Consider the following 144,179-nt stretch of genomic DNA (forward strand, 5'->3'; position numbering starts at 1 on the left):
TTGAAAAGCATAAAAGAACATGTATAGTGAAGAGAAAAGGATACTATAGGAAAAAATTATCTCTCTGAGAAAGAATATTAAAAAAAATGTTTCTCAAGTCCAACTTTAAAAATCCAGGCAATTGGAAATTAATCTATTGGAATTGGCTGTCTTATCCCATTTTTTTTTCTATATTTCTTCTCGTGGATCAAAGTAAGAAGAGGAAGTGAAAATATTTTGGACTAATGAGTAGAGAGTAATTTGGCAATGCTTCTAAATATTGGCATTCAAATAGAATAGAAAAAATACACTAGAATATGCCATTACTGACCGAGAAAAGAGTGAGATAGAGACCTTGAGAAACATGAACTTTCAGGGTATGTGGAGAAGTTTGAAGCACATGACCTCAAAGTCAGGGGTGTAGTTGAGTAATAATGCTTTGGATATATTTAAAAAACTGAGATTTGAGAGGAGGCAATTTTGTGAATAGCAGGTTAAAATATAAGAATTTCAGAGTCTGGATGGTGATAGAGAAGTAAAAAAGAGAGAGAGAATGTGTGGAAGACACTGCACATATTAACAACAGTTTGAATGTGGCAGCCTGCGTACATCATGAAAATAGATACAGAGTGAAGAAATGGGAAAGAATTCATCCTAGGAAACACAGGTGGCAACACAATAGAGTTTTAGAGGACAAGAGTCACCAAAATGATCTTGTGGAAATACCATAGGTCTGATGGGAATTTAGAGGACCTGGTTTTGAGAGTCTCAGTCCAAAATCAAAATAATTGAGCGACTATAAGCAAGTCTAGAATCATTAAATGATATACATTTCAGATTTCATTTACTCATTTCTGAGCCAGGCACAAGCAGAAATGGGAGGGATGAGAAAGGGAACACAGGGATGAGTGAGGCATGAATGTGTCCTCAGGGAGATTATATTCTAAAGAAATAAAAAAATGTGACAAGAGCTTTCTTGCTCAGAATAGAAAGATATGAGTGTTAACTAGCACACTGTGAGTCTTAAATAAAGAAACAGTTCATTCTCCCTTTGGGGAGCAGAAAAGAAATGTTTTAAACAGGCTTAAAATATGGCATAAGCAAATGCTGAGAAATAATAAAATGCACAGTTGTTTCAGGGGCTAGTGAGCAGATTGATGTTAACCTAAGTGTAGGGAGTTGTGCATATGACTGAAAAGTGGGCAGAGGTCAGGACTCACAAGAAATGTCATCCTTTATTCTTTTGGTAAATGACTGCAACTACAAAATTTTTTGTAATTTATTAATCTGATCTGTTAATCTCAAAAACATCACACTTCCTGATTTTAAACTATATTACAAAGGCTATGGTAATTAAAACATTATGGTACTGGAATAAAAATAACCACATAGACCAATGGAACAGAATAAGGAACCCAGATATAAACCCCTTCATATATTGTCAACTAATACTTGACAAAGGAGCCAAGGACACTCAACGGGGAATAGATGGTGTCTTCAACAAATAGTGCCAGGAAAACTAGATAACCACATTCAGAAAAATGAAATTGGACCCCTAGTTTATATGATTCACTAAAATAAACTTGAAATGAATTAAAGACTTAAACATAAAATCTGATACCATAAAACTCCTAGAAGAAAACATAGGAAAGAAACTCCTTGACATTGGTCTCTGCAATGATTTTTTTTTTTTCTATATGACACCAAATACACAAATATCAAGTTCAAGAAAAATTTTAATGCAATTAAATTTATAAAGAAAATAAATAAAAATGAATATTAAATGACCACGAAAAAGAAACTATAAGTCAGCAAAAGCAACCAACTTTAAAAATCTCTCTTGCCTCTTAAAACGTAAAGCACAAGTAGAATTCACTGGCTAGAAGATACTGAAGCAAATAGTTTTTTGAGAGTGAAAAAAATGATAACACATTTATATAGCTAAGAATAGAACTGGCAGTACCTGAGATAAAATTACAAGGACTACAAATCTTTATCCTTTAGGGTATACTGCTGGGATTAGGAAGAAAATTACTTGTGATTTATACTTATTGTTCTGAGATTTCTAAGGGTGTTTTTTTCTTTTTACTCCTTGTACCTGCTTTGCCCAACCTTACTATGGAATTTGTAGGATACGTTCTATAAAATAAATTTACCACATGAGTGTGATCTATGTTCAGTGTCTCAGTAACAAATATTCCCTATTAATACATAATATCAAAGTACAGCTTGTTGTGAAAACATTTTTGAGTCCCAAATCACCACTGTTTCAGAGCAACAGCCACAGGAAGTGGAAGAAAATGAAGTCAGCTGTGAATGTGGAATGAGATGTTTCATCAGCCCGGTGAAACAGTGGACTCTGCTGAGAAGGCACCATGTTTATAAAACACAATAGCCAAGAAACATCTGTGTATCTGTGTAGGCAGGTTATATATAGACAAAGCATAGCATAGCAGTATTCCAAGAATACAATGAGAAAAAGAGATGCTTTCTCTGAGGTCACCTATAAAGAGAGCTTAAGCTCCATCTATAAAGAAAAGAGACAACGATCTAGATAGATGTGTAATAAAAGTTTAATTTAAAAAAGTATTTCAGCCTTTATTGTCTACTTTGGTTGTTTGTATTGATCAAATTCACTGGATAATCACCCGATTCTATAGGCAGCTTTGAGAAATGGACATAAACTGTTTACCTGGAGCAAAAATGAATGAGTTGTCCACTGTGGGACTGACCTAGGAATTCAAAATGAGAGTTGATCAGAACAAAATGTTCTAAAAAACCTGATGTAAAAGTATTGTCAAAGTTGCAGTGACACATAATGGAGATGATGCCAAAAACAACTAATATAAAGAGAAAAATGAAACTCTTGGTGAAATTTTGAGATTTGTGGAATCTGAATGGAATATATATATACATATATACATGTGTGTATATATATATATATATATTAAATATATATAAATATATAATTATTTACATGTATATATGTATATATTTATATATATTTAATGTTTTGTTATAAACCTCTTGAGTTTCGTTATAAACCATGAAAAATGAAAACATTAAAAATTATACTTCTGAAAAAGTTACACATTGACAATAGCTTTGTATTTCAATATGAGCATCATTCCCACTTATGTGATAATACTGTAATCAAATATTGAGAAAAGCTAATGAAATACTACAAAATGTCAACTGTAAAATTAATTTTAGTGGGACAAATTTGAGAAACAGAAAGGGAGGTTGGTCAGGAGTAAAGCCATCCTGATAATTAGCGATCAAAATGGTCTCACTGAGTATAAATGATGCTAGATAGAGGTCATCGACTAGCATTCTAAATTATCTTGAATCAAAAAGTGAATAATGTTCAAAAATCAGTGGAGAAACTAAAGACTTTCAGCTAGGCAACATAAGCAATGATGGATTACACTTTGATGACAAACACTTTAAGTCTCCAAATACTTGACAGTTGTGACAAGCAGAGGCAGAAATGAGTAAAAGGTTAAGGAGGAAACAGCTTTACATCTGGCAATAGGGCAGATATGGTTTTCTTATAAACCAGGCAGGAAACGAAAGTCTTACCCTGAGGCCAGTGGCATTTTTTCCTCAGGGTAAGTGATCGTCCCAGGATTGGGTCCAAACAAAGACATCCATGACTGGATGTAGCAATACCTGGGCAGGTCTTTGTTCCACAGTCCTTTTGTCAAGGGCTCTGACTCAGTCATCCTTTGATCTCCTGCAGTGTCCTGGCCTATTTTGCATCAATAAATAAATTGTTATGAATGAATTTTTGTACATGTCTGGCCCAGTAATTTATTAAGACTATAAATGGAAAAAAATCATATCTTCTATTTCTTTATTTTCATTATAATATATATAAATAATAAACATAATTGTAGACAATTGTTAAAATTTAATTGAAAGGGTTTTATTTATATTCTTGAGAAGTTACTATGATCATAACACATTATTGACCTCTCATTGACTAGCAAAATTGTGAAACAAGATAGTTTATAACAATTATAAGAAATAAAACAAACAGCAAAGATATATAAGTTGACCATTTTCCTGTGCTTAAGTTTTATCTAAAAACAGAAATTATTTATCAAAGGTCTTATATTCCTATTTAGCATTGCCACTGACTCACTAATTGCTCTAGGCTAGTATCATCTTCTATACATAGTGCAACAGAATTGGCAATTATATTAAATGTGATAATACATGGGATCGTACATTGTATAGTCTTAACCTGGATGTATGGCATGCTCACCGTAGACAGATGCTAGGAAAGGGACAATGATCATGTTTCCTGGATGCCTTAATTACAGTTGTAGAAAAACCCATTGCTTAGAGAATTAGAATTGTGGCCAAATCCTTAATCTTCCTCTTACTCACCTTGGGGAGTTATTCACCTGAGTGCCAGATTCCTTGTATGTAAAACGGAGATAATTCATTTACATCTCCTTTGATTAGTTCAAAAAATAAAAAAGTAAACTTATGTCAAGTGCTTAAATCAGTGCCTGGCACATGGAATATGCTTATCTGTGAGCTTTTTCTAGTCCTCTTTCTCCCTGTTCTTCCTTCTGCTCTTCTATCAACAGATCCTGAGTGGAAGATGAAGACAATGAAGTTATTCGGGAAAGGGAGCCGAAACTACTCTGATGATGGAAGGAACAGCAACAACTAGGTCTCACTCATGGCTTTTCTAATGCCTTCCCAAAAGTGAATTTAGTCTTCCTACTTATACTTTCTTTCTCACCTTGTTAGGTAAGGTGGCTCGTTTTGATAGAGTAAAGACCAGAGTGTTAATTCTAGTCAAGTTTGACTAGCTGTGAAACACTGAATATTTCCCTTAAATACTACTCTAGGATTTAATTCCTTTAGCATTAATAAGTCTAACAATTTTGCGGATGTTGAATAAGGAGTAAGAAGTCGGGCAAGAAATAACTAAGGCAATAAACAGGAAAAGTATGCCTCCTACTTCCTAAAAAAGTCTATGGAAGAAGAAAGAGAGAGATCAAATCTGATACTCATCCTTGATTAATTCATAAAATATATCCTTAATTAAGCCCTTAATTCCAACTAAACCTCTTGATGCACTGACAACTATAGAGCACCATCTAGTTTTGGCCATTAGAACTGCAACTGAGTCTTCTGATTTTCTAAGATCTGAGAAGTAAATTCTGAGGAGCGAGGACAGATAAACACACTTTTTAGTGTTTTAAAATTTTTTAATTATTAAAATTCTAATTATAGCCATTGATTTCCTATTCCCTCAGAAAAATAACCATGCTTTTCTAAAGCCGATGTTCATTTGACATATTAGAGTTTCTTATGAATAAATAAATGATCCATGGTTAAATATGAATATAAAACAGATCATTATATCAAAGTTTTATGTATATTTAAGACAATGTCGGTGCTTCTGTTATGAACCTATTTTTTTTCCAGCGCTTATGAATCAGTTGCATAAATTTACAATAAGTGTAATCTTGGTGTATAATGAACTCAAGTATATCTTAGAAACAAATTGTTAATAAAATCAGTGTTTTATAAAAAGAACTAGATTTCATTTAACCTTAAATTTTAATTTCAAAAACATATCTTAATCTTGAGTGAAATATCGTTAGGGTTCTCTGAAAATATTTTAAAATAAAGAATGCTCTTGCTATATTCACTTTTCCTTGCCTTAGAGATTATTTTATATATTTCAGCTAAAAATATATAGGTCAACTTAAATTCGTCACCAGTTGGGTTTACTGTGCATATGTAACTAGTTAGGAAAAATTTGAATGAGTGGAATAAAATTTTTGCAAGAAGGAGTTTTTAAAGAATGAGAATACAGATTGATTTAGTTAATATGTAGTCCCTTTGTAAAAAAGATATCCTTTGAGTTTGGCACCTCACCAAGATATTTATGTTATATCTAGATAAGCTTTTAAAATACTCATTAGCTACCATGAGAATTATCACCTGTAGTGTGACAAAAATCTTTCAAAAAGTTCACATAGAAAAAAATATGACGAGTAATCAATGCTTCAAAATCATAATACTTTGAATTTATATAGATTTGTGGTAACTCAAAACTCTATTTAATAAGTCACCTGTTTAAAAAGAAAGGATAATTTCTCTGACAGAACAATATTCTTTATGTGTGAGACCACTTTAACCTCTATCGTTTCTATTCTTCAGTTATTCTACCTGTAATTTAAACTATTGAGATATCATTGTTCAATGGATATTGGGAGAAGTGAAGCCTTAGTGTTCAAGCTATGTAGCTTTGAAGATTTACAGAAGCTGAAACATCACCAGGTAAAACTGAACCTGACCAGAGGCAAAATAAACCACCCCTTCGGTGTAGTCACTTCTACCACACCCTAATCAATTTGTCCTATGCCTCCTGACCTAACCACACCCTACTCTAAAGAGGATTCAACAAGTTGGTCAGTTATTCTTAAATGATCACATTTAGTCAGGAGCCAGCCCTTTGAGGTCATATCATACTGTTAGTTTCCATAGAAACCATATTTCCAATCTCTGAAATATTGGTTAGGGTCCTAATTCAAAGCATCCATTATTGAGTCAGTTTGGGGTAAAAAAGCACACGTATCAATCAGAAAGTAAATACAAAAATTAAAGAAAGTCTTCTATAAGGGATTTAGAAAAAAATTCTCATTTTTTTGTATTTCTAATAATTCTAAGAAATATATTCTTGGAGCACTCATTACACCAATGTGTTATAGTTCATGTGTTATAGGAATAAAATTTAAAATAATCTTTAGGCAGTTATATAAGACAGTTTCTGAATTGTACAAAAACATAAGATGAGAGCAATTCTATTTTCAAGAAAAGAATATTTACAAATTAAATTATACTTTCAAAAATAATATATTGGATAATTCTTTGCAAATTAAAATACATGTTCATATTTGTAAATTAGTTAACATATAGTCCTTGACATTTCATTTTTTTAAGATAATAAGGGGATGCATCAATAGAGAACCAAATGCACAAACACATCATAGAACTTTGATCAATTATCTAGTCATTTTTCTTGGGATCATGAATAAGCTTACAACATCTGACCAAAAAGACTCTTAAAACAAGTATGTTTTGAGAACTTCTTTTGCTCTATATTTTTAAGTTGGATCATGTCTCTGGTTATTGCTGGAAGGAGTTTTTCTCTAATCCTAAATTTCTCCAGGGATAGCAAATTTCTATTAGTTAAAAATGTTAATTGCTAGTGATATCTTGAAACTAAAGGTGTTTCACGACAAATGTTTGAGTTTTATAATAATATAACTATTCAAGTTTTGAGTTATATGGAATCTTGTCATTTAGTGTCGATTTGCTATCAGAAGGTGACCAGACAGTGGGAAGAGGAAGAGAGGAAAACAAGAAGGAAGAATTGGCTAAAGTACAGAGCTATAAGTGATGCCATGGCCAACCTGAGCAGTAAATCGTGGCTGACGGTATGGGTAGAATGCTGGCATGGCAGAATGAAATACATCATCTTACATCTGAGAAATACGACAGCTCTGTTGTTGTGTCAGTTTCCTGTTGGTTTCTATTTCTTCCCATCACATAGAATCAGTAACAGCACAGAGCTATAGTATTTGATCAAACATTTTCTGTAATAGATTTATATTTTCCATGAAAATAAAGTCCAGGGAACATAAAAATTAAACCCAAAATACTATGGTTAATGGAAAAAGTTAAATCTATCAAGTGAAATTTAATTTTTGCATGCTTTATATCCCCTTTGTATCTATTGTAACATTCAGGAGTTCCAGAATTTAGGCTTACCTAACAATTACGAAAAGATTGGTCACATGTTCATATCATCTTTATGAATTTTCAATCCATTCCTCTATCATTTTAAGGCTAGAGTCCACATTTTCTCATTTTATTCTGTTATAAATTTATGCAGGAGATGGAGTTTTCTGTTAATTATTGGATAAGATACAAATCATTCAAATTAATATATGTACTAACATATACTATTAAAGAATGTAGACAATTACAGTTTCTTTGGTCTGCCACAGTATAAGCTGAAGATAGTGTAGTGGACATTTATATTCTTTTCGGCAGTCTAACACATAAATTCCTTTACCATGTTTGGGAATTCTCACCACATGAAACTGAACCCTTCCCCCACTGTAAAAGCTGAAAGTATGAGATATTCCCTTTCTCAGTTAAGTGTACAATGTGGGCTGCAGTAGTGTGTTTACCAGGCTATTTTTATTGTGTGATTTAGTCACTGTGTCTTGTATAGTTTCAAAGAAGTGGGGCGAGATACTCAGTATTTGTTTAATAAAACCATTTTCTGCTTACATCAAATGGAATTAGTTTCATGTGCTGAATAATAGAGCAAATGAAGAGGCATGGTTGCAGACCATAATTCATTATGGGAAAGAACAGCCTGGTTGGAACTGAGAACAGTGAAAAGCCAGCTTATATTAATTGATAGAACTTCAGGATCTCACAGCATCAAATTATTTACTAGGTTGTGTGAGATGAGATAGATACCCATTGAAGATAAGACTTTGGGGAATTAAGTGGCCAATCCCCTGGAGCAGTACGAAGGGCATGAAGAATTAAAGGACTACGGGGGGGGGATGGTTATTTCTAATAGCAGCATGAAGTTTATACAAAAAACAATGACAAGGTCAAAGCAGATGACCAAGAATAGTTCTGCTCCACATTCACAGAGCAATTTTATGCATTTGTCTGATTTTGTTCTCTGGACATATATTTCCCTCAAGGAAATTCACAGTGGGAAGGGTGCCTGATAGAGCATTAATATTGACTTTTCACAAAATGTCCAACTTGAATTTTGCATTATTTTCCCTTATATTGGAAAGAATCAAACAGATACCATTAAATGATAATTAAATCCCGCATAAGTGAGGAAGTAAGAACACATCTAAACCTTAAGTGTGTTCAAATATCCAGGTCCGAGTAAGTGTATTATGTTACTGTTGTGACCGGAATAACCAGACTCAACCTGAGTGCTTTGATTATAGAGGCAGTTTATTAGCCGGCGGCTGTCCTTCCAAAGGAGCAGCCCCGAAATGCCAAGATACAAGGTTTTTAAGCCCCAAATCCCATTCCTCATTCTGTCTTAAACACAAAGGTCCATCTTTCTCCTATTCACTACCTGTCAACCCACTGGTCAGGTGTGCAAGCGGGGAGTACAGAAGCAGAAAGCTTGTTGTTAGAATGTTATGTTTCTATGGGTGATTGCCTATGTTCCCATGGGCAATAGCCAGTGTTCCCATAGGCGATGGCCAAACAGTAATTTTCAGCTTATATACAATTGATTATTTTTCACGCCATGCAAGCAAGCAGAGTTACACAGGCTAAAATTGGCAGTTAGCGTATGAGCTCATTGTTACAAGTTTCATGATTAACAGAATGTGGTTAGGGGTTCCAGAAACTAGGCCTAAGGTATAGATTTCCTTTGTCTAGTTTCAAGTTTTAATTATTCTTTAACCCTTTCACATTTCAGCAGGCTATTACAGTTACTAGTTAGGCAGGTTAAGGTCTTAAGGCAGGTATTAGTCCTTGAAAATGCAGGGTAGGGTAAACGTTAGGACCAATCGCAGTGAGTAGAAAGCTGAATACAAGCACACAGAATTTGAAGACTGGAGGAAGTCAACCAAACTGCAAAGATTAGCCCCAATGAGAGGAGCAAGTGTTTAAAGTAGACTCAAGCAAGACTCAAGCAAGCACTGACACCAGACAATTTAATTTCAAATGCAAGGTAAGTAGCAAGGGAATCTAGTTATCTAATTCAGAAGTTAGCAGAATCCCTACCCTTTGACATTTCCTAGGAAAGGAGGACTTAACAATAATTAGCTGAGTCTCTGAAGCCTCAACCACTGGCTTGGGTTCAAGTTGGTATCTCAAGAGCCTGTGTTAGTTAAGATAACAAGGGAACTAAGATAACTAAGGATTAATATATAGATATGAAAGTGGGCACCCAGCTTGATAATCCAGGCCTATATAGAAGATAAGTGGGAAATACAGGATTTAATATTACCTGGTATTAGGTATTAAATTGTGCTATCATAGGTAACTGATAACACAGAAGTCTCAGAGCAGCACAAGAGTTGTGACAGTGCAATCAAATTCTTGATATAGGAAACAAGGCTGTTTCCAAGCATCAGATAACAAAATTCCCCTCTTAAACTGTAAAATCTGACTCTCATTGATATTGATATTGATTTTAAAAATCATGTGACATCAGTGACTAAAGAAAACGAAACAAGAAAAAGATTTTAAAACTACCTCAGAGTAATTCTTGAAGATTTTGTCATCATATTTCAGAGACCCGAGAAAATGGGCGTGCTGCAGAAGAACAAAGATAAGTAAACGTAGCCTCAATTTTTGAAAAAGAACAATAGATAAATTGTTAAAAAATTAAAATGTAGATTAAAAATAGAAGTATTGATCTTATATCCCACATATGAGTGAGATCTTATGGTTCTCGACTTTTTCTATCTGATTTATTTCACTTAGCACGGTAATCTCAAGATCCATCCATGTTGTCACAAATGGCAGTATTTCATCTTTTCTTATGACTGAGTAATATTCCATTGTATAAAACTGAAAGCAACAAATGAACAAGACAGAGACTCATAGATATAGACAGGGATGTTGATAATGGGATAAGCTATGTATGGGTGGGGGCAAGGAGTATATGGAAAATCCCTGTACCTTCTCCTCAATTTTGCTTTGAAACTAAAACTGCTCCCCACAAAAAGTCTTAACTAATTTAACTAAACTTGAAAAAAAAAAATAGAGGTAGACCTTGCTTCCTAGAAAAAAAGTCCATTTGAATCATTAAGTTAACTTTGGGGAAACAAAGTAGTAAATATTACATGAATTAATGTAATTCATGGGGAATTGTTAACTTTGGGGAATTGTTAACTTTGGGGAAACAAAGTAGTAAATATTATATGAATTAATGAGTCCCTTAGGTAAGATATGCCAAGATAATATCATCTGCTTTTTTAAAAAATAAGATTTCTAGACTGATGGTAGATAAAGTAAAAACTAAATGTGTAGTGTACCTTGAATTGAGTCAAAGCATTTGATTCAAACCTTTCTTGATAGTCTCATAGAAAAGATGATGAAAGTTGATTGAGAAGTAATGTAGATATCAACAGTGTAAATTGTTTAAAAGATGTTACACATTGAATATAAAGTTGAAATATACTTTTTTCTAACTATATGTGTCCTCAAATATCAAGGATATTATTTAACTTTTTCTAAAAAATTTAACTTAGGCCAGGAGGTAGGTCTATGAGGGAGCTAATGCAATGAATTTAAAAGTATACATATATATGTATAAAATCATCAAATAACATCATATTTTTCTATTTCAAAAATAATTTTTACATCTTCATCACAGTTATTTCCGTTAAGTAGGCTTTGATGGGGGAGAATCAGATGGAACTGAAATTTTTATCTTGCCTTGGCCTGCATTTCATGGCACCCTGTGTTCTTTTTGTTAGATGTGATACAATAGATAATACTTTTTCCAACATTCTGAATTTCTCTTCTGAAAACAGGACCACCTGGAGGATATCTGCTTTCTCTTTTTACAGGTTCTGATAAGAATGAACTTTAATGACACTTTCTCTATTTCTGTGGATGATTTTTGTGACCCAGTTGTTCCTTTTGCTTTGATGTGTGGACATTCATCTTGAGTAGCACACTCACAATGAAGAATCTTTGATGCATGGGTCATTCTGAAACTTTTACCCATTAATCATAGTTCATGCAGACAAGTAAAAGTCACAGATATTGAATGAAACTCCATAAGTTTCCCACTTATCTTTCTGACAAGAGTCTAGCTGTTTACCAGTGAATGTTGGGTGGGAGCCTAAATTGAAATGAAGCTGTAAAAGATATTGTATGACAGTCAGGGATTTAGACAATTTTAGGTTTAGGTCCTAGGTATGTGCCTGTTGCGGGGGAATTATACAGCCATAAAGTTTCACAAGTCTCTTTGAGTCATGTTGATCTATATTTTCTGGGCTCCCAGGATGGACACAACTTAAAATATGCGGCTCTTCCATTTTTCTATTTGCCCCATATGTCTGTTTTTCTACTTCCTCATGTGGTACTCTTGCTTTCCAATCCCCTTAAAGGTAGTCCTTCCCTCAAGGAACTGTCTTTTGGTCTCCTGTTTCCCATTGACTAACCCTCTGCTTTGGTGACCTTATCTAACCTCTTGTCTCTTACCATCTCTTCTATGAGAATGAATCTCAAATCCCATTTTTAGCCCTGACCTCTTTCTCATTCTCCAAATGTACAATTTAAATTGTCTGGGGTGGTTGACAGAACATCCAACTTAATATTGCCAGAAATTATGCTTTACTCTCATACTCTCAATTCTCAGAAACAGAAAGAAAGAAAGAAAGAAAGAAAGAAAGAAAGAAAGAAAGAAAGAAAGAAAGAAAGAAAGAAAGAGAAAGAAAGAAAGAAAGAAATCTTGCTTTTCTAAAAACGTAGGGCTAATCATGTTACTTTCCTGCTTATAATTTGAATGGCTTCCAAAAGTTTGTCTACTTCCATATAAAATTCTTGTCTGATGTCTTGACAGCACCCCCTCCCCCAACTTTTGACTTCATCTTCCACCATTCACACCCGACATGAATGAGGGTGGTTTCAGGATCACTACTTCCAAGTCCCCGGGCACTTGTTACAATTTGTATTTCTGGGGACCAGTCTACATCCTGAAGCAAAATCTCTAGGATTGAAGGCTTGGAATTTTCAAGTTTAAAAACCTTCTTATATACTCTAAAGTTTTAAGACTATTGTCCAAAATTCTGACTATCAAATATGTCCTATGCATTCTTGCCTCCTTTCATTTGTGTATATCCCACCCCCTTTCTGGAATGCCCTCTTCCCTCCAATCTCTACCTATTTAAATCCAACTCATTCTCTGAGAAGTATACATATCACATGCCAGGAGCATTGTAGATGTCCCTAATAAATAAATGATTCTCTTTCTTGGCAAGTTCTGCAACTTCTCTAAGCCACGATCTTTCAATGTCAAATAATTGTTTTGAGCTAAGTAAACCTCAAGGTAATATTTATCTTCTAAATGGTTATTCTTATTTTTATGTCTCTTTTTGGTGCTTATCACAATATACCTAATGTTATTATTTGTATACTTTGTCTTTTTACTTCATACTATAAGAAACTTAAGAGTGCAAACTACATCTGTTCCTATCTACACCCTGCACTGCTTTGCAACATGCTTGCCACATAGGTGATATTCAATAAATGATTGATTCATTGAATTGACTTAAAGAAGGTAAATGGATATTTAATCTTTTACTATACTTTTATATCCTGGGTTTTCCTGCCTTAACTGTAATAATTCAGGCATATGTACATAATTTATATTAAGCATGAATATGAGATTATTTCTAAAAAATTAAATTACTTAGAATTTGTTAATTAAGTACTACAGTGTTGATGGCATTCATTGTTGTATTAACAAAAAAGAATGTGAAGTGTGAGACATGGAAATCAATATTCCATTAGAAGAAGTTACCTTCGGAAGCGTTTTGATAGTTCAATGTGTTTATAATACTAATGGTTCCTTAACATGCATAATAAATCAACTGCAATACAATTTTATCAAAGAAAAAGCTTTACATTTACCACCTGAACAACAATGGGGGTTGGGGGTTAGGGGTGCCAACCCATGTGGTTGAAAACTGACCACCCAGAAACTTAAGTTGTCCCTTGGTATGTATGGGAGATTGGTTCCAGGACTCTGTGCAAATACAAAAATCCATGGACGCCCAAGTTCCCATATAAAATGGCATAGCAATGTGCAGTGTCAGTCCTCTGCATCTGTGAACTCCTCTCAACCACAGATCACAAACAGTACAGGTATTTTTTTTTTTAAATCTGCATATAAGTGGACCAATGTAGTTCAAACCCATGTTCAAGGGTTAACAGTATTTGAAGTAAGTCAACACATGTAAGTTAATTACATTGAGTTCTGAAATGCAAAAATTCCAAAAGAGATTATGTTTTATACTTAAGTATTTTAAGAAAAGCATCTGAAATTCAGTCTGCGGATTTAGAGGCTGTCAAGAGATTTGGCCATTTCTGGGTATACACAGATATAAGCAGATATATTTTCTGATAATGAGTAAATATTTTCACTGAATTCAAGAAAGAATTAATTAAATAAATTGTACCAGGGAGAATGATGATCAAGTATAAGGAAGAACTTGATAGCACTATGAAGTCTAATTTATAAAGTCTTAGAAATAACATTCAACAAAGAAAGTATATAAGATCATCATAAAAGATGAAAAGATTGTTCTTTTCAGTTTATTTTTTGCAAAGGGATCACAAACATACACCACCTATGCCATGTGTACAGATATAAAATAGGGCTTATCAGGGGAAAACTTACAGATAAAGAAATAGTACAGAACACACAAATCACTGAGAAATCATTATTCTGTGGCTTAGGCCAGGCATAGTGTGCATGCACCATGCCTAACAGTCCAGAAGAGATGCTCCTCCTCTAAGTTCTCCAGATTTATAGGGTAGAGGCTCAGGGAACATTTATCTGACAATGTAACAGTGAAAGCTGTTTAAGTAATGGCCTTCTTAAAGAAGGATAACCACTGAAAGCCAGTGGTCGGTATCAGCATGTCCTTCAGTTGTACTAACTCTGACCTGCAGAAACTATGGTCTGATAAGCCACAGAACAGGAAGAAAATAAGCCTCTAGGACCATTCAATTTTATCTCTCAACAGTCAGGCTCTTGGGGATTCCTTATATCTACATACCTCCATCAGTTTCAAATGGCTCCAGGTTGTAGTATTTTCTGCAGTGTCCTTGGGAGTATGGCAGTTCCGCAGCACAGTGCTAGCCAAGATGGAGTAGCTCACTACACTTATCTCTCTCACTGATTAAAACCAGAAACTTTGGACAAAATACAAAAAGAAGCTACCCGAGGACTCTGAAAAGTAATTAATAGCAGATTGGAGAAGAAAGTCAAGAGTCAAAGAATTGTTAGTTTAATGAAGTTGAGATTCCCGGTTTTTCTTCTTTTCTTTCTTTCTTTCTTTCTTTCTTTCTTTCTTTCTTTCTTTCTTTCTTTCTTTCTTTCTTTCTTCTTTCTTTCTTTCTTCTTTCTTTTTCTTTCTTTCTTTCTTTCTTTCTTTCTTTCTTTCTTTCTCTCTCTCTCTCTCTCTCTACTCTCTCTCTCCTCTCTCTCTTTCTTTCTTTCTTTCTTTCTTTCTTTCTTTCTTTCTTTCTTCTCTTCCTTCATTCCTTCCTTCTTCTTCCTTCCTTCCTTCCTTCCATGTATTCCTTCAGCAGCTTCTTCCTTCTTCATATTCAACTTCCTTCCTTTCTTTCTTTCTTCCTTTCTTTTCTTCTTTTTTTTTCTTTTTACCAGGAGACTACATTGCCATTACTATGGAATATACATACCACTAATGAGTGATATGCCTGTGGTGATGGCAGTCACTTAAAACCCTGATAATATGGGTAGACGAACTGAAGGGCAAAACAGGCACTTATTGTGCAAAGAATAGAGGGTGAAACTCTCTATTCTCTTGAAACTTCACATTAAGAGTACTCTAGTCACACACCATTGTACAACAGCTAAAACTCTGAGTGAATCCAAGCTTTTTGACCAGAGGAAGCAGAGATCTTGGAACCGGAGAATATGGAACAAGTTTCAGAGTAGAAAGAGGAACTGACACAATTTGCCCACTCACTCCCAAAACTGAGCATGCGTAAGACACAGCAAAGAAGAGTAGCAAAAGCTTTGAGTACTAAATTATAAGATAAATCACGATCCATGTCCCACACTAACATTTGAGTGGCTCAGACATGTGGCAGACACAAAGAGCACAGCAAAAACTTTACAACTGAACTGACAGTGTATACAGAAAATGAGTCAGAACTTTGATCACCTATGAAAAACAAGAATTTAATAGGATTCAGTTTCAAAATGTCCAGGATATAATGAAAAATTATTTGACATATAAAAAATATGATAAATTTTCAAAGGAAAAGATAACCAACTGATAAAAACTTCAAGATGTTGTCATTATCAAGCAAAATTTTACAGTAGGAATTATAAGCATCTTCACTGAGGTAAAGCTGAACATGCTTGAGATGAATAGAAAGTTTTTGGAATAATTAATTTTGTCAATTTTCCCTATGTGTTTAGAAATATACGTATTTTGCATTTGTTGGTTATCATGTTCTGCATATGTCCAGTATGTCAAGTGTGCTAACTATATTCTTTAACCTTTCTATATTATTATTGACTTTTTTGACGGCATTTTATAGTTATTTCTTAGAGAGACTTGGCGATTATAGATACTGTTTATGTCACCTTGTGACTCTGCCAATTCTTTATAAATTTTAAATTCTATTATTAAGTGTATACTAACAATATATGATATCTTGTTTAGAAATTGAACATTTATCATTAGGAAGTTTCTTTATCTTTAGTAAATATTTTGGAATTAAAGTTTATATATTAACATATATTAAAGATATTATAGTAAATATTTAGAAGTAAACACAGCAAAAAATATGCAAAACCCTCATATGAGTAAAACTTTAAACATTTTAAAATATATAAAAGTAGATTAGAAACTTGAACATATAGAAAATAGAAAAATTTCTATATATTATCAATAAATTTTATTTTCTGGAGTTAATTTTAAGTCATCAATTTTAAAATTTATCTAGAAACCAAAACATTCAAGAATATCTAGAATAATCCTGCAGAAGGAAATCAATAAGGAATATATTAATTTTCACATATATTAATTTGCTAAAACAGCCATAACAAAGTACCACAAATTGAGTAACTTAAACAGTAGAAATCTATTGTCTCACAGTTCTGGAGGCTACAAGTACAAAATCAAGGTGTCAGCAGGGTTGGTTCTTTCTGAGGGCTATAAGAGAAGAATCTATTCCAGGCCTCTCTCCTTGACTTATAGACAACTGTCTTCTCCCTATGTCTCTTCACATCATCTTTTCTCTATGTCTGCTTCTGTAGCCAAATTTCCTGTTTCTATAAGGATATCAGTTCTATTGGATTAGTACCTAAACTAATGGTTTCATTTTAGCTTAATACTTCTGTAAAGACCCTATCTCTAAATAAGGTCATATTCTGAGGTCCCGGGAATTAGGCTTCAACATATGAATTTTGGGGAGGCACAATTCAACCCATAACAAGTGGGAACTACCATTGCTCCTACCATTGTATGTTATTAAAATATACCACAAAGTTAGTGTGATACTAATGAACAGACACTTTTGCAATAGAATAGCAAGTACAGAAATAGACCCAAATACATAAGAAAATTTAATGTATAAAAAAGATGGCATCTCAAATCACAAAGGAAACAATAGCCTTTTTAATAAATGATACTGGAACAGCTGATAAAATTGGACTTACATCTTATATCATATACCAGAATAAACTACAAAAGGATCTGAGATCGAAATGTAAAAATAAAAACCATGTAACTACTAGAGGAAAACATGGATGAATTCTTTTATTACCAGGGCATGGGGAAAGCATAATTAGACTTAAAAAAGATCGATTAATTCAGCACATAGGATTTTGTAAAATGTACTTGGCAAAAAAAACACAACAAACAAGATAAAAAGACAAATAACAGACTGGGAGAAAATTATTGCACATATATTACAGTTTGGAGAATTTTCTAAATATATAAAAAAACTTTTAAAAATTGATGAATATTAACTAAACTTATTGTGATAATCATTTCACAATATATACACATATTAAATCATTCTGTTGTAGACCTAAAACTAATACAATGTTAGATATCAATTATATCTCAATTTTAAAAAATCAATGGGGAAAAAGACCAAGCAAAAAGAAAATGGATACCAAACCAAATCAAACAAAACCCAAATAAATCTCGGAAAAAAATTACAATGGCTTTAAACACCTGAAAATGCTCAATCTTAGTCATATTAAGAGAAATGCTAATAAAAATCATACTGATCTATTTCTCACATATCAGATTGGCAAACATTCAAAAGCTTGACTAATTTTGTTAATGAAGCACTCATTTATTGCTGGTGGGACTGCAAAATGGCACATATTCTCTGGAAAGGATTGTTATTATTTAACGAAAAATGTATATGGATTTATTTTTCGACCCCAAAAGCTTTATTTTGGGAATTTGTTGTGAAGATTAATTTTCTACAAACATATAACAACATATATACAAGGTTATTCATCATAGCATTATTTGTGAATGAATGAATAGTAATGTCATTAACTTGTTGAGAATTAAGGAGATTTCTGAGAGAAAATGATGAGTTCACGTATGTAATCTTGAGATGCTCCAAATAGGATATACATAGTACATGTCTAGGAGGCCATGGAGACTCTTGAGGAGATTGGCTGCACAATGCTTGGTGCCCTGCACTAAACTTCAGAGTGTTAAAAATATGACTGTAATTTCACTTTTGCCTTCCAAATCTTATGTTAAATTTCTTCTGTGTCAACAGTAACCTAGAACTACAAGGATTAGAGGATTCTAGGAGATGTGACTCCAGTCTAACAAAGTCGACACCGTCCAAGACCACAGATGGTAAACTAAGCCTCTGAAGGTTTTAGTTAGTTATGCAAAGGCCCACTGCAAGTCGGCTGTATTTTATTCTATAGCTGGCATTCTTTCTGGTATATCACACTCAAGTTTTTATCCAGGACTGGCTATAGATAGTTTGGGGACAAAAAGAAAAACCTGTAAATGGAGTCACTTTTTCTGTGTACAATCATGAATACACACAGAATGCACACATTGCTTGTGATTCCATTCCACTTGTGTAGGTAGACACTTAGCAAAATATATATGTGGTTGGAAATGCTGCCTATTAGAATGCTGGAAAGCTAGTTGTTGCTCGGACAGAGAGAAACTTGTTGCTATTTTTGCTCTTTGTTCCTGGAGCCACCATTGAGATATGAGGATGAGGCATTGTCTTTGTCTGTTTGGGCTGCAATAACAAAGTACCACAGACTGAGTGGCTTATAAATAATACACATTAATTTCTCAAAGTTCTGGAGGCTGGATGTCCAAGATCAGGGTGCTGGCATTGTCAGGTGAGGTCCCCTTCTGGCTTGAAGACTTTTCATTGTACCTTAGCACGGTGTAAGGGACTAGAGGTTTCTGTGTGATCTATTGTAAAAGTACTTATCTATTCTTGAGAGCTCCACCATTATGACATAATCACCCCCAAAGGCCCCACCTCCTAACACTATAGCACATTAGGCATTAGGATTCCAACATGTGCATTTTAGGGGGATGGTGCAAACCTTCAGATCATAGCAGATATAGTGGAATGATTGCCAAATATTGTTAGCATAGGGAAGCCATTAATGGAGGTACGTACTTATTCTTGTGTTTAGATGGACAGGATTTCTAGATGATACCACATTATATCTGTTAATCTGCTTTGATATAGAGAAACTTATAATTGTGTTGGAAATGAACACTTCTGCAAGACAGATGAATGGACACACAAAATGCTACTAAAGGATATAGTCAGGATCAGCTTTATAGGAATGTGATCACATGGGCCCCATATTCAGAAAGACCCCATGCTTGGTTTAATGCTCTACTGTCATTGTCTTGGAATTTTTAATAATCATATATTTAAATTGAGTTTGAATTCAAAAATGCAATTTTTGAATTCAAACTCAAACAATTTAAATATATAATTATTAAGTGAAATCCAATGGGATAAAGGAACATATGCATGAGCAAAGGAGATAAATGAAAAAAATTAAAAGCTTTATATTTTAGTAACTTTAGTAGCATTTTTTCCCTCCTTTTAGAACAAGGAGCTCCTCATTTTCAATTTTCCTTCGGTCCTCCAAATTATGCAGCCAGTTCAGAGTACAATGGTAACATGGAACTAGCCCTCTCCAAAATGAATAAAATAGGTATTTGAAATACGTGTTAACACTAATATCAGCAGTTAGGAGTCAATAGTTAAAAGACCATGGTGTCATAAAGTAAGTCAGATTGAACCATAGAATATTAATACACCTGTGATGTACTATTAAGGAAAATCTGGATATATGATGTGGAGCACTAACCTTCTGACATGTTTAGAGGCAAACATCATTTGTGCCATGGTCAGAGGTGGAATAAGGGGATAGATGGATATAGTTCTGAATAAAAGGCAGTGATTGAAATGCCTTGGAGTTTGGGATTTGGAGACTTCCAACCTGGCCTTTATGGCCGCTGAATAAAGCAGGAAGGTCAGGCAAGTGTGCCTGGATGATAGCGTATGGCTCAGAGAATAAAAAAAGTGGCAGCTGGGGTACCCCCAGAAAAGGCAAAATGGAGCAGATGGGCATGTGACAGAAGTAGGAGGGTATAGTAAAAAATGGGCAGCAAGGCTGCTGGCTGGCCCAGGCCCAGGATGTGTGGGAGTAACAAGCTGTATAGCATATCACAGCAAGAGAGATAATATTCCCTTTTATAAACAGGTTCAGAAAGAACAGAGTAAAAGCCGAAGAGACTATGAGGTAAAGAAAAGACCAAATATATTCATAAACAAGCAAATACTATACAATGAAATTTATTTAAATAAACGGCTCCACAAAATTGAGGTACGATATAATTTTTTTATTATTAAAATAATTAAATCTCTAATGTATCAGCAATAAGTTTAATCTCATCCTCTTGAGGCATTCCCCATTTACCCCATATACCAATTATCCAATAATCCCAGGGGCATACTCATTCTGAGAAGGTTCAATACTACTTTTAACCATGGACAGCCAGGCTGAAAGAGCTAGTGACATACACAACTCCATTGTTTTTTTTGTTTTTTTAAATCATGCAGTGTTGTCTCTGGAAACTGGTGTGGTTTAGATTCAGAGTCTTGTCCATTGCCTCAAAACGCTCTTGTTGGTTCGGGGCTACGAAGTCACAGTGCTGTTACTGCAGACTCAAAGGGTCCACTTGCCTGCATGCATCCAAGCCAAGTAAGACATGAACAGAAAACTGCAGCATAGAAAGCAAAGGTTTATTTAAAGAACTGGCGCCAAGCCTGGAGACACAGATGAGCTAGTGCCTTCAAAAACCTGGCTCTCCCGACGGCGTCTGGCAGCTAGGTTATATAAGGGAAAAATCATTAATCATGGTTATTATGGGAATTGGGGTCATGGGCTCTACTGACTGGTTGGGGATAAGACAGGGGCTGGTGATCATGGTATGAGGTCTTGATGTCAGTCATGGCATTATTTTGTCCAGTTTTCAGGGGATGCTCTCTGTGGGACTGTTCTGCTTACATGATTCTGGAGCTGAAACCTAACTGAGGCCAAGGTTTTATCTTTGTTTGACTAAAACAATTTAAAGTTTGGTTATTGTGTCTTGGTCATGATAGACCAGAAGCGTTATTAAATGAGTTTGATGATGACCAGAACCTAATGTCCTAAGGGCTTAATGTTTAAAAGGAGTGGACATACAGTATATGTGTAGGTAGGAGGATGTGGTAGAAAGAATGCATGTGAGTCATAGTTCTATCAGGCTAAACAAAGCTAGCTTGGGTTAAGGAAAAATGTATGCTAAAGAAATAAAGTTCTCGTGTGGCTACAGTGATGCCCCACACTGGGAGTCAAGGTGGCCTGTCTTTTTAATTAATTTTTCCTTGCTCAGCCCTTTTTCTCCAAAGCCTAACCATGTGGCAGGGGCAGAAGACACTTTTCTGACCTAGTCATTGTAAATTCTTACGTAAAGCTTGGGAACCAACTCTGATGATATTATTTCGGGGACTAAATTTTCCTGAGATGATTGTACTTGAAAGGTTTCTTGCTTTTTCTCGAACCCTGAGACCTAATGGAAACCACTATGGTAGTCCACACAATTGAGTTTCCCAATGTCATGTCTCAGGGAACAGAGTTTGGGGACTGATTTGCTTTCCTTCCAGAAGTCCTTGAATTCTCCTTCTCAATAATCAACTTTTGCATACCAGGACCTTTAGGACCAATCAAATGATAAAAGGTTCTATTATACCTTTTCCATGCTCATTGCTAGTGAGTCTACTGTTCTTGATGCTATATAAGAGACATTCTCAGTGATTCTTCATAGACCAAATATCTGCTCGAGAGTGACCTCTGTCTTGACTCTCTGAAGTTGCCAGAGGAAGCAGCAACCTCTCTTATTAAAATATGTGTAGTTACATGTGTATGTCTAATTTTTCTACCATACCAGTCACCATATTTTTCACAAATGGAACATACCATACATAGAGGTGATTAAAGACTAGTTTGTGTGTTTGTAGTTTTCTAGAGTGGCTGTTTCATTTATTCATTTGATAAGAATTTCTGGATAACCTTTTATGTGCCAATACTGAGGATAGAGATAACTAACAAAATGTCATGCCTAGAGACTCAAGTGGAAGAAATCGATAGGTTAAATAGACTATTTTAATACAACACAGTAAGAGCATATGCTAGCTAATGAGTACAGTACTGTGCAATTATAAAAAGGTTGAATTAATCAGGCCTTCTTTGTTGTTGCAAAGACAGAAGTTCCCTCAGAATGTCTTATATCATGTGGAGTTTATCGAAAGACTACAAGTGGAAAAAAGAAAAAGAGAAATCTTGATCATGTGTCTTGGCCTTCTGGGAATCCAGGAAATGCCCCCAAATCAGACCTTAGAGAAAGAATTGAAATCTTCTTTGGTAGGGCTCGGTTTCATGGACTTCAGGAATGTAGCAAGTCATTTAGGATCTAGTCAATACCATCATCAATTCCTCCACAGTAGAAGTTTTTGAGCCCTTACCTTACCTGCTGCTGCTGATTAAATTGTCACTTTATTTCTCAGTTATAGCTTGTATTTCTTTCTACCTTCTCTTGATTTTTGGTAAGTCACTGTTTCTGCCTTGTAACTTTTATTGCCAGGTGATGGCTACTGCCTTCTTTCTGTATATCTTTCTCCTTCTGCTCTGTTTGCTAATTGGCCAACTCTCTCTCTTTTTCTGAATTCAAAACTTCCTGAGTTTACATTGTTTACCTTCATTGTCACTGTTGGGCAATGTTATTCCACCTGCCAACCTTATTTCCTTCTGTCCAATCCATAGACCGGCTACTCTCCTCTTTTTCAGTGTAATCAACTAGCCAAGAAACCAGAATCACACAGGGTATAACATGGCCAATAATGTGTTCTCATATTCCCTGAAACAAAGAATTATGAGCAGATTCATTTTCAAAGGGCCTGTGGGCATGAGAGGCACTTGGAGGCTAGGTTTGCCCAAGACAAATTTTTTTATTTATAGAACATTCAAGTTACCAATCACAAAATTCTGTTTGAAATATAGTAGTTGTATTGGGGTGTCAAGATACCCTTAGAAGGTGATGCCTAAAAGGTTTGAGGCTTCTATCTTATAGATTCTAAGCTCTCAATCTAAAACCACAGATTTTTATGTGAGTCCCAGTGTTATAATTTTTGGCTAATCAGGTACTGTCCTCTGCTCTCTGGTTTTATGTGCCTACCACACACTCATAAATATGTAAATAATTGGGGAAGCTTATAAGATATTCTAGCATAAATATTACAACAGGCTAAACGAGGACATAATTTTAGGAGTCAATTTGTAAATGTTTTTATAATTATCTTATTAGTAAAGCAAAATAACGATTATTGATGTAGTTTTCTAAGCCAATTTTTAAAATTGTTTTACTTTTACAAAAATCTTACAAAATAAATTTGAACATATATTAGATCATCTGAATCATTTGAAGCACCTGATAAATGAATATTATCTTGCAGTTTATATTTCCTGTCCCATTTGCGCCCAGTGAAGATCAGATGACATCAAACTGAATGTATGAAAGTGATTTATTGGTTGAGATAGAAAAATGTAATATGCAATTGAATGATCTCATGACATATGATAATTCAGACTTATCAAACAGAATAACTCTTTTATTACATGATGTTATATTCACATTGTGAACAAATGATTTTAAGAATCTTACCTGTGTACATGTCACATTGTAATACTTCACTGGCAGAAAATATGCAATGATAAATTGTTCTATTCTCAATTCCAGCAAGAATTGGATTACAAAACCATTTAATGCATACTTTAATAATGTCGATGCATTATTTGCAAGTGAAGAAGAAAATGCATACAATTATCAGATGACTCCACTTTAAACTGCCATGGAAGGATCATTCACTAGCAGAGATTTAGTTGAGCTTAAAGTCTGATCACGCTTAATCAGCAAACAAAGATTGAACTTATTAATACCATTTTATACCACACACTTATGGGAACAGATATTTTTCTAGATTTATGTTACTGAAATCAAAATCCAAAAATAGATGAATTATATAACCAGGCATGGGAATGCATTTTCTTGCTATTAAGCTTAAGACTAGGTGATTTCGTTTCAGCAAAATACCATTATGAATCACATTAAAATAATGTTATTAAGGATGAAGTACAAATTAGTAGTCATGGGGACTTAGAGTACAGCATAGATTATATAGTCAATATTATTGTAATGGTTGTGTGTAGTGCCAGATGGGTGCTAGGGCAATTGAGGGGATGACTTCATGTATTGTATAAATATCTAACTTTTTAAAAATTTAAATAAAAAGAAAAATATAAGTATGACAATAGGAGAAAAATGACAGATTAGGTTTGAGGATCTAATGTATAATAACACGGTGACTATAGTTGATAATACTATATTGGATAATTTAAATTTTCTAGGAAAGTAGAAGTTAAGTGTCTTATCAAAAAAAAAGATAGAAATGTGAAGTGATGAATGTGTTAATGTACATGATATCAAATCATCGCATTGTACATTTTAAATACATTACAATTTTATTTGTCAATTATACCTCAATAAAGCTGCAAAAAACATTTGTTTTGCTTGAATTTTATTTTTTATTTGTTTTAAAGTTATATAAGGTCTATAAGTTCAAGGCATTTATATACAATTTTATATTTTTACTTATTCAAATAGCATTATGAAAATAACTTAGGTCAACATTGGATTTCCCCAAGATGTTTCCCACTTTAAAAGAGATCTATCCATATATTCAGGTTTGAGGAAACAATGGCTAATCATGTAAAAGATGGAGAAGTTTCCTTAAATTTCAAAGCAGAGATCTACTTTGAAGAAAAGAGCAATCAGAAGGAGAGGGAAGAATCAAACCCAGATGCTTAGCAGGAGTTTTATAAAGTGGGAGCAGAGTACTAAAAGTCAATAGGAAGATGGGAAAGGTGAGGGAGGGGCTGTTAAAGAGGGGGTGATGCTTAGCAGGAAAAGCCAGCCTGTCTGCTTGTCAGTAAAGTTTCTGGAAAGGAGATAGTGAGGGAGAAAGAGAAAGAGGAGAGAATTGTTTTCTCACCTGCAAGGAGGATCCAAGAAAGTTTTAATTTGGGGGAAGAGGGTCCTTCTTAAGAAAAAGAATACAAAATTATGAATACGAAGTTAGACTTGAAAGTAAATTTTCATTTAGAATAAGAAAAAAATTTAGAAAATTTAAAAAGCTGACAAATACCACACACATCAAAATATCCACCCCCCCAACCCCCGCCAAAAATCTTCCAGACTGGATTCTAGATCCATACTTTGAAAACCTGCATCTCCTCCACTACCAACAATTTCTGGTATTGGATGCTATGAGATTTTTTTTTCCTCTCTGTGGGTACCAGGTCTGGCTGAATCCAAGGTCTGGTTGGTCCAAGGTTTGGCTGTGTTCCAGGCCCACGGCTAGGAATAGGATCCCGGATTTAGAATGTTACTTTAGTGTAGTAGGACACCTGCACATAAAATATGTAAACATACTTCAGCTTATTGTATCATACATGTGTGGCTGAATGCCACCATTGTACTCTGATATGTGTGGAGCCATGCAGTCTTCTGGAGAGCAGAAGGGGAGAGCAGAAAGAGGAGAGGAAGAAGTGCGTGCAATACCTTGCTCCTGCAATAGAACGACACTTCCCTCAAAAGAACTGCACTCTGCACAATAAAGTTGGTACCTGCCTTTTCATTCTCATGACGGCCTTTTGTGCATTCTTCCAACTGGGTGTCTCACCATCGAACCTTCCCTTCTCAATCAGCTTGGTGCTGACACTATCACAATACAGACCTCTGGTTTTGGTTTTTGTGTCATGGTGTTATGAATGAAAAGGGGGCTATGTTATAAATCTGACAAGTTCAGCGACCAGAAGTAACCTCACAGGGTGATCTGATCATAAATTCCTAACTGGGCAGGTCACGGTGGGCAGTCATGCCCCAAACATATAACTTTTTTTAGTAAAACGCTTATCTTTGTCTTAAGCCAATCATGTCCATTGTTGTTTTTGTGCATCTAGGTTAACACCTTTGAAATAACCAGGTAAAGAAAGCACATAATCTTGTTAAATATCCTGTAATCCAATTCTAGCCTTGCTTTCTCCTACCTTCATGTAATCTTACTTGGGTCTCTCCTTAATTCCAAATGCATAAAAGAAACTGCAAAACCGTCACACTGAAGAATTTGAGATCTTGCTTCCTGATTATTGTTGTCAGTCTTGGTGCAAATAAACTCTTATAAAAATTCTCTATAGATTTGGACATTTATGTTGACAGATTATTACACCAGTCAAAAGAAACTTGAGGGTACAGAAAAGTTTTTTCCTCCCCTACAACACACCAACCTCAAGTATGGAGTCACCATACTTCTGATAGACTGGCTATAAATCTAGGTTTCCTACAACTTCCTTGATAATTTACTAGAATGGGTCACAGAACTTATGTTCACATTTATAATGAAGGACACAACTCAGGAACAGTCAAATGGAAGAGGACCATAGGGCAAGGTATAGAGGAATGAAGTTCACAGAGCTTCCATGCTCTCTCTGCACACACCACCTTCCTAGCACTTTTGTTCAGAAATGTTGTGAAATCAGACCAGCAAGAAACCAAGCACTACTCGGAGAGCTAGAGAAGTCAAGCATATATTACGCCAGCAGTCTCAGAAGAGCTGGTGCTCTGAAGATGGGGGCTCAGGGGCAATTTTGCTTTTATAGGGCTTATCTGGGCTGTTACAGTTGGCATGGGCTGATTGGTTGATGTGTTCTCAAGAGGTTACAGACCATGGGAGTTGCTATGGGCTACAGGCAGTTACAGAGCATGAGATTTTCAGACAGGAACTTAAGCAATACATGTTATCTATACAGAACAATCAAAGGGGAGGGTGAGTCTTCAGTTGATCTAGAGATAACTCTGCCCTTAGGCCTATGCAGCAAGCATGTCTACAGAAGCAGAACAAAGAGCTGATTACAAGGTTAGCCATTTGAGTGGAAAATTCCTCTTCACTTCGATATGTTCAACCTAGTTCACCAAACCTTGCTCAAGAGTTTTTATAGATTTAATCTCCAGACTGCCCCCTCCACATTCCACCTTCCCTAGGTCATTGAGTGAGGCTGAAAGGTCCAACCTTTTAATCACTGGATCTTTCTAGTAACCAGTGCTATCCTGAGGCTATCTAGGGGCCCCACCCTATACATCATTAATATCAACTCAGGAGTGATCAAAAGAGCTCATTATGAATAACAAGATACACCTAATACTCAGAAAATTTCAAGCATTTTATAAGCTTTATGCCAAGAATCAGGGACAAAAACAAAATATATTTCTTCTTATATTATAATAGGAATAATGGACAATAAAAGTATTCCTGGAAGCCATTCCTATAACTAGATACCTAGCAATAACTTAAATATACATGAGATAAGTATAAGTCACATAAATATATTCCATTAATCCCAAACTAATTGGGATTAATGGAACCCTAACCCTATTTATCCAGAGCTGGATCCTCAAAATACCTGTGGCTACTCAAAAGACACTTGAAAGGGAACAGAAAAGAAAAAGGGAACAGAGCATGCCACCCTAAAATGTGCCTCTTTGGTATATTGATTATTTTAAGCTGGTTAACTTTAAGAAACAGCAGGCATTGAGAGAAGCTCAGAAAACCAACCAAGTAAGTCAACCTTTGTAAAGAATACTTATATCTGTCAGGGTAATCTCCATCTGTAAGGGTGTTTTCCTTCACTGTACCAGGCCTGACTTCACTATTGATGGAGAAGGCCCCATCTTAAATCTGCATAACAATCTTACCATTTTTTACCGTGCTTTTCCTGTTAACCTCCCATAACTGACTCTCCACCCCCAACATCTTTTTTTGTCAGTATTTAAGCTAGTATTTAAGACAATGGCTTCTGCCATTTTGGTGAGTTACTCAGCGATCCTGGATCTTTCTCATGTATACAAGAGAGATTTAACCTTTTAACTAAATAAACTCTAACTTGTTTTTGTATTGCTAATATGTCTCACGTTAATTTGTCTATTAGTCCAGCCAGAAAAACTTGAAGGGTAGATGATAACTTTTCTTCCCTGACAGTTTTGGTAAGCCAGCCAAGAGAACACTGAGGGGTAGAGAATTTTTATCTCCGACACACTCATGTGATGGCGAGATAGTCTAAATGAAAAAGACAGTGCTGTCAAAAGATCAAAGTGAAAATACATTATTTTAAAAAACTTTACAAAAAACCTAGGATTGTGTGAATACATTGCTAGGGCCTCTTTCAGGGACCATGGAAAATACCTGTGCAAGTGGGTCATTGAAGTTTAAGCTTCATTAGCATCACCGTAAAACTGCCTTTGCAGATATGTGAAAGAATATGAGAATAAGGTCTAAAAAGGACTTTAAAGAAGTTTAATTGCCCTAATTATCCTTTGGCGATTTTTTTTTTTTATTTTTTTCCTAGAGACTAGGTAAAGATTTCACTTGCTTCTAATTATATTTTTACACCCAACTGGTAATTCTTTGAATGTTGAGTCCATGAGATTGGATTATGAGTAGCCCAAGAATCATATAGATTATAAAATAATTAAACAGACAAGTTCACTTAAGTAGATAAGTGAAGGTGAAGACTGAATGGTTTTTAAAAAGTTGCGAAAACTTGAATTTGCATTTGTTTATCAGAAAACAAATCTGACCTGAGAAAAAATGAGTTGTAAATATCAGAAATGGGACAATTCCCTATCTTCTGCAAACCTCCATATTCCCTTAAAAATTAAGCATATTTCAGAATTGGTCAGATATTAATTAGTATAATGATTTAGCAAAAAAAGAAGTTGTATAGTTTTTGAATTTCTTAAAAGTTAAAAAAGAAAAAAATTTTGAGGATTTTAATTATCAAAGCTGTCTTCTACTTTAATGCTAGAGAGCTTCCTTGAATGACAATAAACTATCAATCCAGAAAGGGCACATGTGGACACATGTTTGTGGATTGATGAGAATAATTTTTAAAATCGAAATTTGATATCTTTTGGATATAGGTGCTTTTTCTCTAAGGTCTCATATTTGTAGAAATACCATTGATTTTTTATTTGATAGAATCCTTAAGTTGTCTACTACCTAAATATTACCTATAATTAATGCTAAAAAATGAAATGATATGTAATCAACCATACAGAAGTCACTTGGTCTATAAGACGTATAGAAAGGTTTAACATTATTCATTTTTTTTCAGAGCTAAATCTGAGTTATTTTTTAAAGCATCAATTTATTCAAATTTTTGACATGAGAAGCATCCTCTTAATGGAAAGCTGTATTTTAATACAAAGATGAAAGATTATGTGAGTAGTTTATTCTGCATAGAATTAGAATCTTCTTTAAAACAATAGATATTAGTGGTTGTTTTCATCACATATAATACAAAATGAATGATGGAATTTAATTAAGAAAAGGCCATTGAGCCTTTTCTTATTTAGAAATACATTTCTCAGTAACTAGGCAAAAATTGGGATATTGTTTTTTGTCACTACTGCTAGAATACATCATAGAATCTTTGGAAAATGTCCTCTTTGTCTTCAGGAGGGCTACCATTGTCCTGGATCTTATTATCATTTGGACAAACCTTTCCTCTTCTGCTGAGTGTCTTTCATTTGCTCCTCCAGATCATTCTCTACCCTTCTCTAACCTGCTTTGTACCCCAGGAGGCTGATTATTATGCTTTGGTCTTTGGCTTCCTGATAAATTCATGCAAAAGGAGGCACTTCAGGAGATAAACTAGTGGAAAGAGAGGTCAGAGTATTTGTTCTCATGGCTCTCTCCATGGGGACTGTGGTTTGACAATGGCTGCTAGGCAGCTCTTTTCTAAGCTTTCAGGTCTTTCCAGGTTTCAGTAACTTCTTGTCCTTGTCCTTTTAAGAGTGGTATGGCTTCTTGCTATTGCCAACCCCAGGATTGGCTTCCTTTGATCTTGCTCACACTTTTGTAAATAGTCCAGTCCTTAAACTGTTTTGAATTATCCCTTTTGGGTGCATTTTGTTTTCTACCAGAATCTTGGCTGACTGACTCATTTCCTCCCTCTCACCCAATGACCTTATTTCTTCAGAGTTCAAGTCATCAATAGGATGATCCAATAACCGAACTTAGATTGATGTGCTAACTGTGGTCCATGACTTTACGATTTATCTTAGAAATAAGTTAAAATCACTTCTAACAAAACCATCTTTGACCTTATTCTCTTCACTTTGTTTTTTCTTTTTTTCTTTTTCCATCCTTCCTAAGTCAAGCTTCCTTAAAGAACTGTTCATATTCATGACCTCTGCCGTCCTAATTCTCCCTCATTCCTTAATCTAATTCAGCTGTCTTTTTCCTCACTACTCCCTGAAATCATTCTAGAAGTCCTTAGTGACATCTACATTGCCATACTCAAGTGGGTACTTACTGGTCTTCTCACTACATTTGACGTGAATAATCACTCACTTCTTTTAAAAATTATCTGTTCCTTCTGCTTCTATAATATTTTATTTTATTTTATTTTATTTTCCTGATCACTTCTTTCCTTTTGGTCCCCCTTTAAAGTCTGGTGTTCTTTAGAGTTGTCTGTTCAGCCGACTATTATTCTCATGTTACCTGCTTTCGTAGGAATTTCACTCATTTCCATTGCTTCAATTTTCACTTGAGTACAGATGACTCTAAAAGCCCTATCATCATGGCGAGCCTCTTAGCGGAGTTTCATTAAGTTTCCTACCTATATGTTCTGTGAACTGGAGTAATCCAAGTCCCTCGGGCACTCAAATTCAAGATACTAAATCAAACCCACTACCTATTCCCTTCAATCTAAAGTATCATCGATTGCAAGGTATACCACCTTTTCCTAAACTACTAGGGAAAAAAATACCAATTATAGTGGTAAGATCTCATCAATTATCTTGAGATGTTAAAATATAAGGAAAATAAGTACATCTTAGAATCTATGAAATGCAATTTCTCTGTCATTCCTCACTTCCAAGACTGCTCTTCTGATGGCCTCCTCTGTGAATTTCAGACTCGCCTATCTCTCCCCGCCATACATAGGCACCAAGTCTTGAAAATGAATCTTGATTACTATCTCATAAACTTATCTTCTTCTTTCATGTTGACAGCCTCAGTTTAGCTTTTATAATTCCTTGCCTTAACTGTAGCAACAGCATCTTACCTGAGATAAAACCCTGCTTTAAGGTTTCCTCATTTCTAACGTTCGTAAAATGCAACTCTTAGTATATCTCTCCCCTACTTAGAACACGTCATTGGTTCTCATTGTCGACAAGATGAAATCTAAGTTTTTTAGTGGAGAATGTATATCCATTAGTGACCTAGTATCTTAACTGGCTAGTTTCTCCCACTCTTGCGCTGATTATTTAATCAATACTGAACATGGTATTTAATGCTCTAGGCCTTTACACATGCTATTCCCTTGATGGAATATTTGCTCACTTTTCTCCTAGTCTGCTTGATAAATCTTTTTCCATCCTTTAAATGCTAGCCCAATGTTCTGTCCTCCTGGAATAATTTCTAAACTTCCATGAATAGATTTCATATTTTTAAATTAAAATATTAAAAAAAAAGAATTTGAATATTTTGTTTGACATTCCCTACTTTATATCATTAAAAAAATACAAAAATTCACAGTATATATTTGGCAACAGATGAAAGCATAAGGATAAATGTCTTTAGACTATCGATTGCTTAAAAACTTAAAGATTGATTTTAGATTCTTTCACATTGTGCTACAACTATTGCTATGTAGACCTGAGCTACTTTATCCCTGTAAATTCTAATAAGACTAATTGATTTTACAAAATTTTATGACCGATAAGTCATTAACATGTGAGAACTGAACATTAAAAGCTATACTTTGATTTCAAATATAGCTGAGAAACTGCCCAGAAATGAGGTTAAACTACTATAAAAAAGAATAAATATTAGATTTAGGAGAGGAACCCTGTTAGAAAAAAGAGCAACATATGCTACAAAGAAATAAAAAAATGCATGCTTTGTTAAAATTATTGAGTGTGCTATGGATCATTTTTAAACATTATAAATTTAAAATCAGTTTTAATTGTAATTTCAACTCCTATCATAAACTAACTTTGGTATTACTTTATGTTTGAATTGTATAATCAAATTTATTTTTTATACTTTAAAATACATAAACACCAGGTTTAGGAACTGACACAATGAAAAACACTTGGAGGTCTTAAATGATATTTTAACATGTCTAGACTATGAATAAATCATTTCTTTCATAGCCAGAAGAAAAATCCTCAGAAAAAATTAACATGTATCACCAGTTCATGTGGAAATGCTTGTTCTATTAGTAGAAGTATACAAACAGTATCCATTAGGAGTTTATAATTTGCAGAAATATGGAAATCTGAATTTCACAATTCACATTATGATACTATGTACAATCTAATTTTAGGATGAGAAATTGGAAAGTAGCCTCTGTGTCCACAAATCCAAAACACAGTTTTCTATACAATGAAATAGATGAACTATATTTTTGAATATACCTTATACTTTGGGGCCCCCAAACAGCAATTCTGATTTTAATTGAAAATAGACCACAAACATTTAATTTTGCATGGATTGGCTCTTATACAAAAACCTCTGACTCCCTACTGGGTTATATACAAATGAGCAAATGTCCTAGAAGAACCAATTAGGCCTCTCAACCATATGTGCCGATTACTTTATACATTCTAAGTCCTTTTACAAAGAAAAAAAGAAGATTCTTAGGCTTGTGCAGAACGATTCAGTTGTATGACAGTGGAAAGATTAGAAGAGGAAAAGGAGATAATGTAGCATTGGGAGGAAAAGGCCTGCTCAGACTTCCTCAGGCCCATACTAGTTTTCACCCTAATCACTGTTAATCCTTTTGACAGAAGATTAAGTGTAGGTGGTACATGGAGCACAACAGAGAGCTAAATTCTAAATCAACACATTATGGATCAGGACAGACATGTGCAAAGTCACTAGGATGTGAGGCCAGCAAGGCTTAACTGTAACTCGAATGAAGGTATTAAAATAGCTAAAGAAAGAATTTGTCAATCAAAAAGAGGATTATGGGTTAGAAGCACAGACAAAATGACAGAAAGAGAAATTTTCAGGCTTTTCAAGTGTCTTATTTTGATGGACAGTCCAATATTTTAAAATTGCAGCAAGGTAAAAAATAAGAAAAAATTATGGATAAAAATCAGCTATATTTTTAAAACTTGTTAACATCCAGTGCTATAATAAACATAGTTAATTTGGATGCGTAAGTATACTTTGCTACGGTCCAAATGTAATTTCAGGGTGTAAGCCATATCAATCAGCTTGATATGTGCTTAGTTTAACTGTTTTCTGAGACTAAGTTCTGAAGTTATTTCTATAGGTCTCTTTTAGACTGCTGACCCTTCCACTATGTCCTGACCCTTATATGTTGCTGACTCATTCACTCTTCTACTCTCCAGTTTTAGGTCTAATTAGGCTGGAAATGAGAAATCGTTCTCATACCTCCCATTTCCCAAACCTGGCCCCAATCTCCGAGTTCATGGAGGGTAACCTCTTGAGTGCCACTGGAGTTAGGGGTGAGAGGAGTGATTGTCCTTGATTCATGAACTCTTTGTTGAGAATTTTGGCATCTATGTTAATTGCAGTTTTGTTTTGTGTCTGGTTCTGTTGTCAAGGTGACTTTTCTGTAAGCCATCACTGCCTGGTCTGTTTACCACTTAGGGCTGCTCCCCCAACTTCCTGCTGTCTAAATGTTCCTGGTCTAGGCCAAGAGAATTCTCAGGAAGGCTTCTTCCAGTAGAGGTTGTTGCATCTCTCTGCAGCCCTCCACAGGAACAAGCACATGGATAGGGTGGTGCTCAGGGGCAGTCCACCAAAGTCTTCCGGATGAGTTTAATGGGCTAGTTTAGGGGAGTGGAAAGAGGATGGGGGAGGAGCTAATCTGTATCCTTTTGCACCAAGATATTCCTCAGCACAGATCTTTATGCCAGCTCAGCACCAGGCACCTCTGTGAGTCAGCTACCTTCAGCACCTAAAACCGGATGCGAAGCCTCTCCCAAAGTTCAGGTCACACCCTACAACTATATGGGTGATTCTCTTGTGTATGCTCCTCCTACTGGCTCTAGGGAAGCCTATTAGGGAGGACAGTTGCTCCCCTACGAACATTACTTTCCTTCAAAGGCTCCTAGCCCTCTTAATATAGTCAAAGGGGTCTATGTTTCGATAGGTTTTCTGCAATGCCTCTTCTTATTAAACTCCTTGGGAATGATGGTCTACACGCGACCATTTCTTTGAACTTAAAATGGAACAGAGTCCACAGAAATCCTGGTACTTCTCCATGAACTGTTGGGTGGTGGGTAGGGCAAGAGCATTCTACAGTAGCTCCAGGTGTCTTAATCTGTTTGAGCCACTATAACAAAAATAACATAAACTGGTGGCTTATAATCAACAAAAGTTTATTTCTAAAAGTTCTGGAGGCTAGGAAGCCAAGATCAAGGCACTGACAGATTTGGTGTCTGGTTTGGTCCTGCTTCTTGGTTCATAGCTCGCTGTCTTCTTACTGTAACTTCACATAGGGGAAGGGCTAGGGAGATCTTTGAGGTCATTTCTATAAAAGCACTAATCATTCATGAGGGCCCCACCCTCATGACCCAATCACTTCCCAAAGGCCCTACCTCCAAATACCATCACTTTGGCTTTAGGATTTAATATATTAATTTGGTGATGGTTGAGGGAACATACATATTCAGTCTATAGCACCAGGGAAGCAGGAAAGGGCTATTGGTTTTCCACATCTTCATGGAATACATTAGAATGTGAACACAAAAATCCTTGAGGCTCTTAAAGTATCTTGGGGTGAGGAGGATTGTCAACTTATTAGGACCTTCTCAGTTTCTAAATTACTCATGTTTAGAAATTTTATAAATCATGTATTCCTTTTGTAATCATAAGCAATCAATAAAGATTATTATTTTTAAAGAACTTTGTAATCAGAGGCTTCTTAGATTTAAGGACATCATTAAAGAGAATGTATTGAATCTTTGCTGGTCTGTTATATGTTGAATGAATAACAGTACATCCTGATCAGGTAGAAGAATGGAGGAATGATTGATATGCACATCTCCATTTGCCCAGGTGTCTAACATTCTCTTTTCCCTCTCTCCCAATTTTCCTGATTCAAACTCCCACTATTTAAGAAGGTTAAGTTCAGTCTTGGTAAAAGATCCAATTTCATAATAAAATTTAAAGTGGTAGGGAATATTATGGTCTTTAATGCTTTGTTTCCCCCATAACCACGAATGCCCCTTTATATGCAGAATTTAAAATAGATGTAAGAGGAATTTGTTCTATAACTCTTGGACCCTTCAGCCAAATAAAATATCGATAAATGGATTGGAGTAGGCGAAAAGAAATTAATTTCTTTCAGGAGAATTATTGCTGGTCTGTGGATCCCCACCTCTACCCACCAAGGAGTGGTGTGTATATTGGGGGTAAGGTTGGGGTGGGATGCTACCATCTAACACCTAGCCTAGTAAAGGAGGCCTCAAGGGAGCTACTTGAAAAATTTGAAATAAGGTCTTTGCAATTGAGAGATACAGAGGGCTGTTGCCCAACTCAGGCCTAAAACTAGAGTAGACTGTGAAGGGCAGGCTGACTTCCTCTGGGATATCAAAGAAGGGCTGATTGCTTTGATAGTAGAACTAAAAGAATGCAGCTACATTGAGATTGGCCAGTACTTCCGAGGTTGTTGGTGCAAAGTATGTACGATCACTTCCTACAGAGAGGATTTGCGTTGTGTGGGGCAACAGGAGAAAACTGGCCTGGGTTGTGTTAGACCTCTTTCCCAAGCCAAGTTGGCTTGTAGAAGAGGATTAGGAGACCTCAGCAGGAAGAGAACCACAGTATGGTGAAGGAATTCTGAATGACTACCTGGAATAGAGATGTCTCTATTCAGTATAAGGCAACTGTAGGAGAGGGATCTCCAGAGGAGTGACTATTCCACAGAAGAATCAGGTTGAAACACTTGCAGGTCCAAAGAGAATAAAGCCAGCTTATAATGGTACCAATCCATGTTAATACTGTCTTTATTTTTTTCTTCCCTCATCTTGTCCTGGCAGGGAGACTTCACTCCTTTCCCCGCTTCAGGATCCAGCGTGAAATAGGTCCTGGTTAGGGGATAACGTATCACCACATAATAAATTGTAAAGAGATGGTGGGGTTCATTCATAAAGTTGTGTTTTGATTACAAATGTTTGTTCAGTTCAGTGGTTAGATCTGTACCCAGAGTCTCATAGAGCCACCCAGGCAACTATTCCAGGAACTTATTTCCCTCCACTTCACCATGGACCTATGGCAGTCCTATTTTTGTTCACTTATGAACATTACAAGAATCTGCAATTTCATTATATGCTTACAAACTCAAATACCTTTGGGGTGTAAGGTCATCATGGAAATTAACAGATGTGTATAGACCTAAACAGATAACATCACGTGATAATGCAGTGTTTAGCCAAACAGTTTTTCAGGCTGGGTGCCAAGGTCGGCAAATTAGAAAGTCATTTGGGAAGCTGGTAAACTTTTTCTTTGCAGCCAGCCATTCCTGCAACCTGGTGAGTTCTACTACTCACACTACCCACTCTGCCTTGGACACTAGAGGCAAATTTCCTTTCCCGGAGGAAGTGGAAATCCCTAAAGTTGGCTTGTGTGCTGGCTGGACAATTACTGCTTGGCTATCAACCATGGGAACATAGGCTATTGCCCATGGGAACATAGGTTATCACTCATGGGAACATAACATTCTAACAATAAGCTTTCTGCTTCTGTACTCTTGCTGCCACAACCTACCTGTGGATTGACGGTTAGTAAGTAGAAGAAAAATAGACTTTTGTGTTAAGACAGAATGAGGAATGGGACTTAGGGCTTAAAAATTCTGTACCTCTACATTTCGGGGCTGCTTAATTTGGGGTCTGCGTACCCCTAGCAGACCCAGCTGGCTGAATAGAGTGTGCTTCCTATAACTCACTAGTTCCTGGTGGTCCATGTGTCTTTCCGGGGCTGGCGGCTACAACACTCGGATCTCCAGATAAACCCAGTTCAACCTTCCTGGAGTTCCCTGGCTTTTCAAGTCCATCAACTTAGGTGAATCAAACAGCATTTCAAAGCTGCTGCGAGGCTGAGACAGCATCCTCGCTTGGACCATAGCGTCACCTGGGAAGTCGGCAGCGGGGTGACGTCACCGCGCCCCGGCGCGCGCCGGCCCCCAGCAGTCTTTGCCGCTCCGCCCCCGCCCAGCCCAACGCTAGAGGACGCTCGTGGGCTACGTCTCCTTGGCAACCACTAGCTCCACCACGTCGTCCCTTTAACCTTTAGGGTGCGCTGGCGCCGCGTCCCTCGCACTCTCTCCCCTTTCCCCTCCCCTTTCCCCACCCCCTTAGCTCGAGGCCTTCCAGGCCGGAAGCGAAGATGGCGGCGGTGGCTCCTGGCGCGGCTTCGGCGGAGCTGGTGATCGGCTGGTGCATATTTGGCCTCTTACTACTGGTAGGGGAGGCGCTTGGAGTTTATCCAGTGTTGAGACTGGTGGGAGAGAGGAAGGGGCCGGCCCTGCAGCTCGTCTCTTCGGCCCGGGAGACCCTCCTCGCCCCGCCCCGCTTTTAGCTTGGACTATGAGGAGCTCCTCCTCGCCGGGAACGGGGGCGGTGTTGCGGCTGGTGGGGAGGAGGCACGGATTTCCGGCTGCTTTTGTTGTCTTTTTCCTGATGACATTTATTTAATATTGCAGGTTTCCTTTCTCGAAACTCATGTTCTCATCCCTAACTTGGGCCCTGGGGCGCAGTTTGGGGACAGAGGAGTCCCTCAGGGTTGAGAATGGTGTAATGGCCTCTGGTTCCGTGTAAGAGGGGAGCAAATGGTGATGGGACAGCATCGGCTGATCTTTGCAAGCTCAGGCTCAGGCGTTGTTGACTTGAAAGGGGACTTCTCCTCTGCTTATTTTATTTTATTTTTTTTCCTGTATTCCCTATCTTTGAGGTTATTGAGTGTCCAGCCTTCTCTACCCATTGTGCGATTCTTTGATGACGTGAGTTGTTCATTTTGACTTCCAGGTTCCACATTCTTTCTGATCTATTGATAGCTGTAGAAACCTATAGGTCTATTGATAGGCGTAGAAACCAATAGGTCTGGTCTGTTGATAGGCGTAGGGCAAGCTGTAGCCCTCTTTACTGCCAGTATCAGGATATGTATGCTACCACTTATCTGATCTCAGGTGCCTTTTTCTCAGCCATCCTATTCCTGCTTATCCAGTGAGCAAAACATGGACCTTAATGGCCCAGATAACCTAGTTTTTACTTCTCTACCCTATATTAAAAACCTTGGTTTGGTTTTGGGATGGCGGGGGGAGGGTAGTTCAGTTTGTTTCTTTGTAACCTTCCCCGTTCACATTCATTGTCTTCATTTGGTCCTATTGTTGCTTCCTGTCCCAAAGTATTTTTGCACTTTTCCTCGACAAAAACAACAAAAAGTAAACTAAAAAACCTTTAACTTTAGTCTGAAAATCAAGATTTGTTTAATTTTACTCATTGCATGCCATTATGGTGTCTGCAACCTATGTAGTATGTTTTGCTAGTAAATGTTACAGCAAAACTACCAAAAAGAGAAGTGAAAGCTTAAAGACTTCTCTTGCTACCTTCACTTTCCCGCAAAATCATACTGCTTTTAAACCAAAACATGCTTTACTCCTGTTAGTGGAAAAAATAGAAACCCTAAAGGTTGGCCGTGCTCTCCAAAGCCAATCCAGTCTTGTACTTGGAAGAGTTCACTGCATTTTCCAGATCATTATGTTCAGTTGGTTTAGGAGAAAACAAAGAAGCATGTAATCAGTATTATAGTCGAGTGGGGATATCTTGGCATTTACCAATAGTAAACATTTCAGGTATAACAGTTGTGCTATAAATCATAGGAGAGTACAAACAAAACAGAATGTGGCCTTTGAGAGCACCTAAAGATAGGTGGGAAAACAAAAATTGATGAAACATATTTTAAGTACTGAAAACCAAAGTATGATTTTATAAATGAAATAGAACTTCAGAGAATAGAGAACGATATTGAAAGTAAAATTGAAGTAGACTTTGAATAGATGCGAAAGGGAAGACATTTAAGTTGGTGATATTACAGCAGGAACAAAGAAAATGAGAAGGGAATTAAATTTGAAACTGGATGTTGGAGTAGAAAAATTAGTAATAAGGGCCATTGTTTAATTTTCCACAAATCACTTTAATTCCTGGTTTATTAGAGGAGAGCTGGATTCTTATGTCTGCTGCATTCAGTCTTTTGAGATGTTATTTTGGTTGAAGTATATGAATAAAATCCAGTTTTAGTGATATGTAATTGGAAGCAGAGGAGAGTTTAGGTAATTATGGATGATGTTCTTTAATACTCTACCAAAACTCATTGAGTAGAAACTTCTTAAAAGTTGTAATATAGAATCTGAAACCCTATTAACGAACTTTTCATTCTGTTTCATTAAGATCTATTGGTCATGTTGTACTTTGAATGAATCTTTTAACGATGCATGGTTTTATAACATGATGCATTTAGTCATTTAGAAAATACTGATTTACTGAGTTATGCAGATTTTCCCAATATGGGTATATTTCGTTACGTAATATCAAAATTTCACATTCAGTAATATCACCACTGATGTCAGAAGAAATCTCAGAAATAAGTATTGAGAAACTGTCGGGCTCAGAGTTTTGGACACAAGTTTTCCAGAATTTTAATTATCATTTGAAGGCTTGAATTTTATCATTGACAGCAAATACCGCCAGTCATTTTTCTTGAAATGTTGGAGTTCCCTTTGACAAAATCTGCCAAATATCCAAGTCTGAATAAACATAGTCAGTTGTGCTTTCAAATAAAAATGACGTTCCTTGCAAACAGTGACTAGTTTGGCTTCCAATTCATAAGTATTGAGGTACCTTTCCTAGAGACAGCTATCATACCTTGGTTTGCAGTAGGAGAACTTAAATGCACACTTCACATTTTTCCTCCACAGTATTTAAAGAGACTCAAGAGTTGAAGTTTAATAAATTTAATTTTTATTGCTTTGTCAAGCAGTCTTATGTTAAATTGTCTTTTTTTTTTTTCTTATATGTGCGATGATGAAGAATACGATTAGCTACTGGCACAATTTGGTGTCATTGTCTTGACTCATGCTTAATTTGCCAGCAGTTTTACCCAACATGGCTTATGTACCATGAGTGCAAATGTTAGCACAGTGAAAAAGGCAAGTGACATTTTAGTATTATGAGAATAGTTTTCAAATTGCACATCTTCAGAAGGGGTTTTGGGACTGCCAGTGGTTTGGGAATTTAACACAGAACTGCTGCCAGTCATCTAAAGAAGCAGAACACTAGGTGATGACTTTTGTGATCTTAAGCAAACAGAATGGATTTCAGTTTCTTCTGCCACATAAGGAATGGTTAGATCTTGTTCTTCAAGGCCAATAATCTATTTGTGTTTACAATGTCAAATCTAAACTTTTCTACCTAGTTCCCCCAAGATACTCAAGCATTTGGCTTATTCCACCTTTCAAATTGTGTTTCCCATTACTATACAAGACAGAGTCTCCATTTCTGTGAAGCAAGTTTACTCATTACTCAAAAGTGAGGGCACCACCTGGGAACTTGATAGAAATATAAAACATAAGACCTTAGCCCTACTGAATCAAATCTGCAGTTTAACAAGTCCTTAGGCAATATGTGTGTTCATTAGTTTAACAAACATTTATCTGTCTTGTTCCTACCCCTACCCCAGTGGTTCTCTACCTTGACTGCTCATTAAAACCACCTTGGGAGTTTTTAAAAATCCTAAAGCCCAGACCAGTTACATCAGAATTTCTTGGGAGAGATTGGTGACTGCTCTAAACCTTCCCTTACAATTGTTAAATTATATATTTCTTTTATGAACTACTCTAAGATGTTATTTTATATGAAATTTAATAATAATTATTGCTATTTGTTAACCAGTAACTGTGACCAGGCACTATGTTAAACTCTTTCATCTCATTTATTCCTTTAAAAGTGCTATTAAAGTAGTATTCTTATTCCTATTTTACAGATGAGGACTTTGGTTTATTTTATAATATGTTAACTACTAATAAGTTTAACCCATATAAACAAAAAGTTCTTTGGAGTTCTGAGTTTTAAAACTGTGAAGGAATCCCAAGACCAAAAAGTTCAGGAATCTCTGGCTTAATTATTTGGCCTGGATTGCTCTTTCCTTGCAGGTCTGTCTGGTATTGGGAAACTCCTTCCTGTGCAGTAGTACCTATTACTTTGAACTTCGTAAAAGTGCAGATCTTCTTGAAATCTAACAAAAAATTTATTGAACACTTTGCTAAGTGTAGAAAGATATGGCTCAGCTTCCAATGACTTCATAATAACTTGAGGAATGTTTTAAACGTGTGAATATATTTAAAGACAAACCATTAAAGTATTAATAACATTTTATGAAAAATAATTTCCCCAGAACAAAAAAAAATTAGTAAATAATTAGACGGAATTTGAACCTATGTTTTGTTTTGGTTTTTTTTTTTTTGCTCCAACATCCAGGTTCCAAAGTCTGCATTTTCTTCTCATTTTATGCTTTCCTGCTTTTCTGACACCAATGAAATGTTAGTAATATGAAGGAATATACATGCAACAACTTGGATGGATTTCACATCCATTATGCTAAGTTAAAGAAGCGAGACTCAAAAGATGACATGCTATATAGTACTACATTATGACATTCTAGAAAAAGCAGAATCTATAGGGACAGATAACAGCGGTTGTCAAGAAATGGAGAGTGAAGAGAGGGGTTAACTCTAAAGAAGATGAACTATCCTTATATTTTGGTTGTCGTAGGGATAATTTGGAAGCCGCGAAACTAGTTAGGTGGTGTTATTAGTTCAGTTTAGGCTCCTAAACTAGGATACCCAGAAAGGAAGTAACAGTTGACTGTTGAAAAGAGTGAAAAGACAAAACAAGCTTGTCTCAGAACTCTTACAGAGTTTATTTAAAATGGTGGTTCTCAAGTTTGGCTCAGATTGGAATCTTCAGGCATTTAGGGTGCTGATACCTGGAGGAGCCTTACTCCCCGATTGAATTTACTTGGGGGAGGGCATAAGGGTATTTAAAAACTGCCCAGATGACTGTGTCATACAGCTAAGGTTGAGAATCACTGATATGGTATATGTCTGCAGTTCTCTACAATTGAGTAGTGCAGATGTTCTTAAAATGTAATCCCTGGACCAGCAGCAGCCTCACCTGGGAAGTTGTTACAAATGCGAATTTCCTGGCCCCACGCCACACCTCTTGAATCTGAAACTCTGGGAGTGAGGACCAGCAATCTGTGCTTTAATAAGTATTCCAGAGGATTCTGATGTTAGCTAGAGTTGGGGAATCTCGGATAAAGTCCTATACTCTGTGTTAATCCCTAGAAAGACATTGGTAACTATTAATAGTACCTACTTGATTAGAGATGTCAGCTTCAGTACCTCTGACTGTACTTTTTTCACTGGAAAGCTTCTTGCAATGAATATGTATTTATTTTCAGTGTTCACATTTCTTGTGTCATGTAAAATTTGAATTATAGTATAATGTGTCAATTGCATAGTGATAATTGGCAGTTAATCTCTAGCTGAATGGTACTCTTAAACTGTCATAATAGAGCACAAGTAATTTCAAGTTATGTTCTGTGGTGCTTCAGTAGTAAGCTTAGGCTAGAACATCTAAGTTACATCTCCTTTAGGTAGGAGAGCTCTATAGGGAAAATGTATTCAAAGCTAGTTATAATTACGATGTTGTATGAAACTATTAATGGTTGCATTGTGTTTGGTGAGGGTATATGTAACTGAGCACTGTTATCAACAATTTTTAATTGTTCCTTTTGTGTGTGTATGTCTTTGCATCTAGGTGAACTTGTACTGCATTCATGAAGTTGGCTTTAAAAATTATCAATCTTGAACAAGTTTCTAGTAGGTAGTGGGCCTTCTTTACACATCTAAAAGAACCTTTACTTGACATAAAGTTTCCCATTGAGAACTTTTAAACACCTGCTGAAATCAGTTTTAGAGAATACATAGAGCAATAACAAAACATTTCGTTCTATTTCAGGCTATTTTGGCATTCTGCTGGATATATGTTCGTAAATACCAAAGTCAGCGGGAAAGTGAAGTTGTCTCCACCATAACAGCAATTTTTTCTCTGGCAATTGCACTTATCACATCAGCACTTCTACCAGTGGATATATTTTTGGTTTCTTACATGAAAAATCAAAATGGCACATTTAAGGTAATTATTATACTATGCAATTTTATTCTTTCAGATTTTTGGCACTTAAGTATTTAAATTTAACAGTCCAGTAGATAATGTGCTTTATTATTGTCTCTGGGAATAAATGAGAATGGAAACGTAGCACAGGGGCTGAGAATATGACAACTAACATGAAAGACTAGAAACAGACTATTAACTGACATAAGAACTATTAATTTCACAACCCTTCACATGTGAAGAATGCTTTTGTTAATCTGAAAATTTATTAAGTAATTGTAGTAGGTTTTATTTTTGTGCCTTTCTTTGAAGTTTATTTGACTTGGGTTGCATTAATGCACTAAATACATAATTTAGAAGGACATTTGTTTGTGGCAGATTAGAATCTTACTCCATTTTATATTGAATACTTAGAGTCAGTATGGTATAGTGAAAAGACCGTTAGGCTGGGAATTATAAGACCTAAGTACTGGTCTTGGCTCTTAACTGTCTAGCGTTTGTGTTTGGCCAAATTAATTAACATTTTTGGACTTCAGGTTTCTCATTTTTAAATGAAGAGAAGATTTCTGAGTTCTCTCAATTATGTAAATTTCTTGTTTCTTATTAACATAAGCTATGAAGCAGAAGTTATGAAGCAGAAGTTATGTCTTATTTATTGTTTATGCCTAGTATGTAACACACACGTAGGTACTTAAATATTTGCATGAAATTTCAGATTTTTGCGTGTTTTCATCTTGAAATTTCTAAAGTAAGTGTTTTCATGAAATTATGAACTTCCTCTAGTTGTTCTGGGTCCATGCTTAATTTAGTAGTCACTTTCTGGGTACCAGTTTTTTTTTTTTAAATCTATGAGATGACATTATATCCATTTGAGAAACACTTTAAGAATTCACCCACCTAAAGAAGCAAATATATTACCTGTAAAAATGTAGGGCACTTGTTTTATTAAATGTCCCTTAAAAGATGAAAATTCATAACTATTGTCATGTGCTTATTTTACATTTGTTAAATCTAAATGTGGCACCAATAATTAGAAGGGAAGGAGTCCATGTTAGTATTTACCCCCACTTTTAAGAAAATTTTTCTTTCATTAAGGCATTATTTATTCAGCAATTATATGTGCTTTTTTTTTCTACTTTTCATTTACCTAGTTGTTTATTTAGTTCTGTTTGTTTTTAGCTAAGTCAGAGCTTAGATAATTTATCATTCTTTCCCCCTAATACTTTGATACTTTTCTTTTTGATATTTTAAAACATCCTTTGTTTCCCTTTTTCTTTTTTTGTGTGTCTGTGAGAGGCTAGTGAAATTCACAGGAGTTTTCATTGAAGCTGGCCTATATTAACACTCAAAAGTAGAACTGAAAAAACTTTTCAGGAACTTTTTCCCAATAAACTGTAGAATGTATTTTCTCTAAAAAGTTACTGATGAATTTACTTGAGGTACTTAGTGAAAGACAAGTACAAGTATTTAAGAACTATTTCTTCAGATTTTATTCCACAATTGTAAATTTAACCATGTTAGAGAAAAATATGTATGCTACAATGGCTTTAATGTACCCACATTTATTAGGATAAATGTATAAGTTGACATCGTTTTCCATGATGAATTATTTTGTATCCTAATTTTTACAATGTACATTGCTTATTCCTAAGTGAACATATATATTCTCTAACTTTCTCCATTTCCACCTCAAATATTGGAACCTCTAAACTGATTATGGACTTGCTTATAAGGAATAATTATTTGGGAATTCTAGATGTCAATGATGGCTAAGAATTGGCTGAAGGACAGAAGATGCCCAGGCTTTTCTGTCAGAAGGCGGTCAACAATACTTTATTTTCTCTTAGTTACCTTCCTAGCTATCTCTGCCTTGTTTTGGCAGTGGTATGTTGTAATAATGTTTGAATCGTTTCCTTTGACTTTTTTTCAACACACGTCACTATGAATAATCTTAGCTAGATAATTTCTTTGTTTCTAGTATTTTTTTGTGAAATAATTAACTTAATAGAAGAAAAAAAAACTGTAAAGACTAGCTAGAGATATTCTATTACAGTGTCTTGTATAGCTGTCCAGTAACTTTGGATAGTTGTATACACAAAATGTATTAATGAGAGAAAATCAGAAATTGACACGTGAACAAATATTTTTTTATTTTTTTATTTTGTGCTTCAATCCTACTCTCATGTGGTGGTAATTGTATCTTAGAACATTGTACTTTTCATTGCACCTTAAGTATATTCATTCATTTAATATTTCTTAAGCATGTAATATGTACCTGACAATTGCGGGTGCTAGAGATTAACTATTAAAACAAATAAGGCAGGTACTCTCCTGGAGTTTACCTTCTGTGAAACCAGACAAACAGTAAACAACAAAACAAGCTAACTGAAGAGCGGTAAATTCTATGAAGAAATATAAAAGATTGATGTAAGAGTGTAATTAGTTATAGGTAATTTAGATAGGAGGATTGGAATGACACGTAGCTGAGGTAAGCCAGATCGTTGAGGTTACTTGAGATCAGAATGAGGAGGAGCCAGTCAGGTAAAGAGCCAGAGAGAGGACCTTTAGGAAGAAAGCAGCAGGAGCTGTAGATATACAGGCCCTTTGGCAGGGATGAGTTTGGCCTATTTGGCTGAAGTGTAGTGGTGGTAGGAGTTGTGCTTTGCTACTAGCTGAGATCTAGAGGAAGGTGGGGACCAGATCGTTTATGACTTTAAAGTCATACTAATGAGTTAAGATTTTCTTCTAACTGCAGTGTGAAGTTAATGAAGATAAAAGAGAAAGGTGAATTGGATTAGACTGGTGCGAGTAGAGAAAAGTTAAAATTGGTATAATTTTGGAGATAAAACTGCTTGAATTTGCTGATGGATTAGATATGGGGGATGGGGGTGAAGGGAAAACAAAATTGAAGCACTGATGCCTAGGTTTTCATATATCTTAGAGAAATAAGGAAGCTTGGAGAAATAACAGGGCATATGTAAGCACATGGGCAGGTGAGGGAATGTAGAAAAAACAGCTGTATTTTGGATAAGTTCTCTTCAAAGTGCCTGCTACATATATTAAAGCAAAGGTGTCAAGTAGTGAGTTGAAGCTTCAGGGAGACCTTAAGGTTGGAGCGAAGTGAATTATATGGAAGTCGTCATCATTTGGGTAGTATTCAGAGCTTTGGACTGACTACTAGCTGGGAAGGCTGAGTCGTCAGAGGATTGGCATTGGAACATGGATTAGAGTGCTTCAATATGAAGAGGCCAACTGAAGGGCAGAGGCTGCAACCTGAGAGGTAGGAAGAAAAACAGAAGAGTCTTATGAAAATCAAGAGAAGAATGTGTTTAAGGAAGAGAGTGATAACTTCTTTGAATGATGTTGAGAGGTGTGAGAGAGGGAGAAAAGTGACTGTTAATTTTGTTCAGTGGTGACCAAAGAGCATGAAGAGTAATTTCTTTCCTTCCTTCCTTCCTTCCCTTCCTTCCCCCTTCCTTCCTTCCTTCCTTCCTTCCCTTCCTTCCTTCTTCTTCCTTCCTTCCTTCCTTCCTTCCTTCTTTCCTTCCCTCCCCTCCCTCCCTCCCTTCTGCCTTTTCTTTCTTTCTTCCTTTTTTTTCCATAAAGAGTAATTTTAATGGGTCAGTGGGATAGTTTGGAATGGGTTAAATGTGGACAAGAGAGCTGAGGAAGTAGTGATAGGGAATGCTGACAATTTTTCAGTGAGTTTTGTCCTGTAGTGGTGTAGAAAGTCGGGTCAGGGTAGGTTTTTTTGACGTGAGTTGTTGTCTGTTGATCTCTTTGTTGTTTTATGGAAATTACTAGAGTTTATATACCTAAGCATTAGGTAGAGTTTTAGGAAATTTTGAGGGGAGTGAGAGGTCATTACAGGTGCAGTGTCCTTGAGAAGGCAAAGCTGATTGCGGGGGAGGTTCACAGTGAAAGAGTTGGCTGTAAATAGTACAGGCACTTAGCAGAAGGAAGAACTAAGATTTGAATATAGATGGAACCCAGTTTTTAGATTTGGTAGTAAGATAAGTGAACTCTTGTCTTTTGGCTTCAGATTATTTTAGAGTCCTCTAAGTGTTTTCAACCACTGACATTTTGTGCTGGCTAATTCTTTGTTGTTGGGAGCTATCCTGTGCATTGTAGATGTTTAGCAAATCCTTGCCTCTATCTACTAGATCAGTAGTATACTGATCTCCTTCCTTCCCCACTCTATGTCTCCAGACATTGCAAGATGGTCCATAGGAGACAAAATCACTCCTGAGTGAGAACACTAGTCTAAGATGAGGTTTTCAGGTAAAAATGAGGAGAGTCAACTGTAGTTGAGCAGAATATTTCAAAAAGTCATTGTGAAGAATGGGAAAAGGACTTTTATATATGTGATCTATTACATCTTTGTTTTATGGAATTTTTATTTTTCTTTCTTGAATGTTCTCTAATTTCTTTATTTAGTATTAGTTCTTGATTATCTCATTCACAATCCTTTGGGTTTAATTGACTAGAAAATTCCTTTTGGTTTCTACTCTGAGAAGCAGTTGTTTATAAAATGTATCAAGGTCATAGTGCTTCTCCATAGAAGGAAAGTTTCATAAACTAAGCTCTTTTGACAGTACATCAGATACATTGGAGGCAAGACAGTGTGTACAAGCCAAATACACTAATAGTACTTGAGTGATGTTATATATTTTACACATATTTTTAGCTTTAAAATAGTAACAGTAATACACTTATTGCCTCAAGATTTGGTTAAACAAAAGAATCCTGCAGGGCAAAAGGTATGAAATTTCAATGAATTTTTGGTTATAAATTACCTTCAGATTTTCTACATATAGTTTTTTTGTTTGTTTTTTGTTTTTTTCCTGAAGTTGGGGCCTTGTTCAATTTCAAAGTTTTAACTTTTAACATGTCCTCAATGGATACATTAATACCTCATGTGGTTGTCTTGGAAATTGGTAAGAAGCTTGCATAGGGATAGATGTAATTATCCTGTTTCAGAAATCTTCATGTTTCAAAAATCTATTTAAACTTTTGTTTTGATGTATACACAGTCATTAAAGAAATAGTTTTTAGGAGCTAAAGCTTTGATTATATACATATACATTTGGTTACTTGAATCATCAGCAAAAAAATTTCCAATCGTTTTATAGAATTCTACCCAGTGCTTTTCCATTCCCATATGGTGAGACTACTTAACACTGTCTTTTCATTTTTCTGTATATGTATGAGTGTTTCTTTCACTACAGTTTTTAGGCAAAGACTACGGGTGTTAAAACTTGTTTTGCCCTCCCCCCCAAATGTACTTCATGGATATCCATCTATGCCATTTTATATAGATTTCATTGTTTTTACTGTCTATATGGTATTCCATATTATGAATGTACTGTAATACATTTTACAGTTTCTCCCCAGGCATCTAGATTGTGTTTATTTTTTTTTCCTGTTATTGTCTTTAATATTTTAAATAATGCTACCCTGAATATTATTGGGTAAAGGGCTCAGGTGAAAGGTCAATAAGCATTACTTGGTGCAGGCTGGAATTTACAGGATAAGAATCAACAAGCACACAAGTTCTTGTATATTTGACATTCTGCAAAGAGGTAAGCTTTCTCAAAGTGCAGGTGCTTCAGCAGAGGTACCTCTTTCTCTTTTTGTTCTCTCTTCATATTGGACAAGCGGAAGAGTGGCTTTGCAGGTAAACACTACAGACTTGGGTACTAAGTAGTGTGAGCTTAGATACAAAATGTTCATGGGGTGCTAGGACATTTCAGTTGCTGAACACCTAGAAACTTTGGGCCCCTTGGTCCCATAAGCATGTAATTGATATTGGGTACATCTCCTACTGTGTGGGAAGGAGTGGCCCCATTTGGGCTTGCTCGTTGCTAGGAGGGATTCCAACAAAGAATGTCTAGATCGTAGACTGTCTTCTTATTACTGTGTAGGAGATGACTTTTCTTCCACATTTGCCACTACTGGATATTACTAATGATTTAAATTTTGCCATGTAGGCAAGTGAAAGGAGTTACTATAATAATACATGATAAAGTATAGTAATTGAATAATTTCTCATTGTTGGTCTTATTCAAAAAATTTCCTAGTTCTTGCCTGTGTTTTTCAGATGACTTTTAGAATCAGCATGTCAAAATACACCTTAGTATATTGGATCTTTGATTGGTAATATATAGTTTTTATAGATTAGGAGGGGTTTGGTATTACAATCTTTTTATGTGGGAACATGTGAATTTCCATTTTTTTTAATCTTTTTTATAGTCATTGTTAGTTTTCTTTACATAGTTAACATAAATTATTTAACCTATTAATTACTACTGGACAAATGCTATTTTTTTGTGCATTGCGTATTAAGGTTTTGCATTTGTAGTGCTAAATTTGGATTTTTTATATTTTTCTTCTTTTAAGTGTTTATCAGTAAGGAATTCGTAGATTCATTGTTAGAGGTGTTTATAGGCAAAAAAGCAAAAAAAAAAAAAACCTAAATTATTTTAGGAAAATTAAATGTTGAAATCCTTCTTTAAAAGTTCTTATAGTGGGATGTTGATTCTGACTTGAGCTCTTAAAATATATAGAAAAAAAATTGACCTAGATACTGAGTTGAGCCTTGCTGCTTTATAGCAATGACTAGTCATTTAGACTCTCCAGATTTAATTTTTTATATGCATAAAATTTAGGATATTCAACAAAAAGACTTGCCATTATTCCTCAATTCTGATTCATTAATGTACAGATTTTATTTGTAAACATTAACTTAAATGAATTTTCTAAGTTAAATTACTAAATTTAAACTACGAATTTAAGAAAGCTTGTGTGGAGCTTAGATTGACTATTTTAAGTATTTTTTTTTAAATGTGTATTATGCCCAAATATCTTCTTTCTAAAATACAAATCATTGGTTGTCACTCTGCATAAAAATTATCACTATTTCCCAGTGTCCTTAGGACAAAGCTCAAAATACTTAGCGTGAATCACAAGTCTCAAATCTGTCCTTCTCCTCACTTCACCTGCTTTCTCTTACCTTTCCAAAAAAGCTCTAATGAATCTAGTTTTTCCAGACTTTTCATATATGTTCCATTCTCTCTTCTCTCCTTTCTACTATATTTTTCTCTTTTTCCCTGAGAATGACCTCTCTTCCTTCAGGTCTCAGTTTAGAGTTATTTTGAGAAATCCATCCCTGATCTTCAGTCTGAGTTAGGTGCCTCCTGTTTATATGCATTTCCCCAGAACTGTGTTATCTCAGCATTTACCTGATGAAATTTGTCTGCTTATTTGTCATGTCTTGAAAGCACTGCCCATACCTGTTTGAGTTGATGATACATTTATGAGTGCTATTTAGTCATTAAAATTCATAAAATTCATAAAATTCATAAAATTAAACAATGTATGCTTCATTAATATTGATATTGTTTCCTTTTTGTCCTAGGATTGGGCTAATGCTAATGTCAGCAAACAGATTGAGGACACTGTATTGTATGGTTACTATAGTAAGTATCTTTCAGTTTCATTTCCTATTTGGAGTGCTAGCCAAAATGTAGAATAAAGCTACATGTAAACTTTTAATTTTGATACCACATTTGAGATTATTGTTCATCACCAAGAATAGGTAATGTTCATTCTCATAATCCTGAAACTTCTGTTACTTATTTTGCTTCATGTAGGTTCATTTGTAGCATTTCTTTGTGGAGATTCAATCAAGTTACTTTAAATCTCAAGTTTCTTTTGTTACTATTACCAATTTCCCACTTGTACTCTTGATTCAAGAATTTTCAGTTTCCTAGAAGTTTTTCTAAGTATTGACACTAGTCGAGTGTTCTTTCTGGGGGAGTTTGTAGCATTAACTTTACTGTACAGAGCCAGTTTAATCCAGGGGATTATGGTTGATTGGTCCTTCTCTCTCTCTTCCTTTCTTTTTCTTTCTTCCTTAATGTTGGATTATAAAAGCTTTATGATTACCACTTAAATGTTTCCAAAAGTTTCGCGTTTAATAAACATAAGACTTGAGCTTTTATAAAAATGTATTAAGTGCTGACTTAGGAAAGGGTTGTATTTTTCTTTTTTTTTTTTTAAGCATTGAATCAAGATGTTGAGTAAGATTTTAGGACAGTAAATTGGAAACAAAAAGCATTTGTAGACATTTCTATTGATGGAATAATTTTTAAGGTGTTTTATTGGATTTTAATTTAGCTGCTTTCGTTCTAATCTTTGCCTTTTTTCTTTATCTAAAATCTATAGGACCTATGAAATTCTATCCCTTTGGTGTAGAGTTCAGAAATGTATTCATGGTATTTTATTATAGAATTTCTATTTCTGATGAATACATTAAATATATATATTATAAAATTTAAATTTGACCAAGTAAGTTAAAACTTTTTAAATGGTGCTATATCAAGCAGAATGTTGCTTTTGCAATACAAATTTATTGGGAGGATGTAAATCACATCTTTAAAAATAATTTTTGGGGAAGGAGCCTGTCTCCTATTTGACCTTAAGTGTATTTATGCTGTAGAACACATGACAGATAAGCCAGATTTTATCTTAGTGCAGTACAGGTCCATAAAACATACCTTACTGAACCTAGAGGCTACTGGATTAATCTGTTATAGCCAAGGTTACAAAGACTTCTAAACTGGAATGTTAATTCTTGCAGCCTTTTCATTTGGTTTCATGGAGAGAATTAAGCCTACAGGAAATGATTTTAGTGAGAGTTTTTCTCAATCCTCCCAAGGATAATATGTCCCTAGTAAATGCATGGGAGCTACGTTAATCATTATAAACAGCAGATGACTTAGGGATTTGAGTTTGATTCTCTGTAGAATTTGGGTTGTAGTGGGAAATAACTACCTTGGGATAGGATGTTGAGACACTGATCTAGGGAATAAATTTGCATGAGAAGCCAAATTATGAATAGAGATTTCTTGATGATCATAGAATCAAAGCAAGAAGACTTAATTTGATAATATTAATGGTCGTTGTCATAAAATCAGTCGTATTTATTTTAGCTATGGCTAATAGTCCTTCAACTTTGATATAGATGATGACCTACATCTAGGAGCCTGAAAGGATTGTATAGTCAGTATCCTCAAGTTCAGCTGTTTCTCCAGAAATGCTAGTTATTATCTAACTTCTTATTAGATATTTCCTCCTGGATCCTGAGGACTACACAACCAGATAATCCAAAACCCTATTTTAATCTATCCCTTCTGTAAGATTCTATGGTTCATCTAATCTCTCCTAATATATCAACACATTTTTGTCATTTGATCTTGCCAGGCACTGTGGAAGACTTTCACATTGAACGTTTTATCTGATTTTCATGAATGTCATTTTTTGGAGGTATTCTCTACATTTTGCTGATGAGGAAATTGATACTTAGAAATGTTAAAGATCCCCTTACTAATGAGTGACACAATCCAAATGGATATTATTTCCTTAGAGCTGCTTGCTATTAAATAAGCCTTTTAATAAATAGTTCTGAAGATGTTATCTATGGGAATATTTAGTAGTGAACCTCCAGGGCAGCTTCAGAAATTATCTGGGGACCTTTCAAATAATGCTAAAGCTAAATTACATCCAGAGAGAATCTGATTAACTTTGGCATTCCGTTAACATCACTACTGTTCATGCCAGAAACATATTTATATATTGGAAAGATATGAAGCTCAAGGTGGTAGATTAAAGTTTTCCAAAAATGTTAACATTTTCTTGAAAGCTCAAGTTTTATCACTGGCAAAAAAATACTTATTTTCTTAGAAGTGACAGGCTCACTTTAATCATTTTTTGAAAAAATCTGTCTAATACTCAAGTCTGGATAACTATTGCTTATCTGTCAGTTGTTTTTTAAGTAAAATGGTGTTCTTTGAAAAAAAAGTGATTAGTGTTGCACACAACTGAAAGAGCAAAAGTGCTTCTCACAAGTATGCTTTATCTGTACTTCCCTTCACACAAAATATTTAAAAGATGTGTACTCAAGTGTGGACATCTAATAGAATTATTAATGTATCAAAGAGACTTTCCTGAATAAAAGTGCACCCTCTCCCCACTGCTGGTGAGTGCTCGATGGTGAAGAATACAGTAACTGCTAGTGGAAAGGCAAACAACATTTAAATATTATTATGAAAATAATTTTCATGTTGCAGATACTCTGAAAGGATCTCTGCTAATTCTAAGGTCTGGAAACTGCATTTTTGAGAACCTTCAGTTATATTAATGGAACTTTGGTTTTTTTTTCCCCCTGGAAAGTTTGCAGAAGTCAGGCCCATGGCTGCTTTTACCCATGAGATACTCCCCAGCTGTTGATTTGTTAACGGTCCTCAGTTAACTAAAGCTGCCTACAGAGGAGATAGTGTCTGGAGCTTGTTGAAGGAAGAGAGGGTAAAGTTTATTTCTGTCCCTTTGCCCTATTCTCATGGGGACCTTATTCTCAGAGACTCCTTCAATGAGGAAGTTGTGCTCACCTGAGAAACTTTAAGAACTCATTCTTTTTTTTCTTTTGAATATTTTATTTCTTCATCTTTGTCTTCAAACTTCTTTTATATTTTCTTGTAAAACTGTTTTTGTCTGAATTTTTTGTTTCAATTCTGTTTTAATCTCATGTTTGATCCTCTTACACAGTCTTTTATCTTTTGTGTATACGTTTAACCTTTTTCTGAGTTGTTTTTGTTTCAAAGTTATTTTTACCTTTAAATTCTTTTATTGATTGTAATTTATTTTAAATTTTATTCTAATGTGTTCTCTAATCATTGTTGAAATTTTTAGTTTTAATTTTTTGACCATCTACTTTGGTTTCTTTTAAGTGAATTTTCTTTTTACTTAATGTTTTTTCCTAACTTCTCATTTTGATTTTGCTTGAATGCAGGGGTTGTAGAAATTGTGGGAGCCCAACCAATAGTAGGAATTGTTCAAGGCTGTTGTGTTCAGCTCTTCTGTAGTTGTCTTATCACTCCTTCTAGACACTTTTGACACCAGTTCTCAGGCTATTATTTTTTTGTATAGATATGCACAGAATCATATAGTATGTATTGTTTTCTGTTTAGTTTCTTTAGTGCTCAGCGTTATTTTTGAGATTCATCTGTAGATTGCAGGTAATAGTATTATATCAATTCTCATTGTTGTGAGTATTCCATTTTAATAACATATAGTTTGTTATCCATTCTAACATTGATGATCAGTTGGATTGTACTGTTTTTGGCCATTTCAAATACTGCTACTGTGATGATCTTTTACATGTATAATAATGAAAAAGAAAAAAAGAAAAAGAAAAACTTTACTACATTGTTTTCCATTGTATGGATATTCTTATTTAAATAATCCCAGATTATTATGGTTTAATAAGTTCTTACTTTTTTCTATTAAGCAATTTTGTAGTGAAAATAGGAGAGAATTTCAAAGTGTGTGCGTATTTATTTCTGCGCCAGGCCTTTTAGAGCACCTAAGAGAGTCCTTAAGAAGTTTCTCCTTGTTTCTTATTGGCTAATTGCTGAAAAATTGAACCTGAAGTCTTTACTATGTATTTTGAACCTAAAGTTTACAACTTCCTAGTTTCTAATTTGAGAAGAGTACCATGGGCTCTTGAAATTATTTATCTTTATGATTTTTCCACCTGTGAAATGGCAATAGCGTAATACCTACTTCATAGTATTAAGAGTGTGAGATCTGTGGTTAGTGCTAAATAGGTGTTATTGGCTATTTTAATTTAAATCAGATAAGAGAGTGAGAGAAATAAACCTCTGTGCAATGATGTGGGAAAATTAATAATGAAATAATTGACCTAGCATCTCATTAAATTTACATCTTTTTGACACTTTATTGTCTTGAAGACACCTCTAATATATTTCATTGCATTTCCAGACAAGAGAGAAAGGTTGGGATTAATTTGGGGGATTGTTTTTTCATTCAGGTCTATAAAGTTCTTTTTGATAAGATAATAGTTGTATCCTTTCTCCTGCTTTCCATATCCCTTTTTAGAAGAATGTTCTTTATCACAGGGGGAGTTTTCTAAATGGTTTCTGGTGAGGTTTGCTCAATGGATTCTCTAGATAATGACTTCTCGAGATTTAGTGGCCTAAGAATTTGTTTCCAAGGGGAAATATTAAGAATACAAGTGTTTTTCTTGGACTTATTGCTTGTGTGACTTGTACATTGTGTCTCTAAACAAAATACTAATTTGTTACATTAATGTCATAAACTTTTCTTAACACTCCAGGAGAGAAAGAGAGACACATGCTCTTGAGTTTTCTTTTTACACTTCTGCTTGTACTTTTTGAGTGTTTGCTGGTTCTTTCCCTTCTTCCTGACGTCTTTAATGTTAATGTGTCCCAGGGTTCAACTTTTGGACCTGTTCTCTATCTTAGTTAATCCCTTGATGACCTTATACTGTTGCTTGATTCTGAATACCATCCATATGCCAAACTCCCAGATTCAAATCTTTGTGCAGACCTCTCTCGAACAACATATTTCTGTGTCCAGTTGTTAATGACAAATTCTACCAACAAGTTAAAAACATCTGAAATTTAACATTTTTATAACAACTGCCCCTTATTCTGTTATGCTATATAAATTTCCTTGTTTCAGTGAATAACAACTAGAAGGATAAAGTTGCTCAGGCCAAAAACCTTGAAGTCATCCTTGAGTCGAATTTTTCACATTTTTTAAAAATCAAATATGGCAGGACATTTTCCTGTGTTTGATTTTCAAAATTTATTCAGAATCTGACCACTTTTCACTACTGTCTAAGATCAAGATGCTGATAGATCTGGTGTCTGGTGTGGACCTATTTCCTGGTCGCAGACGGCTGCCTTCTTGGTCTGTCCTTACATGGTAGAGAGCAGAGAGAGAGAAAGCAAGTGCTCTTATGTCTCTTCTTAAAAGCACTACTTCCATGTTGTTGAGATTGAACAATCTGAGAGTGTGATTTTATACATGACTAGATGATAAGATTGGTAGATCTTCTCTCCAAAAACATGAGAAAATGGACAAAAAAACAATTTAGAGTTTTGGAAATGAACTGAAGGTAGACAACAGTGAAAAGTGTTTATACGTGAAAACTGGTAAGGATAGTGGTAGTCTGTAGTATTTTAGGCTAGATCTGTTACCTTTCTCCTTACCACCCCAGCTTGGTTATGTTTTGAACTGAGTAAAAATTAAAGTGCAACATCTTAAAATTTATGAGGTGCAGCTAAAACAGTGCTTAGGGGATAATTTGCAGCTTTAATTCCTCTATTAGAATTTCTCTATTAGAAAAGAAGTCTCAAGTGCCTGAACTTTTACTTTAGGAAACTAGAAAAAGGAAAGCAAAGTGAACTGTAAGCAAGCAGAAGAAAGAAAATAATGGTTAGAGCAGAAATCAAATGAAATCACAAACAAAAAAAAAAAGGAAAAAAAAACAAATGAATGATAGGTTCTTTGAAAAATAATAAAATTGGTAAATTCTTTAGCTCGATTGAAAGGGAGAGGAATGAGGGAGAGCAGGAGCAGGGGCAAAGAGGAGGAGGGAGAAGATGGGAGAGGAAGGAGAGGAAGAAGGAGGAGGGAGGAAAGAGGAGGAGGAGGGGAAGGAGAGAGAAAGGAGGAGGAGGGAAAATGGGGAAAGAAGCAGGGGGAGGGGAGAGAAGGGAGAAATGGGAATGGAGAAAGAGAGGCGGAAGATACAAATTATCAAAATAAGGAATGAAAGAGGATATTACTGCCAACTTTACAGAAATTAAAAGGATTGTAAAGGAATACTACGAAGAACTTTATACCAAAAAATCAGACAGATGGATGAAGTGGAAAAATTCCTAGAAAGACATAAATTACCAAAACTGACTCATGAAGAAATAGCCCTGTAGCAAGTAAAGAAATTGAATTAATTGAATTAGTTATTTAAAATGTTCCTACAAAGAAATTCCCACACCCAGATTTCTTCACTAGTGAATTCTATCATACATTTATACAAATTATACCAGTCCTTTACACACCCCAAAATATCCAAATTCTTTACAAATAGAGGAGGAAACACTTCAGAACACACTCTGGAGGCCATTACTACCCTGACACCAAAATCAGACAAATATATCACAAGAAAAGGAGACTATGGGCTAATATCCTCATGGATGTAGATACAAAATCCTTAACAAAATTTTAAGAAACTAAATTTAGCATTACATTTTTATATACCATGATAAAGTAGGATTCATCCTAAGAATGCAAGGTTGGTTTAATATCCAAAAATCAATTCATGTAACAATACCATATTCATAGAATAAAGGCGAAAAACCACATGATCATCTCACCAGATATGAAAATCATGTATGTTTACAAAATCCAATATCTATTGCTGATAGAAACACTCAGCTAACTACTTATAGAAGGGAACTTACTCAATCTGAGAAAGATCATCTGTGAATGACCTACTGCTAATGTTATATTTGGTGGTGAAAGATTGAATGCTTTTCCTCGAAGATTAGGAGGGAACAAGGCAAGAATGTCTGCTCTCACCAATGCTGTTCAACTTTGTAATGGGGATTCTAGTTAGTGCAATAAGTCCAAATAAATAAAAGCATTCAGACTGAAGAGGAAGAATTAAGACTCTTATTTTCTGAGCTGACATGAGATCCTATATATAGAACATCTCAAGGAATTATATTAAGACAAATAGAACCAATAAGCAAGTTTAGCAGGCTCACAGGTTGCAAGATCAACATGAAAACTAGAAACTCACAATTCAAACAGAACAAATAAAACAATTCCATTCACAAAGAATCAAAAAGAAAAAAAAAACCTGAGAATACACTTAACAAAAGAAGTGTAAGACTTATACACTGAAAACTACAAAAAATTGTTGGTAGAAATTAAAGATGTAAATAAAGTGATATTTCGTATTAATGTATTGGAAGACATAGTATTGTAAAGATAGCAGTTAAAGGAGTTTTTCTTCAAATTGACCCACAGCCTTTTATTTTTTTTTATTTTTGAAAGAAATTGACAAGTAGATCCTAAAATTTATTGAGAAATGCAAGGATCTAGAGTAGCCAAAAACAATTTGAAAAAGAATAACATTAGAGAATTACACAATTGGATTTTAAAACTAACTATAAAACAGTATAATTCTAGAAATCAAAGGATATAACTTCATGATGTTGGCATAGACAAGAGTTCTTAGATATGACACCAAAAGCATTACTCATAAGAGAAACCTTGATAAATTCTACTTTATCAAAATTAAACACTTTGTTCTTTAAGAAACACAATCTAAAAAATGAAGGTCAGCTACAGGTAAAATTTTTGCAGATCATATATCTTGTAAAGGGTTTGTCAGAATATGTAAACAACTCTTACCAACCATTAATTACACAAGCAACTTAATTAAAAAAAGAGAGCAAAATATTTAAATAGGTATTTCACCAATAAAGATATATAAATTACTTATAAATCTATTAAAAGATGTTCAGCTGCACATCTGCTAGAATGGCTATGTTTTAGCTAAGGCTACTACAACAAAATTCCATAGACTAGGTGACTTAAACAACAGACATTTATTTCTCAGTTCTGGAGCCTGAGAAATACAAGATTATGGTGCTAGCAAATTCAGTTTCTGGTGAAGTCCTTCTTCTTGGCTTGTAGAGGTTGCCTTTTCCTTGCAAGAAGTAAGCCTTATGAAAATAGAGACTCCTGAATTTTGATTTAGCCATATTCATGACCCCTAGAATAATGCCTGGAACATACTCGGTGTTTGTTGAATTGAATATATTTTATTGGGGGAGATAATCATCAGTTTTTGTTTGTTTTTAAAATTCTTTTAACTGATGTGTTACATGGATAGGTTATGCTTCATCTAATTTTTCATTCCAAGGACGAACCCACGTTGGTCAGAGATGAGACTGGTCTTTAATTTTCCTTTATCTTACTCTTATCAGGTTTGGGTATTAAGATTGCTAGCTTCATACAATGAATTGAGAAGTGCTCTCTCGCTCTTTTAGAGAATGCTGTGGACCAGAGAGCACTATATGGTTCTTTCTCCCATAATCTGTGTACATGTTACCAATAACTCAGCATGGCAGTTTGTACTATTATTCCTAGTGAACTACTCACAAGCCTTTTGTTTTTTACTGTGTCACAGCTGAATTCTACTGGTTTAGAATTCCTAATAGCCATATAAGAGTATCTCTAGCAAGGATGAAACAATAGTTTTATTGAATTAGGAGGTATGATTTCTACTTGACCATTTTTATCTCTTTATTTCATAGAATGAATAGGCAGTACCAGTTACCATATCAGTTGGAGTGATTTATGCTGATGATTAAGGGAAGCAGGGTTGCTGCTATATACTGAAGACAAGTATATCTTGAAACCACAGGATCCTGTGGCACCTCACGATGCTACTACCATGTTCAATGGCAAAAGTTAATTGAGAGCTTTACACTTAGCCCTCACAGGCAAGAGCACTAATGGCTCAGGATAGTTCAGGAGTCAATGTTTGGGCTCCCTCATTTTTTGTACCATATTCTGTTTCAGGAATGACACCTGGCTCCTTTGAACAGTTTGGAAATACATGGCTTAAATAGTATAGTGGTTTTTCAGTCTCACTTAAAATTAGTCTGGAGATAGGCTTTCCAGGGCTGGTATGGCAGCATCATGGCATCATGGGAGTCCTAAGCTTGTTTCTACTCTGCTTTCTATCCTTAGTTATGAGTTTTATCTTAAGGTTATCACAGAATCCAAAATAGTGGCTGAAGTTTAAGCTGTGATGTATCTATTTCAGGCAGGAACCAGGAGGAAGGGGGAAGAACAACTGAAAGGAAAATGGGTATTGGATATGTTTCTAGCAGTCTTGACCCCAGATTTCTTAAGCTGAGTAAATGGAATAATTTTAGAAGGCTTTTTAGAGTTCCCACAACATCTTTATACTTTGACCCTCTAAAACAAAAAGCTTTGTAATGATTAATTATACTATCACAATGTTGACTAAGTTATTCTTTGTCTTAGTGTTTTCATTGGTAGTTGGGAGGAATAAACAATGTCTAAAAATTCAAAAGCCTAATTTATCCAATTTACTTTTCATGTGTTATAATTTAATGAAAACAGTTTTTAAAAGGTAGATTGTTTGCTTTGTGTGCATTTTAAAATTCACAAGAACCGTCATGCATTCTTTGCCATGATTTTTGTCCATGGCTCTCTGTTCACTTGTTTATGCTGGTTTATGATAAGTTATTTTTAAAAAGACTTTGTTTTATGAGTTTAATTTTTGCCAATTTCTGTGGACATGAGATTTTAAAATTTTTTCTTAATATGTTTTCTTTGATGTGAGTGGACTGTTAAAGCAAATGGTCTGCTTATCTCTTACTTGCTGGTAGCAATCATTTAACAAAAACATTTACAAGTAAAAGCATACTTTATAAAGATGTCAGGATATGAGAGTGTTATCACTGTTGGAGTTGAGAATAATTTTCTTTTGAAAATAGCTGTTAGTTTGAAGTAGAACATGAAAAGCAATTTCTCTGTTTCATGATAGTGGTAGCAGCATTTTTTTTTTTTTTTCATTTACAGATATATAAGCCCAACTTGACATTAGAACTGATCTGAAACACATAAAAATGTTAATTTAATTCTGTCTTTACAGTTTAACATTTATGGGCTAAAGGAAGATATCTTTACGAAGGACCCTAAGGAAGAACAATCAGATAACCAGAAGGTAGCTGAGAATGTGTGATCAGGGAAACAAAGATTTAGAGCAGTTGTTCTATACCTATTTTGAGTCACAGACTGTTGAGGGGATAATATAATCTCTTCAGAACAGTGTATGCTTCCCACTGTCTTCCGTCAGGCATTGATTTCTAGAAACTGTCTTTTTCTTGATATTCCTAATAGCAACATCTGAGAGTTTAGCTTGCTGTACATCCTTATCTCTTTTTACAGTTAGCAGCTGCCTCAACCACTTTTTGGACTTTGTCATGTTGTATTAGTTTTGCCAGTTCTAGAACTTACTTAAATACAATCATAGAAATTGTACTCTGGTGTCTAGGCTTGTTTTATTCAACATAAAGTCTGTAAGATTCATCCTTTTCTCATGTATCTGTCAATTCTTTTTTATTGCTGTAAAATAGTCTTTTGTATGAATGTAACACTCAGTTTGCTTATCCATTCACCTCTTGTTAAATGTTTGGATCATTTACAGTTTTTGTCACTGTGATTAGTATTACTGTGAACTTCCTTGTGAAAATGTTAATGTGGCTTACTCAATGTTGTTCAACTCTCACATATCTTCAGGAGGGCATGTTTGTGTGGCTGACCTTTGACCAAACCACCTGGGGACCGAGCCCTTGGAATATTCCTTATGTTACTAATTGATAATGTGGTTTTGAATACGAATCATGCAGTAGCTCCTAGTTTAGACTGTGCAAAACATAATTTATGGTAAATACTCACTTTGCTTCTTGGCAGGGTCTGTAGTTTTGGTAATCAGAGCTTGTCACTCAGGCAAATGTGCCTGTATTATAAGTACCCAATAAAAACCCTGGACCCTGCAACTCAGGCAGACTTCTCTGGGCAGAAACACTTTGTATATGTTGATATACTTCAGTGCTAGAGGAATAGAATTGTTGGATTATATGGTAGGTGTATGCTTAGTTTGGTAAGAAACTACTAAACAGTTTTATATGGTGTTGTGCCATTTTATACTTCCTCCAGCAAAGTGTGAGAATGTCAGTTGTTCTACATTCTTGGCAACATTTGGTATTATCAGTTTAATTTTAGCCATTTTAATGGGTCTCATTTGGGGTTTGGTTTACATCTTCCTAATGACGATGAGCACCTTTTAAAATGTGCTTGTTGGCCATTTTGTTTATCTTTTATGGAGAAGAATCTCTTGGTCTTTTGTCCATTTAAAAAAAGTTATTTGTATATTATTGAGTTATAGGAATATATACCTTGTTATGCTAATTGAGTACAATGGTGACTTATGTAGTTATAAGATTATTTATCACACAAGTTCAGGAATACTAGGAATGTTTATGAAATAGTCATTAGGTTTTTTGGCTATCTAAAGGCCAAGGTCACTAAGTAGTAGACACAAGCAACATACTGAGACTGAACCCAAACCTTACTGTGTCTGTTCACTTATCAAAGTTTTTGGCATGTGGCTATCAACCCACTAAACTTTGTTATGCTAATTAAGGTTTTTTCCTGTTATATACAAATTATTTTATTATCTAAATCCTAACAGTGGTATGGTATTAAGGGTGATTTATAGTCTTGTTCTTTTGTTTTTAATTTTTAAAGCTTTTAGAATACTTACTTTTTTGCATGTATGTTTATTTCCATTGGTTCTTAGATTTGTAATAGAAATTTAATACTAAATACTCCTTGGTTTGTAGTAGAAACACCAATATTCATTACCCTTAATGATTAGTTTCTTATAACATTAAAAGACTGCATTAATTTCGCTAAATATCTGTAGTGCCAAAATTCAGTATGCTGATAGTCATTTTGTGATTGCTTAGTATAAATTAACTCTGACCTTTCTGTTGGTTATTTAGGGCTGTGTTTGCTCTGAGATTTTTAGCTATTGTTCCATTCAGTGGAGGCTGTATCATAAGTGGCCTCCAGATAAATGAGGTAATGCTAGGAAATTTTAAGGTCATGTTTGAAAATTATATAACTCAATTATCCCTTCCAACAGAATAAGTAATGGAGATTTTATTATATCTTTTACAAAGGAATATAATGATTATCATCCTGTGATTGCTTTATATAATTATATTGTTACTATTATTTACATGAAGTTACATATATGCAGATAAATTTAAATACACAGAATATTTGAAGATCAGGTTTTTTAGGTTTTGTTAAGTCTCAAAAATTTGTTGATGCTGTTTTAATTGTTAAATATACTCTATCTTTGGCCGTTCAGATTTTAAGTTTCATATAAATTAAGAGAAGTATTTTGATTTACTACTGGTTGAAAGTATCTCAAATCCAACATTATTTTAAAACATAAATAGTAATTCATATCAGTTAACTTTGAATCTAATTTTACTATTTTGCAATTCTTTTTTCTATCTTAATTTGTATAAGATCAGTTTCATAATACTGATTATTTAAATTTAGATTAGGGAAATTACTTATTTCAAAAGACAGTGTATATAATAATTATAGCTGTTTCTTTAACCTGAGTGATAGACAACTGTAACAGTTGTGTCAACTGTACTCAATTTTAAGTTGGAAGAAATATAAAAGTTGAACTACATTTAAATGAGGTGGATGGTTCACAAGAAGTTCTTAGCACTGTGTTGTTGAGTATGTAGAAAGAGCTCAGATGTTAGCTGCTACAAGTGTTATTGGCACAATTATCATTATTGTTAAATTGCTCCATAGTTTGCTTGAATTTTGATTTGTTATCTGATAGTGTTATTGATTTCTTGGGACAGAGATCAAGAAAGGCTGATTTGTATATTACATATTTATATAGAGTTATTGGTATAAGGATCAGATGGGGTGAATTTGGTATTTGAGTGTATACATATATAGAAGATACATATATGTATATAACAGTTATTAAGTTCATAGGTATTTAGTAGAACTAAGTTTATTATTTCTTTCCACAGCCTTATATTCTGTTATATTATTCTGTGTGTTCCTCTGGATTCCTTTTGTCTACTTCTACTATGAGGAAAAGGATGATGATGATACTAGTAAATGCACTGTAAGTATCTTTATTTTAGAGTTCTCAGTTTAGGGAGGCAAGATTATTTCTTCCTTTTTCAGAGAATGATGTGACTCTGCTTGAATTTATTCTATAGCAGTGTTGTCTAATAGAAACAAAATGTGAAATTTTAAATTTCCTTGTAGCCACATTAAAATAAGTAGAAAGGAGCAGTTGAAATTATTTTAACGATACATTGTATTTAATGTCATGTTCCAGTGTTGTTTCAAATAGGATCAAAACATATTAAGATACTAAATTTCTTTTTTTGCGCTATTTTTAAATTTAAAGTGTATTTTACACTTACAACACATCCCAATTCAAACTGGCCATATTTCAGGTGCTCAGTAGCTGCGTGTGATTTGTGACTATTGTTCTAGACACACCAATTCTAGAGTGGGGATCGGCTGACTTTTCTGTAAAAGGCCGAATAGTAAGTCTTTTAGGCTTTGAGGGCCATATAGTCTCTGTCTCAACTACTCAACTCTGCTGTTGTAGAGTGAAAGTAGCCAGAAACAGTACTTAATGAGCATGATGTGATCCAGTAAAATAGGAGGTGGGTTAGATGTGGCCCACAAGATGTAGTTTGCTGACCCCTGTTCTAGGGCATAACGGAATACTTGCAGACTATTCGTACTAGTCCAGGAGAACGTTGATGAAAAAACCTGATAAATATAGCACGTACGCCTGCCCCAAACCTGTAGACCAGTATTATTTAAGTTTTGGTATATAAATCTTAACTAAAATATTAGTAAATTGAATGCAGGGCTGTCTTAATACATTAATATAGTATAACTCAGTTGGGTCTATCTCTAGATTGCATGGATGGTTTAGAATCAGCACATCTATTAATATATAGTTAGTCATTTAATAAGTCAAAGAAGAAATTGTATTTGGAAAAATATTTGCCAAAATTGAACATTTTACTTTTGATTTAAGGGGGGAAAAAAGGCAGCATAAAAAGTATAAATATCTTTTGTCTTTTTATTGAGTTACAGGAATTTGTTTTATAACTTGTTTATGTTTTGTATTTAAGTATAAAAACAAATATTGACTCAAAAACCAGCATTACACTTAATCATGTTTATTAAAACCTTAAAAAAAAAGCATTTGCATTAAGATCAGGAGCAAGTGCATCAGCAATATTTCAAATGATTCCCAGAGTGGTAATTAGTATAATTTGTTAGAGAAAAAAAATAAGGTGTTTAACTATTTATAAAGAAAGTCAAAATTATTATTTGCAGATATGTAACTATATTGGAAAACCCAAGGTGTGTAAGGTAGAGTGGTTGATTACAAATTTAATATTAAAAACTGAATGAGATAGAAGCTTTCTCTCTATTCACTATTCTAAAGTGCGTCTTCTCCAGCCCTTTTGTTGATCTTAAGATCCTCCTTACCTTTATTTTAGGGTTTTTTCCCCCTATCTTAACTCCTTTGCAAACAAGCATTTATCATGTGAGGCATGAATTTAACTTTCAAAAGGTCATTTTTAGAAACAATGTTTTTTCTGACTGATTTAACGTTTTCTTTGAGATTAACTTTTCTTTCCATATTTAGGATGTCCAGCTTTGTGTTTTTCTTTATTTGCATTACACTCTGGTCACCAAGCAAAGCAGACTTTAAAGACCTGAATTCCTGGTTTCAGGTTCTTTTTTAATTACTTAACCACCTGTGTGACTTTTGGTAAATTATTTAACCTCTCTGGGCCTCAGCTTTTTAATCTCTAAAGTAAGGATGAGAACACCTGTCTCAGGGTTGTTGTGAAAATGAAATGAGTTAACATGTGTAAAGTTCTTAGAACAGACCTGGTATGATAATATGTTTTATATATTTATGTATGTGTTTTTAATATAGTTTACATAAATGTATATTATGTTATATATATACACATACATATATACCTACCCACATGTATATATATTAAATATTTATTATAATTATTATAACCCAGTTTGGTGAATCGGGGTAGGGGCATCGTGGATTCTGATTATTCCCTTTTTGGGAAAATAATTTATTAAATATTCTGATAATTTTACTAAAGATACTCATTGGAGAATTAATTATGCTTTAAGGGTACTGCTTTTTATAAGATCTAACCATTGAAAAGATTTTAAAAGCTAGTGTGGTTTGCAAAGATACTTAAGATGTGGCATATACATTGTTTTTCTTTAAATTTTAAGATTTTTTTTCAACAAAGGAACCTTTACACAGTTGAGTATAAGCGTACATTTGATGTAAAAATACTGTTACACTGCAGCAAGAATATTTTATATTTTAAAAGTCTTACTAAATGGTATACTTTTTCCCCCTTGACATCTAGCAAATTAAAACGGCACTTAAGTATACTTTGGGATTTGCTGTGATTTGCGCACTTCTTCTTTTAGTTGGGTAAGTCTTGTTTTTTTTCCCCTGAAAAGGAAAATAACATTATTTTAGTAATAACAACAACGACAACAATAACAATTCATTCAGAAAAATCTAGGAAAGAAAAAACAAAATGTAAAAAAAACCCCACCAACTACCTTTTTTAAATCACCACCAGTAATAACCATAATCTTTTTTGGTTAGTGTTCTATCTAGACTTTTTTATGTGCTCCTCAAATACATGCAGAGTGCCTCTCTCTCATCCATATATCCTCACATAATTTTACACAACTGTGGTTATATTTTATGTAATTCTTGATAATCTACTTTTTGACATATTATAGGTCTCTCATCAGTATAATAAATATAGGTCCATCAATGTTGTCTATATTTTGTAGTCCCTTAAGATATAACAATTTATCTGACTGATTTTCTAGTGACGGTTACTTGGACATTTATGATGTTTGCAGTTTTTTCATTCTTATAAACAACACTGATGAAAATCCATGTCTGTGCATCTTTTTAGATTTGATTCATTGATCTTTAAAACTTGGAATTAATCTTTGTCAATGAGTTCTTCCTTAATTCTTCTTCCTTAAATTTTTATACTGATATCAGTAAAGTTTTTTTATACATTTTTTATACATTTTTTTATACATTTTTTTATACATTTAAAATTTTCTTTGGCAAACATTTGTTCTTTTTAATGGAAGACATTTATTCTTATTAAATTAAGTCTTGATTCTTTTTTTTATGTTAGGAAATATATGAAGTGCTAATTAGATTTTTAAAGTTTCTGTTTAAAATTTGATATCAGAAATTTCAATAAATGAAAAGCTTCATTTATTGAATACAATTTGTGTTGAGAATAAAACTGGTCAGTGACTTTTGTTGTTCTAAGAGTTCTTAGAATTCAGATGTTCTATAGTCAAGGCATATTTCCAAGTCACTTTGCCTGCCTTGATGTGTCATGAAAAATAGTGCTTGTTGAAAGGACATTTTTAGTGGTTTTGCTATTTATTTTAGCTATTGAAAATATTTTTAAAAATCTTTTTTTGGGGGGCCTTTTAAAGGAAGCCAAATCTAGTTATGTGAATTTGCTTTGTTATGTGGAGATCTCCTATCTGTAAACCTAAATTATCTATGACAGATAGTGAACTTTTCTTAAATGGGAGATAGTTAAGTACTTTAGGTTAGAACTCCATATGGTCTCTGGTTACTCAGTTACTCAGCTCTCCTCTTGTAGCTCTAAAGTAGTCATAGACATACATAAACAAAAGGATGTGACTGAGTTACAATAAAACTTCATTCGTAAACACAAGCAGTCAGTAGTTTGCCAACTCCTGATAGAGAGCATGATTGAAAACCATCACTCTAACTGCACATCTTTACAACAGCTAGAATATCTGTCCCGGACAAAGGGATCCTGAAGTTTGTTCTAAAATTTACTGGTTTTTTTTTTCCCCATGGAAAATCACCTTCAGTCCTCAGAGAACTTACATTTTGCACAATTCTAATAGGCTTTAACCGATTCTCTTGATGATATTTATTTATTTAGAAGCAGTATATTAAAAGTGAAGCAAACGGTTCCTTGCAAATATACTACTAACAAAAAATGACCATTTGACCAGTTTGACTGACCATTATAAACAATATAACATTCACTTATAGTCCAAATATTTATTGTGTACTCGTTATATTCTAGATACTATACAAGGTGCTGGTAAAACAGCAATTAACAGATGTTATGCTTCTCATGGAGCATACATTTAGGAGAGGGTCAAAGGGCAGAGAAAAAAATAGGTTGTGTTGGGAGTGTGAAATCTTAGCAAAGGCAATGCTGAGAAGGTAGTATTTGAGAAAACACTTGAAGGAAGAGAGGGAGCCATGAATATATGTGGGAGAAGTGCATTTCATTCAGAGAAAAGAGCAAGTGACAAACTGAAGCAGGAAAGTGTCTAGCATGTTCAAGACAAAATGAGGAAACTATTGTGGCTGGGGTGGAGTGAATGAAGGCTGGAGTAGCTGAAGAGATATGGTCAGAGGTAACTAGAGCTGCCAAATTTAGTAGGGCATCAGGTCATTTGAAGAACTTTGGCATTTATTCTGAAGGAGATGGGAGGCTGGGTTTTTGTCGTTGAGTGACATGATCTGACATTTTAACAGGATCTCTGGAAGGTATTTTGAGATTTGACTTTATGAGAGTAAAGGTAGAAACATGAGATCTATTGGGAAGCTATTGCAATAATCTAGGCAAAACCTGATGGTAGCAGTAGTAATTTTTTTCTGCTTATCATTTAGAGAAAGAGCCAGCAGGATTTTTTGATAGGTCAGATACGTGAGGTATGAGAGAGGAATTGGGAATGTAGCTGGACTTAGTGCAACTGCAAAGTCTGAGGAACACTTCTCTCACTTTTGATAACCAACTGCAATTTTTGGGGAGTTCTAAATTCACCCTCAGGTTTGATAATTCTCTAGGACTCATAGAACTCACTAAAAGCAATTATGTTCATGGTTACCATTTATTACAAGTAAAGAATACAGGGCAAAATCAACCAAAAGAAGAGATATATAGGGCAGAGTCTAGGAGAATTCCAAATATGAAGTTTCTGTTGTCTTCAGGACATGCTGCCTTTCTGGCATCAACCTAGACATGCTGGGAGTATTTCTAACTAGGGAAGCTCACAGGAGTCTTCGTGCTCAGAGTTTTTATTGGGATGCTATTATGTAGGTATGGCTGGTTGATTGCCCACATGGCAATCAAGGTCAGCTGATGCCACATGACCCTAAATCTCCTGGTTGGTCTTTCTGGCCCACCACCTAAGATTGTTTAGGCTAGCCTCTGCCCTAAACAAAGACATTCCTATCAGATGTAACACATTATCTCCTAGGACCATCGGCAAATTCAGATCTCTTTTTGGGCAAGGCCAAGTTTTTTACTACACAGAAAGGGTGAAGTTGTCATCAACTGAGATAGGCAGATCTGAAGGAAGAGAGGGTTTGGTGGAGAATTATCAATAGCTCAGTTTGGTTCATGGTACATTTTATAGTCTTTCTGGAAGAGATATTTAGTAAGCCACTAGATCAGGCATTGGGAAACTTAAATTTTAGTTTCTGCTCTCCCAATAGTAACATCTAACTCCAATGAGAAAATGAGTTTTAGCCTTTGTAAAATGTGAGAGATAAGACAGTGATTGTTAAATATTACTTCCTCTGCCTCCTTCTGCCTTTCTCAGTACTAGGATCCTTTCGTAGTTGAATTGATAATGCTGGCTATCAGGTGGATAATGGGCCAGAAGAAATGCCATCCAGAGCATCTATATAGGTGGAAGGCTTTGATTCAGGTGAAGGATCTTTCCTCTATTGTAAGAGGGATAAAAATGAAAAGAGGTACAGGTAGGTTCATAGGTTTGATGCACAAATGAGAGTTCCTCTCTTATTGGCTTCTGTTTTCTCATTGATGTTTGAGGCAGGCATCAGCCAAGGACACTGATAATAGAGGAGAGTATGTGCATTCCTGCGTTTTATACATCTGAAGTTTCTGAATGAAAGACTAGCAGTAATTTTCTTCTCCAGGATAGTATTCTTCTCATTGCCATATGTAAATATTTAAATGAGGCACACATTTAGTTTAAGTGATTATGTAAATTATCTGAAATTTTCTTGAAGGTGACATAGTCCTAGTTTTTGTTGAGTGATTTATTTTTGATAAAACAGTAGAAGATTTTATGGCACAAACATGGTCTAGGTTTAATTAATGCAGTGAACATTTTTGGAGCACTTGTGTGTTAGCTAGTGTGCAAGATTTTAGGGATAAAATGGAGGGTCATGGTCTCTGTCCTCAATATTCACAATTTATAGAGATGCAAATAATTTGAGTTGCAATAGTTAAGTGCTCTAATAAGAAATAGATACCAGGTGTTGATGGTGGAGCAGTAAGTTTCTACCCATGCTAATAGGAATTCTCCCTTGCAGAATTAGGGAAGACCTGAGAGGAAGTAGTATTTAAATTGAAATTTGAAGGAGTGGAAGTTGGTTAGCAGACGAGGTAAGAGAGAAGATGAATAGCACATAGAGTTGAATTAGTCTGCTCAGACTGCCATAAACAACAGACATTTATTTTTTCACAGTTCTAGATGTTAGAAGTCCATGATCAAGGTGCTGACAAGTTTGGTTTCTGGTGAGGTTTGTCTTCCGGGTTTGTGGACAGCCACTTTCTCACTGTGTTCTCACATGACCTTTCCTGAGTGCTCTCACTGTGGGAGAAAGTGCTCTCTGGCATCTTTTCCTCTTCTTCCAGGGGCACCAGTCTCATCAGACTAATGTCCTAGTCTTATGACCTTGTTGAACTTTAATTACCTTCCTAAAGGCCCTATATCCAAATACAATTATATTAGGAGTTAGGACTTCAATATGTGAATTCTGGGTTGGGGGGCACAATTGAATCCATAACATACATTAACTTAGGGTCTGAAATTAACCTGGAATATTTGAAGAATGACATTAAAAAAAATGTGAATTTAAATGAAGCACTGCTCTGCTTCAGTACAAAACAAAACAAAACAAAACAAAACAAAATACTGCCCTGCTTCAGACATTTAAAGTATTTGTGTGGACGAGTGACAGGCCATGATATTAGCTGGGTTGGCAGATTCTGGGTCTTATATACAATGTTTGAGAAATTTTGAGTTTTATCCTGCTGAGAGACAATGAAGATGTATATGTATTGTATGTGTAAATATACATGAATTTGTTTTAAGAATTGCAACACTATGAAAGATGATACATTGGAAGGGACATTTGGGAGTTGGGTTGGAGAAGTGAAATATAAATGGAAGAAAGGAAGACCAGTTAAGTAACCACTGTAATAATTGAGGTAAGAGATGAGGATCTGAATTAGAGTACAAAGAGAGCAGAGAGGATGAAATAGATAAGCTATTTGGAAGATAAATAGGACTTGGTGATTGAGTGTAGGAGGTGAAAATCCTGTTTTCAATTCTGCTGAATTATTTCAATTCCATATCTACTGAAATTGAAATAATTCAGTCTTTCCTTTGTCTCTTCCTGAAGGAATAATCTGTATTAAGATAATTCAGTGAGTCAGATTGGGTATAAAATATTTTTACTAAAATATTTTCAGTTCTACTGTTTTTCCAGTTCTACTGTTTTCAAGAGCCTAAGGGGAATTTTTGATCTCACAAAGCTCTAGTTCTGATCTTGATCTAATATTGTGTGTCTTTGAAATCTGAGGTTCTCTGTATTCATTTTTTTGAGAGGGACTGAGATTAGAAATTATCTATACCTTTCCAGCACACAAATCTTATTACTGTACGTCTCCTTAGCCAAGAGTTGATCGTTTCTTAGTGTCATCACCATTTAGCAAATGCCTGATAATCTTATTAACTGCTGTCTCCTCATCAAAACTGATATATTCTATATTCCAGACTCATCTGACTTCAGTTGCCTTTTCATTTGTTAGGAGGTATTCCTTTTTTTTTTTTTTTTATAGACCTTTGTCCACAGAGCTGATATTTGGCCATTGAACTCTGCTTTGCCCCTTCTAGTTGTTAAAAGGTTGAAATGCTTCCCTATCAGTCAGCTGCTGCTCTGCCTTCCTGACTCTTCTTACTCCACCACCCTAGGCCCATGTGAAGGATAAGGCCTGGTTCAGTAGGGTCTAACAGAATTGAGGCCAGAATCTGTGTCAGTGGGTTGGTGCCTTTACCATATTGGTTGTTAAATGTTTTGAGTATTATTGCTTCAGAGTATCTACACATACTTAATTGTAATTCTTGTGAATTCTGCTTATGAATCTTTTATGTTTATGTGAAAAAACTTTACGTCTATTTCTTAGATTGTACAAAGCTGGTGGCAAGGCCGTTAAGGAACCTGTTTTGGGTTTATGCTTTTGTTACTCCTTCCAGTTCCTACCTAAAATAATATTAAGTGCTAAAATGTTACCTTTCTACTGGATTTCTTAAAAATAAGTATTTTCTTGAAGTTGTTATGACAGTAATTTGGGTCATTTTGTTGTGTCCAGAATAACCAGACCCAACTTGAGTGCTCTTAACCAGGAGACAGTTTATTAGCCGGCGGCTGTCCTTGCAAAGGAGCAGCCTCGAAATGCCAAGATACAAGGTTTTTAAGCCCCAAATCCCATTCCTCATTCTGTCTTAAACACAAAGGTCCATCTTTCTCCTATTCACTACCTGTCAACCCACTGGTCAGGTGTGCAAGCGGGAAGTACAGAAGCAGAAAGCTTGTGTTAGAATGTTATGTTCCTATGGGTGATTGCCTATGTTCCCATGGACAATAGCCAGTGTTCCCATGGGCGATGGCCAAACAGTAATTTTCAGCTTATATACAATTGATTATTTTTCATGCCACGCAAGCAAGCAGGGGTACACAGGCTAAAATTGGCAGTTAGCGTATGAGCTCATTGTTACAAGTTTCATGATTAACAGAATGTGGTTAGGGGTTCCAGAAACTAGGCCTAAGTTATAGACTTCCTTTGTCCAGTTTCAGGTTTTAATTATTCTTTAACCCTTTCACATTTCAGCAGGCCATTACAATTTAACTTTTTTTTTTTTTTTGGTCACATAGTTTTCTCTGGTATTTTTTCTGTGTTAAATATTTGAATTGTTAAAGAGCCCAGTTAGGAGTTTGAGTATGAAAGTATCATCAAGAGCAAGAGTTACTTTTTTTTCCTACCACTGAACAGAACCTTTGATCAACTAAAACTGAGATAGATACTGAATATTCTAAGTATGAATGCTATTTTTCAGATTACAAATACCTATTTCTATATTAGTAGTACTATAGATGATTTTTTCCAACATAGTTTTTTCTCACATCACGAAATCGGTTATTCCCAGCTAAAAAGTTTAAAATATACTTAAAAAAAAAAAAATATATATATGGAAAAAAATCTCTGTTCAGATAATATAGAGGTAAATTATAAGTAGTTTTTTCTTGCTTGGTTTATGTTTTTGTTCTAATACTAATAAATTAGTTAATATCATTATAGAAATATAATATATAAGAGTTTTGTTTTTGTTTTTGTTTTTTTTGATTCTGCCATACTACTTTTGTTTAATTGTTTTTGATTTAATAGACAGGGCAACAAATAATCAACTTTTTGCATTTATTGCTCTATCCCTGTGAGTAATCACTTTTCTCTCCAAAAATGGTGAGAAATAAGTCTCCAAGATTAAGAAAAGTGTAGTAAATTAATGCAAATGCAAATAGTTACATATTTAAATAAACTCTTGACATGCTTTAATGCATTCATCTTTTTATAAGAATATAAAGTATCAGTAGTACCAAGGAGTAAAGTTTTTTAAAATAAAAATTATAATAATTACTTTTTTCTACTTGCATACATTATCAGAGCAGATATCTTAATGTATTGTTGAACTTATTCAGTATTTCCTCTTTACAAAAGAGGATATAGATCTTAACTGCTTTGCTTATAATTAAAATTAGGTCGGAAAGTAGGTAGTATTAGAGTTACTTGTTATATGCCTCTTTGATTCTCCACATGTACAGTCTAAGGGTTACTCAGTGCTTTTTGCCTTAATCTCTTTATTATCTTCTTGTTTCTGAGCTTGATAATAAAGTGACTATACTCCCACCCCTTCCTTTCTCCCTCCCTCCCTTCCTTTCTTCCTTCCTTCCTTCCTTCCTTCCTTCCTTCCTGTTTTCCCTCCTTACGTTTTCTCCCAATCTAAGCTCCTAGAGCAAGTCCTAGGAAGCTAGCTATCTTTGTTATTTCCATGCCCCGCCTTCAGCTGTGGATTGAAAAAAAATAGAAACTGCTTTCATTATATATATTGGGTAGAACCTTGCAAGATATAGAAAAACACTAAAAAATAAAAATAAAAATCATTCCTAATCCCACAATGAGATATTTATGGTTTATTTTGGTATATTTCCTTTTTTTCTATTCATATAAATGTATCAAAATCATTACATATATTTATATTCAGTTCTCCTGATTTACAGAGGAGATTCTTGACCTTTTTTATGCCATGGACCTATTTGACTATCTTTAGCCTATGGCTTCTTAAAATATTTTGGAATGCAAAAAATAAGTAGGATTACAAAGAAAACTAATTATACTGAATACAGTAATAAAACTATTGTAACTGATTTGTGATATAGTAAACACATAGGTAAGAAACTTCTCACACTGTCTATATGATACAGATTTGATTTGCTAATTCTTTTTGGGGGAAGGGTGATCTTTGTTTAAAAAAATTACTAAAAATTGAGATTCCGCCACATTTACTTTTATTTGATCTTTTATCTTTAAAACCATTAATCAGAGTTATTTTCTCCTTTACAGTGCTTTTGTTCCATTGAATGTTCCCAATAACAAAAATTCTACAGAGTGGGAAAAAGTGAAGTTCCTGTTTGAAGAACTTGGGAGTAGTCGTAAGTATTCTTTTAAAAAAAAAATCCATAATAATTTATATTTCATGACCCTTGGGACTTTTTTTCAGTGGCCTGTTTTTATAACCCATTTTTAAGAATTTAATGGCACAATCCTTTTAACTTGTGGTTAAAAGTATGCTAGACGCATTAGGAGCTTTATGCTGTTAAGACGCACTTTTAGACATCACTTTTAGACTAGCTATTATGTAGCAAGTCTCTTGACTTCATAAAATTACTTTGTTGAAAAGAAAATATAATCTTTAAAGTACTTGAGCAGTGAAGATCTTATAATTTCTATGTAGTCTTTACTTCACTTTAGATAATATAGAATCATATATTAAAGAAATGTGCTAGACATATTGGTTTTTATTTTTAATTTTTAACTAATGAGAAAACCCTATATTGCTGTTTGATCATGATTAAGTAATCTTTTATGTGGAATGTAATTTACAGAGGTATCATGTGAATGAAATAATACTATATTATAAATTTATCTCAAATAATTTTGGAATTGTTTTTCCAGAAACTTTTTCTAACTTAATCAATATGACCGAGGTTTTTAGAGGAAAAGAAAATAGGCTCAGGAGGTTACGTTAAGAAAGTTGTTTAATCATTGACAAATACAGTTGGCATTAGAAACTGATCTTAAATAAGAATGTATACTTATTACTCAGAATTTTTTGTGCATTTGAATATATAACTTTTTCTTCAAAGAAATCTTGAATAATTATTTTATAAACATGCTGAGAATTTTTTTTGCTTTCGTATTTATTCTTTTTAATAGGTACTCTACATCCTTTGATCAACAGTTCTTTCTCTTTACTCAGATATAATATTAAACAGTGATTAAATTCTTAGAATCTTGGCTATATAACTTCTTAATTTTCTTGCTTTCCACTTAAGATTTCAGTAAATTGGTCCATTAATATCTTGCTGATACCAGCAAGAATAAGGATAGTAGGCCTGGCATCTACTAATACTAAGTTGTCGGGATTTATGCACCTGATCCTATTTCTGAGAAATAAGTTGCTTCTTTTCTTGTGGTTAACTCTTTTAGGTCTCTTGAGTTATTATTCCTCTGCCCTAACCCTTATAAATTAACTACTCTTTTGAGTATTAGTATAACTTGAATCATTGATTATGTAGGTAGCATTATTCTAATTTCTGTAATCCATTCTTTTTAGTCTTAACATTATTTTTTCTTTAAATCTCAAACCTTAAACACCATATCCTAGAGTACATTTTGCTTATCATTATTAGTAATTTTAACTTTTTTGATTGGCTAAATATGTTAGCATAATACTCTATTTTATCAATTTTAAGGTTCATATTTTTCACATTTTTATCTGTGATTTGGGTGTGTATTTTATAAGTGATTAGTACCTTAAAGATGCTATCAGCCAAGAGAGGCCTCTCCTAATCGTATGAACACTTTCTGTTGATAACGTTAGTAAGATTGAGAAAGTAACAGCATCAGTGTCTTTGATTTGATAAATAGAGTATTATAGTTTTATAAAATTAAAGCTTAAAAATTTGCCTTGTATAATTTGTGAATTTGTTAATATGTTCTCTTCAAGTGTTATGTAAAACTGAGATGTGGGTTTTAAGAAGATAGTTTATTCTAGTAGTATTATTTATGAAAAGATTAATATTGATATATTAAGTTAATAAAAAATTATATTTGGTTCCACATGACCTGCATTTAAACTAGATCAATACAGGTCCAGTATGACCTTTATTAAAACTAGAAAAATTAGTATTACTCCCATTTAAGAACATTCAAATTTGCATAGTATTTCATTGCATAATTTAGTATATTTATTTAAAAGTGTCACCCCTGCTCCTTATTCATTGGCTTTCATTTAAATAATTTCTGAAATCTAATTTATTAACATAGTTTTTCTGTTTTGGCGTTATGGTTCATTCTATTTTCTGTTTGTTTCCTTTTTTATTTTTAATTCTGCCAAATGGGCAGGTTAGCTCCTTTCAAATTAAAGAGTAAAATAAACTCTCTTAGGATTTTAGTTTTAGACTATATATTAAAAATTTATCATTAAAATTTTATTTGAAAATTAAGTATACAGAAACTAGGAGTATTGAGAGGAGAAAGAAGGGAGAGTCAAGGTCAATGGCTTTCCTATGTAATGTTATTTCTCAAGGCATGCCATTGAGAAAGACTAGGAAATTTTTTTGCTACCTTTTGAGCATCTAATATTTTGCTGATTTCATTTTAGGCTCAATAATTAGGCAGCAATTTTCCTCTTGAATTTTAAGAGGTGTAAGAAAGAACATCTTAGTCTGAAAGATCTTTTACAAATCAATATGTGAAGAGTCTTTTAAATTCCCTTTTTTTCCACATGGAGTTAGCACTTCAAGGTCGAGGGAATACATATCAGTTTAAACTTTCAAAATGCATAACAAACCCAGTTTTTACACTTTATATTGATTTGCTGCATGTAAACATTTGAATAGTATATATGTACATTTTTAGCAGTATTTTTTTTTCCTTTGCAGATGGTTTAGCTGCCTTGTCGTTTTCCATTAGTTCTCTGACCTTGATTGGAATGTTGGCAGCTATAACTTACACTGTAAGTATACTGGTGGTAATTGAGTTAAAATTAGAGAATCACTTTATGAAGCAAGTTTTTAATCTTATATATTCAATTTTGTTCTATTTTCCTCTTTAATATTTTAGTGCTTTCATCTTCATTTTTCTTGAGTTTTCTTTACTTAGGAGGAGGATTAATTTTGAACTGCTTAGACAGTTATTTCATCTGTATTTAGAAATTTAATATTCAGAAACAAAAACAAATGTTATAACTTATGAATCTTTAAGGTGGTTATATACCTTGCAATAATAGATTTAGTGATTTATAAGCATATTAGGATGCTGAACCGTAGATCAATATCTGTTACTGATTCAGAAGATTTATCCTACTTGAGAATATAAGGTTTTTAAAATCAGATATTTTTTAACTTGATATTTCTCTAGTATATATAATCCAAACTTATACTCTCAGAGACTTTAGATTTTTTCTTTTCAGTCTTTCTGGAAATGGTAAAATATGAATTATAATAAACTGGCAAACTTGCGTACACACTGCTCTTTTTTTTGCTCAAATTATAAAGGAAAAGCCGTAATAAATGCTTCTTTACCTGTCTCCTGAAAGAGTTTTGCAAGGAGCTTTAAAATATCTAAGACTTTTTAATGGAGTTTATGTTTAGGACATTATTAATTCTTACAATGATGGAAGATAATTGGTTATGTGGAAAATCTTTTCCAATAGAATCTAGTTTTGTTACATAATCATTTAAGTGTCTCATATATAATAAAAGGAGTCTAAAATACATGCATTTTGATATCTTTCTGTTCTTTGGGTACTCAGTTTTATTACCATTTTTGTTTTTTGCATGTATTTCTACACAAGGAATTTACTATCTGATATCAGTGGGTAATTATCCTATCTCACAAAGTGTATGTACAGCATATGAGCTGTTTTTTAAGAAGCAGTCACCAGTTTATAACAAATTAGGAGTTAGATCTGGACACTAATTGCTGTTCTATGTCAGATCTGTTATGCTGATCTTGGATTTGTCTTTTAACCTTCCTGGGTCAGTGTCTTCTCCATTAAATGGTAATAGAAAAATTCTCTTAGGGGTTTTTGAAGGTCAAATGATATCGTTTGTAAAAGTGCTTTGAAAACTATAAGGGAAATAAATATGTAGCAGTGGATGAAAGATTAGTCAGAAGAAAAATATGGAAAACAGGAAGCCAGCCTGTAAGGTCAACATCTAGAAGGGTCTGAAGTTTTACCCTTCTTGCAGCCTATTACAGTTTCATGGATGTTGGCTGAAGAGACAAAGAACTTTATATGACTTACAGCAATAGCAGTAGCCATAGGATCAGCATTTTCTTATGCCAGTTCCCTGAATCCCAATTCCTGCGGAGCAATATGAAGAGTACCAGATGAGACTTTCACATAGAAGATAAACCTTGAGTTTAGGGAAGCTGAATCTTATATAATGGATAGTAAGCATGCCTGCTCTTTGTTCCAGAGGAAGAGGCCATCTTTGTTTTCCAAAGCTATTTGCTGTACAGATATCCTTGAAAATAGTCTGGAAAAAAAAAAAAAAGCTGATTAGTGCTTGGCTTTAAATATGTGCAGAAATGAGACCCATGGAGAGTTGTTTCCCTATGATCAAGTAGTAAATATTATGAAAAAAATAAGGCAGTATAAGGAGATAGACAGTAGTGGAGGCTGATTCTCCTATGAAGGTCAGAAATGGCTTCTATAACATTTGAACAGAGAGCTGAGTGAACTGAAAGAACCAGCCATGAGGGAAGAGTAAATGCAAAATTCTGAGGTAAGCACAGGTATGCAGTATTCAGGTAATAGTAAGGAGGCAAAGCCAGTGTGCTAGAGCTCAGTTAACAAGGGGAAGAATGACTGAAGTTTAGATGAGTAATAGCTAGAGGCCATGTTATATAGAGCCTAATAGACCATTGTTAGGAGTTTGAATTTTATTCTGATGAAATTAGAAACCATTGGAAAGTTTTAAATGGAAATGTAATAGAATCTAACACTGCAACAGTATTACTTTGGTGGCTCTGAATTAAATAAACTGTGGAGTGACAAGGGGGAGTGAGAAAATAGGTGAAATTATTAAAAATCTTTGAAAGAGATTTTCCTGTAGAAACAATATAATTCTAAAGATATGTATTTCAAACTAATATTTTATATTCAAATTTAAACTGTGAAAATTATCATTAAGTAATCAATTAATCCAAATAATTATACTGACTTAGTTAAGATATCCTTAGAAGAGCTTTAGCTTTCTAGAAGGCAGAGGGTTGAACTGAAGAACACTGATAAAACAATCGGAGAACCTTATGATGATGGGTCTGAGACTGGGAACCAGAAAGACAGGGAAGAAATGCTGCATAGGTAGGGAGGTGCCACTTAAGGTCTATGACCAAGGGAGAGGGTCCAATGTAATAGTATATTAAGGTCAAACTGCCTAGGAGTTATACATTTTCTCTAAGTAGCATAAGTAATAAAATTATGATATTTGGTGGAGAGGCTTAAATGTGGATCCCTTTTAAATCCATGGGTCCTTTGAATACTTTACCATATAAATTTACTCATCTCTAAAGTGGGAAAAATATTTAATATGGTCGTAAAGATTTAATCAAACAATTTACTAAGTCTTGGAATATATTGGCCACTCAATAGTTATTGGTAGCTTGAATTATTGAGTATTCACTTTCATATAGTTCAAACTATAGTTCCTACCTATTTCCTCTTGCAGGAAAAACCAGATGCTAACAATTGTATCATATCAGAGAGAATGTGTATTACAGAAAGATAAGTCAAAAAGGCATTCACAGTTGGATGGTGGTTACTTGGGTGAGTGTGGATGGAGATAAACATCTTTTAAATAGCACTACAAGATATGCTCAGAAAATTCAGTGGGAGAATGTTTTGCTTCCAAAGCAGTCTGGCCTGGCCAGTTTTACTGCCTATTGTATAAAGAGAGGAAGAACAGTGGGATAGAGGAGACCCTGTTTAAACAGGCAGCAAGATGTGTATAGCTGAGCACTAGTCATGAGTGTGAGCCTTTATATAAAATCTAATACCTGAACCCTAGCCTCCCCATATGTAAAAATCGGCCAATAATACTCAAACTTTATTAAAAACTAGTTGAAAATCAACTGTTTATAGATAAGTGGTTTTATTGTAGTTAGGTGGTTAATAGTACTAATTATCATATTTGCTTGCAGATGCAAAATGTTCTCCTAACTTGTTATAGAAAAGCCTGAGAATTGGGCTTTTCAGGTGGAGCATGGAAAAGAGTATAGTACATATTAATGGGAAGTAGAAGTTTAATTTTAATTAAAGTACCCAAATTGGGAAGTTAATACTTAGTGTACTTTGACCCCGAGTACAAAGAATTATTAAAGGTAAAATAACGTCTGTTATAGCAACGGTCCCCAACCTTTTTGGCACCAGGAACTTGTGCTCCCATGAGAATCTAATTCCTGATGATCTGAGGTGGAGCTTAGGAGGTGATACTAGCTAGCACTGGGGTGCGGCTGCAAACACAGATGAAGCTTTGCTCACTCACCTGCTGCTCACTTCTTGCTATGTGGCCAGGGTCCTAACAGAGTATAGACAGCTACCAGTCCATGGTCCAGGGGTTGGGGACCCCTATGTTATAGATTCTGTAACTGTTAGTATTAAAACTAGAGTTTTTATTATGTATATGTCAGTCGAGTGTGAACTTCTTAGATATGCATTATTTACTTTAGAAATTAGTAGATTATTTAAATTTTACCAAGATTATATTCTCTGTACCATGTATTAAGGAATAGCCAAATAATTGGGCACTCAATTTTAGGAGAAGAATAATGTCAAACAACATATTAGCTTGCCTGTTGTTTCCAACTTAAATTGAAAGGGAATCTGCTATTTTTTAAGTTAAAAGAAAAAACACAACAAAACATCTAGGCACAGATATTTCTGTAGATATTTTAATTTTAGTGCCATCAAGTGGGGAAATGTTGAATAATGATGTTTTCATAAAAAATGTAATATGTGGACTATCAAAGTGCCTATAGAAGCAGTGACTACTAAACTTTGTTATATACACTAATCAGTAAAAAATTGAACATGTATTCTACAATGTTTATGAATTTTATTTGTGTGTGTATTTGTGTGTGACTATATATATTTTATATACAATATAAACTAATAGATTAAAGAAAATCGAAGTGATAAATTAAGGATTCAAAAATAGAAGTAAATCAAGCAGTGGTTCTCAGTAATCTTTGAAACAGATGTCCCCTTTATAAGTCAAATTTCTCAGCCTTCTATATGATACTATGTTTCATTGAGTCCATGACACTGATTGTAAGATGCACTTGTATTTTATGTGTCACTATAAGGAAAAAAATCCTTGCTCATGCTTTCTTATCATTTTTAATTTTGTTTTAAGTGAGAGAACTTTAGTCTTACGTAAATACTTAAAAAAATCGTACCACTCTTCATACAAAATGAGAAAAGTATAGGTGAATTAAGTTGAAAAGGTATTCCTAAAACTTCACATGTGGGATCCGAGTCTTCTGAATCACTCTTTTGAATTAGTTATTCATGTCCATGTTTTACTATACAAGATTGTCTTTTATGCTATCAAGAGAATGGCTTTTCTTGAGAGTGACACTCTTGTCTCTGGAATTTTCTTTGAAGCTGCTAACACACCCATTGTGTAAATTTGAGCTGTTTTTGTTGCTTTTAGTTTGTTTCTGTACTTTTGCATTTAACTGAGTAGCAAAATGCAAAATGGCTTCTACTTTGAGTATATTTCCTTTCTTAAGCTCATAAATTACTTGACTGTTGCTTTGCAAGAAAATATAGAATTATACTCATTGTTCCAGTGAATATTTATTTACTTATTTGCTCTTTTGTTTATTTCTCTTTACACATTAACTTTTTGTTTCAATGTCAAATCATAGTACTATCTTATAAGATATTTTAAGTGGCAGTTAAACTCAATAGTTGTACCAAGAATGCATGTAACTCAGCCAAAGAAGTAACTATTGTAACCATCTATGACCAAATCTGTGAATGTATAGTTAGTGACACTATGGCATGACTTCTGCCTAGTTAATGGCTTATAAGATGCATCTAAATTTCACTGATGTTAAATGTATGAAAATACATGTATCTTAGAATCAATGAATATTTAAAAGGAAAATCTTTATTGAGTACATGTTAAATGAATTGTTTCATTAGTCATAAAGGAATACATGTCCTTGAATAATAGGTGTTACAAATATATGCAAGATACTTAGTTTAAAGGCAGTACTCTGATCATTTGCAGTAATCCAAGGCTTACAGGTTGGAAACTCTCATCCTCGATACAGGAGAGATATGTAGGGACAAGGAGCTATTTCAAACTGAGCAGTATAAAAAGGTGGTACAAATGTTTGTAGTTTGCATATATTCTTTCAAAACATTTAGAGTTTTAAAGATGGTGATTTATTTTCGGTAGTTGAAAAAAAAAGATGGAAGCAATTATAGGCAACCTAAAAGCATTTTAAATCTTTTTTAGCCTTGTTGATTTTCTAGTAATTCACTAGAGGGCAGTAGCAAGCAATAAAAGTTTTGTTTCTGAAAATGATGGTCTTCATATATTTTTTTCAAAGAAGTCTGAGGTTAAATTCAAAAGACTGTTGTTTAAAGATCTTAAAGTTGTATTGATGAAATGTTTTATTATAGAATGTGTTTTATGAAGCTTATTGTAATCTAAATATTATGGTTAAATTTCCTGATGATCATTGAAATTTAAATAAATGTGATCTAAAAACAAGCTAAAAGCTAGGTAACCAAAACAATGACTTTCTTCTTGCTTTCTTCAGACAATTAAAAATTCGCAAAAAGATGGTGTATTCTAGTCCCATGTTATCGCAAGATATTACCAAGGACGTATTTTTACTTTCTAAAATCTTTTACATTACACTATTTAGGAGTTCAGTTCAGCTCTTCTAATAAATATATACATTTCATGTAAGGAAATGAGTTCATATGAATAAAGAACTCTTTTTAAATGATTTTTGGCTAAATATTATCTTCTTAGAGGAATTATTTTGTTAATTTAATAAATGTTTGTTCTGAAATAAAGATAGGAGAAAGAAGAATTGAGACTAGTCCTTACACACCAAATAGTCTACTGCAGTTGTTACGAGTGTGGCTGAGGAATCTTTATTTTTAAGACATTGTCAAGTGATTCTGATTAGCCAAATTTGGCAGTGATAAAACAAATAGTCACACCAATAATGGTAATGTACAATGTTATGTATTATGATTGTGTTATAAGCAAAGCACATTTACAAATCAAGGAAGGTTTTCCAGACATGTTGTAATTAAGCTGAGACCTGAAGGGCACTGAAATTTGCTAATAAATTAGGGTGAGAAAGTAGGCATTCTAGGTGAGGGCACTGTATGTACTTAAGTATAGATGCTTGAGAAAGCCCGTAGTAGTATAAAATTGGAGTGTTTTAAGAACAGTGAACAATTCAGAGGCATGAGATAAGATAAGGTTGGTAGGGATCAGGTCATGAAAGGCTTTGTATGCCAGGATGAGATAATTGGAGTCTATTCACAGGACCAATAATTCTACCTCTCATTGAAACACAATACTAAAAACTTTTCAAACAATCTTAGGTGAAATTCTGATATGTAAAGTAGAAGAATGAAGTAGAATTGCTCTGGAAAAGTACCAGTAGGTCTCTGCATCACTATTTGCCTTCTATATCCCATAGTAGCCCAAAGACACTTCCGCAGAACCCTAGGAACTCCTCCCAGAGCACTTTGAAAACTACCCTTGTTAGTCCTGGAGAATCTTAAAGGATGTTAATTGGAGGAATGGCATAATCTGACTTGAATGTTAGAGGGAGATAACTTCAGAAACAGTGTGAAAGATGGATTTGTAGAAAGTGAGACCAGCAAACCAGTGCAGAGAAGTTAGATGACCTTGCATTTTGATGATGGACACTAAGGGCCACATTGTTAATATTGACTAGAGCAACAGCTTTCTTAGGAAATAGTATTAAGTACTGAGGTTAGTATATTTAAGGATTCAAATCTATCCAACACAAAATAACAAGCATTGGAGTAAAATAACCCTAGTTTGTAGGTGTTTGGGAGGACAGGGAAATATACTTGGGTTTAAACTGGGTTTAACAAAATATTTTTGCCTTGGTATTTGGTTGTAAAAAGCAACGTGATACTGTATTTGTCGAATGATATTCAAGTGTGGGGAATTGGTAAATAATCATATAATACCACATACTCATCAGACTCTTAAGGTGTGTTACTTTTTTTAAAATAAAAAAATGTTTAAAAGTAGAACTGCTGAAACAATCAAATAGATCAAAATGATAATAGGGACAGGAAAGTCCTGTAAAGAAGGGAGCTTTGGGATACTTTGGCTCCCATAGGCTTTTTTTCTTTACATTTATAGTGTCTTGATATAAAATGTAATGTTCAAAATGTAAAATTTAAACCTGATTATGTTTTTTTCTTATATTTTACCAAGGTCATTACAAGTATAAATTTGACAAGAATTCAGTTAATTAGAAGAAAATCACTCTACTTTGTCCGTATTACATTTTCTTCTAATATAAACGGAATTCTTCCCACTTCTTTCTTTTTTGGATAGGAAAATTAGGAAAACATTAACTTATGCTTTAACAGTGTATAAAATTCAAGATTTTAAGTATTTCTCCTTTAGCAAATGTAAGGATTTGCATATTGGATAACAATTTCAGCTAGTTAATTGCCTAAATGTAACAAGATATAGAGTCGATATTACTTGATAGGACTAGTTCATTTCTGGGATTTCCTTGTAGTCATGCTCCTGGTTCATATTCTTCCATAATTAAAAAAAAAACAGTGTATCAGAATTTATGCTTTGTTATTTGAGTTGTGGTTTAATCATTGTTTAAAGGAAACTCAGTGAAGAATATTAAAGTAATTAAAATTGACACTAAAGATATTTGAGGTCATCCCGGGCGTTGACAACCAGGTAGCAGAGAGCATTAGAGAAAAAATGCAGGATCATCCAGGATATTTTGGAGTTTGGAGTAAAGCCTACAAAGTAGCATTTATCACTTCTGCCCACATTTATTGTCCTGAACTCAGTCTCACAACCCTCTATAATAGCTGGGGAGACTGGCTAAAGTAGTTTGGCTATGTGCTAATGAAAGAAAATGAAAGAAATACATAGTGTTGTATCTGCTTCAGAGCCTGTTGCTGTAACCAGGAGGTGATAGCTGTCCATTTTGCTTCTAAGGATTTAAGATCACTGATGATTTGAATAATGGTCACATGGCATTTGCCATTAATGTTTTTAATTGGTACAATAAAAAGTTATCATTTGGGACTGGCTAATGTAGAACTGAGTATTGTAAAATAATATGTTTATTCTTAGTGTTGATTAATAGTTAAAAATTAGTTGTACGAAAATATTTTAAATAGCAAAAAGATTATAAATATTTAGAATTTGTAAATAAACTATATATACACAGATAATTGGTATGTAGATCAAGTAACATGTATATTGAAACACTTAACGTTTTACTGAGATTTACTATATATACTTGGAAAAAGTTATTTTTTCCATAGAAATAATTTTGTAAGTTGTTTTTAGTAGTTCACCTATCTTAACCTCTGATTAGCCTAAAGTTGTAATTTATTTCTTTATGATAAAGTATTATATTTACCTTAATTTTGCAACTTGCCCTTTGAAGAATAAGTATTATCTGTTTTGGAAATATTATTATAGCTATAACTCTAGAAGTGTAAGTGTGAAATAAACAGGAGAATTATAAACATGATTCACTCCCATATGCCATGTTCTTCAGTGAATATAGAACTACTTATTCTCTTTGTAATTATTTTTAATAACATTTTTATCTGAAAATTGTGTGTAATATGTTTAAAATAGTATTACTAAATCACATTTTAATTTTGTTCCTTTTAGGCCTATGGCATGTCAGCATTACCTTTAAATCTGATAAAAGGAACTAGAAACGCTGCTTATGAACGTTTAGAAAACACTGAAGACATTGAAGAAGTGGAACAGCACATTCAAACAATTAAATCAAAAGTGAGTGTGTATTCTTTTGTAATTGGGAAGCATAAAATTACTTTGAGCTGCTTTCTGATGTGACTTAGACATTGGCAAACACATATTTTTGACATAGAATTTTTTACAATATATCCTACAAGAAACATGCCCATACTTTAAAAAAAATTTGTCTTCTGTGAAATGTAAGGTGCTGACAGTTTGAGACTTGTCAATTAAATGTACTTATGAAAATGAATTTTTTGTTTCCTCCATCACATTCAAGCAACAATAATCTTATTTATAGAACATAAGAAAAATGACATTTTCTAAATAATGCTACTAAACTAGCATAATCCTCATACAGAAACCAGCCAATAAGAACTCACAAAGAAAACTGTGACATCAGCATCATGATAGAGTAAGATGCCCTTGTCTTTTCCCTTTAATCTACAACTAGTAGAGCATCTGTTATTCAACAAAAATTCCTTTGCTTGACACAGTAAGATGCCTAAGAGATCCACACATTTGTACATCTGAAGGTGGGTGGGTTGGAATGCATAGGGAGGTGGAACTGGGGAAATGGCAGGGACTTTGCTTGCAACCTGGTTCTCCCACCATGGCAGCCGAGCCCACAGCTCTGGCGCTTCACCACAGCCCCTGTGAAGGAAAGGGAAATAGCGACATTGGTCTCTTGACTTTGGCTCCCTTCCCCGGCTCCGGCAGTGCTGGTGCCATCAGAGAGCTTGGTAGCAGCAGTAGCAGTAAAGGCAGTACATGTGACTTCAGCCTCCTGGTGGTACTAGGCAGTAGTGGTGGTGGGGCTTGTGACTCCGTTACCCCTGCCCCACCTTATTCTCTCACCACAATGGCAGTGCCTGAGACCTAGACAACTCTGGATGCAGTGGGGGCACATGCCATTCTGGTGATTTGGGCGGTGATGCTCATGATAGTAGTGAAATCCATCATCACAGTGACACTTGTGACATCAAAGCGCCAGTGACTTGGGAGGCATGAGCAGCACTGAAGAGGGCACCTGCAACATCTCTGACAGATGTAGTGGAAGGTAGAAATTACTGACTCTCAGATATAACTAGAGCCAGTTCAGATAAGAGAAACCAAAACCTTCTGTTGTATTGCCACCTACTAGAAAACGAGAATGGCCTTTAAATAAACAACCCGTTGAATTATTAAAAATTAAAAAAGCTGTACCTAAATAAGAAAGGTGTTCGCTATTTCAGGTGCACTGGCAGGGGTACAGTCAGTCCATCAAGGACTGTGAATAATAATGATAACACAATATCATGAAAGAAAATGACAATTCTACAGAAACCAAACTCAAAGTCACAAATTGTTATGTAAATGATAGAGAATTCAAAATAGCTGTCATGAAGAAACTCAGTGAGATAGAAGAGAAATCAGAAAGGCAGTTCAGTAAGCTAAGGAGTAAAATTAATGAACAGAAGTACTTTACCAAAAAAACAAACCAAAAAAATTCTGGAGCAGAAGAACTGAATAAATGAGATGAAGAACGCATTAGAAAGCACTGGAAATAGAGCAGACCATATGGAAGAGAGAATTAAGCGAGCTACAAAATAGAAATCTAGAAATGATTCAGGTGAAAATGAAAAAATTAAAAAAAAACAAAACACAAAAACAAAAACCTATGAGCACTACCCATCTCCATTATAAGGGGCAACATAAGCATAATGGATATCCCGGAAAGAGAAAAGAGAGAAGGAAAAAGAGCAATTTAAAGAAAAAATAGATTTGAAATTTCCAAATCTTGGGAAGGAACTAGACTTGTATTTATACATAAGTACAAGAAGCTAATAGAATACCTAATTATCTCAATGCAAAGATAATTTCTCTAAGAGAGATTAGAACTGCCAAAAGTCAGTGATAAAAAATAATTCTAAAGGCAGCCAGGGGGAAGACAGTAACCTGAACCCCTAGGTTACTGTCCCTGATAGGAACCCCTTTCAGGCTATTAACAGATTTCTCAGCAGAAATGCTGTAGCTAAGAAAGAGTGCAATGACATATGCAAAATATTGAAAGATAAAAGTTGCCAACAAGAATAATCTATCCAGCAAAGTTATCCTTTAGATATGAAGGGGAAATAGAAGATTTCCCAATCGAACAAAAGTTGAGGGAGTTCACCACCATAAGACTTGCCTTACAAGAAATGTTAAAAGGAGTTCTTCTATTGGAAACAAAAGAGTACAAGTACACAAAACTTTAAGGTGACAAACACAGAATCAGAAAATTGCGACTCTATTACAGAATACAGTGTTAAATATTTAATTATAGCATAAAGGTTGAGGGGTAAAAGCATTAAAAATAATTATAGCTACTTCAATTGGGTGACAACTAAAAGGGAAGTTTATAGTAATACAGTCTTATCTCAAGAAACAAAAATCTTAAACAATCTAACCTTATACCTTAAGGAGCTAGAAAAAGAGGAACAAATGAAGCCCATAGTCAGAAGAAAAGAAATTGTAAAAATCAGAATAGAAATAAATGCAATAAAGACTAAAAAGACAATGAAACTAAGAGCTGGTTCTTTGAAAAGATATATAAAATTGACAAACCTCTAGCTACACTCACTAAGAAAAAAAGACTAAAAATCAAATGAAAGAGAAGTTACAGTGGATACCATAGAAGTAAAAAGGATCATAAGATAATATTATGAAAGGCTATAGATACCAAATTGGACAACCTAGAAGAAATGGATAAATTCTTAGTTATACAACCTTCTTAGGCTGACTCGTGAAGAAATAGAAAATCCAAATAGGCTGATCACTAGTAAGGAAATTGAAAGAGTAATCAAAAATCTCTCTCCCTAAAAAAAGCTCAGGACAAAATAAAGAACCAGTTACTCCAAAAGGAAAAAAAAAAAACATCTAAGACTAGATGGCTTCATTGGTGAATTTTACCAAACATTCAAAGAAGATTTAATAATTGAAAAATTGAAGAGGATGGTATGCTTTCTAACTCATTTTGCAAGGCTAATGTTACCTTGAACTAAAATCAAACAAGCACAGCACACAAAAAGAAAATTACAGGCCAGCATCTCTGATGAACACAGATGCAGAAATCCTCAGCAAAATATTAGCAAATCAAAAACAACAGTACATTAAAGGATCACACACCATGATCAAGTGGGATTTATGCCAGGAATGACTGCAAGGATGGTTTAATATCTGCAAATCAATCAACATGATACACAATATTAACAAATTTAAAAAAATTATACGATCGTTTCTGTAGATGATGAAAAAGCATTTGAAAAGATTCAACATCCATTTATTATAAAAAATCAATAAAATGGATGTAGAAGGAAAGTATCTCAACATAATAAAGACCATATATGACAAACTCAGAGCTGACATCATACTCAACAGTGAAAAACTGAAATCTTTCTACTATCAGGAACAAGACAAGCATGCCCACTCTTGCTACTTTTATTCAACATAATTGGGACCTAAGGGATTTTCTCGAACGTGGGATGTTCAGCGCTACAACCAGGATAGTCGGTTATCCTCATAATCAGAGATGTGCTAAATAGAATAACAGTATGTATATTTTTTTATCCTTTAGGTGTGTTAAATTTTTACCTTTGCTAGATATTAATAAGAATTTGGGGTTGGGTATACTGTGGCAACATAAAATGTGTATAACTTTTTAAAGAAAATTAAATGTTGTGACATGTGCCTGTATACACGAGCACATACCTTTTAATAATTAAAGTTTAATCCAGCAGTTCATTTAGGAATCTGTCCTATTGGATTGTATGTATATACTTGGACCCAGGCGAATAAATATATTCATGCACATTGTTAATGCCTCCCGTCTCCCGTAAAAAGAAAATGACCTATGTTAAAAAATAAGGTATTTGTTAAATTAAGATACCATGGTATAATGTAATGATGAAAAAGAATGAGGTGGATTTATATAGCTTGAAGAATACATCTTATAAAATCAGGCTATCCCAGTTCAAATTTTGGCTCCACAGATTATGCATATACTACTACCTGTGGGCCTTATTTTCCTCATCTAATAAATCATTAATACTATTACCCACATCAAAATTTTATTCTGAATATTGAAGGAGAATAAATGTAAAAGAATAGATCAGTTTTAGGCACAAGATATATGCTCAAGAAATGTTAGCTATTATGTACAACAAAAACCATAAGTATATTTGCATATATGCATGTGTATAAATACATAAAAAATGTGTAGAAGGATATTGATCTGCTTAACAAGGATAACCATAGGAAAAGGAAGTGTCGTTGGAAATGATGTTAAACGGAAGCTTTCACACTTTACTTTTTTTTAAACAAAGGGTATGTATTTATATACTTTATAACTGTATTTCTTTTTTCAAATTAGATAATTAGTAGATTGCTGGGTTTCTATCCTAGTGTTTGTTTCTCTGACCAGAATTATTCTTATATTGGTTTAGTCAGCTGGCAGAGCAGACTGGCATCCATCCTTCATTCCCTGAAGCATTCACTAAGTAGGCAGATGACTCTAGTTTGTTTTTAGTGAACCCTTAAATCAGTTTACTATTTTTCCCCCTAACATATTGAAAGCCAGCAGCAAAATAAAACTACTTCATTGTTGATATCTTTTTGATATTAGAATGCTGGTTATGGTTGAGATCTAAAGTACTGGACCCTTTTCATACTACACAGTAATATTAGTACCTGGATCTACTAGAGGGGAGTGTTGTTTTTTTTTTTATTCCTTTCCTTTCAGAAAATACCTTTCTGTAAGGTTCCCTTTTTGGGATACAATTTGATAATACTTAATGTAGATTAAAGGAGTGCAAATTAAATATAGTCCAGTATATATAAATTTTGGTCTCTGGATCATCATCTACTGGGAATTTGGTGGAAATGTAAATTCTAGACCCTACCCAAGATCTACTAAATCATATTTTCTTGGGGATAGGGTTTAGAAATTGTGTTTAACAAACTTTTCAGGTGATTTTTATACATGATAAAGTTTGGGAAGCAATAAGATAAGGTATGGAAGAGGATGGCTGGTTCCAGAAGAGCATGACAGTGCCTGCCGTAATGTCAAGAGATCATTATAACTGGGAATATCTTTATTAAAGGGTATTCAGGTATTGTCTTCATTATATCTCTGATTTTAGATTGAGGCTTCATTAGGATATGCTGGACAGCAATATGTTGTGTATTTGCTGAGAACCTATAGGGACATTACCTTCTATTATCTAATGTCTACATCTTAAAAATGCAGTCTCATGTAAATATTTTTCTTATCCCTTCCAATAAAATGAATGAGTTTACATTTCATCTTTTTTATACTTAGCAGTTGTCTTACTGTAGTTTATTATTGTATCCAGTTAAAGATGCTTAAAGGGTGGGAGAGTTCAAGAGGGAAAGTGTACCAGTGAAATACCATAAGAAAGGTATGCTCATGTTTACAGTAAGCATCACACAAAAATAGATGGGAATTATCTTAGGTTGGCCAAAGAAAACATGCTCGTTTGCAAATATACTTGGAGAACAAGAAAATGCTAGTTCTTAGCAATTGTTATAAAAACCTCTGCATACCACATGCTTATATTACATCTCTCTGTTGGTATTTGAACCAGGGGCTGAGAAGCATCAGTTCAGGTACACTATAACAATCATTTGACCAAAGGGAGAAAAGGGGTGGGGCCAAATATATACTAAGATAAGGGATAGAAGGAGGAATTTGGAGGTGAGAATAATTGACTAAACTACATGAAGTACCCCATAAAAAAGGTGCTTCTAAAAATAGTTCTCTCCATATAATTTTACTATATATTTAGATAACAGATCAAGAAGTTCAGTATTAAATGTACATACATCTTCATGGATCCAGATATGTATATTGTCACATCAAAGTTGTCGGTTTTTTTCAAATTATAAATGTGTAAGGAATCATATTCAACCTAAAAAAAAAATGTTCATTGCCTGATCTGCTAAATCTGATGTGTACTTTATTAAGTCCTTAATGGTAAAAAACTTTTATTTTGTTCTGTTGTTTGCAGAGCAAAGATGGTCGACCGTTGCCAGCAAGGGATAAACGTGCCTTAAAACAATTTGAAGAAAGGTTACGAACACTTAGGAGAAGAGAGAGGCACTTAGAATTCATAGAAAACAGCTGGTGGACAAAATTTTGTGGTGCTCTGCGTCCCCTGAAGGTAATTGGAGTTTTAAAAATATGCCGTCACTCTTCTTCCTGGTTTATATAGTACCTCAGAAAGGTTGTGTTCTCCTTTCGAGATACTTTAAAGTGTGGATTTTGGAGTTAAAATAATCTGGTTTTGAATCACAGCTCTGTCGTTTGGTAGTTTGAGCAAGGTATGTAGTCTCTCTGAACTTCATTTTCTCATGTAATACAAGTATTACATGAACAAAGTTGTCGGGAAATTTAAATTAAAATATAAATAAGTAATGTAGTATACTGATAGAATATTTTGCAAGTTGTACTATTTATAAATTGGATATCTGGGGCTCATACTAGAATTTAGGAGCCTTAACCGAAAGTATTAGAATTTACTTTATCGTTAGACAATATGTGGCTAAAAGTATGTAAAAAGGTATTATTTGAGATGGAAGACCATTACTTTTTAGAGGGATGGGGAGAACCATCATTCGCTAGCCTTGAATTCTTGGGACTATGATACCTACACATTAAGTACATAAACTAAATTAAGGTTGTCATAATATGACCCTGAGTCTAAAAAGTAGCTAAAACTGCTGGGCACAGACTTTCATCTGAGCCCATTCTGTTAGCTGGCATTTGAAACCCCAAGCTTGTATACTGTAAATATACAATGCAGGTTGTAATTCAGAAACTACAGTTATTGGACTGGTTTGAGGAAAGTTAGGGAAGATAAAGATAGAAAATCAGATTGAGTTCTAATGCTGCTTTATCGCCCTCTTATAATTAGAAAGGAAATGAGGAAAAATCACTAACAGGTCACCCCAGAAAGCGCTTCTTTTTGAAAGAGTTCTTCAAAAACATACCATAACCAGTTAGTTCTATGTATCACTTTTTTCATGTTAGAATAAAATTTTTGATTCACTCTAGTTCTTCTCTCAAGGTGATTTTTCTCCATAGCACCAAAATTATGATGAAACCCTCCCCAAACTTATCTTAATTCTAAATTGTTTGTAGAGTCTTATAAATATTTATAACCTTGTCTGTAACATTAACTGCCTAGTTTTAAACATGCTCTGTTCTATTTCACTGAATATATGCTTAGAGGAATTTTTAAATCGACTTTATTAAGTGTGCAGATTGGTTTTGCCAAATGTATTTATAGAATATCCACATTACCCCCAAAAGCTACTTTCTGTCTCCCCCACTCCCTTGAGCTCAGATCCCAGACAACCACTGATGTACTTCTGTCATTATACTTTAGTTTTATGTGCTCTATAATTTTATATAAATGGAATCATAGGGTATATCATCTTTGGCTTCTTTGGCTCAGGACAATGTTTTTGAGATTTATCCATGTTGTTGCATTTTTTCAGTGGTTCGTTCTGTTTCATTGCTGAGTAGCATTCCAGTGTGTGTCTATATCACAATTTGTTTTTCTACTCACCTGTTAGTGGAGATTTGAGTTATCTTCATTTGAGACTATTATGAATAATAGTGATATGAGCATTTGTGCATAAATCCTTGTATAGATTTATTTTTTTCATTTCATTCATTTTTCTTAGGTAAGTACCTAGGGGTAGAATTGCTGAGCCTAATGTTTAATATATGTTTAAGTTTATAAGAAACTGTCAAAGTATTTTCTGAAGTTGTTGTACCATTTTGCATTCCCACAGCAGTGTAAGATTTCCAATTTCTTCATATCCTTCTCAACTCTTATAATGTAACTATAATAGTTTTCCTAATGGATGTGTTGTATATCATTATGGTGTGATTTGCATTTTCCTGGTGTCTAATGATACTGAACATCATGTATTTTTATCAGCCGTTTGTGTATCTTCTCTAAAATGCCTGTTTAAGTCTCCTGGCCGTTTTTAAAATTAGGTTTTGTTTTATGACTGAGTTACAAAAATTCTTTATGTATTCTGGATCAGTACTTTGTCAAATATATATATTGTGAATGTCTCCTAGTTTATGGCTTGCTTTTATGTGTTCTTAACACTCGTTCAAAGAGATTTTTTAAAGCTTTTATAGCAGACATTTTCTTCTAGAAGTTTTATAGTTTCAGCTCTTGCATTTAGGTTTGTGGTCCATTTTAAGTTAATTTTGTGAAATGGTATGACTTAAGGTTCAAGGTTTATTTTATTTTCCACATGAATATCAGTACCAAATTTTGTCAAGACTACTTTTTACTCATTGAGTTTCCTTGGTACTTTTGTCAAATCAGTTGATCATATATATGTGTGAGGGTTTTTTTTGGACTCTCTTCTCCATTGATTTATATATCCTTATGCTAAAACTTGATTACTGAAACTTTAAAATCAGCCATGAAATCAAGTAGTGTAAGTTCTTCAGTTTTGTTTTCCTTTTTCAAAATTATTATAGCTGTTGTAGAACCTTTGCATTTCCATATAAATTTTAGAATCAACTCATAATTCCCCAAAACACCCACGGGGATTTCTATTGAGATTCTATCGAATCTGTAGGTAAACTTGGGGGAATTGATGATTATCTTAATGTTCCAATCCATGAACATGATATCTTTCCATTTATTTATGTTATCTTAAATTTCTCTTAGCAGTCATTCATAGTGTTAAGTGGCAAGGCCTTTTTAAAATAAATTTTAATAAATTTATCTGTAAATATTTCTTTATATTATTACAGATGCTTTTCTTTAATTTTAATTCTCAATTATTTGTTGCTAGTATGTAGAAATTGTTTTTGTACATTGACCTCGTGTCATGTAACCTGGCTAAATTATTAGTTCTAGTAGCTTTATGATAGATTCCTTAGAAGTTTTTATGTACATGATCATGTCAATTGCTAAAAGACACTTTTACTTCTTTTCAGATATAACATTTTCAATTGCTTTTTTTTTCTTACTGCACTGGCCAGAACATCTAGTGCAATCATTTATCATTTATTTCTTTTGCTATATAAATTTTTCCTTCCTGAATATGGATCTCAATGTTTACTTATCTTTCCATTATCTAGCCCTAAATAGGAATAATTAGTTAGGAATAATTAGCAGTAGGCATTCCTGAAGGAAATATCTGGAGATACAAACTTACTGTTATGTAATTGAGGTTTTAACATGAAAACCAAGGGGTAAACACTGCTTTTTTATTTTTTTGCTCAAATGAAATATGAAAATTATTTATTATTCATCACTTCTGTTTGTCCACAGTTGATATAATTCAGAAATAGGAAACCACATGCTGTTAATGCTTCTTAAACATTAGCATCCAAGTAGTCCTAGTGGAAGAAGATAGAGACAGGTCCACTCAGCCCTCTGCAGAGCTCAGTATATGCTGAAGGTGATTTAAGACTGGTGAGAAGCTCCTGATATAAAATTTCTTTTAAGTTATGTTCTTTCTCAAAATTTTGTGGTATATTGCCTTTTACTCTGTGCTATAATCCATGTTTTATTATAAAATGTATTAAATTTAACATTTTGCAAAATGCAAAAGTTCAAAGTTTTATAATATTTTTTTTCATAAGAGTAGATCCCTGTGAGATGCCTATTGATCTTATGATTTTACATGGCCATGCATTCACTAAGATGTGTACATCTCATTTCAGAAGTATTAGGGTTCAGAGTATGGACTTTGCTGTCATATATATCTGGTTTTGAGTCCTTGCTTTGACCCTCACCAGCTGTGTAACCTCTTTTAACCTCACTTTTCCAAACCTCAGTTTTCTCATCTTTAAAATGGAGTTACATACTTAATCTTATATTTGTTATAGGAATTAAATTATGTACGCAGTGCATTGCCTTTTGATGTAAACAGCTTGGAAAGTTGCAACTGTTACTGTTATAGTTCTATATGTAGAATTTTTCAACTTCTGATAAATACTGCCATATAACTCAAGGGAGAAAATTAGTTTTGTGTTGAAGACACTTGTACAAATAAGCACCTAATTAGATAGATTACATTAGTGGCTCCTTAAAACAGCATTTATATATACTACTGAATACATTTCCAAGCATACCATCTAATATTCTTTAAATACTTGATTAAACTCTCCCCTAACAGTAGGACATTGAGCTCATATAACTAATTGGCCTTGGTAAGCTATAGATCCATTAGGTTTTAAATATAATTTGAGATTTTACTATATATATACCTCTTATTATATATACCTCTTGTATTTATATAGAAAGTTATAAATTCATGTTCATAATTATATCATATATATTTCAGAATTTTATTATGATAAAATATGCATAACATAAAATTTACCATTTAAATTATTTATATAGGTGTGCATTCAGTGACATTAAGTATATTCAGTGTTGTACAACTGTCACCCTATCCATTTGCAGAACTTTTTTGTCATCTTGAACAGAAACACTGTACCCATTAAACAATAACTCCTCATTTCTCCCTCCTTACCCTGCTCCATATCCCCTAATAACCTCTATTTTGCTTCTGTCTCTCTGAACTTGCCTATACTATATTTGTTCTTTTTTTGTCTGGCTTATTTCACTTTGCATGATGTCTTCAAGATTCATCCATTTGCGGATGTATCAAAATTTCATTCCTTTTTAAGGCTGAATAATGTTCCATTGTATATACATATAGCACATTTTGTTTATTCATTCATTTGTTAGTGGAAATTCCTTCCCCGGCCAACTGTTGGCTGTTGTAAATAATGCTGCTATGATAATTGGTGTACAAGTATCTGTTTGGTTCCCTGCTTTCAATTCTTTTGAGCATGTATCTAGAAATGGAATTGCTGTCTCATTTGGCAATTTTGTGTTTAACTTTTTGAGGAACCTAAAACCTTTTTCACAGTAGCTGCACAATTTTAATACACAAGGATTCTAATTTCTTCACATCCTTGCCAACACTTATTTTCCATTTTTTGATAATAGCCTTATGGTTGTGAAGTGATATCTCATGGTTTTGATAATTACCTCCCTAATGATTAGTGTTTTCATTGATTATTAGTCATTCTTATATTTTCTTTGGAGAAATGTTTATTCAGATTCTTTACCCATTTTAAAATTGTGTATGCTTTATTGCTATTATGAGATTTTTTTTTAATGCCTTGAATATTAACCTTTTATTAGATATATGATTTGCAAATATTTGTTCCCATTCTTGGCTTGTCTTTTCATTCTGTTGATAGTGTCCTTTGATATATAAAAGTTTTTAATTTGGATGAAGTCCAGCTTATCTATTTTTCCTTTTGTTGCCTGTGTTTTTGGTCATATCCAAAAAAATAATTGCCTGTTAATACATGCAGACCCAAGGAAAAGCCCCAAGACTGAAAATCTACCTCCCTAAATAGAGAGCAGAGAAAGACTGAAGAAAGAGGCTAGCCACTCTAGTATGGTAATTAATAGTTTATTAAGAGAAACTCACATATGGGGCATGCCTTGGGCAGCTGCAAAATGCAGTGGATCCCCATGATACTTGGGAGGTGCCAAAGAATTATATAGGGTAAAAGTGGGGAATGATCACTGGTATTAGCATGTGAATGCTACCAGGTATGGGAAATTACTTTAATCCTTGACCAGGTCAGGACAACAATCTATTCCAGGAACCAGCACATAGCAGGAGGCAGGGAAGGGGTGCTGATTTATGTTAGAACAAACATCAGTTAGGATCATACAGTCTCTAAGAGGGGTTTGCTGAAAGCAACCTCTCTTCTGGCCCAGATCCAGCTCGTGGGACAGACAGTGGTCATGTCATAGAACATTCTCTCCTCTACATTGCCAAAACCAATGCCAGGAAGAGTTCTCTTTTAAGAGTTTAATAGATTTACACCTTATGTTTAGGTCTTGGATCTATTTTGAGTTAATTTTTATGAAGGATACAATGAAGGATAAGAGTCTGATTTCATTTTTTTACATGTGGATGTCCTTTTCTCAGCACCATTCGTTGAAAAGACTGTTCTTTCCCCATTGAAAGGGCTTGGCATCCTTGTCAAAAATCATTTAACTATATATGTGAGGGTTTATTTCTGGGGTCTGTTCTATTGGTTATAATTCTATCTGTATGCCGGTAACAAATTGTTTTGATTACTGATTCTGTAGATCACTTCAATAGTATTGTCACTTAACAATGTTTAGCCTTCCAGTCCATAAACATGGATGTCTTTCCATTTATTTATAACTATAATATTTAGTAGTTATCACTGTATGTCATTTACCTCTTTGTTTAAATTTATTCCTAAATATTTTGTTCTTTTGGATGTTCTATAAATGGAATTGTTTTTTTTTAATTTTCTTTTTCAGTTTATTTTTTGTATATATATACTTTTAAGAAAAATGTTTATTTGAATCAGATCCATAATAAAGAACTAGTAAAATTTGAATGGTTCCACTTCTCTCCCAGCCCTGCAACAAATGAACAAACCTAAACACAATTAAATTTCATAGGATAAGCAAGCAGTGAAATATAATTTTATTACACACTGACAGTGCTTAGTTGTTTTGAAGGTCTGTGGGAATATTTTAATTTTTTTACTCATATTTCTGTCATCCTAGAATCCTCTGAAATTGAATATGAATTATTTTTAAAGATGTAGCAGATTTCCTTCCTCTGATAGTAATATTTAAGGCAGGTATGGTTTTTCTTTGTTTTAGGCCACAATATGTGAAAATGCCTAAAGGCAAAGACGTACTCTTTCTAACTGTAGTTTTATTAAATATCTTATTGGTATGCATTTCAGATTTTTGCTTGATCACTCTTCATTTGAGAGGTACATTTTGGATTTTAGTGTAGGTGTTTTAATTTAAACTAAAATCGATGTGTTTTGGGTGTTTTATGTTGGTAGTAATTCAGTATTGGTTTCTTTAACCTTACAGAGTCTTTTGTAGAGGTCAGTAACTTTATGGAATGAATGTTGAAGTTCATTATAAGAGTAAAGCCATTTGTAAGTGATCTAACCCATCTCTACATTAGTGCAACAGTGTAGTTAGGTATGTAGAAAAGCTTGGATTGGGACTTGGAAAACAGCAGCTAATCAATACGTGACCTCGTTTTTTTGTGTGTTTGTGTTTAAGAACAATTTATTTAATATATATTGTTGATTCATCAATATTGAATTTATGACCAATAACAGGATAACTCATGCCTGAACAAGGCTTACCTAACACATGTATTTTCTCAGTAATCATGACCATGGCCTAGTTGTTTCTAGAACTTAGGGAAGATGTCAGGGAAAAATAACCTAGATAATTAGTAACATAGATTTCATCCCTTTTTTATTACAAAATTTTATTCCTTAGAAACTCAGTTCCAATAATTTTTTTTGCTTATTTTCTACCATTCATAGTATAAAGTTCATACAATAGAAGCAAATGTGTTCCACCAATTACAGTGCTTAACACATTTCTTCCCAGAAATATTGTCTTACATATATTTCTTCCCAGAAATATTGTCTTATTGTCTGACAGTTTCTTTAGTGCTGCTAATACTGCAGTTCATGAATATTATCAATTAAGTAGTCTTTTCTGGGTTGTAGTATAATTATTTATGTATGTAATTGGCATATATAATATACATCATAATATAGGCATATATGTAATATATAATACATATATAACGTACATACACATCATTACTTCTATAGGAAAATGTTTCAAGTTCCATATTTTAACAACTGGTTAATATAACCTGATGAATTTCTTTGTTTTGGTTTTTGTGTATGTGTGTATATTAGTCTTAATGTACTTTTCAGTTAATTTTGAAGTTTATATGTGAGTGCAACTGAATATAAACTTTTTATTTGACTTATCAGTCTCATTTGTTTACTTACTAATGAAGACTTTTAAATGCTTTGTTTTGTGTATGTTTTCTCAAATAATTTCATAATAAACATTTAGATGACAAATGCCTAACATTATATACTAAATTAAAATATATCTTGGATCATTTTAGTTAGATCATTGTCATACACTAGCAACTCATATTGAATATAATGATTTTGTGCTTTTAATATCTACTTTGGATAGCTAATATATTAATGAATTTTTTTTTTTTTTGCTTTTAGATCGTTTGGGGGATATTTTTCATCTTAGTTGCATTGCTGTTTGTAATTTCTCTCTTCCTGTCAAAGTAAGTACACTAGACACATTTTCTAAAGCACTTATACAAATCCTATAATGTTACATATTTTACATGCTGAATTCCACTAGTGTAGCCTATTGATCTTACCTAGCTATTTTACTTAAAGTGTTCTACAGCATTAATTCAAAAAATGACTAAAAAGTTCCAGTAATAGATAGTATTTCTTTATTCTTTATTAATTGAACAATATCTGTAAGATATTTAAGTGAGGTTTAATTTGTTATCTGAAGTTTTCTTTAACTCAGTTGAATTTTCATGCTTAAGTTATAAATTAACTGAAAATGTAGTCATATAATATATAAAATCATTCTTTATGATTTTTTGTTTTAGTTTGGATAAAGCTCTTCATTCAGCTGGAATTGATTCTGGTTTCATAATTTTTGGAGCTAACCTGAGTAATCCACTGAATATGCTTTTGCCTTTACTACAAACAGTAAGTAAAAAATCAGTCATTTTATACTCTAGCAAATATTCTCACATGCTGTCAAATTATTATGTTGAAAAAAACTTATTAATACTTGATAATATATGCTTGTCCCCTCTGCTGATTTGGCTTTTTATTTATATTTAACTTATACATTGATTTGTGCTTTAAAGATTTTTATATTGATATATTGCTACACTCTTAAATTATACATAATTTGACTTGGGAAACATTTTAAATCTCAAGGTGAACCTTTCCAAGAAATTCTATTTTTAATTTTGATGAAGTTTTTTATTCCATATTTAAATGCAATTCTTAGCTTAATTTGTGGTACTAAACAATTTGGTATTAGTTTGGTATTGTTTTTTGGCAGGTTCTTTTATGTTCTTTTTTTTTTTTTGCGTTTTCATAGCAGCCTGATCTAAATCACAGTTGAAATTTTAAATATTTGCCAAATATGAATAATGAACTTTTAGTTAATTTTAATTTTATATGACTTCTAGAGCTCTGCTTATGTATTGAATTTAATTTTATCCTTTTTTTCAGGTTTTCCCTCTTGATTATATTCTTATAACAATTATTATTATGTATTTTATTTTTACTTCAATGGCGGGGATTCGAAATATTGGCATATGGTTCTTTTGGATTAGAGTGAGTATAACAGTATTATTTTTATTTTTTTCATTTTGTGCATGATTGTTATTGTAAATTATCTTAAATTTATAATATTGTGATACTAAAAGTGATGGAAAATTGCCTTTTCATTTGATATTAACATAAAAGTGCTTTTGTCTAGAGTGATGAGTGATTTTGCCTCCCCTGGTTACATTTGGCAATGTCGGGGGACATTTTCAGTTGCTACAACTAAGGGGTGCTACTGGCACCTACTGGGTAGAGGCCAGGGTTTCTGCTAAACATTCTGCAGTGCACAGGGGAGCCTCCTACAACAAAAACTTATCCAGCCCATAAAATCACTAGTTCCAAAGTTGAGAAACTCTGGTCTAGAAGTTATATTATTTTCTTTAGTGTTTGGCTGCATGCAAACACATTGAAGCACAAATGGATGTACTGTAGCTCAAAAGATGATCCTTCCTACTAGGGGTTAATGACTACTATATGTGATTGGAGAAAGAGTTATTTTCTTCTTATACTCATTTTGAGATAAATTAAGAATTTTAAAATGAAGCTATATTAGGTCAAGGCTACTTCAAGCTGTGAGTAATAGAAAACCCATTTAAATAGTGGCTTGAGCTGATGAATGACTTCTTACTATGGAAAAGGAAAAAAAATCTAGTTGCTTTAGTAGCTCAAAAATGTCTAGTCCAACATCTCTGGAACCCTCTTGACTTCTCCCTCATAATTGTAATTTGGCTGCTGCAACTCTATTTATCCTGTCCCATGTTCCATAAGGAAAAAGTAGATAGGAGGAAGTGGTGACACCTATATTAATAAAGCAAGACTTTCTCAAAAACCCCCAGCAGACTTCTGCTTTCCTTTCAGTGTTTAATATTTTATCACTGCTAGCCACTACGAGGTATAGGGAAGCTGGGAAATGTAAACTTTTAGGTGATCCTATCATCATCCCATCCAGAATTACAGTTCTGTTACTCTGTATTGTACTACAATCAAGTAATCAGACAGGTAGGTGATATCTTGGTTGCTGAAATAAAAGTGTGCTCTGTCGTTGAAATGAAGCAAGTCACCCAGTTCTTTGTATTTGTTAGCATTTGTTTTACTTTCCCTCCAGTATAGATGCATGTGAAAATATCTGTGGTCAGATTATTGTAAGTTATCATAAACTAGATTTTATGGCAGAGTATGTGAGAATGTTACGTATTGCATAGAAATGAGTATAAACGTGTGACATGTCCTTGTGCAGTAATATTATTTAAAAGCACAAATATATTACTAATACTTAGAGTTTAAACTAATTCTTTTAATCTTTGGACAGAATTAGAAGTAATTCACAATTCTTCTTAGCACTATGAACTTTTAACAGATCCTATTACATAAGTTTAGGTTTATCTGGAAACCTGTCATGTAAATACTGATATAGTCTCTAGGTCTTGAGTTTTTAATGGATCATTTATTTAGGAGCCTTTGGATATAGATGCTTTGCCATGATTTTAAAATAAACAAACTTAAACCTGAAAGCTTTGCAGGGAGAAAATTATCTTTATTATTATTATAATTATTTGGAATGATTAAGAATTCTTAGTACTTATTTTGCAAAAAAAAAAAGGAAATGGTTGATTGAACTGTGTTTATTACCCCTAACACATGAGACATAGTACCTCACAAATAAAATATATTGCTGAAATATTGTTATTGTCTTTTTTTCTTTCCAGTTATATAAAATCAGAAGAGGTAGAACCAGGCCCCAGGCACTCTTATTTCTTTGCATGATACTTCTGCTCATTGTCCTTCACACTAGCTACATGATTTACAGTCTTGCTCCCCAGTATGTTATGTATGGTAGCCAAAATTACTTAATAGAGGTAAGTGCAAAATTTAAAACTTTGTTATTTTGATATATTAAAGATACTGATATTTAAAAGCAAATTTTAATTTGTGAAGGCTGGCATAAGATATTAGTTCATCAGATTAAATTTAATATTGCTAAAACTAGTTTTTCCATTTCATCTTTGAGCATATTTGTATTTGTTTCATATAAATTCTCTTTTAAAGTAACATTGAATTTCATTATAATAATTACTTAAATGGATCCCATGGTGCTAAGCTACTGAGCTTTTTCTCAGCACTTTATTAAAACTTATAATATTTCCTATAAAATAATATTTTAAGTAATTTTAATAATGTGGCTCCCCAAAAAGTTTTGATGAGCAAAATATGTCTGCTCATCAGTAATATGAATACCACAGGAGACACCTTATAAATACTTCATTTGTGGGGAACTGGGTGTTATTTTTTCTTAACATGATGAGTATCCTCTTACCTATAACACTGATTTCTTAATGTTAACCTTTCAAAAGCCAATTGTGATTCCTAGTTTTGTAATCGTAATTGTAATCCAGCTAATTTGGGATTTTTGACAATTTAAAATATTTTGACTATATCTCATTTAACATATTTTGACTATATCTCATTTAACATTTATTTCCTTTTCCTAAAACACCTCTTGTTCTACCTCCTAACAATTCAAATCAAATCCATGTTTCAAGGCCTTGCCTTAATAGAGTCTTTGTTATTGATCTAGTCTGCCCAGATCACTTCTTTTTTATTCTGTATTTCTTTCATTTTTACTTTAACATGTAATTAGGAACAAAAAATATCTAACTAGCACATCGAACTCTCAATCAATACCATCTATAATATTGCTAAGTGTTCAAAAGTTAGTTCATTGAAAAATATGAAGTTATAATGTGGGTGGAACAAAGATAAGGCATGAATCATGATGGAGGTACATGAATGGGTTGAGTTTGGGAAACACAGTACTGGAAGATCATTCGAATCATATTGCTCACTTGTACCTTTTTATTCTTGCTTCATCTCCTGCACCTAGTTCATTTCACTAAGTCATGCTTATTAAATACCTTCTATAAGTACATGAAATGAGATCATGTTTTGCATTGATAAAAGATATTCTTTTCTTGTTCCACTGTGGAAAAATAAGTAGGCTCTTTGGGAAGAAGCTTTGTTGTTCAACACAGGACCTAAAGATTGTTGCAAAAAGCTCTAATGTTAAATTTATCTTAAAATTTACCTTTTTGAATATTAGTTAAATGTAGTTTAATAGAAAACAGTATAAAGTTCATGATATGATTACTTTTGAATCAAAATATAATTTTAATACAATATTTACATTTTAACTGTATTTCCATCTTTCAGAGCAATATAACTTATGATGACCATAAAAGCAATTCAACCCTTTCTGTGCCAAAGAGATGTGATGCAGATGCCCCTGAAGGTAAAGCAACTCTTACCAGTTGTCTTAGAATTTATGATTCTGTAAGAGAGGCATTATCTTACATTTTGCTGTTAATCATTTGATGCACTTGTTTTAATATGTGGTGACAAAGGAACTTTGACAAAGAGGAAATTGGTAAGTCTTTTCAATCGAATTTCTTGGTGGTATAAATTATTTTCATTAGAGAAAGGATCGTTATAAATTAGTTACTTACAGAGTTACAAAGGTAGTTATTATTTATCACATTTACTAGTATAATATGAAGTTACTCTTAAATGATTTGGTTTTTTTTTTTGAAAAACTCAAAGTTTTGGTGGACTCTACAATTCTTAGGACCAAGACTAAAAGTACCTGTGACCTAGAACAACTTTTAATTCATCCAAGTCTAGTTACTTTAGTTAATAACAATAACATTAATAATAATAGCAGTAACTTTTAAAACATATAATTGTGTTTCAGGCACTGTGCTAAGTATTTTATGTGTATTCTTACAAAACCTCTGTGATCCCGTGGTCTTAACCTCTGTATATTTTTAGAGAATCACTTTCCCCCTTAATTTCTGTGCATTAAAGTGATATTTTTCTTTGAATAGTATAGTATCCTGTACTGTTTAAGGATTCCAGATTCATTCTTTAAAAATTTACAAAAGTTTTTTCCTACTCTTGCCTTCAAAGTGCTTTTATTTCAGAGTAAAGTAATATGTCAAATATGGTGTAGTTCTTCATAAATCATTCGTGGGTATCATTATGAAAAAGATAAATTCTGATTTTTTTTTAGCAGAGTCAACTATAGAATGATGGAATAATAGGAACAGGCACAGAATACAGGGATAGCCCAGAGGAAGAAGTAATTAATTCTACCTGGAGGGGATCATTGTGGAGTTGTAGTGAAAAAGAAAAGCTATAGAAAAGGGATAACAGAGCTGCGTTTCAAGGTTAAAGAATAACATATCTGGTATATGCATCAAGACAAGGCTGTTCTAGTCAGAGGGAAAAAATGCACAAATAAAATGATCTTACACTCTATAGATATGTTCTAGAGAATTTAAAACATTATTATTGTTTTGTTTTTTAAATTATGGGGGTGTAGAGAGTTATCTAGGAAGGAAGAAATGAGATTGCAGAATTAGATGTCAGACTACAAAAGGTCATGGAAAGTAAATAAAGAGCCAATAAAGTAGAAGTTATCTGATTTATTTTTAGTAACTTAATTATAAGTTATACAGAGAATGGATTTGAGATGAGTCCCTTCCGCCCCCAAGAATTATACCATCATGTGAGGGTGAAGCAGAAGTTATATTACTTCTAGAAACTGACAGCAGAGTCAAGAGCAGGAAGGGAAGAATCACATCCCCCAAAAATTGTAACCACAGACTAGCTCTTTGCTGATCTGCCTTCCAAATACACATCACCAGAGTAAAGTTGTTTCATTGGAATCTCAGACTGGCAGTGCTGTAGGCACATGACACAAGTAAATATTTAAAAAATAACAGAAACAACAACAATAACAAAAAATCTTACTAGAAGAATAAACATACCTTAATTCCAGGCTTCGAAGAATTCCTACAAAGGCGCACAAACAAATTTCAGTCAAATATTCAAGCATACAAGGAAACAAAGCACCATGAAAGAGCTAGAAGAAATAGCAGACAGCATAAAGACACTTGCAAAGGCTTAATATTAGAATTATCAACACAGATTATAGAATAGCTAACTATGATAAAAGGAATATGACCAGATCAAACTATTGGCAGAGAACGACAAACTGTTAAAGAATGCAATTCTAGCAGACTTGTAAATGAACCAAACAATATTTAGAAATGAACATCGAATAAGTGAAATTAAACTTAGTTTAGAGGACTATATTTTAAAGCCACAATGAGGTCTCTCCACAGATTGTTTATTAGTTGTAAGAGAAAAAGTAGTAGCTATCATGGCTATATATCAGAGAAATGGGGCAACTTCTGTGTTACATATAGACCAGGGCTTGGCAAACTTTTTCTGAAAGGACCAGATACTAAATATTTTATTTTTCTTGTGGGGCATATAGTAGTCTCTCATACTGTTCCACTCTGCCATTGCAACACAAAAGCTGCTATACACAGCACATTATGGATGGCTGTGGCCATGTTCCAGTAGAACTTAAAAAACAAGTGAAAGGGCTAAATTGATCCTTTTGGGTTATAGCTTGCCAACCTCTGAGAATAGACCATAATGAATTCAGGGCAAAGGCAAGTTGACAGGAGGCTTCTGCAGTAATCTAAGGGAGAGCTTATGTTAGTGGTGGCAGTAGCAAGAAGTGGTCAGATTGTGGATATATTTTGAAGGTAGAGCTAATAGGATGGGCTGAAGAGCCTGGTATAGAGGAGGAGAGAGAAAGGAGTCAGGGAAGATGCCTGTGTTTTAGAGCTTTAATTAGAAAATGTTGCTTAATATTTTATATTGTACTTTTTATAGTATCTAGAATAATTGTGTTTAAAATCTATTTGTAGCTATTAAGGTTATACTCCCCCCCTCCTTTTTTTCCTTTGAGCCTGTTTGTTTTGTTTTTGGTATTCTTTCATAAATTGAGAACTAATAAAATAACTTAATAGTTTCTCAGTCCCACCATCGGTCATTGCACATTTTCTCATTAGGTTTCTCTTATAACTGAAAGCCTGTGTGTCATAATGTGATATATAGAGTTAGGGCATTATTTCATGGACAAGGATGAAAGCCAAAGAAAGATGTTAGCCTGTTACTTGTCTGTGGGTAGCTCTAAATGAGACTCATCAACCCTGTGAAAGTAATATATAGAGCTTCGCCTTATTTTGGTAATGTTTATAAAAGTGTTTAAAATGCATAGTTCTTAGGGAAGACAAGCTATTAGATAAGGACTTTGGACTACATAGCCACTCTACTATTTCTTATACTATTACCATTCTTCAAAGCACAGTTACATTCATTCACTCTTTCTCCACACCTAATCAGTTGCTAAGGGTTGCAGAGTCTGTTGTCATGACTCTCACATGTCATTTAAATTAGATCTCCCATGAATTGCTATACCTTTTAACTAGTGCTCTACTTTGATCCACACTGCATGGTACTGTTAATTGTTCTAAAGCAACGATTATCACTGTCACATGCATCAGAACCTCTTGGAAGGCTTGTTAAACATAGATTGCACAATTTTTTATTCAGTGTATTGGTGAAACTTGAATTTTCCGATAGTTCTGGTCTGGGAAGCAGACCATGGAAACCATGTTTCTGAAGTACTCTGATAATGCCTTTCCTCCAATAGAAACTTGAAGTACTTCCTCCTCAGGATCTGATTAATTCAGTATAGAATTGAAGGATTACTGCTATTTATCTTACAAGTACCTTTTTTTCAAACATATTCTGAACATGGCTATCTTTTCTACCTTTGTTTTTCAACTATTTGTTCTTAAATGTCACAGCTAGTTTCTACCCCATTCCTCCCATTTTCATCATTCAGAATCCTGACCATCTTACAAGGTTTATTTCAAACCTGACCCTCTTTTGAACCACTAAACATGTATAGAGTCTCTTTTTTTCTTTTGAATTCCCATAACATTATATTTCTTATGATATTACCTTACCCTGTCTTAATTTATAGTCATTTATATATCTTTTCTCTATCCTTCTCTTTTATAGGAGTGTAAGCTCTTTGAGGATATAAATATGTATATAAATATATTTTCATTTTTCCTCAGACAGCATTTGTAGAATTGAACCATGCTTTTTATTTTTCTCTTTTTGAAAAATGTTAGTAAAGTAACATAGGAGGATATTAATATAGCTAATATTTTGTAGCTTCTTGCTCACTTTATCTGTTGGGCGAAACTCATTGTATTTACCTTCTTTTAAGTACCTACTGACTTCCTTTTCTTATTTGGATCAATTGCTTTCTAATTCTGCTGCTCAGCTCTAATGTTATAATTTCTGTTCACTGGGCTTCTGATGCATTATAAACCTTATCTTCTTCTTTCTTAATTTCTTCTCCCAGGCCCTTAGTTTTGTTAGAATTTTTTTTTAAAAAAGCAGTGCTTTCATGAAATACATATCTGAAAATTCCTTGTATATCTGAAACTTATTTTGTTCTCAAAATTGATACAATTGATGGGTAATTTGATCGTGCTTAGAATTCTACACAAGAAATCATTTCTTTTAGAACTTTAAAGGTATTGCATCATCTGTCCTTCATTTTTATCTGGTGAGAAATCTAATGCCAGCCTATTTCTACTTTTGAAGCTAACTTATAGTTTCTCTTTTTTCCTTTTTCCCTTTGGGAAGCAGTTGTTCATTAGTTGTTGAATATCTTCAGTTGATCATCTATGTCATTCCATATTTCATATTTTCTGCCTACCATTTTACTCTAGATTCTTTGATATGTATCAAGCTTTATCTTCAAACTGTATCTTGAATTTTTTATTTCATGTAACAAATTCTTATTTTTCTTGAGTACTTTATTGGTGTTCTTTTTCAAGCATCCTTATTTATGGATGTAATATCTTCTTTAATAGCTAAAGGTACTAAACATTTTTCTAATGATTTTCTTCAAGTAAAATTACAAGTTTGTTTATCTTAGAACAATTCTGTTTATCTTGTTATTTCTACTCATACTGGTAGTTTTCTGTATATATCTGATACAGTTTGTGTATTCATAAAACATAATAAAACTGTTTCCTTTAGAATTTCTATGATTTTTTATTTTCACCATTTTTTTCTTTTTACCTAGCTCCCTCAGTGAGATTTAATAAAACATTGATTTAACTGTATGCCATTTTTTAAATTTTAATATAAATACACAACTTTGGTTTTTATTACAAATTTTAATTTTTCTACCCCCCTCCCCATTCTCATTTGGATGTATGTTGTTAATTTCTCAGATCTTTTTATGTGTGTATATTTCTTGTGCTATAAATCTATTTGACAATAAAACTATGATTAACTGGGATTTTACTTCCAAATATCTTTCAGATCCAGTCTTCCTTTCTATCTCAGCAGCTTGTGTTTTTCACTTAGATTGTCTTCTGACTCATTGAACCTCTTTCTACTTACTCTCAATTTCTACTACCAGTCTACACTCCACTCATGTAATTTCCTTTCTGAAAATGATTTGATAAATAATTGCTAATCATGTCACAATAAAGTCCAAACTCCTTAGCCTGTATACAGTTAAGATTTATATGTCTATTATAAATATTCAGTAGTAGCAAAACCTTAATCAGAAACCAAAGTCAGTATAATCATAGACAACCATGAAAGTGAAGTGGCACTCTGAATAGTCCAGTCTTCCGTCAGTTTGTCACTAGTCAAACAAAATATTTGCTTTAACATTTATTCACCATGATACATGCATTTCCTCAAATGCCCTCTATATATGCATATGCATAATAAAGATTCATTTTATAAATAAAGCACAAATACAGAATGTAATTCTAAGTTGATTTCAAGTGAAAGTATAGTATGATGACCTAATTGTGGCTGAAATCAACACTGAATGTTGTTTTTAAACACATTTAAAGTAGAAGGTGCTGTTTATCATACTTAATAACCAACGTTATCTGAGTGTTAGGTACATCAACAATAACATACAAGTAGTCTAAAAGCAAACAAGAAATATATAATATAAAATTTATTGAGTATATTTAAAAAGATTGCTATTACATGAAAAACTGATTTAATTGCACTTTCTATTATCTTACTAGTTTGAAGAGCTGGAGAGAGGGTGGTAGTAGCAAGATTCAAAAGTCTTTTGATTTTATTCATGTACTACAGGTGCCCTTTCTAAGCTCTCAAAATTTTTATCTTTTTTGTATGGCCACCTTGTCATCAGGAAAGAAGATTTTTATCTGAGCCCCTATTTTTAGTTTTTTATTGTTAACGTACTCTTTAGTTTAATTGGTGCTTTTATATGTCCTTTTTAGGAACAGCAGTCAGAAGTCTCCTGAACACTTTGATTTTAAAACACAGTCCCTAAATGAAACATTTAGCAATTTAAATTTACTTTGTAGGTCAAACCAAGTTCAAAATACTTATTTATAATTTTTAAGGTAACTTTAGAAAGACATCTATAGATCTAGATATCCATGATTCAGGTGAGCAGCTGAAAGGTGGCAGATGGTGAGGAGAGAAGCCCCCCACCATTTAATCAGTTTCTAATCACTGCTGGAATATAAAATATATGCATGGGGCTTATTATTAACCAAAATTCTTCTGTGGACATATGCTACTTTATATAAATATAAATATGTATACATATAAAGATAACTACATTGTGTGTGTGGATTTGTGGTCTATTGCACTAAAAATGATTTTACCTTTGTATCTTACTTTAGAAGGCTTGTATCAAATCTACAACCTTGGAAAATGGTAAACATGTAGAACAATGTGACAGGAAAATTACTTAAGATATGTTTTTTTGTGGCAGGCAAAAGAATCAGTGGGTATAAGCCAATTTAAAATGTCACTGAGTGGTTTATTAGACCTCTGGGGAAAATGATTTGATTTTACTTGGTTCTGCCAGCTCAGCCTCTGCCTTGTAATCTCTGTTCTGGCCCTGAAATTTCTAATTTAGTCAACTTCTGACTCCTGAAATATCTTTAAGTATGTAAATGAGTAATAAAACTTTTATTTTTAAAGTTTAGAATGTTAGCAATGTTGAGAAGGTTGAATGAGTTTTTTCAAACGGGCTTATACCTGTACAGTGGAACTTGTATAATAATTAAGCCATGGAAGGTACTGTTCTTGTTTTTATAATAATTGTGAACAGGCATTTTAGCATAAATCACAGCCTGCCCCGCTCTTCATTTTGAAATATTCATATTGGTTATTTTTATTTTAAGATATATAACTGTTTAGCCAATATCCTGTTACTAAATTATACATATTTGAATTTTACCAAATCCAGTTATATCTGTTTTGACTATAGAGACAGAAGAATAACGAACACAGTAGTCATGATATTAATGCCTAAGCAGTTATTTTCTATACTGCTATTGGACACATACTTCTGAAATCTTAAGATTAGTTATTTTTCTTGCTACCATTTGAGCACCTCTTGAGAACTGTGTTCTTTATCGTGGGTTCACTTATACCTTGAAGAGAGAAAAAGAAGAAAATTAATATTAACTGTCCCCTTGCATGGAGATTTGATTTACACTTGGCCCTCCGGGTTTCACATCCATGGATTCAACCAACTGTGGATCAAAAATAATTTGAGGAGGAAAAAAAAAATCCCAGGAAGTTCTAAAATGCAAAACTTGAGCTTGCCATGTGCTGAGCACTACACTGAACCCATGTGAAGGTTGTGATACGTAGGTATACCCTGCTGTAAGCTATATGCAAATTCAGGTTATATGCAAGTACTGTGCCCTTTCATATAAGAGACTTGAGCATCCCAGACTTTGGTATCTGAGGAGGTCCCAGAACCAATCCTCAGTGTTTACCAAGGGACGACTGTACCTCATTTGGTCTTTAGAATGAACCTGTAAGGAAATATGATGATATCATTTTACAAAGACAGAGTTTCAGCAGTTCAGGTTTGCTTCTCCACATGGTAGAGAAGGGGCTAAATGATGTTTGATACCAAGTCTGTTAGATCAGAGTCTGGGCTCTTACTTCTCCATGCTGGACATTTTAGTTATACTTCCATTTTCACAACATATTCAGGTGTGTTTTTTTTGACACCCTTGGGCTCTTGTCATATTTTAGTCAAAAGAAATTAGAAAATGTATTATTTAGCAATATTTTTAAATAAAATACCCCTTTTTTAAATTTGGTTTACTTCAACAGTCATTGAATATGAATACCAGATACTCTTATAGGTTCTTTGGAATACTCAGGCTTATCTAACTGAAAAAGTGACAAATCAAATAGTTATATTGCTATGAAGAAAGTTCTATAATAGAGGTAAGAATAAAATGTTGAGGGAGCAGAGTAAATGGCTATGAATTTCCTGTCTAGGAGTCTCCTCTGCTAGACTGAACTCCCAGTACCCAGTGTAAAGTTGTAATCCTGGGTGCTAGTAACTGTAGGACAGAAGGAAACATTTGCTCAGCCACTGCTGCTTGAAGCCTTTTTGATTTTTCTTAGGGAGCTTTTGAATATTTTTTCTAGATTTTTCTGTTGAGAAAGAGAACAAAGAATATGAACACGGCTCCTGGGGGATCAATAGATCAGCATTAGATCGGTGGTCCTTCCTTATGAAAAGAAGAGGTTGCTTCTCTATTAAACTGCATGTTTTCCTGCCAGAAAAAAGGCTGCTTTGTGCAGTTTGATATGGAGCAATAGAAGCAAATGTTGAAGTGGAAGGGATTAGAATAGAAAAGATTTAGATCATCTAAATAGAACAGTGGAAGGGATTAGAATAGAAAAGATTTATATCATCTAAATATTTATATAACATCTAAAGCTTTACATAACAGGTCTTGTATTTGGATAAAATACAACCTACTGCTATTTTTCAGAAACCATATGACAGCCAAAAAAATAAAATGTATTAGATCCCTTGTGTAATAAACTGGACTACAAAATTCACAGCTCAATTTGATATTTTAAGAGAAACTAGCACTTATCTATTGAAGCTGAGAAGACAGTTCATAAAATTAGAAATCAACAATGTAGTTTCTTAATCAGCAATAGGGTATGAAATTGATCTCCTAATTGCATGTAGAATTTTTTGCCACTGTTCATTTTGGATAAAAATATTCATAAAGTGTAATTTTTTGCAATTAATAGACTGAAAAGAAATTGCCTTCTAAGATAAGGAGTTTCTTCTGTAATGAATAAAGACCTTCTGGAAATCCTACATTAGCGGCAGCATATATAATTTTGGTCTACATTATATTGTGCTGCCCAGACCTTCCTGAATGGTTTTAATAAACAATCCTAGACATCATTTACAAGGCATATGTCAAGATATATAGAAGACTTTATAACCTAATAGAAATAATGTATTTGGATAAAACCAGTGTGGAGTCTGAATATCAAATAACCAGTCTACCACTTTCCCTTTAACGTACATTTTTTTTTGGAAGAAAAAAATATATGATTTATTTTTAATTCAACCTATAATGCTACCTAAAGTTTAAATAGTAAGCATATCAATAAATAATGATTATTGTATTTTTTTTGGAAGCAGCAGTCATCTTTTTGTAAAAAGCAAAAAAAAAAGCTCAAAAACGCTCTCAAGTTTGAGCTGTCTTGATAATTGGATTCTTAGAAAAGTGCAGCTTAATACTAACCACATCTGATTACTTTGTTCTTTTTTTTTTCTTTTTTTTTTTTTAGTGTTCATTAGGAAAACTTGTTTTCGAACATGTCTGGCACTCCTGGTTGGAATGCTTTGTCTATTTCAAATAAATTGAATTAGCCAGTATAATTTTTTTTATATTTAAGAGCCAGAATTACTGGTGGCATTAATTTTTTAAAACATGTTATATTAGTTGGTAATTTAAACTATAGTAAGGTGATTGAAAGAGTGGGCTTATAGAGAGACCTAGATTTCAATCCAATCTCTAACAGTTACTGTTTGACTTTGGTCATTAGTTTTAGTTAATAACTTTTAGATATATTATTAATAGTATATTTCAAGAGAGAATTTATCTCACAATAGTTTTATATTTGCTTTTGTAGATCAGTGTACTGTTACCCGGACATACCTCTTTCTTCACAAGTTCTGGTTTTTTAGTGCCGCGTACTATTTTGGTAACTGGGCCTTTCTTGGGGTAAGTATGAGAATCCCAGAGGTGATTTGGCCCTTAGTGAGTGGGCCGTTTGTATCATAGTAATGTCATTGGATTTTAAATTTTTTACTTTCTGAATGATTTTAGATTTGAGAAATAACATAGATTACTTAAATTTACAGGTATTCTTGATTGGATTAATTGTATCCTGTTGTAAAGGAAAAAAATCAGTGATTGAAGGAGTTGATGAAGATGATTCAGACATAAGTGATGATGAGCCCTCTGTCTATTCAGTTTGACAGTCTTCTGTCTTGAAGGTTTTATAAAGATGATCGAAATATCTCATGCATTTTTAAGTGTTAAACTACATTAAGATGAACTGACTAGCTTTCATCAAAAATGGGAGCATGGCTATTAAAAAACTATATTTTTTATGTTTTCTGAAGTAACATTATTATATCATAGATTAACATTTAAAATTGCTATAATACTATGTAAATATAAAACTACCAGCTTTGTGAGGGAATGTTTGTGGAAATTTTTTTCTCTAATGTATATTAGTGTTAAATTGATCAAAAATCTTCCAGAATTAATATTCCCTCTTGTCACTTTTTAAAAACATAATAAATCACTTGTATTTGTGCCTTTGGATCTCTAGAGTAATGTGGAATTTTTAAGTGTATATAACTGATTGTCAAAATAATATAATATAGCTGATAAATAAATGTTATCCCTTCATACAACTTGTTTCCTGTTTTCTACTTTAAATCATTAGTGCCATTCAAATAGGTTTCATGAACAGATTTCAGGCTACTTGATGTACATATTATGATTCTTGAAATAAAATACCATTAAGTTTTTGAAAAAGACTTAGGAATTAACAACCAACTCCCACTTAACTCTACTCTCCCTAAATTTTTGTGCCACATTGCTCTGTTCTGATTCTTTGTCTCTCGAGATATATCTACACAGCTTTCACATTTGGCTTTTTCATGTACTCTTTAAATGTTATTCACCAAGATTAGATTTCCTTCTGTTATTTACTCTTTTTTTTTCTGGACAATCTCATATACTCTTGGTTTCCATCTATATTATTCTTTCCTAAGCTCTGAACTTAGTAACTACTTCAATTGCAACATGTTGGAAATTGAACTCTTCACTTTTCTGAGAACACCAGGCCTTCTTCTGTATTTGTTTTTTGACAAGTGGCACCAGCACATACCTGATTATCTAAACCGAAAATCAAGTATACCTCATTTTGTCCCATGTGTACCCAACTCATAAACCAGTCAAGTCATGTTGATTTCTACTTCTTAACTGTCCTTCCATTTGTCCCCTCTTTTCCATTCTTAGTGTCACTCACCATGTTATGGACTGAATTGTGTCCCCCTAGAGTTCTTTTGATGTCGTAACCCCCCTAATATCTGATGACTATAGAGATAAGGCCTTTTTAACGAGGTAATTAAGGTAAAGTGAGGCTATTAGGTGGAACCCTAATCCAATATTACTGGCACTTCTACATCAAGAGGAAGAGACATCCGGGATGTACGCACATAGAGAAAAGACCATGTGAAGACACAGTGATAAGGAAGCCAGTCACAAGCAAAGAGCCCTTTGGAGAATCCAACCCTACCAGCACCTTGATCTTGGACTTCTAGCCTCCATAACTAGGAGAAAATAAATTTCTGTTGTTTAAGTTACAGTCTATGGTATTTTGTTACGGCAGCCCAATCAGACTAATACACACTGGTTCTTGAACTGTCTCACTGGATTTTCTGCCAAGTCTTGACTCCTGTCACTCTCCCAAGAACAGTGAAAATACAAATCATTATTTTATTTCTTTGCTGTGAAAGGTTCTGTTATTTTAGAATTAAATCTGTAAGCCATCACATAATGTGTAAGGTCTTTCTGGTGTGTTTCTTATCCAGATTTTCCTGCTGTCCTCACACTGTTTATATGAGCCAAACTAACAAATACATCACCATTATCCAAATGGCTCTGATTTCTCACATCCTTACTCTGTTGAACTGTTCTTTCTGCCTATGACGCCCTTCTCTTCCTTTTGTCTCCTAAGAAAATATTCTTCAGATCGCAACCTTAACATTATCTCCTCAGATATCCCACCTATAAGTTTCCCAGGCAAAATTAGATGCTGTCTTTTTCCTACTTATATGGCACCCTGTACAGTATGCTGTGATTTACTGCTTTCATGTCTGCAAATCCTTGAACACATTTGTTTTTTCAACTTCATCCCTGGTGCTAGAACAGCTCCATTGTATATGCCCTCAATTGACAAGTGAGTTTGCTAATTAGAATCTTTAAGAATGAATACATGGTTTAAGCCTATATAAACTGCATTTAGATCAAGGGGAATGTATATTTCATTTGTTTTAAGATTTATTTTACTACCTACAAGTTTAGAAGTATATTTGTCTTGAATACTACATGTGCATTTCATTACTTCTAGCAATGGTTTGTTTTTGTCAGACTAACCTGTTAGGTTTTCATTTTGGTAGTTGTATTTTTTAAATATTTTTTTTCTTAGATTTAAACATTTGCTTCCTGCCTATTTATAAGTTTTATTCTAACCAAGTTTTTACCCCCTCCCAGTCTTGTGAAATGGCTTTAACTTTATATTTTCATGAAGCTGATTTGTGACTTCCACTAATGAAGAACATATATCTTTTGAAGTCCTCTGAAAGTGCCTGATTTAGAGATCATCCAGAATGATGGTTTTCTAAAAGGTTAAGGCCCTTGTGTTTCATGAAAACTTCAAACTGATCAATTTATGCAGCCACGCAGCAAGGTACGGGCAAAATGAAGATTCTGGATCTGACATCTATCTTAGTGCCACTATACCAAAGAAAATGAAAATGCATATTGCATTTAAAAAAAAAAAGGACAAGAAAGGCAGGAGCTCCAGGAAAACAACAAGCAACACAAGAAAATATTTTCAAGGTATACTCCTCTACTCTTCAGTTAATGCTATATGCATAGTTACAGTAATATACTTAGAATTAATCCATAGAGTACAGTAGACATTGTAGCACTGAATGTCAATATTAACCATGACAGCATAAAAGGACAATTGATAAAAATTAGAAGATTGAAGGAGGGCGGAGAAATCTGAAGGAGAAAAGGGTATTAATATCCTCACTTTATGTGTGACAGGTGAGGGGGGACATGAGAAAATGAGATACTGTGTCAGAGGAAGCAAAGAAGTGTAAGTATATTAAAGTTATGAAGGTGAAGGTAACCAATAGAGCATCACAAATAGTAATATATTTAAAATAGATAAACAGAAATAGCAACATATCAAAATGTAACAAAGACATTAAAGATACAAAAGAATAGATTTTTTTTTTGTATCAGGTAATATTTAAAGGAAAAATTTTATTAGAAGATAAAATAGTCATTGCAGTTATACGTAAATACATCTTTGAATTTCCTGGCATCCAAGACAAAAAGGAGACTGTGATGGATGATGAAGTTTTTACATTTGATAAAAGGAAGCATTCAAGTTTGCTTAGAGATCATTTTTTTCTAGAACTAAAATTTGCAAGTTACATTGTGAATTCTTACGTAAAGAATGTTAACAATGAACAATTGTCTGCTAAAATTTAAATGGGCATATGCAAGGAGAAAGAATTTGGGATTTCCAGGGGAAATCTGGTTGGCTACCAAGAAGCCTGAAAATGAATTTGCTTTATGTGTACATCATTTATTCATTCTACTCAGCAAACATCCAAGCTCCTACATGTTCCAGGCACTGGATAGCAGCTACTGATTCTTTAGGACTGAAGAAGGTAGTTCCTGTCCTCTCAGAACTTGGTCTAGAAATTTGTAGCTGAGTGGCTCTTGGCAGTTACTGGACCTTATCAATATCAAGTAAGACGGTGTGCGTTTGATATGAATACATTTAAAAAATCACTATCAAATTAGAATTACAATGGAAAATATTCCAGTAACTGGGATGCTCACATCTCCAAACCATAACACATCCTTTCTTGGTATCATGATCAGAAGGCTACTTGATGAGCATGGAATTGAAGTGATGTGAGATAGGTAGTTGGGAGGAACATTTCAGGCATTTGGTGATGCATAATTAAGTACCCTCTTTTCTTCAGCAGAGGTTGCCTCTGAGGTGACCGCATTGTCCAAGTTCCCCAGTTTGAATTGTGTTGCCTGGACAGTCCTAAACACATACTGTATTTAACTGTACCCAAATGACACATTATTTTGCTAAATTTGTACATGCAGATTACACTATACTCTAGTTCTAAGAATCAATCTCTCTCCCCTCCCTCCCTTTCTCCCTCCTCACTCTTGCATGTGCACACACATTTTGCTTTAATGTTTATTGAGACCTACCTTATTTCTCATTAGCAAGTTCTTAGGAAGCACTTCTAGAACTACATGTAATTTTCAACTGATTTTACAGGGAATGTGAAAACTCTTCTCGGAACAGCCAGTAAGTATTGTTATAACTTAGGAATACTTCTGTGGAGAACTAAATTGGTGTGGAATATAGCTTTCTGTATGGTCCCCCCATAGACTACCTGCTTCAGCTCTACATCGAAGCTGCTGGATGGTACTGAAATCAAGGTTGAGCTCTGACAAGTATGAGTGTAAAGCAGTGTCTTGTCTGTAGAAGAAGTACATTTTTTGATAGCAGATGAGCAAGCAAAGTTAACACTTGGAGAGATTCATGGGCACTTAGAGCTCCCTCATTTCCACATCAAGAGCTAGGTCCTTTGTGTGCTGAGACAGAGTGTATAACTAAAAGAAATTATTTACTTGTATAAAGTTCATTTAATGCTAACTACCATGTGCCAGAAACTGTTTTGGACTTTAATATTTAAAGAAAAGTTGTATAAAATTTGATAATATCTAATGTCCCCACCAATTCTAGTTCTACTTTCAATGACTTTTTACTATTTTTATCTGAAACTTTTTAAAGACTTCACATTTGTATGTGTAAATCTTTTAAACATAAAAACTCTCTACTTATAGACGACCAGTGTGACCAGTAAAAGAATAACAAGGGAAATATAAGTTTATTCCTGATATATATAATAGCTCAAATGCTAACAAAACTCTAAGTCTGAAAAGCCACCTGAACTAGTGGGATTTAGTGATTTATTAACTTGGATGACTATTTAAGTGCCTACTGTGTATCAGAAACTGCTATGAATTAGAGACACATAAATGAAAAAAACAAAATGATGCCTATTCTCAAAAGGTGTTTAGAAATCATGAGGCAAATAAATTCAAGAATAGAAAATTATAATGTAACAAAAGCTATAAAGAGGTTATTACAGAATGCAATGAAGCTAAGAGTAACATGTGAAGCCTAGGGAAGGCCTAAGGCTCTTGAGATAAGTAAATGGTAACCCAATTACAGGCAATGAATTGTCCAAGCAGAAACAAACAGGATTCTGTTTAGTGAATCTATAAAGGCTGTAGACATTAGAAAGGCAGTAATGGTATGGAGAATCCTAAGGAAGCTGAGTGAATAGGAAGCAGGGCTGTATAAGAGGTGAGACCGACCAGTAACCCAAGAGCAGAAAGGGTAGGGCCTGACTCTGAGCAGTACTTACATGTGGTACTCTATAGTCAGATTTCTCCCTCAAAATTAGACTCAACCTGGGAAAAAGAAGGGAACCCCAAATTGACAATAACCTTCAGCTCCCCAAGTAGTATGAGAAATAGAAATTAAATTGCTGTAGAAATTCTAGTTCTTGTATGCCTGAGTTTACAAAGTGATATTTTCACCTGCTGAAGCTAAGTAAACTTAGTTAAAACACCAGTAAACCTTTTGATTCGACTGCCATTTAATTGTTCTATAAACTCGTTATTCCACTAGTGAAATGGAGAAAACAATCTCCTATTTACATTGTGTAAGTAAAACTTTTAATTGTACCTGCCATTTCAGTGTTTGATTATTTCAGGGGTTGGCAAACTTTTTTTACAAAGGGTCAGATAGTAAATATTTTAGGTTTTGCAAGACCACATAAAGGACTGTGTCACATATTCTCCTTTTTAAAATTTCTTTTTACAACCCTTAAAAAAGACATATTTTGCTTAGATTTGGCCTGTTTGCTATAGTTTGCCAACTTGCATTACTCTGTTAATCATCTTGCTTAAGGTTGTTTTACTAAACGGCTTGGCAAATAACATAAAAAAAATATGAAATTACGGAAGGGGAATTTTTAACCAATGTGAAAAAGAACGTTTTTCAAATGCTTTCAGCATGTTTCATTGTTTGTTAATGATTAAACTTTTGTTTTTAGCTTAAAGGTTAGATACGAGAATTCAAACAATTCAGAAGTTGTGACTGGACCAAAGTGATAATGAATAGAATATGCAGTGATCTTCAAATTTATTTAACCAGGGCTTTGTCCCATATCTTCTCATACAGAGTCCAGTTGAAGAAACGATGGACAAAATGATCTCTAAGGTAACTTCCACTTATAATATTTGTATTCCGTTTCTCTTTTGGTCAAAGAGAATTATAAATGTGACTCTAGAGTTGAAAATTGTGAGTACTAGTGATTTTTCTCTGTATCACATTTTCCTCATATGTAAAATTGTGATACTAATACTATCCCCTTCATGGGATTATTGGAGGCACTCAATTAGTATAAAGTGTTTAGTGTACTACCTCGTAGGTGGTAGACTCTCGATTCTTATTAGCCATTATTGCTGTTATTTCTAAGGTTCTTTTCTTTATTTCTTTATAATACTCTTTAATCATCAGGGCTTCAAATACTTTAAGAAATATTCCTGTACCTCAGCCTCTAGGTTAAGTAACTAATAGATTCAAAACAATCATTTATGTTATGAGAGCTGAGAGTGTAAGAAACCTTAGAGAGTAAATATTTTTGAGGCTTAAAAAAGAACTTTTGTAATGTAAATCATCAATGTCTCCATTTTTTTCTGTTTAGAGATCTTATTTTCTTCAAATTGTTTTTCAAACTTCCAAATAATGAAATGCAGTAATAATTATAATAATCTCAATTATTTCAGGCATAGAAGCAGTGAGTTGTAGTTAGAACGCTAATTAAAAAGGACAAGCCATAGTGTTCCACCTTCTTCACATTGCTCTCTTGCTGAGTCCCTTTGAAAAGGCTACAGTATAATCTTTGTCTTCTAGGTTTTTGTTTTTCTATTTACTTAAATGTACAGGGTGAAGAATTTTTCTTCAGTTCCTCGTGGGAACATTGTGAATTCAAACAATAACATTTGTAAATCTTTTTTTTTTTCTTGAAGAGTGAATAAAAAACTGTACACCTACCGTCATTGCAGAATAGAAAAACAAAGTAAATTAAATGAACATTTGCTGTCACTTTAGGGGCTGGAATCTGAAATTTATTACATAAGCTTCAGATTCCTCATACTTTCAACAAGCTTGTTTCCATCAACAGCAGGTAAAAGAAGAAAGAGAAGACATACTTGGGTCAAAATCCAACCTGAGTTACTTGGTAGCTGGGTGAATTAAGGCAAATTATTTTACTTCTGTAAGCCTATTCTTCATTTGTAAAATGCGTTCACATTATTTACCCTATTAAGTTATCAAAAGGATTCACAGCACCTAGAGCATAGTAAGCATTTAGCCCGTATCACCAAGGCCTGTTCTATAAACCCATGGCCTTAGGAAGGCATGGAGTTTTAAACTGAAAATGAATTTAATGCTTTTGTATGGAGCATATATATTCCAGTTGGTCACACTTCCAACCCCATAGCATCACACATTTGCAAATATATGCTCCAAGAAGACTTCTGAGTTTGGCCCTAGGCCCTGGGTTCTGTCCCTAGAGTTCAAATGGATAAGCTTCCCAAAGGAATAGTTAAACCAAACACAGATTTCTTTCTCTGTTCATTTAGTAACATTCCCTGTGGGCTGAATGTAAACAGAAGTGGAGAGCTGCAAAAATGTATAAAGCATAGCCCCTGTCCAAAGAGCTTTTCTATTCAATGATTTTTTTTCCTAAAAGTTGGAAATTAAAATTACATAGTATATTATGACCAGGGTAAATGTGGAAAATTTAAAGGCATGTAAATACCAAACTATAATGACTTAAATTTCTATGTTACATTTAACTCACTCCAGTCTTAATCCTTTCCTTTTTCCTACAGCTTTCAAAACTGAACCTCTAATTTTTGATCTGTGCTACTTCAGGTGTCAATTTTTAGTGTAAAAAATACAGTTTCACACTATCAAAGATTAACGACCCCCAGGAGCCTTTCTCAACATGGTAGCTGTCTGTTATCTCAGTCTCTCTGTATTTAGTTGTTGAAGTAATTTTCTCAGAGGATTTTGTGCTTCTGTCTTTCAAAATTGTTTTTCTCTTTCCTTTGGTTTGACAGAAAAAGAAATTTCAGGTATGGAGGCTCCACATTTCCCAGCATGACTACTTTTCTACTCAGTAAAAGTGATTTCTCACCTTTTCTAAGTCACAATCTACTCTCTTTCTCCTGAATTTCTTTATAGCCAGTGCAAATTTTTGCCTTAATTCAGGTTGTTCATATGTAAAAGGGCCGTAGTTTTCCCTAATATGGATTAAAACAATATTGAAAAAATGCATCTTAATAACTCAATACATTTTAAACCTAGATATGATTTTGTCCCCCTACTATAAATTTTTAAATGAGGTAATCAAAAATCAAACAAAAAACTGGGTTTGTTCTCACTACACAAAAATCACAGCAACTTCAAAGTTATACTGTCTGTTCTGTCTTTTTGAAATAGAAGTCCAGCAACCTGGAAGCATGGATTCAGGAGGCTGGCAGACCCTGGGCTTGTAGTCAGCTCAGTAGCTTATTAACTCTGTTCTGGACAGCTTGCTGTGAGAATTAGCAATCATATGTAAAGTACCTAGTGTGACACCTAGCTTTTAGTAGACATTCAATAAAAAGTAGCTGCTATTATTTTATACACTGGTATTTCTGCAAACAACTAAAGCCACCCAACCATCTCTCTACCTTGGAATAATGGCTCGTTAATTGATTTCATCCATTGATGTTCCCCACCCTCCTGGATAAAAATCATCACTGTGGGGAATGTTTCAACATTTAGGCACAGCAGATGTTTTCTATAAAAAAGAAACTTTTGTAATTGTTTAGAGAGTTATATAATTTTTGAGAGTGTGGGAATCTTACTTAGGCAATCTTCAACCTTCAATTAACAGATACCGAAGAGGTAATTGAGCTGTGAATATGTTAACATTTCAAGAGAAATCTTTCTTTACATTTACATCAGTGTTCCTATGACATTATTTGCCTCAGACCAGCAATTATTACAAGGATTCATGGTGACTTACCAAATGCAAAGCTTTTTCAATCAGAAACATGTTGTGAACTTTTACTGTGTGCCAGACTCTAGGCGATGCTGAGATTACAAAGACAAATATAACCTGCAAGACAGAACCCTTTCACACTTTCGAGGAAGTCACATTTCATAAATGGGCTTACTCATGAGCTCTGCGAAAAGCACAGATTGTATGACTCTAAACGACAGAGTGTGAGGCCAATATCAACAGCCCTTATTGCCAAGGCTCCTGTCCACCTTTAGTTGGTGGTTATAGACACTTTCCAAAATCCTTCAGCAAGATCTTCACTATAAGTTATGACCTTTGCTCCAAAGAAGTTCTTTATCTGATTGTAAGCCACTTGATCTGTAATGGCATTTTCCAGTAATCAACAGGCATTCTAGAACCCACCTTATGAAGCATATGTGTATGTGTCTGTTTAAACTAATAACTGTACACAACAAGCTAGTAATTGGTACTTCTGATCTTTTTTTATTCTTTATTTTGGCTAGAATACCAAGTGTGGCTGTTTATTCCACTTCACTGATAATCAAGCATGAAAGAAGTTGGGGTTTTTACAAATAAATGAAAAATGAGGATCCTTTTAAATACAAAAAGCTTTAGGTAAACATTCTGTTGAAAGGAAAGGATTATGAAATATTAACCCTGGGCTTTGATTTATGATGTTAGGATTTTAAGCATAAATATTTAAAAACGGTAAATAGATTCTTTCATACCAAAGATAAGCACACTACTTGGTTCATTTACCTATAGAAATTGTAAGTAGTGCTGGACCTCTGTGTCCCTTTCTCATGCTCGAGTCCTAGAGCTTTGCGATTTGGGTTCAGTGTAATTTATTATAAACAGTGCTAAAAACATTAAATCCACTTTTCAAAAACATACTTTTTATGTAAATGTTCAATCTTATATTTCCGTTTTATTAAGACTTGGAATCAACATTTTGAAAGGAAAACATTTTTAGTTAAAAGTGAAGAAAATCAGTTAGGAAAATATACTTTAGTTCTCAAATTCACCATGGACACAACTTTTTGAAAGTTTGTTTTAAGCTGTTCAGGAGATAACATCTGGTGTACATATTAGCATCAGGTTTATGCTTTCGACTTAAAAAGTAATAGAATCTTGCCAACTTGGATAGTTAGTAGTCTATCATGTCAAATTTCTTGTGTCCTCACTTTTGGGAAAGAAAAGCTTGGTTGGTATGGTGAAATTTGTTATTCCTATGATGAAAATTGTCATTTCTGTGATTTTTTCTCACTTTAAATATCTTTTTTACTTTTTATATATGGGCTTTGTAAATTTTTTATTATTAAAAACTAAGTTAAGGCAAAAGAGGCAGCCTTTGTAGTGCCTTTTTGGTATTCTTATCTTCTCTAGCTTCATGTTTCTCAATTTGCTTCCCAGACCAGAAGCATCGGCCTCATAAGAAAAACAACAGAAGAAGAAAACTCTAATGGAAATGATTTAACCAGATGAAGAGACTCTCACACTTTCAGGTTTTCAGAGCAGTCTTTCCCTTGTCCGTTCTGTCACCTCCAGCTCTCTATAATTTTGCTCTGTATTTTGGGCTATTCTTTTCTTTTTTAATTATTAATTTTTTTCAAATTGCAGTTGACATTTAATTATTTTATATTAGTTTTAGGTGAAAAGTGTAGTGGTTAGACATTTATATAATTTTTGAAGTGATTCCCACAGATTAGTCTAGTACCCATCGGCACTATACATAATTATTATAATAATAATTACTATATTTATGCTATATTTTACATGCCTGTGACTATTTTGTAACTACCTATTTGAACTCCTTTGGGCTATTTTTTACTTTCCAGACTGGTAAACCTGTTTTCATCTGTGACTATCGTCTATTTTTAGTTTGTCTATTGAAATTTTTAACAATTATATATATGCTATATAATTATTATATAATTTTAATTAAATGATTATATATTAAAGTTTAAATGATCATATGATAAATATATTAAATTCACTTAATTAAATTATATATACATGGTTTTCCAAAAAGTCTGTTTTTGGGCTCTAATAACATCTCTTTAAAATTTATTTTTAATTCTTTTGTGTCTTCACTTCTTCCTCAAAGGGAATGCTTTATTCTGTATGATCAGTTTGGCCTTCCTTTTTTAACGTTACATGGTCCCATTTAGTATATTCTGATTTTCTTTACTTGCTCACTTATGATATGTTTGGTATTCAGATTGTTCTGGACTCTCCTCGCTGTCAGCAGTGAGTGTCTATCCTTGTGGATCATTAGTAGAGGAACCGAGCAAATCGTTGACAGTCCTGGGAGAGAGAGATTCTCTGCCAGCAGGGACAGGAAAGAGGGCAGTTAAGCCCTCCATCAAGTTACTGCCCTCAGCTCCCCCTCAACCAAAGCTGTTAAGATGTAGCAAGCTCTCATAAGACCAAAGATAGTAAGCAAGCAAATTCAGCCCCACACTGCATCTTGCGCCTCTTCAAGAACCACAGAAACACCGGCATGCCTGTGTCCTGGAGGAAAGACAAGGCCTCTGAGCCACCTCTGGTATATCAGCTGTCTTAGGCATCAAGGATAACAATTCCTATACCTGCCTTCTCCACTGGAGATCATGTCACCTCAGATGTACCTGCAGCCCTCTACCTATTTTGACTGCCTTGCTTGCCCAGGTCCACCAGGGAGGAAATGGGATATACAATCAAGCCACTAGAAGAGCCATATCTATTACATGATTTTACTAATTCTAATAGTTTTTAACAGATTATTTTCTGTTTCCTATATATGTGAAAGTATAATCTACATGTAATATTTTGTTCCTTTTTCTGAACAATGGCTAAGTCATTCATTTTATTACTTTTCTAAAACAACTGTGGCTTTTGGTCCTATATAATTTAGCTTGAATCCAAGCTATGGATTCAACTTAGCCAGGCCATTACACTATGAAGAAAATGGAGACATTGCAATTTAATTCTATGTAGGGATTAGATTTCAGCCTAGAGTAAGAAAAGTTTAATATATATTTCAGGAGATTTAGGTTCAACTCAGAAGTCATAAATTCTTACATACCTCACTGTTAGTTAAGAAATACATACTTGCCACTAGGAGTCTCTCCCTACTAAGAATTGATTTTAGATTGGTTTATTATATAAGTAATAATTCCTTATTTTATTTGTTTTTTTTCCCCTAGGGTTTTTAAAAAATGTTATATTTTATGTATATATACACGACCATATGAAGTACTGCTACATTGCATAACCACTCGTGAAATGTTTCTCCTTAAAGTTGTGCACTATAGCAGCCTTGCCCATATATATATAACTTTGCATAAATGCATACATGTGATTATACATATATACTGATCACATCTCCCACCCCACCTTTCCTCCCCGCTTCTTAATTGGATTCTCTCTTCCCCTTCATCTCTTCTTTATACCTTTCCCTGCCTCTCTAAACTGTAAAGCACATGTCGATCTACCACATTCAAAATCTAGTAAGCTGGTATACCCCTATATTTTTCCATTATTACATAATCATATGTTTATACCACATTTCAATAATCATATGTAATCTATAGGATTTTTTTTAACTTTTGTTTTACAGGGATGTTATATATCTATTTCTGTGTCTTGCTTTTTTTATTTCCTTGTTATACAGATCTCAACAAATCATCTGGCGTATCTCTGACTTTCTTTTAAAAAAATTTGTTTATTCTAAAGTTTTAATTATTTTTAAAATAAAACTTTCACCTGTGAAATGCACAGATCTTAAATGTATAATTTAAAGACTTTTGATACTCTTGTAACCAACACCTCAATCAAGATATGAAACATTTCCATTATCTAGGAAAGTAGTGTCTTCAAGAGCAGTTTATGGCTATTACTAATAAGGCTGCTATGTGCATTTGTGTTCTAGTCTTTGTGTGGGTAAGTGGATTCATTTATCTTGTACATGTGTATCCATTTCATTCAACTCCATCTAGTGGTAGAATGTCAGGGTCATATGATAGTGTCTAATTTTTTAAGAAGCAATTTACCTGTTGTTTTCCAAAGTGGCTGTACCATTTTCATTCCTGCTAGTAACATGTGAGAGTTCCATTTGTTTCTACATTTTCACCAATAGTTAGTGTGGTGAGTCTTTTAGTTTTAGCTGTTTTTGCTACTTATGTATTGATTTTCATCTGCATTTCCCTAGTGAATAATGATGGTGAGCAATTTTTTCATGTGTTTATTTGCCATTTGAGAGTTCTTTGTATATTCTGGATACAAGTTCTTTATGCGATCGGCAAATATTTCCCCCCGTCTGTGGCTTGACTTTTCATTTTCTTATCAGTGCCTTTTATTTGTTTGTTTATTTTCTATCTCCCTATCCTTTCCCCTTTGGACAACCATCAGCTTGCTCTCTATATCTATGGGTCTGTTTCTATTTTGTTTATCCTTTTGTTGTTATTTTTTTAAATTCCACATATAAGTGAAATACAACATTTGTCTTTCTCTGTCTGACTAATTTCACTTATTATTATCCTCTAGGTCCATCTATGTTGTTGCAAATGGCCAGATTTCATTCTTTTTTATTGCTGAACAATATTCCATTGTGTGTGTGTGTGTGTGTGTGTGTGTGTGTGTATATACACACACATACTAGTAATGCTATGATGAACATAGGGGTGCACATATCTTTTTGAATTAGTGTTTTTGTTTCTTCAGATGAATACCCAGAAGTGGAAAGCTGGATTGTATTGCAGCTCTATTTTTAATATTTTGAGGAATGTCTATACTGCTTTCCATAGTGGCTGCAGCAATTTGGTGGGACTGCAGCAAACAGTCCCACCAACAATGTACAAGGGTTCACTTTTCTCCACGTCATTGCCAGCACCCAGTATTTGTTGATTTATTAATGCTAGCCATTCTGACAGGCATGGGGTGATAGCTCATTCTGTTTTTAATTTGCATTTCCCTGATGATTAGTGATGTGGAGCATTTTTTCATATGTCTGTGGGTCATCTGTATGTCAACTTTGGAGAAATGTTCATTCAGGTCCTCTGCCCCCTTTTTAAATGGATCGTTTGGTTTTTTGGTGTTAAGTTGTATGAGTGCCTGATATATTTTGAATATTAACCCCTTATCAGATATATCATTTACAAATGTCTTCTCTCATTCAGTTTTTCATATTTTGTTGATGATTCCTTTGCTATGCAAAAACTTTTTAGTTTGATATAGTCCCATTTTTTAATTTTTAAAAAAGTTATTCTTGTCTGAGGAGGCATATCCAAAAAGATACAGGAGTTATATGGTTTCAGGTCTTATATTTATGTCTTCAGTCCATTTTGAGTTTATTTTTGTATATGGTATAAGAAAGCGATCCAATTTCATTTTTTTGCATGTATCTGTCCAGTTTTCTCAGCACCACTTATTGAAGAGACTGTCTTTAACCCATTGTATATCCTTGCCTCCTTTTCCATAGATTAGTTGACCTTAGAGTAAGTCATTTTCTTATCATTGTCTTTTAAGTTTTCACACCATAGCATTTTTCACAGTGCCCAGGACATGGAAGCAACCGAAGTGTCTTACGATAGATGATTGGCTAAAGAAGCTGTGGTACATACATACAATGGAATATTACCCAGCCATAAGAAGAGATGAAATACTGCCATTTGCGACAACATGGATGGATCTCAAGATAATCATGCTAAGCGAAATAAGCCAGACAAAAAACATTGAAAACTACATAATATCACTTATATGTGGGATATAAACCTAAAAGCAACAAATGAACAGGACAAACAAACAGAGACTCATGGACATGGACAATAGACTAGTGGTTACTAGAGAGTTGGAGGGAGGTGAACACACAATGCAATATATATGCCTTACTGTTAAATTGTATACCTGAAACTTACTAGATTTCATTAACCAATGTCACCATAAAAAAATAAATAAATAAATAAAATAATAAAAAATTAAAAATAAAAGTATCTGTAACATTTGAATGAACAAGAAAACAAAACAATAAAAACAGCAGTACTTAATTTTGTTGAAATCTCATAGGTCTGTTCTTTTATGTTTTAAGTGTTATATGTAAAAAATCTAAACATTTTCACAAAGATTTCTACTGTTATAAAAGTTTTATACATTTAGGTTTTACATTAAAGTTTATGATCCATTTCCAATTAATTTTTATATATGGTATGTGGCATGGATTGAGGTCTGTTTTGTTGCATATGATTATTCAATTGTTCTAACATCATTTGTTGAAAAGACTGTCCTTTAGCAACTGACTTGCCTTTGTACCTTTGCAGAAATTAAGTTTTCCTTATATGCTTAGATGTATTTATGTACTCTGTATTCTTTTCTACTGAACTATCTGTCCATCTTTAGGCCAATATTATAGTGTCTTGATTACTTTATAATAGTCTTGAAGTAAAGTACTATAAGTTTTTCACTTTGCTCCTCTTTTTAAAAAGTTTTGGGTCCTTTTTTCCCCCCATAAATATTTTAGCATAAGCTTGTCAAGTTCTACAAAAACATTGCCTGGGATTTTGCTGATATTGCACTGAATCTGTAGATTAATTTGGGGACAATTGATATCTTAACAATATTGAGTCTGTTAATCTATGAACACAATACTATTTCTTGAGGTCTTTATTTTTCTCAGCAATGTTTTGTAGTTTTCAGAATACAAGTCTTATAAAACTTCTGACATATTTATCCCTAAGTATTTTATATTGTTAATGCTATTGTAAATGGTATTTTTTGTTTTATTTCAGTTTTTCATAGTTATTACTACACAACAAATATTTTATATTAACATTGAATTTTTCCATTTTATATAACCCAATTAATCGTAAGATTTGTGTGTGTCAATGATAATGTGTGTGAATGTGTGTGTGTGTGTGTGTGTGTGTGTTTGTGTGTGTATTCTATCTGCAAAGACAGTTTTACTTCTCTTCCAATCTGGTTTCCTCTATTTTCATTTTATTGCCTCTGGAGTCTCCCCTATGCAAGTGCCCTATAGAGGTCGGCCAGTGATTTGAGTTTTTTTCCTGCAGATTCTGGGATTTCTCTCAATGAAGGCTCTCTCTTTTTCAGGATTACTCTCTCAATTTTCAGCTACTTTGGCAGACTTAAATTCTGTTCTTTGATACCTCAAGCCAATAAGATGTTTTCTGCTTGAGTTCTAGTGGCTCTCTGCTCCTTGTGGGCTGAAGAGGGCCCTCAGGGAAAAGCTATCTTAGAGTGGGTCTCATGCACTTTCATTCTTTCAAGCTTGAATTCCTTTGAATTTTTGCCCATTTTTGGTCTCTTTCCATTGTCTTTAAAGAAGATTTTTTTTTTTTAATATTTACGTTTTGTTCCGAATTTATGGTTGTTATATGCATGAGAGTGTTTGAAGGCAATTCTCCATGATGTTTCTACACATTGTTTGACAGTCTCAGACAAGCTTTACAAAGGAAGTTTGAACAGAAAACAGCCTTAGAAAATAGAAATAGATGCTCTGTTTTGCCATGAGAAATAAAGTTCTTTGTTTCTGACCTAGGAGTCTTATTTCTTATGCTAGCATTTATGAAACCATGGCAGCCTAACTTGTAGCTTGCAAGCAGAATAAAATCTGAGATTCTTCACAGCCCTTGACAGAGGGCTACTCCTATACCTATTACTCCACTACTAGAACATGAACCAGTTTTATATTTAAACACTGCACAATACTCCATAATATATAAACACATTTATTCAGCCATTCTCATATTGATGGGAATGATTTTTTCTCTCTTCCTCTGCCACTACAAATAGTATGATAATAAATGTACCCTTGGGGGGTGGGGGGCGGAAGTCATTCTGTCTGTGTGTGTGTGTATGTGTGTATGTGTGTGTATGTTTCCAACTAAATAGATTGCCAAGAATATGATGACTTTGTCTCTTCCAATTCTGTTGTTAGTCTATTATAGACTATGTTTATGATCTCTTTTGCCATACAAAGCATTTAAGGTTTGTGTAGTCAAATCTATCTGTGCCAGTTATTAAATTTTTTTTTTTTTTTTTTTAGCTTTAGAATGCAAAGCCATTCCAAACGCTAGAGCTGAGTACTGCAAACCACTTTTCTCTTTGCAGCTAGCTTCATGTTGCATCTGAGACAGAGGTCTGAGGCCCAGGCTTGTAGGACCCCTGAGCTCATAGGTTTTGATAACTCTAACCTTTTCCTCTGTTCCCCCAGCCCTAGAGAGGGAGATGGAGGGAGGAGAGAGAAGAGAGAGTACATGTGCACAACTGCTTTCTTACTATCTCTGTGTTACCTCAATGTCTTCTCCTTGCCCACTAAGCCCTCCTACACCTGTGTACCTAGTTTTGTATGTTAAATTCTCTCTGTTGAAATAATTAGTGCATTTCTTACTTTGCTAACTGGATCCTGACTAATATAAAATTTTATATAACTTTTAGACCTTGATTTTTCAATATATTTCCTAAGCACTAGTCCTTGTCTTAGATTTTCTTTTCTTTTTTAAATTTTATTTTATTAGTTTCAAGTACATTGGTTGGATATTTATATAGTTTATAAAATGATCCCCCTAATTACTCTTTCTCTCTTCTGGCTCTCCACCTAGCCATTACATTAATGCTAACTGCATTCCCTATGCCGTGCTCCTCATCCTCGTGACCATCTATCAACTATTAATTTGTACTTCTTTAACCCTTCACCCCATTCTCCCAGACCCCCAAACCCCGCCCCTCCACTCTGGCCGTCACTAGATTGTTCTCTATTTGTGAGTCTGTTTTTTGATTAGTTTGTTCTTTTTGTTCCTTGGGTTCCACATGTAAGTGAAATCATGTGGTATTTATCTTTCTCTGTCTGACTTATTTCACTCAGCATAATAACCTCTAGGTTATTGTCCATGTTGTTGCAAATGGTAGGATTTCATTTTTTTAATGGCTGAGTAATATATTCCATTGTATATAGGAACCATAACCTCTTTATCCAATCATCTGTTGATGGGCATTTAGGATGCTTCCACGTCTTGGTTATTGTAAATTGTGCTGCCATGAATATAGGAGTACATAAATCTTTACGAATTATTGTTTTGGTTTTCTTTGGATAAATACCCACAAGTACAATAGCTGGGTTAAAAGGTATATCCATTTTTAATTTTTGAGAAACCTCTCGACTGTTAATAATTATTTTTCTGTACATTGAAATATTTATAATACACTCGAAATTTAGTTTTAGAATAATATGTTAAACAAAGATAAAATTTTAATTTTGTTCATGATAAATATTCAGTTGGAATAGCAGCCATTTATTAACTAATTCATCCTTTTTGCACTGAGTTATATAAATTTATATTAATGATCGTGTACACTAAGATGTATTTCTTGAACCTGATCAATTTAAAGAATACCTCTGCTCATTTCATATTGTAGTATTATAGTAGCTTTATAGTTTGATATGATATTTAAAATTTCCCTGTTGTGTTTCCAGATACTTATACTTAGAAATTTATAAAAGTTATTGATCTTTTTAATATTTATGTAGTACTCAGTTTTTTACATTAAATTCTTGCTAATTTTAGGGTAGTTTTTCTATATTTCTTTAGCTGATGGGCTTATAATATGTAAAATTTAATTTGTATGAAAATAACATGTTACTATTATTAAAATGATGTTTTTTGTTTTAAAATTTTATCTAATATTAATTTGGATTTGTAAACTTTCTTTTGATTGATAATTTTCTAGTATATCTTTGTTATCCATCTATTTTAGACTTTCTCGGTCCCTTTTAATCTGCATATGGCTGGATTTTTAGCTTGTCTCTTAATATTGTCTGACAGTATGTCTCTTTTAATCAAAAGTTTTTATTTTATTTTATTTTTTAAAATTAAATTTAGTGGGGTAACATTGGTTAATATAATTATATAATTTTCAGGTGTACATTATAATTTGACATCTGTATGTTCTATTGTGTGTTTACCACCCAAGTCCAATTTCCTTCAGCTATCATATATTTGATCCCCTTTACCCACTTCACCCTCCCCCTACCCTCTACATTTGATCCCCTTTACCCCATCTACCTCTCCCCTCCTCCCCTACCCCTTACCCTCTGGTAACCACTAGTCCATTGTCCAAACATTGCCAGGCAAGGTATATCTTCTAAAAAATTCTACAAATTGGACATTATTGTTTTATTTTTTATTCATTATAGTTATTATCTATTGTTTTATATTAATATGTACTTAGATTTATCCATATGTTTATCATTTCTTTTATTCACTATTTTTTTCTTATTTTCTACATCTTATGAGATTCTTTTCTTTATCTTGAATTATATCTTTAGATTTTCTTTAAGTGAATATCTTTTCCGAAAACTCATTTTATCTTCAAAAATTTTTATTTTACCCTCATTCTTGGAAAATAGTTTCGTTATATATAATATCTAGGTTAAAAGTTATTCCAGTACCTTCAGGTTTCTGCTATTGCTACTGAGAACTCAGCTGTCCATTGGTGTCCTTTGGCTCTAGCTGCTTAAAATATCTTCGGTAGTTTCTCTATGACGTGTCTTGTGGATTTCATTTATTTAACAAATATGTTGAGTATCTACTTATGTTGGGCACTCTTTTAGGAATTTGGGATAAATTAGAGAAGATTGAAGACAAAGACCTTCAAGGAAGCTTACATTCTGTGGGAGTAGGAGGAGACATAAAAATAAAAATAAGCATCATGAGTAGTATGTTAGATAGGTACTATGGGGTAAAGCAAGTCATAGTAAAAGAGATTAGGATTTCTGGAAGGATGGATCAGATTGCAGCAGAAAATAAGGTAGAATATGCTTCACTGAGCTAAGAGCTAATGAGATAAAACATGAATAAAGGCATTGGCTAAATGGACATATAGGGGAAAACATTCTAGGCAGAAGAAGCAACTAGACTAAGGCCTCAGGCCAACACACTCTTACTCAGTTGCAGTAACAACAATGAGGTCAGTGTGACTGGAATCAAGCAAGTATGGGATAGAGTAACAGGAGATTGGGTTAGAGATGTACAGAGGGTAGATCACATAGGGTCATTATAAAGATTTGATATTTGTTCAAGGTTTTGAACAAAGGAGTGACATGAAGTGACTTGTTTTAAAAGGATTACTGCAGCTACCATGTTCAGAATAGCTTTTGGGGATGAGAGTAGACAGAAGTGTAGCAATTTATTGCAGTAACTCAGGTGAGAGATGTTGGTGGCTTCGATCACAGTTGCAGCAGTGACAGTGATAAACTGTGATCAGATTCTGGATATATTTTGAAGGTAGGCCCAACAGAATTTCTGTTAGATTAAATGTGGAGTGTGAGAAAAAGAGAAGAGTTGAGGATCTCAGTAAGTAGTCAGAGGTTGGAATAGCACCAGTCTCTCAGAATTCAGGGGACTTCTTCCTAATGAGGATTAGTACTGTAAACAAATTTTGGGAGATTCTCAGCCTTTATCTTTTTATTTCCTCTTTCTGGAACTCCAAAAAAGGTATTTTAGACCCTTCTAACTATTCTCCGTGGCTTTAAATCTTTTTGTTTATATTTTTAATCTCTATTTCTCTGAGCTTAATTCTGGATAATTTCTTCAGATTCATAATTTATTGATTTTTTTCTTCAGGTCAGGTCTAATCTATTGTTTAACCTATACACTGAGTTTTAATTTCATTTTAAAATTTTTGTTCCACTACTGATAACTCAAAGCAGTGAGATGAAGCAGTCTTTTATTGTTTCTCAGCTCTCAGGGATCCTGCCCTTCATTGTCTGATATCCAATATCTTAAAAACTATTGTTAATATTTTGTCTTTTTTTTGCTTTTTAGTTGTCCTCGTAGAGAGATAAATATGGTCCCTTTTACTACAACCTGGTTAGAAATTGGTGCGATCTGGAAGATAATGGTTAGCTTGCCCTAAATAGTAAGCACATTCCAGACAGAGGGTGTAGGAAATAAAAAGGTTTAGAATGGCAAGGTGTTCGATGTAGTCTAACAGAAGATGTATTCTAATAACTAAGTGAACAGTGAAGAAGAGGAGGATTGGCCTCTGATGAGAGTAGAAAGGATTGCAGGGCCTCATTGTGCAAAGACTTTCTTCTCCTGTATTTTTAATACATAAATTGTGTGCATAGGTTTGTGACTTGTATCATCTTTATGAATTCAGCCTTTTATGTTCTTTAATTCTGCTTGGTCCTTTCAACTTTAGTTCTGCCTTGTCTGCAATTAATATTGTGACTTCTTTATTTTGTTGCATTTGACTGGAATCTCCTTACTTATCTCCTTATTTGTAATATATCTTTATCATTTTGTTTTTACTGTGTTTTTATAAACAACACTTTGCCTGGGTTTATTTTTAGACAAATCTAATCTCTGGGTTTATTTTTAGGCAAATCTAATCTATTTGTTTTTAAAAGCAGAGTTTATTCTATTTCTTTTCTTTCTAAGGACTAATACATTTTTATTTGATGATTTGTTTTACATCATTTTTTCCCTCTTATTTATTTTTATAGTTTGAATCAATTTGCTGTTCATTTTATTATTTTTTCTTTGATAATTTGAAAGCTCAACCATATTTTTCCATTCTATGAATTGTTACTTTACTTTTCATTCAGAATCTGTCATCTGTTTCTCGCTATTATTTAAGAATATGCTACCAGTTATTTTGTATATGAAGATGTTCTATTTCCTCATTTAGTTGTTCTATTTTTCTCTGTTCCCAACTCTTATTAGATGAGACCTTTGTAATATCTTAATTTTCATCTTTTCTTCCCTGTTGAACCCACTTCCAACTATATGAGACATTTGTATCCTTTCCACTGTATCAATTCTTAAGTTTTGCTAAGTTAGCATTTTAGTTCTAGATCATAATTAGGACTTTTGTTTAATTTCCTTTGCAAAAACTACTTTGAGCGTACTTGTTTTACATTTAAATAACATGAACATTAATAACAATATGATTTAATGTCATATATGCAATCATAATATACCAACATTACATATATTTAAATAACATTTTCTCAGAAGGTCTAAGAGAATAATCCATTCAGACTTATCCATGTTCTCCATTATTTCTTTCTTCCACATAGACACCAATCTCAAGGTCTCTGTTTTGCTTCATTTTTATTGAATAAAGTCCTTTCTAGAGTATTTTTCTTAGTTGAGGTATAAGAGCTTTCTAAATTCTTATATGTATGTAAATATTTTTTAAGCCTCTAATTACTTGGCTGGGTAAAGACTCCTTTCGAAAGGATTGCAATACTTTTGTTTATTAGTCTTCCATAGTTTATTTGGTGAAAAAAAAGTCTTGGTTTGTCATTGGATTTTCATAAACAGCACCGGTGGCAGGAAAGACATGGACTCTCAGAGTCTAGGTTTATTCCACTGCCTTCTACCACCACCAGTGTTATACATGAGAAGTCTGATGCTAACATGAGTCTACTTTCATCTAAATAACTTGTTATTTTGTTTAAAGGTTTGATTTATTTTCTTTGTCATAATAGCTTGGAAATTACACAAAAAATATGCCTAGAGGTCTCTTTTCCCACTAATCGTGCCAGAACTCATCAAATCATTTAATCTGCAGGTTCAAGATTTCTTCAGTTTAGGTAACTATTTTCCAATTATATGTTTAAACAATGTTTTATCCTCAGTGTGTTCTTTTGTCTCCCACTAGAAACTACTGTGATTTTCATGTTGTATTTCCCGACTCTATCATCCAACTCTTTTCTATCATTCTATCTTGGATAGACTAAACAATGCCTCCTCAAAAAAATGTCTAAGTCCCAATTCCTGGAAACTGTGAATATGTTACCTTGCAGCTATAACTAAGTTCAAGGTCTTGACATAGAAAGATTATCCTGGATTATCCTAGTGTGCCAAGGTAACCATAAGTGTCCTTTTATAGGGATCTTCCTTTTTATAACGGATGCAGAATGTCAGAGAGAAGATGCTATACTACTGGCTTCAAAGGTGGAGGAAGGAGTCATGAGCTAAGATGACTTTAGATGACTCTAGAAGCTAGAAAAAGCAAGGACACATTCCCCCGTAGAGTCTCCAGAAGGAATGTAGCCCTGAAGACCTGTGTTAGACTTGTGACCTCCAGAACTGTAAGATAATGAATTTGTGTTGCTTAAGCCACTAGGTCTGTGGTAATTTGTTACTACAGCAATAAGAAAACTGATACACCATCTTCTTATATCTTGAATTGTGGTTCGAGATATTTCTTGCACTGACTGTCCATGCCTGTAATTCATGTATCAAAAATATTAGCCTCTCTGTGACTTCTCCTACTAAACTATTTAGTTGAAAAAAAAGTGGCATTTTGTAACTCCAGAAACCCTTTTCTGTGTGCTCTTGCGTCTCCTTAAGTGTGCTTATTATTGTTTTCTTCATGTTGTCATATGTTCCTTCTTTATTATTGAGCATTCTCTCCTGACTGATATATTTTTCCTCTGGTCACTGAGCCCTATGTGATGGGGCTTTTTCTTTGATGAGCCCTTTTTCTTTGCCAGCTCACTGGGAATTCCACAGGTGGTAGCATTTACATCTGTCTCTACCATTGGCCCAACTGTGCAGAAGCAGGCAGGCTGTCAGTCTCCTAACCAGAATCCCTGGGGGAAGCCTCCCAGCTTTCTGATCTCTTTGTACTCTCTAAGGCACCAGGCCAAGGAGCACCCAACCCACCATTTCAGCTCCTTCTTGGCTCCTCAGGGCCAGGGGAGGTCTCCACACACTTGCCCATTATTGCTGTTGACCTTCCACCTGAGATTCATTACAACCTGGGTCCTCAATCTGGAGTTTTCTGGGGCAGGTCATGTGGTGCTAACCCAGCCCCAGGGGTTAGCCTTACACCATTTCTTTCACCCAAGATGCCCAGCAACCCAAGGCTTTACTTGGATTTGGTTGCCTGTTGGCACCAGCAGCCATTTGATTTGAGTAGGGCAGAATGATTAAAATTGATGTGAGAAAAGAAGGATGCTACATTCAGATCATTATCTTCCTGGCACCCCAGGATCCTGGGATTTTTTAAAAATCCTTTTGAATAATTATTCATCATAGTCCCATTTTTCTATTAGATTTAATGTACATCAGCACTAATTATAAGTTTTTGGTGGTAGATTCAAAATTTTATCTTCATATCTAATATTCTGGAGTATGCCTTCACTTGGCTCCTCTAAAAGGTTAATACATTTTCAGAAACTCTGTATATCTGGGAATGTCATTTTAGTGACTTTCCACATAAGCAGCACCTTGATTCATTCTGTTTGACTGTTTATAAGTGGGATTTCTTCAGATATAACTCCTTTGTTCTGGCCTTGATTGATCCAGAGGAGAAAAATGTCTCTGAATTTTCATTTTCTATCCCTTTAATAACACTCTTTTCAAACTGTATGTGTACAAAATCATTTTTATTTGTCGCCAATTATTTTTAAAACCTGAAACATGTCTATTTCTAATCATAATTACTATTTTATTTATGTTTGGAACTTTTTCTTAATTTATATCTCTTTATTAGTGATGCCAACATCCATTCATCCTGTATTCTTTGGAAAATGCTGTCATTTGTAGGTTGGATTTCTATGCTCTATTTTCCCTGATTGTCATCCTTTCTCAGATTTTTAATATTTCTATTTATTTCTTTGGTGATAAAAGTTGTCACTTTTATCTTCTATCTTGCTGATTGAGCATTTTGTCATGAGGTCTGATTTTTCTGGGTTTTAGGCAAAATTAATAGGTTTGAAGTGCTTATTATGTGCTAGGAATAGGTGCAATAACATATTATTTTTCATAGCAGAACTTTAGCATGTTGTGTTATACAACTCCAGGGCACCATTTACTTTTATTCCCCAGTGTTGTACAATGGGGCGTTTCTGACTAGCCTAGAACATACCATTAACCTCATTTTACATATGAAGAATCTTATAATCAGAGAGGTTAAGTGATTTTTTTCATGATCATATAGTGAGTAAATAACCAATCTTGTTTAATATCAGATCTTTAGACTCCAACTTTTATGTTCTGTCTACTCCATTATACAATTCCTTCTTATAATAACCAGCTTTTGGCTGCTTCCAACAATGATTTTATTGGGTTTATTGCAGATTTCATTTTGTTTTTATTTTATCCTGCACCATTCTTGTTTAGTAGATACCATGTCCCTTTTTATCTCTCAGAGAACAGATTTTATCTTTTTTCTAAAACCTTCTTGTAGCAAATCTATTTTGAGGTTATGTTTATCTCTTAGCTCCCACAGTTTTGTTCTACTTTGGTGTTCAAAAGATTTTCAGTGATCCAGATTATTTTTTTCTGTTTACTCACACTATCTTGAATTCTTGAATTACCTGTGGAGCTTTGTGTTTCTGCTAAAAATGGTCTTCGTGTGGGCTATTTCATACTTACATATATATAGACTGGAGCCGAGATGTAGCTATCTGTAGTTTTTGCTTGTTTGCCTGCCTATTTACTTTTGAGAAATCCACACCTGTATAACATGAAAAATCTACAAGCTTATGTTAATATTGCAAGATTTTTGAAAAGGATGAGTGCCCTTTGAGGAAACAATATTCTTTTTTTGTTGTTGCCTATCCCTCAAATTGCCCAGCTGCACATTACAATTAATATCATGTGATTTCTAAGAAGTTATTGCTATTACATTTTAATTCTACATTCCAATGCCCTCATTCAAATAACAGGGATTAACTTATTTTGCAAACTAGATTATTCTCAGTAGATGGTCTCAAGTTACCATAGTTAAAAACTGTTCAATACCTACAAAATATCCACTTACCTGACATCTATTCAAAGTGGACATGGTTTATTTTATTAAATTTCCTGCTTGTCTGAATACCTGAAGAATATTCCATTTGTTCATTTAAACTACTTTGTTTTGAAGTGTTTAGCTTGGAGCAAAAAAGAAACTAAATCAGAGTTGCATGTTCCTGTCTAGTGACTTAGTGAAATGAAATTGATGGCCTGGTTTTACATTATACAGGTGGTTATTGCTATGGAAATAAACTACACATTTAAAAATTTGCTTTAACTAAATATGTAAGGAAAGGAAAACATTGGTCTGTTTTTCCCAAACACGGTTGGTTTGTAAGGTGGCCCCAACTTACTTCTGCTGTCAAACCGTTCTGACTAAAAATAGTTCAGAATAGTCCAAAATGACATCTTTTCTTCACATTTACAATCTGTTAGACTGACTTCATCAATGAGTAAAGGGATTAAATCTTAGAGGTGAGTAATCTTAAATGGTAATTCAGAGGTTATCAAGCCCTTTCTAATTATGTTTGTACTCCAAACAATATTCCAATAATTTGTTTAAATAAGTTTTTAAAACCAAGATACAATTTTGGTGTTTAGATTTTGCTCTCTTTCTTACAGAGATGTATAAACAGTGAAATACAGGCTCACCAAATCTACTAAGCAGCATTACCTGCTAAATGCATGATGCAGAGCACCCAGAAATGTCAACTAGTTGGACAGGCATGACAGGGACCTTAAGTAGATCTGTTAAAAGATGTGATGAGAAGTAAAGGAAAATAGCAAAAAAGGTATGAAGAGCTGAGAAATAAAGAATAACAAACCTAAAAATGGAACAAAGTTATTGATAACATGTTCATTAATAACAGTGTCTTCAAGAGGCTGCTCTAATCTCAGTCTGGGGTGAGCTTGCCTTGTGAGTCTGAGTCACTGCATTAGGCTCAAGCAAATAGATCCCATAGAAATGGATGTGCGCAGTATCAAAGACATCAAGTATCAATAAGTTATTCAGGAACCTCTGGTAATTAAGTATATTGATGAGAGCAGCTTAGATGGGATGGGAAGACTATACAAAATTAAAGAATTGTTAAACATGGAATTAATGAGAAAGAAGGTCTATTATAGGACGTTTAACCTTAAAATTTATAAGGAGCTAAAAATCACCTTCCCCACAGCAGTGAGTTTTCCTATACAAAATTAGTATGTGTAGCTTCACCAAATTATGCCCTTTTAAAAACAGTATTGGGTATTTTTTTCATCACCCTTTAGGGATAAAAGGGATAAATCAAAAAAGAGAAATGAAAATTTGTGAATAGGAATATGGAAGTAAAGCAAATGGCAGAGGAGAAAAAAATCTTCCTCTAACAAAGTCTTGACAAGATGAAGGAAACTGAAGGTCCTAGACCTGAGTCAAGATTTAACAGTACTGCTATGATGTCATCATGGATACAACTAAGCTACATATTTACGTGGCTTGGAGAAGACCCTTGAGAAATAACTTTTAATATATCCTTAATATCTAAAAAGTTACCCCAATCATTCACTATTTGTTCATTGCTCAAAGGTACCATATATTAACCCATTGGGACAAGCCCTCTCCATCCCGAAAGATGTCAGTAAATGAGTAAAAATCAGTGCAGACAGCAGAATTTCCACAGGCCCTTGCAAGATCACTGCAGCCTTTGAGAAAAGTGTTGATTCTTTCTGTCCTCAGGCCTTCTGTTGGATCACTCCCCTTATTTGGGTTCTTTCCAAGGGGATTTCTTCCACATATCTCTTGTCTAAAATTGATGGCAGGAGATATCAAATTTCTCTTAGAGCCAAAGACTTAATAGTTACTATAGAATTTGAAGGCCCTGGATGGTTTTGCTCCTGTCTACTTACCTACCTCTCACTTCATCCTTTACCATGCTAGAGCCATATTTCCTTTCCTTGAAAATGTCACTCCCTCATGGACTTTGTGCTTGCTATCCCCTTTGCTTAGAATGCTCTGTCTGCAGTTCGCATAATTAGGTCCATCTCATGTTGGATGCAGAGGCCTTCCCTGACCATCTTTTTGAAAGCAGCATCCCCTCACTCAACAGTTGCTTTCTATATCACTATACTAATTTATTTCCTTTAGAGCAGTTATCAACATTATTAGGTTTACTTGATAATTTTTTGTCTCTGCCCACTTAATTGTAAGCTTTATGAGAGCAGGACTCTATCTTGTTTATGCCTGACATTTAATAAATATTAGCTTTTATCATAGGCTTCCTCTTGTTTTCAGTGTCTTGATGTGATATAATCTCTAAGCTCTCAGAACTAGCATAGACTTATATAAAATACTGTTTGTCTGGGTCAGTGGCTATAGTTAAAGAATCTTAAACTGAACATATCCTAAGTCCTGACTTGAGGTTTCCTCTTTCTCATTAATGCTCTCCTGTGAAACACTAGACCCAGCACTGTCTTTAATTATCTATAATTAATGGATTGGTCTTCATCTTTTCAGAGTTGTAGCTCATTTCCTGCACTTTTCTAATGCCCTACAGATTTTGCTTCAGGCCTAACAGAGTGGACATTTGTCACAGGGCAAATCCAAGGAAGTCCAGTGCCTTTAGGAGAGAATTTTCAAGCTCTTCCAAGGTCTTGATGAGGATGATGATGTCATATAGATTAAATAGTACTCTCGGAAACTCTTGTCCATGGTCTCTTTTTCCATCAGTAGCAGGAAGGAGCAGAGTCTTTTAAGATCCTATGGAGCATTCATTCATATTCTCCACAAAAATGAAAACTGTGTTTTCTTTGCTTCTTCTGCGTAGGTATTTGCAAATGCTCACTCATCAAGTCTAGCAATAAATCCATTAAATTTCTCGCAGTCTAGGGAACATTATAGAATGTTACTTCAGAGATCAATGATGCACATATGTTTGCATTTTATTTAATTTTTTTCTCAATTATAAAAGTCCCTGTGCATATTAATTAAAAAAAACACAACTAATTCTGATATGTGTGGGTGTGTATATAA

The 144,179-nt window shown here is 33.9% G+C and overlaps 1 protein-coding gene across 1 annotated transcript; it reads left to right on the plus strand.

The window, feature by feature from the left end:
* Window positions 1-37,682: 37,682 nt before the first annotated feature.
* LMBRD1 (LMBR1 domain containing 1) lies at window positions 37,683-115,838 on the plus strand. Its single transcript, XM_039852858.1, has 16 exons — window positions 37,683-37,932; window positions 43,548-43,724; window positions 51,121-51,181; window positions 64,277-64,374; window positions 66,698-66,765; window positions 75,089-75,177; window positions 77,692-77,765; window positions 86,722-86,847; window positions 92,859-93,011; window positions 100,982-101,046; window positions 101,389-101,491; window positions 102,029-102,133; window positions 103,831-103,980; window positions 105,332-105,410; window positions 115,049-115,140; window positions 115,281-115,838. Exons 1-16 carry the CDS (start codon window positions 37,858-37,860, stop codon window positions 115,395-115,397), a joined length of 1,632 nt encoding a protein of 543 aa, XP_039708792.1. The 5' UTR covers window positions 37,683-37,857; the 3' UTR covers window positions 115,398-115,838.
* The last annotated feature ends 28,341 nt before the right edge of the window (window positions 115,839-144,179 follow it).

Source organism: Pteropus medius, unplaced genomic scaffold (assembly GCF_902729225.1).
Source record: "Pteropus medius unplaced genomic scaffold, Ma_sr-lr_union100, whole genome shotgun sequence".
NCBI classification, from domain to species: Eukaryota; Metazoa; Chordata; class Mammalia; order Chiroptera; family Pteropodidae; genus Pteropus; species Pteropus medius.

Bases quoted from the DNA above. Each gene is read 5' to 3' on its own strand.
- LMBRD1 (XM_039852858.1), top strand. From the start codon at position 37,858: ATGGCGGCGGTGGCTCCTGGCGCGGCTTCGGCGGAGCTGGTGATCGGC. The intron at 77,766-86,721 runs GTAAGTATACTG...TGTTCCTTTTAG, and splicing joins TGGCAGCTATAACTTACACT to GCCTATGGCATGTCAGCATT. The intron at 103,981-105,331 runs GTAAGTGCAAAA...TCCATCTTTCAG, and splicing joins GCCAAAATTACTTAATAGAG to AGCAATATAACTTATGATGA.